The following is a 137,246-nucleotide window of genomic DNA, read 5'->3' on the forward strand; positions in this document are numbered from 1 at the left end:
CGTAAGGAAATGGCAGCTGGCTCCAGAAGTTAGTGGCTAAGTCCTTATTGAACACAGGGTTGTCATTGTGATCTCCACGTGTTTTTCTTAACATGCGCAACATCGTCCTCATTTTAACCTTTCACTAATTTTATTTTCATTTTCACCCTATTCTAGATCATAGAGCTGACTCCAGGAACCCGGTCAAATTGCTAGCATGAACGAGCTTCAGCTAGCCCATGCTGAACATTATAGGGGAAGCCTCGCTCCCTCAGTCCATTCCTAATATTACAGCCTGTGAAAATAACCTTTTAAACGATCTTTTATAGGCCATCAGATTTTGATAAAGGCCGATGCTGAGATGTGTCAAAATACCATTAGTGGTGACGATATTTGGTCTAGTCTAGATTAATATCAAATCAGCACAGTGACAAAAAAAAATCAAAAAACGCCCTGAAAAGAACTAAACTAAGCCTTAACAATCAAACATTAACAATATCAATATCAATTGTATAATAGTTACAATAAAAAATCTACGTATTTCATAATTCTAAAAGGCTATTCATTCTAAGTGTATACATACAGGTTTTAAGAACTTGAAACTGAAATATTAACGACCTTAAGTTTTTTTTTTCTAAACTTAGGAAAATAGCATCACAGAACGATTTGGAGCTCATCGTTCATGCTTTTATGTCTTCGTTTTGAGACTATTGTACTTTTCATGTCTGAACAAGAAGGGGCTCTCTTGACAACAGTTAGTGCAAAACTCTGCAGCCAGAAAAGCAGGAGGACTCACATACTCCTACTGTAAAAGAACTTCATTGGCTGCCAGTGTCCAACAGGCTCAAGTTTAACATTCTGGTTCTAGCTTTCAGAGCCCAGCACGGTCAGGCTTCTTCCTACAGTGATCACTGATCTGATCCACTGGTCTGAGGTCTGTGGGTCAGAATCTGCTGAAGGTTCTTTGCACTATTCGGACTAGAGGTGACCGATCCTTCCAGACTGTTGCTCCCAGACTTCAGAAAGATCTTTCGCCCTTAACGCAAACTTAAGACTCATTTATATGTTGAGGTATTTAATGAACTACTCCTGGGCTGCTATGACTGTTGTGTTGTCTTGGTCTTTTATATTGTGTGTCATTTCTGATTCTTGAACTGCGTTGTGAAGCACTGTGTCTGTGAAAGGTGCTACTTATACATACTGTAGATAAATGTTGCTTATATATTCCCCCTTCATCAGCGTATACATCCCTCTTCCGTTTCCACAGACTTTTTTTTGACCTCTCCCAGAAAAGGATCCAGACTTAACCACCCGCGTCTGCGCCAACAACCGCTCACTGCTGCCCCCTAGTGAGGGAACAAACTGCTCAGCTGCAGGCGCATGAAATGACAACAAATTAATGAGTTTAAATTGCAAATCTCAAGAACTGTCATGAAATATCTGGTTTTGCAAGTGTTTCCATACAAACTGACTGCTAGATAAATGCTATAGGCTGGCGTCAAACTACATGTTCAGGTTTAGGCTTCTGCACACACACCAGTCACAGCATCACGAGTTTGTCTCCCAGTCCCAACATCTTTCCAATTGTACGACAATGCCCATTTTCACTATAGGTCAATGGTGCTATACAATAGTCTTATGAGAAAGTAGTGTATTGCAATCTTTATACACTTTCTAACATACAGCAAGAATTAGATCTATAATATGTGTCTTCCACTTTCGCCTTCACTGTCATTCCTGAAGTTGTTCTTAGTAGGTGTTGAGTAAAGCGGGCACATGGCACTGCTCTCAAAGCCTCATTCTTCTTTATGCAACGACGCGACTCATTTGTCTGTTTGTATTTGAGCTCTGACATCAAGGGCAGGTCCTGGACACAACACTGTCACTTTAAACCACCCTGACAGATTCCCATGTCAGCACATTAACAGATATGAGTCTTACAGCAGACAACAACATGTCCTCCACTGCAAACAATGGCAATATATCACATGGAACGCGAGACCATGGTTTGAATTGCTCAACACAGGCACTTTTGTGTATTCAGTGCCCAAAACATTGTTACCTAGAGTGGCGGCGGTGGCTCAACACGACCACAGCATTGATCCAGTGGCTCCATCCCAGCTCCGACCAGTGCAGATTGTTCCCTTAATTAGAGCGTGAGGAGCTGCTGGTTGGAGGGGCCATTGGCGTAGATTGGCAATTAGGGGAGCTGTGACCCAGGGGCGGACTGGGACTAAAAAATAGCCCTGGACTCTGACCAGCCCGGCCCAAGTTAGTGTAAACACACGCGTCCACAAAGACATATTTTGATATCAATTTACAATAGGCCTAATTTTTATTGTGCGATTGCTGTGTCACCAATTAACAACAGAGCTGTTAAACAAATAGGAGAGAGAATTTTTGCTATTTTGCTGCTTCACTGTGCAATTGCAAGGCTGGGTAGCAGCACCCTGTTGGCCCTCAAGCCAGCAGTCCTTCTGTGCTCCTCCAGAATGGACCTATGGCCAATCCGCCCCTGCTGTGATCACATTGTTAGCCACATAATAAGTCACATTTTGCAGTTTTTTGGGAAAATGAACTCAAACTCAAACAAGCAAACCAAACAAAAGACATAGCAGGGCTCTGAGTAGTATCAAAATTGAGTTCATGTGCACCGGGAAGAAAAAATTATAATTATGATTGTCCAACGAAATATTGTTCATGGTGGAGCATGAAATACATTGCCGGAGAAAATTGTCATGGTTTTGAGTGGTAGAACGAGAAAAATAAACCCAAAAGGGAAGTCTCTGTCACTTTTGGCCCCCGGAGATATCGGCTTTTATCGGCGCTAGATCAGCCGATAGCCGATATTGTAAAATCACCCAAATATTGGCACGTTTTATTAAAAGTGATGAAATTATCTTAAGGGGAGACACTACAGGCAAAACTCAATTTTTTCATTTTTTTTTTTGGCCAAATTGGTCTCTGAACATACAAGCTTTCACCGGGAAACCAAAAATATCCCGAATCTTCACAAAAACATGTTTAAATATTGCGCTGATTCAATGTTCCCCCATAGACTTATATGGGAGAATGCCATTTCAAGGGCCTTTTCTCAAAACACATTTTTCTGTCATTGTGGCGACACTATGTCCACGTCAGTCGGACCTAAAGACTTCAAATTTTCCAGCCTTGGACTGAACAATATTTGGAAGATATTTTCTGAGGGATTTTTTATTATTTAATCCCTAGCTCCATTTATTGAGTTTTGAATGTCAAAAAATAAGGCGAAAATTACATTTTTCCACTAAAAAACACCTTATTTTAAAACTAAAAAAGAAATCCATAATCCCCTGTGAAAAAGTCTTGGTAACTCATTTATCAATAAAATGAAACCATACATTTGAATGTAGCTCTATCCATTATTCAGATTTCGTCGCCGAAAAGATGGGAAATTTGGGGGCATTTTTAGGCATAAAACACCTTGTTCTTGTATGAAAAGATAAAATAAAAGAAAACTTGCCATGTATTTTTTCCTCACATTTATGCCAGTGATCGACAGCAAACGTTTGAAATTGATATCTGTAAATATACATTTTTTCCCTATTCACCTGCAGTGTCTCACCTTAAGCATCAACATCAACAATCCACACAGGCAGACATAAAAAAGGTTGGTAAAGTGTCTTGCTAAAGGACACAACCTAAGTCCATGTACTGGCTGAGCTATAATGCTGCCCTCTGTTGGTGCGCTTGGCCTGCATCGATGTGAATAGGAGGAGACATGTTGTTTGCTTATATTTATTCCCACCCCCATGATATCCCGTCGCACTGTCACACCTCCGGCCCCTCCTGTCCTCTCTCTCAGCTGTTGACTAAATGAGGCCATAAAGACCCACATCCCGTGCGTAAACAGACTCCAACAAACTTCGCCGCATCATTTTTTGTCTCGACTCAACTGTGGAGAGCCCTGGCTGCATGAGCGCCGGTGGGCACGGCTCAGATGGGGGGGACCTTTCAAATCCAATCGCATCGGGCCGGTCTCCCGTCCCGTCCGGCCGCGCCATCACAGCAGATAACATGCTCCAGTAAAGGTTACGAGCCTCCGTGACATTTCTCTTGAGAGCCAGCGATCCCTGATTCGCCCGGACTAATCTTCAATTCATATAAATGCGTGTTGCCTCCATACCCAGTCAGTATTTGCAAGTGTGGATGGGTCTGGGTGGGCTGTGTTAAAAGGTTAAGGAATAAAGAGTGGATAAATCAAAATAAGAGAATGCCGATCGAGCTGGGGGAATAGCAGTCATGGAACCTATTAAAGAACGCTCAGCTTTGATATTTGAGGGTCAAACGGCTACACTGAGATCAGCATTCAGCACCTTGAGCTTTTTCATGTTGTTTACATAAAGAGAGAAAACACAGGCTGTAGAAATATTTGAATGTGTGGATTAGAAGAAAAAAAAAACAGTTGTGGCATAACAATATCCTCGCCAAATCACCAAGGACCGAACCTCACCACTGATGCCCAAAGTGAAGAACCATTTTCTACAAATGCCAAAGTTGTGCATTATATATATGACGTAATGGGATGTTCTGCCAGGATCTTTCTTTTGAAAGACGTTTTTTAACATCTTAAAAATACACACACTCGAGGCATTTTTTTAAATCTCATAGTAAATATTAAAAAATATTGTATTTACATCATACTGTTTTTACACAATAACCACCAAAGCAAAAAGTGGCTCATCTTCCCCCACTCTCATATTGGACTTTATTAAGCAAGCTGAGTATTGGCCTGACCAAGCAGAGTGGTGACGCCCCCCTCCCCTTTCCCCCCATACTCTTCTAGTTTGCAAACCGCTCCAGACCCCATGGCTGAAGTGGTCTGGGACTGGTTTGGACCCCCCTTTTGGAGCGGAGCAGTTCACTTTTGGCTGTGGAAACACCTTCAAACCGCTCCGGTCCGTTCCGGTCTGGTCGTGTCGAAATGGGGCTTTATTTGCGTTATAATATTTATCAAATTCATCTTGTGGGCCAGAGGTTCTATTCTGGAGGGCCGGATTTGGCCCCCGGGCCTGACGTTGCCTACCCCTGCTATAGAAGAAAATCATACATAGTTGAAGCAGTACTAAGTAGCTCATACTCGTGCAGTAGCATGTGGCGTTTTTCTTTACTCATTAATTGTCCGTGACAGTAAATACTACGACAGACAGAAAATACAAAGGGAGAGAGGGATATTGTACATCCAATTACACAATGGAGATCTTTTTTTTTCACTCAAACTTGTCCGTAAATACTGTTTAAATGGCGCTAGCCCACAGTTAGCTTTGCCCATTAACCTGTTAGCTTCTTCTTGAAAAATGTAGGTGTAAAAATGTAGAAATTCCGTAAACTGACCCAAACATCCGGCCTCTATAAAAGCTAATGTTAAAATAAAGTGATCATAAAAACACATTAGACACAAAACAAAACATTTTGCACCATGTTATACCCCATGTGACAAATAATCCCTCAGTTTTTGTGACAAATAACCCTGAGTGACTGTCCACTTTACCAACAATGTAAGCTAGCTAGCACACGGATTTAGCATGTTGAGCAGTTTTAGAGCTAACACCTCTGTCTTTCAGATCAGTAAAGTAAATTGTTTCAAAGTAATGTTACTCTTCCTTTACTTACCTGTGTATTCCACTTACAGTTGGGAAAAGTATGTCATCTTTTTATTCTAACTTGTTGCCGCTTCACTGGTGTAAAACTATGATTAGTACCTGAGAGTTTTACGATAGAACTTTTATAGAAGAAATCAAGCTTTTATTTCAGCTCATTTCACAGTTTACAGTCTGTTACTCGTTAAAACAATGTATAATGAACAGTCTGAAATCTTCCTCAAACTGAATGTTGGATTCGATCAGGTCTGCACCGCCCTTACTGAAGTGACCACTGTGCCTCCCGCCTGAGCCACCGCAGCCACACACACGACAAAAGACTCTTTCTACTGAGACCCACTTCATTACCCCGACTAATACACAGCAAAACATTTATTCAAATGAGCCACGATCAAATCCTCTGAAACCAGATAGAAAAAAAAAAATGCTGAAACGGATTATATTCTTGCAGAGAGGGGGAAAAACCCACATCGAAAATAATTACGATCTGAAAGGCCCGCTTCATCTCCTGCGTTATTTTCTTATTAGCCTAATTCATTCTCCGTCAGTGCCCCTCTGTCATCAGTACGTGCCCTTTAAAGCAGAGTACAATTAAACTTTATTAGGCTCAACATGACAACCAGCATTAGGCAGCAGCCAACTGTTTGTCTTTGCAGAAGCAGAAGAAACCCTGCTGTCTGGGGATATGATCGGACATTTTTAAAGATAGACTGTCTGTAATTGATTGGATGGCGCAATTTTCTGCCTGAATGGTTTACTAGCTGGTATTGTATGACTTTGGCAGCAGTTGGCCCCTGTATCAAGTGCATGGATGCTCTTAAATGGCGCTGCTCGACGCTGGGTGATTGGATGGGGGCATGATAGGATGGGGGTATGGGAGGATGGGGGTGGGGTACAGTGCTGGCCAGTGCGGGATAAGTCACATGTGGCAGTCTGTCAGGTCACCACTCATCAGGAGCTGTGCAGTACGCAGCAAATCTTTAACTGCAATAAGACAATAACCACAGACGACTCCAGATATGAACAGTAAGCGTCTGATATGTTTGATATTAGGTCTCTCTAGTTATGGGTTTGTGTTCAGTGCATCACACCACAGCATAGTATGTCTCCAAAAAATAAAGTCTCTATAAAGTCTATCTTTTTTTATTTGCAAACTCCAATCTGGCTTTTTTTTATGTTTCTTTTGGCGTAAGAGCTTCTTCCTGGCAGAGTTCCCTCTCAGCCCATGTCGGTGCAGGACTTGTTTCACTCTGGACAAACTCTTACCAGTTTCAGCATCTTCACCAGGTCTTTTGCATTTGTTCTTGGATTGATATTCACATTTCAGACACAGCACGTTCATCTCTGGGACACAGAACCCGCCTTCTTTCTGATCTGTATTTGTTTGAACCAATGCACTTGCACCCAAGGATGAACCAGACTTGTGCTTCCAACGTCATGACATCGTCATCTGTGCTTTCCCAAACTGTTTAAAGGTAAAGTAATCTTAGTGTATGTAAACTTCTGACTTTGTAGAAAGTAACAAAATGACAAATACAAAGTTAAGTCTGGTTTCATGTCAGACAGTCAGGAAAAGAATGCATCCACTATGTGTCTTTTTACATAGTGATTCGCACTGTAAATGGTGGGTCGGGACCCAAAAGTGGGTTGTAGAACTATTTTCGGTATGTAAGGAAACACTATTGACAAATGTTTTATCTTCTTTGGTAGTTCACCTCATGGTCAATACTTTGCTTTTGGTGGAACCAGCAGACCAATGACTGTTGATGAAATGAAACGTGACGACTGAAAGCCGCCGTTGCGTCATGTGATGTGGTTGTGTCCGTTGCATCCCACAGGTCCCATTGTGAGCGTCTACAGTCCCCAACTGTGATGCCACCATTTATAAACCAATATTTCCCAAAGTAAAATCATAAAAACAATATTTTTAAAATATTTAACAAATTGTAACATATAGCATACACAAAGATAGCCAATCTATTGATGGCGTTCTCTCTCAAATTGATGTAAAAATATTTATCTTCCACAGGGTGGTAGTTCCACAGGGTGGTAGTTCCACAGGGTGGTGGTTCCACAGGGTGGTAGTTCCACAGGGTGGTGGTTCCACAGGGTGGTGGTTCCACAGGGTGGTGGTTCCACAGGGTGGTGGTTCCACAGGGTGGCTGCCTCGGGACTGTGCTTTTTTCCATGCATAGAATCCAAAAGATTCCCTAAACGTTTTAAATAAGACAAAGAAGTGGATCACGTATGTGGCAGGATAGACTGTAGAACTATAGACACTATAGAAGTTTGTCAGCTTGTTTCATTAATACAGCAGTGGCCAAAATTGGTCGAGCTGTTTCTGTTATTAGAAGATGTGCCCACTTTATGACAGGGTATGACACTTGTACAGTCACTATGTTATCTTGGTTTTTGGATTTGTCATGGTCATCTGCTCCAAAGAATGCTATTTTTGAGTTTCAACTATTGTAGAACAAGAAGCATAAGAAGCATGGATCAAACCCCATTCATGGTTCTTGTCTTTTTGTAAAACATCTATAAAAAATAAGCTGGTATTCTAAAAGTGTTTATGTTCATGATATGAACAGTTATTTAACAAGACACAACAAAAAACAACTGCATCTGCCTGCAGTCACTCACAGCTCCTGGCGAGGAGTCCCAGTGATAATATTGCTGATCAAGTAAACTAAGCTAAAGTCTGACATGTTTTTCAGTAGCTCATATGTTACAGCAGCAAAATGACATCAATATAAATGTGCAGGGATGGATAGACCCTGTATAAGCTGGGGCCGTATGTGCTGCAGCTTAGGCACTCATCACCTGACAATGTTAGCCATGATTTGAACAGATCCTTTCCCGGCAACTGCCTATATCGTGAATACAACTACTTATGCAATCACAATACATAATCCTTCCGGCTCTCTAGGTTGTTAATGTTGCTTTTCAAATACAGTGCAAACAACAAAACCATGGAAACCCTTATTTAACAACTGAAAGGCCTTGTATAACCAAGACTCACTGTGTCCTTTGAAAGATATTGTTAAGTTCGCAGCCATTACTCTGCTGCCTTCTGTGCAAAGATGAGTTGTTCAAAAACAGGACGCGCTGACCTCTCCGCACTTTGCCTTTTCATGCCGTGCCTCCCATTCCCTGCACTCATGTTTTTTTTTTCCACAAAGATGTTGAAAAAGAGCAATTCTGACACCACTTTTCTCCTGGCTTTTCAGCAGAGGCCTCTGAGTTGCTGCTCAAATGCATGTCAGCCATGTGGAAGGTGGCTGTATGACATTTTTAAAATAATGTTTAATGCTGCTCAGAATGTCTCTGACTGTGACAAAAGGTGCATTAAGAAATAATGTAAACAAAACAACATCAGATCACGGAGGAAGCACAAAGCCCGGTTGCCTCTTGAAGGACATGGACGCAGCGTGACAAAACGGTTATTAAAGCGAGAAGATTTCTAGACCACGCTGTGAGAAGTACGGGAGACGTGACCAAGAGAGTATTAGGTAGCACTACAGGCAATAACATGGCTGTTCCAGACTCTTATTACAAAGCCTAGAGATGCTTCAGCGAGGTGCACCTTATCAGGATCCTGACCCAGGATCTGGAGAGAGGTTCTTGGGTGCTGCACAGTCACCCACTGCTCTTCATATGTTTACACCAGTGACACTGAAAGACGGGTCAAATGCAGAAGACAAATTTACCAACAATGGGCGATATATCGATATATTTTTAAACGAGATATGGAATTAGACCATATTGTGTATATCGGGATATATCAAATTCAGATAAGCTATTGAGTTAACAAAAGAAACAGGTGATCTATAAAAAAAAAAGTTAATCTTATTCTTAAACTGAGCACTTTATATAAAATGTGCATGTGCACCTTACAAAGCTTTATTATACAGTGTTTAAGTTTACATTTTATTGTGAGTTTTCAATAAAACTACTCGTATTTGACTTAAACAGTTCATTTCACAGCTCTCACTTCGCAGAAAAAATATTGGGATATATATTGTATATCAATATTCAACCAAAATTTATCGGGATATGACTTTTGGTCCGTATCGCGCAGCCCTACCTACAATTAAACGATCACAGTACTCACAGCTGCTATTGTTTTGTTTGTATTTTTGTTTACATTTTTGGTCACATTTTATAACACAGCGCAGTAATAATTGGATGGGAACAGCATAAGGACAATGTGGGATAATGCACTTTGCTGCCCTGCTATATTAACAAGAAAATACTTTTACTAAAATACTATATACTAAACTATTGTTGGAGGTTATTGTGTCCTTTTTAAGTAAGTAAGTAAGTACTAAGTGCTTTATTTGTCATTGTACAAACGTACCACGAAATTGTGTTCAAGTGTTAGTCCTGAGCCGTCGTGGGTCAACTTGACCAGCTCTGTTTCAGAGCATGGTGTCCTGCACGGATCAGCTCCTCCCTCCTCTTCCTCCTGCGCAGCTCCCTCCGCTCCACAACAATCTTTCACCATTGTCTGGGAAGAGCTTAGCAGTTAATCTGTTTTATACACAAGGCTTGTGTGGCCTAACTTTGAGTCTTGCCTGGATACCTCCTCCTTTCTCCTTTTCTTGCTTCCTGTAGCGCCTCTTGGTGCCTCGTCAGTGTTTCAGAAGAAGAAATGTGTGGGTCTCAAATGTCTTTAGCTCAAAAGCTGTTTGTTTACTTTTAAAAAGCTGCTTTCTTCAGGACCAGAACGGACTCTCTGCAGTAAAAAAAAAACATCCACAAATCCACACAAAAACACGGCAAAGAAGCACAAAAGCATCCAGTAAAACAATGTGGAACACAGAAACCACAAATGCAGTTCACAGGAAAGGGCAAAAACGCAGCTGTACCAAGAGAGGGGGAAGCTGCTGCTTGTTTAATATAATATTGTTAATTATTGTTAATTATAATATTGTTATTAACAATATTAGGATGAAATGAATCACAGATGTGTGCCCTGTTTTCATTTGTAATTACAGTAATTATCATGTTATTACCGTATTATTATCATGCTATCACTACCCTGGAAATGTTAGCGTGGTGAAGAGCTTGTTGCTGGTTATGTTGCTACTTTGCCAGATCAAAACAGGTCCCGTGATGGGCCAGTCCCAGATAATTCATCCCCATAACCCACACACACCCACTGCGTTCCCCCAAAAGTCGCCCTCAACTAAACTATTTTCCTTTATACAATAACTTCAAAGCAACACTCGGCAACTAAATGGCACCGACTGACATGGTACAAATATCATAATTATGGTAATTGCGTGGAAATAAGACACACATGTAATTATATACTTTATGGTAAAAAGCCTAACCCCAGGCCTAACTCAGTGTAAAGACTACAGAAGTTCATAGTATTCATAGTTTTGTGAAATTAGAAAAAATAACCTGTGAGTTAAAAAAAAAAATGCAGGGGGATTTACCACACCTAATAAAATAACAGAAAAACAACAACCACAAGTCCAATCTCCTTTGCTCTTCCTCTCAATTTTGCTTCCTATAATGATAAGGCTGTGAAGGTGGAGGAACAAAGCCTCCCGGGAGTCTGGCGCACTCGTCGCAGAGCCTCAAAGGACACGAGAAGCGAAATTACAAACAACTCCGTGGTTGGGATCAGCTGTGGCATCAGATAAGGCAACATTATACAAGGCAAATCAATCAAGGTCACCCCAAGCGCGTTTTTGTGTGGCATTTACACTGGTTTATTAATTATAAACAACAACTGCACAGCAAAACTTTAAGGTTCAAGCTGTAAAGGTGTCTTAGTCATTTTTTTTTTTTTTTTATAGTTTTGTTTTTCTGTCCAAATGTTATGGACTGGATGCTCTGACCTTGGCGCTGACTGTGGCTTTGGGAACAGCCAGTGGTCCAACAGCGCTGCCTGCTGGTCACGAGGATACTGCATATACAAAAGGCTCATTGAAAAAAAGCTCAGACATTTTGAGGAATAGCAGAGAAATTTATGGAGATGAGCATCTACTATCTACTTCACTAGAAATACAGTTACATTTACGTTTTGGAAAGGTACAAATATACAGTCTAAAATTGATCCAAAATGTCACATGCGCTGAGGTTTTAGTTTCACTTGAGCTGGGAAATAGTGCCGCATGCTTTTTGCAAACCATCAGAAATGTGAAAAAATTGTAAACATTTTAGTTGAGGTTAATGTGTTATCAAAGGAAAAAAATAAACTTTAATAAGACTCAAAAATGCAGAGAGGTTACTTTATACCCTTTTTAAATTACACAACAACTAGTTTTCCCCCTTTTCTTTCTCCTTTTCTCCTCTCACAATATTTACACCGACAATAAATTACAACATCATCGCAAAGTACATTTAAAAACGCGCATGTTTAAGAGTAATAACATATCTTTACATCAATTTAAAAGACCTATCTGTTTCCTATTTAAAATGTGTCTCTTATGTTAAAACTTATTCCTATCCATGTTTGGAGCAGGTCTCTCCGCTCCAGCCGGGATAACAGTTACATGTAAACTTTGCCTTCATCAGCGCCACCTCTCTTTGCTTGAGTTTCCCCAGGACCCAGTAGTTTCGCCCCCGTCCCGTGGGCTTTTTGAGAGAGTGTATCTTCCACACAGAGGGGTCCAAGTGAAGGTAAGCTCCTGAGTCTGGGCTCCTCCTCCTGCACCTGCCCTGCGATGAACACAGCGTCTGACTGCACAGGGCGGCGGCCGAGGTCACGTTCACCAGGTACGGACCCAGACTCTCGTCTATGTAGGACTTGACAGCCTCACAGCTGGCCTGAGTAAGGAATGAGCCATAGTCAATGTAACATCAAACATCAATAAAGTCAATGAATTTCAGTAGCTTTTTAAGTGAAGACATCAGTGTAGTTGTGTTACGCAGTACTTTCTACTTCCACCTGACCAGTGTTAATTTGAAATAACAGCACTCTTACTTGAGTAAAACACATTTTTTTACTATTTCGTGAGAAAATCTGTAATTGACAAAATCTTTATTTTAAATCATGAACATGTTGTTGTAGGTTTTGTCTCTCCTGAGACATAAAACTAAAATATAAATCAAACTAAGCAAACCCACTCAGCACCAAGTATTATATTTGTTGCTTAGTAATTATTTGGGCAACTCCCACTGGTTTGTAAAATATTTACTTGAGCAAATATTTTGGACACTCCTCCCACCTCTTGTCATTGATAGCAGTTGTGCTTTAATACAAAGATAAGATCAAACCATGCTGCTGAATCAGCCTTTATCACTGAATACTTCCTGTTGGCAGTTCCTCCGTTGATACAAAACAGTTGTACATACTGATGATTGTGAACACATCACGTACAGCCAGTATTATACTGAAAACTATACATTGCCTTCTGTAAAAACTAACAGTTGCCTAGAAATCATTTTAATACATTTGCTGGAGTGGTTTTGCTGATGACTTTGTTTAGAGTACATAGACATTATTGATAAAGAATGGAGTCTGTATTTCTATACACAGATATGGAACATCTTTTCCCCCGCCTGAACCAAGCACATTTTCTCCAGCTTGGCAAAATACTTCTTGAAAAAAAAAATGCGTCAAAATAGCAACAAAAATGAGGCAAAAACGAGGATGAAAACGCAATAAAAGAGTCACAAAAAACAACACAAACGTGGTGATAATACAACAAAAAAGCAACAACAGGTGACAAAAACATGACAAAAAGAAACGTTCAAATGAGGAATTGTTTGGCTCCAGTGGAGAAGCTTTTAGATTTGGGTTAAGCCGAACCGAAGAAAATTCGATTCAGGCTGGGGCTAAGAGTAGAGGCCGACAGATATGGGTTTTTCTATGGCCGATGCTGATATGCTCAGCCGATATGCTCAGCCGATATTTTTGACCAATATTTTTTTCTGGATTCAATCATAGTTTCTGTCCCAGCTTTGATTTGTTGTCGTTAGCGTTAGCATATTGTTATTAGCCGCGGCATTTTGCTCGGTGATCAAAAATACAATACTGGAGGTTAAACTAACTCAGTGATTGAATTCTCCAGATTCTTCACTTCAAAATGACATACATGTCCATATTGACGGAGGTTTCGTGAAACTTATTGCGATGTTTCTCACCTCCCCTGAGGCCTAGGACGTTGTGGGAGGACTCGTTTTAAAGCCCTGACTTTGCTCTTTCCAATGCACACAAAGGGAAAGGGAAGATTTTTGTCACAATAGGAATCAGTTGCCTGTGACTATCCAAGATTCTGATGTGCAGATTGTTGAGAAATGTAAATTCTTGGGTGTGACTCTTTCTCATGACTTGAACTGGAGCTCACATACGATGAACTCTGCTAAGAAAGCGAGACAGCGCCTCTTCTTTCTACGCAGACTTCGAGAGTTTACCCAAAATACTAGGATTCTTCTGAACTTTTATTATTGTGTAATTGAGAGTGTCCTTACCAGTTGTATTACTGTGTGGTTTGGTAATCTCACTCTGAAAGAGAAGAAGGCTTTGAACAAAGTGGTTCGCTCAGCCAGCAAGACCATTGGCTGCAGTCTGCCGCTCCTGGAGGCCACATATAAAACTCGACTACTGAATCGAGCTTTAAAACTTGCAAATGATGCCTCAGGCCACCCTGCTAAAGCCTTTTTTGAGATGCTTCCTTCAGGGAGAAGGTATCGCTCCATCATATGTTCTACTGATCGACATATGAACAGTTTCTTTCCTCAAGCTGTGATCACTTTAAACAAGGCACTTTAAACAGGCACTTCTATTATATTTATCGGTGTGGACTTTTATTGTACAATGTTTTGCCCTTAGGCTTTTAATGTGGCATTGTTTGTTTGTTCTGTTTTTTATATTGTGTCTTTTTACTTGTTTTACATATCGCACTTTGAGCTCTTTGCACATTTTTTTCCAATGTGGTTTTTCAAACTGCAAATGGCCAATAAATGAATCTGAATCTGAATCTGAGATAATATCGTCTTTTTTCGGCGCTAGATCGGCCAACAGCCGATATTGTAAAATCCCCTATTACAAAATAATTAAAACAGCACACTAGCACCCTTGTGTAATAAAATAGTTCTTACCTGAGACTTGGAGAAGAAATGATCTCCCCAAAGCACCACACCGGCCGCTCCTAAAGCAGCACTCTCTCCAATGGTGTAAACAAGATGATCCTTTGAAAGACGACAAATGTTCAAAATATAATATACATGCAAACAAACATGGTGCTTAGCTTTGCAGCACAGAGCAAACTAATGACAGTTTTTAAGCAATGAAGAAAGCCAAAATTCAGCAGTCAATAGTTGAAATACTAAAGACTAGGCCTGGTTTACATTCAGGTCTAAATTATGGTGAACTTGGGCGGCAAATCAACACCAAAGTCCATGTAGGCAGTCCATGCATCATCAAAGCCTTTTCGAGTTCATAAACCTGTTAAATGTTATCGTAAAAGACCAACATAGAAAGAACATAAACCCGCTTACCTGTGAGAGAAAGTTCAGTGAGTAGGTGTAGACGATGCGTGCGTACGGGAACACGGGAGGGCTTTCAGGAGTGGCCTGGGACGCCGCCCTCATGGCCTCTTGGATTCTATGATGCGCGTAAAGCTGCACCTCTTCCTCCAAATCCCTGAGCTGCAAACTGAGGTAGATATCGGGGTACAAGGCGGAGGAGACGTTCCACAGCCAAAACAGCTCATCATTTCTCTTCCTCTCTGCTGGTGGACACTCCCCTGTGTACTCGGTGCTTTTGTAGTAGTTATAACAATTTGGGAATCCATAAAACCCCCACAGACCGTTCGGCTTCTCCTCTCTTCCTAATTTCAGCGTCTCTTCCATGAATTGCCGCCCCGCTTTCTCGAACTCTATCCTCGCTGCTGTTTCGACCTGTGCAGGGCTCCAGTCCGGATGCTTGGCCCGAACCAGAGCTCTAGACCCATCCCAGTACATCTGCTTGGAATCCCAGTTCCTCTCCCAAACAGGACGCCAGCTCTCCCAGTCCACCACAGCCAGACCTTGGAAATCTGGGTTTGGAATATAGAGACGAATGTCATCCGAAGCGGCCCTGAGATGTCCTTCCAGGCTTGAGTTTTGTGGCACGCCTCCATTGATCGGCGCCCGCTGGTTGCTGTACCTGGGATACAAGCCGAGTTTCTCACTGTAGAAAATGGTGATGTTGTCGCCCATGAAGACCTGGTTTCGGTTCTGGACGATGTTGAACATGCCCAGGTCGAGGTCTACCCCATACTGGGACAGGCAGTTGGCTGTGGGGGCGTTCCACACAGTGAGGAAGGGCACCTGGGCGAAGCTGGAGGAAACGGCCTGCAGCGCTGAAGAGACGCAGGTCAGATGCAGGACCAGGAAAACGACTGAAGACAAATGACTCATGCCTGTGACAAAACAAAAATAAAGAAATGTCAGAATAATTTTGTTTTATGGAGCACTTTTCCAGTTAGTTACAGCATTATTCATTCACTGCCCGCTCTATATCAGTTTGAACACCTACAGTTAGGCCTGTCGCGATAACAAATTTGAAGTTCGATATATTGAGGCAGGAAAGTATCGCGATAAACGATATGATCGACTCTAACGATACTAGATACTGACGACGCTCAGGCATAAAAATCCTAATCTGTTATTCATTGAACGAAAAGTCGATATAGTAGTTATCATGACTGCCCTACCTACAGTATCACGATCAATAAGTCTTGAATACGATCTACCAAAAACTACCAAGTGAAGGAGTACAAAATGTGCAGAGCAGTTGAGTAACTTCATGAGAAAAAGAGGAACCTACTATTTTTACATCTCTCCGACTCTACTGCTGTCACCACTTTTTAGTTTATGTTGCAATTTTGTTGAAGCAATATTGCATGATTATAAAGCAACATAAGAGAGTGAAGAAAAGCAAAGTAAAGAATGACATAGACAAAATAGTTTGCTCAAATTTACATTAAAGAATAGGCCTATGTGTGTGTAATAACCATGAATAAAGTAAAGGAACTACAAAAGTCATGTACTCTTACTCAACAAAAAAAACTTGCCAACAAAATTGCATTATTATTATTCATTCACTTTCCATTCCCGGTGGTTGTTGTAAGCAAATGTAGCCACAGCTGCCCTTGGGTTGACTGATAGAAATGTGGAGGCCAATCTGCTCCAGTGGCCCCTCAGACGGCCACCAACACATTCACATGATTCATATAACGGCAGGTAAAGTGTAAGTGACCAAGGACACAATGGCAGAAAGCAACAGTCAGCCAGGTGTTTATTACTGATTCTTATGTATGTATTACCAAAGCCATTGATTAGTTGAGTAGCCTGTAATATGTAAAGTCCACATCCATAAATATCACATATCTACCTTTCAATGGTAATACCCATTCAGTCAGACGACACAATCTAGTGTTCAGTTTTAATTTACTTTTATTCATGTGATCTCATAATTATTCTGAGGTGTTTTGCTCTGACTTGTCTGAAATGCTTTGCTTGCAGCTGTTCAGCACTCAGCACTTTGTAAACCTATTATAATCATCACTATTTTTATTATTATTATTATAAACGTCTTCTTCTTTCTTGCTGAAGCACCTAGTAATACAAAGGCCATACAAAAATCACTGTTGTTGCAAAGTGAAGTGGACTTTTCCATTCAAAATGTCTATACTCTTTCTTAGTGACCGGTGACCAACATTACCAAATACTTTAAAACTCATTATACTCAGGCTTGTTTCTCCGACAGCATTTTTCTCCTTTGTCCCACAAATGCTGTAAATCAATTCAAATTCCAACAGTATCATGATCATGAGCAGAAATCAATAAGTCTCGGATACAATCAACCAAAAACTACAAAGGGCAGGAGTTCAAAATGTGCAGAGCAGTTGTGCAACTTTAAAAGAAAAAAAAAGAGGAACCTACTCTTTTTACATCTCTCTGACTGCTGCTGCTGCCACCACTTTGTGTTTAATGTAGCAATTTTGTTGAAGCAATATTGTATGATTATAAGGTAACAAACATGAAAGACATAAACAAAACAGTCTGCGCAAAGTTACATTTAAGAATAGGCCTGTGTGTGTATAATAACCACCAGTAACAGCTGAACTAGTAAAGGAACTACATAAGTCAAGTTCTCTTACTAAACAAAAAGTTGCCATTTCATTTTACGCACCGCAGCTTTTGGCCATGACGCACCGCGCTTACCTGGCTTTAGGACAGCGGTCGTGGTCAGTGTGGTCAGCGCTGCGAGGAGAGTCTCATGATCTGAATGACGACGGGAAAAGGGGAGGAAACGGGTTTGTGTACGGAAAACCCAACCGCCAATCAGAGGGGACTTCAACACATCTGTAGAATTATCATTTAAAGTTACAGGCGGATAAAACGCAATCATTTTACAGTAGTGCCACGTTCATATATATATATATATATATATATATATATATATATATATATATATATATATATATGAATATATATATGCACCTATATATATATATATATATATATATATATAGGTGCACGATTACTTTTAGCCCACACTTAACCTCGAGAGGCTGCGGTTTGTGTAATCTCTATAGCTGTTCCTGTGCGTAATGACTTTCTGCCACAATGAAATCTGCGCTTTACTCGACAGTAGTTAAAGCAGTAAAAATATCCCTTGGGTTAACCGTGCCCTACAATTATATGGGGAGAGGGGAGAGCGCGGATTGTTGCCGCTGAAAACATAGACTATCTCTCCCTGAGGACGCATGAACTTTGCGCCTTAAAGTCCGCCTCGGCACACTGAGGCATTATGAGGCATGATGAGGCATATAAGGCATTGTGAGCGCCGCATGAAGCCAAAACACCCGTAAACCAACGCTAGAGTCGCTTGTTTACTTGTTAATATTCTGACCTCTGTGCGTAAGTGAATAATGCAGCGCTTAGTAAGTTAATGACTGCTGCTGTGTGAAACAGCGACACACTGTGGCTGTGCAATCAAAGAAATAAAATACAAAGAACACTTTTATAGACTACAGCGTTAACTGGCCCAAAGTGCTTTAGCTTAGCAACATAGGCGCAGAAATCCAATAAGAATAGGTGATGTTTACTGTATTTAACTATGTTGGTATCGTATTTCATCCAAACCACAGTCCACTCATGCTGACCAAACCCTGTACTGACGTGATAGAGGCAGGCATAACCTTTTCTTTAAAAAAAACAAAAAAAAGAGAAACTGTACAAATATGTTTATTGCTATGGTGCAAGGCAAAAGAAATCAATTAAAAATTACTATAGTTCATTTTGTTAAACACACAAGTGATGTTAAAAATCAAATAGTAGTCATCATGATTTCAAAATATTTAGAGATCCTAAAGACATTCGCAATAAATACTGCCTACATCTTTGTTAAAATGTATAATACTGTTCAACACATAAGGCTAGGCACTTTAACACACGGAGTCTTCAGATTTAAAGTGATAGTCTGGAAGTCTAAATGCAGTACAAATTTTATAAAAACGTGCAAAATCAACCGCCTTGCATTTGCAAAAGAAAAGAAAGGGCTTTCTGGTTACGTCTACTTTCAAATTTCTCTCTATCTTACTTTGAAAACAGACTATCACTTTAAGTGCACAAATGTGACTTCAGCAAACTTCTGCTGTGGACATGAAGACTCATCGTTGTGCCAGTGACCGGGTGTGGTGACCGTGGCAACAACTGCTTCTGAGGTGAAGCCATAGACCGTACATGGCCACTTATACAGTCCATGGGTGGAGCAAACATATTAACATAAGCATATTAGCGGTTCTGAACACATTTTCTAACAGGATTATAAATCATGAAAATGTTCTTGGTCATTTACTGCTGATTGGGGAGAAAAAAACTCAAATGGCAAATGAACACATTTTGAGTTTTGACGAGCAGCAGGGGCCCAGAAATGTTTTTTTGGTTTGTTTTTCAGATCAATGGACCCAGACTGACATCCCTGTGTATGAAAAAATACAGAATTTGCCAGGCCAGCAAACTTCAACTCAAACGCACTGCATCCTCCTCGAAAACAATAAACATGGAACTGGACACTTTGGGAAACAGTGACTGACAGGAAACCCTGAACAAAAGTATAAACAGTCATTTCCAGCAAGGCCTCGAAAGGGATTTGTAAAAAAAAAAAAAAAAAAGTCACAAACTATTTCTACAGTTTCTTAAAAAGTACAAATCCTACTTACAGACTGCTACAATGGAAAAGTATCAGATTGCTGACAATGCAAAATTCCAGCTATAAGGCATTACAAAATGGTGTACCCTTTGGTGTAGTGGCAGTCCTAAGCCTGGATGAATAAGGAAGAGCACCTGATGAACATGTATTTAGCTGCTGCATGAACACTTGTCTGAATACTTAAGTTTTTGCTGATTTTTGGACGATTTCTTTGTATAGATATTTTTCAATAAATAATAGACTATCATCTGCAAATCTACTCGCATGTGCTCGTTGTGCCAGCTCAAAGCCAGTATACATGGCATGTCAGGAAGGGCATCGTAAAATCATTATTATACCAAAAACTGTAAAGAACAAAGATAAAACATTGCACAGGTGACAAACAGAAGATTTGTGCTCTTTGGTTTACTTTTAGTGGCCGTCACAAGCCCAGATAGAGTAAAAAGTCACATCCGTAAAACCAGTGCACAAACCACAGCACACTCACAACATGTACACGAGAGGGCAGATGATTTACAAAAGAAGAAGTTGATCAGAAATAGTGTCATTCCCAAGCCCAATAAATAAATTAGATAAAGGGCTAAATCACTCAGGAATGACTTCTGGCATAAAACGCAATAACGCCAAATGATTGTGTTTTACGGCAATGCAAACTCGAGGAAGATAATGATGAAGTGAGCCTGACATTTGTAGTAGACGATAATGAACGCTTTGTGCCAGTCCTCAGCCTAGATAAATGCCAAACATGCACAGACAGACAGGTGAACTGCTCCGTTGACATCCCTTCAGAAAAGAAAAGACATGAAGCATCAGAATAAGAAAAGAGAAAAAAGCACTAGCACAACACATTTAAAAACCGATGCCGTGGCCCAGTTTGCGTTTCCTCTTTGGTGCAGGGGATCCTTCTGCTCGCAAGTGTCTCCTTGGTAGCCGCTGTAGCACTGACACCGAAAGTCCGTCTCGAATCTCATCCTCTCCGCTTGGTCCAGCTCTCCGGTCACCACCAGGCGGCCATTTTGCCTGGAGATGCCGTGAGTGAGGGAGCTGAGATGGAGGTAAACATCGCTGTCCGGGTTTCGTCTCTGGCACCGTCCGTTCGACCCACACAGAGACTGGCTGCAGAGCTCGGCCGCCCTGGAAACGTTCAGGAGGTATTTGCTCAGCGGATCCTGGAGATAGGCCTTGAGCTCCGAACAGCTCGTCTGGGGAGGGGGGGGGGAGAAAAAAAAGAAAATAATTAAACGGTCATCACTCAAGACAAGAGGGTAGGGAGTCGGAGCGGAGTTTAAAACAGCGTAGTGCGCACGCAGAGTTGGCAGGATACCTCTAAAAGAAGTATCCAAATACTCTCCTGTACTGGTGCCAAGGCAACCCTTCATATACAATACGAAACATCAAACCAAAGCTCAGAACAGCCTCAACTTTGGAGGCCTGTAGATTTCTGACCCCAAAAACTCACTCCTCTAATGTAAACCACAAAAGAACACTTCCATTTAGGGATGCACAATAAATATGTCGCAGGTTTTATACTTTTAGCCTCAATAAAACAGTGATTTTGATTTGATTCCAATTCTTTGTGAAGTCACACCACACACTCGCTTTACGAATATTGGCTGGTGTGCATATTGTTCACCCTGTTTTACGGTGACAAATAACCCAGTCTGTTTCTTAAGACTTTATTTAACTAGGAATTCCATTGAGAATAGTCAATATCTCTGTTGCCACGGAGTAGATGAGGCCAAAACTAATGCTGAAAAGGCAAGCAAGCATTAACACAAAGTAAAAGAAACGTGTGTTCCAAACAGCATGAATACAAACTTTGTGCTGAAGCAAGAAAAAAACAAAAACATTCTTTTCGAAGAATTCTTTCATCTGGAAAACGCTCGATCTTGAAGTTGAAGACAAAGTACAAAAATCCTTCATTTGCTTAAGTGCAAAACAAATGGTCATTTTACTATCATTATGATTCGAAAGGTTTATTGATGGGGGTCACATATAGGGATGCATCGATAAATAGGGATGCAGGGATCTGATACTGGTATCGGATATCGGAGCCGATACTGGAACTGAACGGATACCAGTTTTGGCTCTCACCACTTTGAAAACAACAACTTTCACCAACTAAATCTCGGTGAATGTGGACGTGCTCATCATTTTAAAGCTTAGATTAGATTTAGATTCAAGAATCGGCGAGTTGGTTTCAACTCCAGATCCCTGAGCAATATGTTCATGGTCAGGAGCACCTTGCTGGAGGATTCAACTATTGTGCCAGTTTTTAGTTGATTGGGAAACCCAGAGCACAAAGAAGAAACTCACCCAGACTCAAGGAGAACATTTTCACAGAGAAGGGCCCCACAGTCACTCCCACAACTAGATACATAAAGAGGGTTGCAGCATAAAACCACAGCAAAATTAATATTCCTAAAGGACGTTTTGAGAGACAGATGATTTGCGGTAGTGACCTCAGAAAGTAAAGTAAACAAGATAGTAAAATGTTATTACAGTGAATGTGTAAATCAAGATCATAGAGGAAATAAATCTCATTGTGTCTTAGCTTTGAGGCCAGTAATAATAATTCCAAGTTTCCAAGTGTTGATACACGTCTTCCATCCATCACGCTGGGCTACATTCTTCTCTTTATATAGAACAACAAACATCTGAAAACTTCAGACAAATGGAGTGTGTGAAACTCTAGACCTTATAGGCCTGTGAATTGTGACTCTCCCGCCGGCTCTCAAATGACTGTGCACATGACTGACGCGCACAGCAGGACAAAATGAAATAATATCATTTACAACACGTCATTACAGATTGGGTCTCTTTCATGCGCTTCATTTACGGTTTGTCTCGGGACTTACTTTGCTGCTTGCGTAGGCCACATCCCCCCACATGATAATACCAGCCGCTCCTAAAGCCACGCTCTCCCCGATGGTGGACACAAGGTCAGTCTGGAAAAGCAAAACATCAGCACTTTTAATAATGAAAAGAGATGGCAGAAACAATATGAGTAAAACCAAGATGGAAGACGTCTGTAAATCTGTACTTAATTAAAATCACTCTTGTTTCAGATACCTGGAGCAAGAAACAAAATTGCTATTTGGTGCTGGATCACGAGTAAAGACATTAAGAGGAGGATACAACGTCATGTAGACTACATCTGGTCTACCACTACTTCTAAAGAGCCTATAGTTTAAAATAATAATAGTAACTATGATAACAGTCATAATGCAGATTTTTTAATGTCATGTTTTTTCCACATGAAACAAAAATGGTCAAAATGTTCGGTGTCTTCTCTCTCCCAGCACATAAGAACTTAAGTACAGTTATCAAGGAGTCCAAAAGTGGTGACAATATTCAAAAACATGCGTGTGATGTTGGTCAATAGAAAGGGGTATTGTCAAATGTCCTGTATTGGTTGTTGCTCTTCTACAATCTCACTATATATTCATTTTCTAGTCCTATTTCTATTAGTTTGAGAGCTTTTATCATTAAAAGACACAACAACTATGTTTGAAATACTATGGCAACGGTTCTAATTTTACATCACGTGAATCTAATGTATAGTTTTAGTGTTTATACAGTTTTACTTCTGCTGGACCTTAGAGCTGCGTTTGACACCATGGATCCATGGGATCTTACTAGAGAGGTTTAAAACCGTAGTGGGAATCTCTGGAAAGGCTCTCGAGCGGTTCAGATTCTATCTTGAGGACCGAACTTACTATGTCACGATGAGAAACTGTGTCTCAGACCGGATGGCATTGACCTGGGGGTTCCCCAGGGGTCGATTCTGGGGCCCCTCTTGTTCAATTTGTACATGCTTCCACTGGGTCAACTGATATCCAGTAACGTGTCCTATCATAACTACGCAGACGATACTCAGATCTACGTTTCACTGACGGCGGGTGAACATGGGCCTGTAGATACACTGTGTCATTTTATCAAACAGATTAGTGTATGGATGCAAAACAACCTTCTCCAGTTAAATATAGATAAAACTGAGACAAAACAGAGACAGGTTGTCCTTGGTCATCTTGAGACGCTTTCATTGGGACCGAAAAGTCAAGTTAGAAATCTAGGAGTAATCATGGACCCAGACCTGAATTTCAACAGTCATATTAAGTCCATTACATCAGCGGACAATTACCACCTAAAAAACATTGCTAAAATAAAAAACACAGTGTCTGAACCAGACTTGGAGAGATTAATTCATGCTTTTGTCTCCAGTCAGTTAGACTATTTAACGGCCTGTTCACTGGCGTTTCCAAACGAGCTGTTAGACAACTGCAGTACATCCAAAATGCTGTGGCTCGAGTCCTGACCAGAACCAGGAAATACAATCATATTAGTCCAGTGCTCCGGTCTCTGTACTGGCTTCCTGTCACTCAGAGAATAGAGTTTAAAATAGCTCTGCTTGTGTATAAGTCCGTTCATAGTCGGGGCCCAATGTTACAGCTGTATGAACCACCTCGGGCTCGGAGATCCTCAGGGAGGGGTCTCCTGGTGGTTCCAGAGTCACCACCAAACACGGTGAGGCTGCGTTTCAGTTTCATGCAGCAAGTCTGGAACAGCCTTCATGAGGGCGTGACACAGGCTTCAATCCTGACCAGAGCCGGTTCTTCCTATACGCAAACTACGCAAGGTGCGTAGGGCCCCCGCAGCCGCAAGGGCCCCGCATCTCAGTCAAACAACAGTGTTTTTTCACTGATTAATCAACACGTTGTTAGGGGGACAGGCTCTTCCAGTGCGTACTCACTCTCCGCCTACTTTTGCCACATATAACACCAAAATGGAGCAGTCTGCTGAAGTGAATGAGCAGGAGAGACATACCGCCTTCCCCCGTCACTTTCAAAGCGAGAGTGCTCGTCCGCTCGTGTCCCCGCTAGGCTGGCTGTCTCCTGGTGCTCGCTTCGCCGACCTGCTCCTCCGCGGCTGCACGTCACCCGTGTCCCGAGCGCTGCTCTCATGTTTTCTCTGCGCGGTCTCTGGGCTGCAAGGGCCACACTCTCATTTAAACTCTCTTCTTATTGTGTCTGGTGAGTCTAGAGTATCAGGACAGTAGTTTGGCGAGTAGACGAGAGTAAAAAGCTGTTCTCCGTGGCCTTTTTGTGTAAAAGTGGAGTTGAATCCACAGGGTTCTCATGATCACAGTAACTTACAGTAACTCTGGTTCTCTGAATGTGCACAGTCTATAACGAGTTGGGCGACTCACAGACTAATTCTCAGTGGTCAGACAGAAATAACCGTCAGGTGCAGGTTTCAGTTAGTTTTAAATCAGCGGTTGCCAAATTGTGGGTCAGGGACCAGAGGTGAGAGAATGACACAATTTGCTATTTACCATTTTAAAAAGTGGGGGAATTAGACTAGTAGTCGTCCTAAATACCAGTCTAACAGTGGTTTAGTGGTTAGTGGTTGTCACACACGGGGGCAGGGCCTCAATTGAGGTCTGTATGTTCCACTTCTGCCCTGCACTACTGCACAGTGGAACTGTTTTTGACCGTAAATGGATTCGCTCTTCGTCGAATAGCCATGGGACGCGCACTGTAGGGTCCCCGTGTGGATTTTTGCTTAGGGCCCCAGAAGGGCCAGCACCGGCTCTGATCCTGACTATGTTTAAGTCCAGGCTGAAAGGACACCTCTTTACTGCTGCCTATGGCAATTGATTGTATTTGAACGAGCCTTAATATATACAGATTTTTGAATGTGTCATTTTGTTGTGTTTTTAATGCTTTTTATTGCATTTTTTATTGTGTTTGGGTGTCTGGTGTTGCTGTGAAGTACCCCGAGTTGTACATGTACGTGAAATGTCCCATACAAATAAACTAGCAAGCATTAAATGGGCAGTCTTATGTTTTTGTTCCGCCCCACAACTGTACAATGTCAGGCTGAGTAATTCTTATCAGGTTATTGTCCCACAGGGAACAGCGCACGGGTGTTGGTGACATTTTGATCCGGGCCAACTCCCATCCTGCCGCCCAAACTCACACACAAAACACTGATATTAGAGAGAAACGAGAAGCTTATGGACAGGAAACACTGCAGTTGCCGATAAGGCAGAGGCCAGAAAAACATCACATCATGAGCGTGGACAGAAGCGTAAGTGCTACTGCTGACTGAGTGGGGTCACTATCAGCAAAAACAGTGTGCAAAGATTGTGGGTGTTTTTTTTTTTTAAATGGTCGAATAGGGCCATTAGGCTTGAATGTGTCACCTCTGTTAAGAGCGTGAGGGATTTGGCATCATGCAGACCTGGTGACATAAAGGTCATGGTATGAAATAATGCAGCAACAAGTGTAAACATCATTGCAATGGCTTTAGATGACATAAAACACAGGATATTCATTCTGGATATTTTTAAAGGAAAACCACAATGGGAAATGTCAAGAATGTTACACCATGTATTCATCCAACATATTGATAGATGTTGTTATAGAGATGTTGATTAATGTGCATCGTCCCAGTTCAAATAAATTAAGATAAAATAAAATATTAATAGTTAAATAAAATAGTAAATAATAGTAAATTAATAGGTCCAGTAATTAATCACAGAGATATTAACCCAGAACCAGGCTCTATTCATGAAATTTACACTGAACATAATGTACAGTAGTAGGATTTCAATTTTGATCCATTTTAGTTTGTGTGAACCAGAAAACGATTCATCGATTACTCAAATAGTTGTCGACTATTACAATAATCGATTAGTCGCTTCAGCCCTACTAAAAAGGCGAATTCTACCATAGTGTCCTCCTGTCACCCACCTCCTCAATATGACACAGGCTCTTTTAAATGTTGAGCTGCCCCGTGAATGCAGCCTACTCGTCTGACCCAGGGGCCCTGGCTGCTACCCCACACTAGAGGCCATGACTTCATCACATGTTAGTATCTGAAAACAACCAATAGAGCTGCCCCCGAGGACAGAAAAACTTTTGATGGTTAAAATTAAAAATATTTTTCCAGCAAACCACCGCCTTCTGGTTTGCGAGGTGTGACTCTGACACACACTTAATTTCCAATCGCCACCGACACCGCAGTGTTTTCTGTACAAATTGGTATAACATTGCTATGCTATTCAGGAGTTTTCCATTAACACAAAGGTTTGTTAGTAGGTAGACAACTGGACAGGGTTCTCTTCTTGAGTCCCGAGATGCTTTTTTTTGCTCGTCGGTTGATTCTCTGATCAAGTCAAAGTTTGCTACGAGATGATGTTCCCAGACCAGTTGTTGCATGCAGTGTGCTGAGTTAGTTTTAGCAGTTTATGTGGGGCGCTCCTCTAGCAGTGACCCTTTTCATTTAAGGTAGATCAGCAGCAGCACAAGAGTAAATGAGGTCTAAAGAAGGAACAGGACAATAACCCAGCACTGTATCATATTTCCATCTCTTGCTAAAGGGACTATACGGAGTTTAAAAATGTTAAAACTAGGTATTTTCATCCCCCTACATGTTCCAGCCATGTCCTAACGTGTAGAATGAGCCCAGACGTTTCCACCACAACTGCCTCTAAAATCCTGCACTGTCACTCAAACAGATGTTAATTCGGGTCCGAAGCGCCGTCATGCACGAGCTTAATATAGAAGCTGCAGTTACGCGTAAGACCTGAGGTGGCAGCAGTGAGCATAAAATGACTAACTTGCATCTAGCCCCTTTAATACTATGCATGTGAAAAACTGACTTCATCGCCGCCATGAATGCATCACCTCTGTCAGTGGCTCCAGTGAAGTGATGTAGGTGGGTCTGGTGTAGACAAACACAGGCCGTGCCAGCCCCTCTCCGGACGAGGCCAAGCGCATGCCCTCCTTCACCCTATTCCTGACAAACTGCTGCCCGGACCGGGACGACTTCAGCACCGTGCCCATGTAGACGGAGGGGAACAGGGCAGTGCTCTCCTCCCACAGCCACTTGAGCTGCTCATTCCGGGCCACCTCGACATCAGGACAGCGGCCCGTGTAGTTCTCCAGTGTCCTCTTGTAATCGTGATTGTAGCAGTCAGGGAACAGGTAGAACCCCCATAGTTGATTTGGTCTCAGGCTTTTGGCTAATTTTAAAGTCTCTAGCATGAAATTTCTGGCTGACGACTCAAACTCTTGCTGGGCCGCTTTAAACACCTGCTCCTCGGGCCAGGTTGGGTTTTTCTGTCTTACCAGTTCTCTCGACTGTGCGCGGTAAATATCTTTGACGTCCCAGTTTCTAATCCACAGCGGGCGCCACTCCTCCCAGTCAATCACAGCCAGTCCTTTTGCGTCTTCCTCCCGTATGTACTTCCGCACGACCTCGGGCATCTTGTCCAGGTGTTGAGCGAGACTGGCCACCTGGGGCAACCCTCCATTCACAGGCGTGTGGCCCCCCTCAAAAAAAGGGTACAAGCCGAGCCGCTCCTTGTAGAAGATGGTCAGGTTTTGTCTGAAAAAGGCTTCGTTGGGCGAGGCAACAATTTGGAACAGGTCCAGCTCGAATCGGACACCGTGCCGGGGGAGACAGTCCTCAGTCGGGGCGTTCCAGGCCAAGACCAGGGGCTTTTGGGAGTATAGTGGCCATGTTGTAGGCCTTACCCCCAAAGCAGAAAGCTGGTCCCATAGAAGAACAATGGGCATCAGTATTTTCCAGTCCATAAATGTCCAGTACATGTCTTCTGGGGTGAGCTGTCCCTCTCTGCTCTGCAATTCACATAAAAACAGCAATTTGGTCAACGTGCACCTCAGGGGCATTCATTAAAAAAGGAAAAAGACAGAATCGCACAGAGAAAGTTACATAAAGGTTGCATGCAATTTGATATAATGACTAAATTGACTTTGGTAATTATATGCTTAGACCACGAAGTAGAAGCTCATAACCTAAGTGGGTATTTTAAGCGTGTTTCTGCCTTGATTACAAGTTAAGACTAGTTCCTTTGCTCCACTTTTGAACCAATTTGCAAAAGTTTGCGCAGCATTTAATTCATTCCTCGCGTTGGAAAAAGCAACTTACCTTTCCTGGCAGACCGAGGAAGCATTCCCAAAGGAAACAGAAGCCGCGCTGCTACTAGTTCTGACTTGAAGCCGAGTTGACTCAGGGTAAACTTGGGAAAAACTTCTTGTAATTCATTCTTTTCTTTCTTTCCGGGGCGAGAAAGAAGTGACAGCAGGAGAAATGTGCAGCGGCGTGCGAAGCTGATCGTACCCATAAAAGTCTGCTCCAGTCCGGGGGAACTGAAGTGAAGTTTACCCCCTGCGAGGTTGTCAGCTGAAACGCGCCTCCCTCGACTGTGCCAAACCGCTCCAGGATGTTCCATTTAGGCCGAGGAGAGGAGGGGGAGTGGCAAGGAAACCGGACATCCCAAACACTCCAGAGGGCCCTGTGCGCCACATTCACTGCTTTCTAAAGTGTCCTTGGTGGGTATCATTACAGATATTACGGGAAGGGCTTAAGGGTTTTGCGGATTGCGCTTAAATAAACATGTTGAAGAAGGCTCTCCGCCGCCGTGCGTAAAGTTTCCCTGTGCGAGCTGAGGCGTAATAGAAGGTCATGTAGTTGCTGGAAGTGAGACCGCTCAGTTTTCCTGAAAAGCGCTATTGTTTCACTGCTTATTATTTGATATTTTGTCATAATAGTTTCTCATGAGCACCTCGTTTCTAGGGAGAACTTTTTTTTTCTTTCTTTCTTTTTTTAAAGCTTTAACAGGCCAGAAACAGATGCAACAGTCCAAAGCCTGGATAAATGCACAGTGGGCCCCTGGTGTGTAAAACTTATTCTGACACCATTTGCAAATCTGTAAGGCTGATGAATGGAGCCAAACAAAACGCTGGGAAAAGTACAAATGGAAGTCATCATTTTCTTGCAACACAGCCAGTCCTCTTTAACCACCTTGCATCAAAGCTTCTTCTTTTTTTGACACAACTCTTGCAAGTTGCCATTTAATTAAACTTAGTTAAACTTTAAGTGTTTATTTATAGGGTATTTTTCCATTGATGTGTTGCTATTTCAATGTGTTTTTCCAAGTCTGCTCTACCCAGCACGCACTGGAGATATGAGCGGGCACTGAGCATCTGGTATGCACATGTCACTGCTGCCAAACACCGACGACAGCCACGGGACGTATTCAGTCAAGTCAGCCAGTATCACATGCACAAATGCCACATGAAGCGCTGCCATTTAGGCTACTAGGGCTGGTGTGCACATGATGAGTCAAAGCAGGAGAAGTATATACTTTATTATTTACGGTTTATTGTTAAGCTGTTGAATGCGACATGTTGAAAGTTGAGGGTGCAATGCCCTTTGGACAGTTCGGAGGCAATAGCTTTTGGGGTGACAGTGGCACAGTTGGTCAATTCATTGTCTAATAGCTGCAATGAGTGCAGACAGTCATTGTGCCCTTCGGCAAGATATGCCACTCATCTTGCCTGGCTTACATACAATGGAGAGTGAATGAGTAATGCAATGTTCAGCGACTTTAAGTTCTGAGAAAGTACTTCATATGATAAGATCACTACAGCAGTAGTGCTGCTATTACTTTGACTGTTTTTCATATATTTATGCCATGCCTGTAAGACTGATCTTTGTTGTGATATAGGCTACTACAATACTGGTAGAATGCAAAGACTAAAGTAGTGGCTGCCGTACCTTTTGCACCAAGTGCCACCTCATAAAACAGACCTAAATACAGTGGCTTACAAAAGTATCTGCCCTCCTTTAACTTTTTGAAATTTTGCCACACTGTGGACCATAAACATAAAAGTATTAATTTGAAATTTCATGTGAAAGACACACACTAAGTGACACTCAATTGTGAAGTGAAATGAAATTCATATATGATTTTTTATAAATAAACTGAAAAGTGGGATGTGCATAATTACCGGCCCCTCTTTCCTTTAGTGCAAACAATTGCCCACAGAAGTTGCCTGATGATTTCTGAATGATCTGAAAATAGAGTCTACCTGTGTGTCAGTTCAAATACAGCTGCTCTGTGATGGTCTCAGAGGGCTGTTAAGAGACTATTGGGGAGCAGAAGCATCATGAAGTCCAAGAACACAGCAGACAGGTCCGGAATGAAGTTATAAAGAAGTATAAATCTGGGTTAAGTTATAAAAAGATTTCCAAAGCTTTGAACATCTCTCAAAGTACAGTTAAATCCACCATCTAGGAATGGAAAGAGTTTTGTATCACTGCAAACCTACCAAGACCCGGCCGTCCTCCTAAACTTACTGACCGAACAAGGACAGCACTGACCAGAGCTGTTACCAAGAAGCCCATGATGACCCTGGATGAACTGCAGAGAGCTACAGCTCAGGTGGGGGAAACTGTCCACAGAACAACTATTAGTCGTACATCGCACAAATCTGGCCTTTATGGCAGAGCGGCATTTTTAGAAGAAAACCATAAGAAGTCTTGTGTGTTGTTTGCCAGAAGCCACATGGAGGCCACATGGCAGCTTAGTTGGTCTTGATAGGTTTGCAGTGATGCCAGACTCTTTCCATTCCTGGATAGTGTTTTTAACTGTACACTGAGAGATGTTCAAAGGTTTGGAAATATTTTTATAACCTAACTTCTTGGACTTGTTCTTGTTCTTGGACTTCATGATGCTTCTGCTCCCCAATAGTCTCTTCACAGCCCTCTGAGACCATCACAGAGCAGCTGTATTTGAACTGACATTACATTACACACAGGTAGACTCTATTTAGTCATTGGGTCAACACGTGATCATTCAGAAATCATCAGGCGACTTCTGAAGGCAATTGTTAACACTAAAAGGAAAGAGGGTAGATACTTTTGCACATCCCACTTTTCAGTCTTTATTTATAAATAAAAATTCAAAATCATGTATAAATTTCATTTCACTTCGCGATTGTGTGTCACTTAGTGTGTGTCTTTCACATAAAATTTCAATTAAATATATTCATGTTTATGGAGCGTGGTAAAATGTTGAAAAGTTAAAGGAGGGCGGATACCTTTACAAGCCACTGTGGGTCGAAATTATGTCTAGACGCCTATGCTTTACTAAAGCTTAAAATAATTAACCGTAATCAAGTTTAATATAGTTTAAAATTGCAGATGATCCTGTAGGAACCGTTACTGTATAAACAAACAGTTGTTATTGTAATAACAGGCCATAACAAGGCTGTTGAGCCAATAGTAACGATGTATTAAGTTATTACATTATTGTCCTGACTAGATGAAAATGATTCACAAATGTAATAAATTCAGCCAATAAAAAAACACTTTAAACATTGGATTATGCAATTTTCTATAAGATGATGGATGACCTATGACCGAAAGGTGGGTGAATTGCCTTGCCCAAGGACACAACGATATGAACCTCCAACCTTTCGGTCATATACGCTGACCCGCTTCACCATCTGAGATACCATCGTTAGAAAATGCATAAGAGCTGGGATGAGTATGATGTGTTATTACATGATTGGCAATGATAGCCAATAATAACGTAATGACCTATTACCTTATGGGCTAGTGAAACAGTGTTACGTTATTGGCCTGTTATTACGCTATCAGCTTATTATTACATTTTGAAAGTACAGTCCACCTGAGTACCGCCTGAAGAAGCCCAAGTACTGCACCACAGTACAGGACCAAAGAGTGTTTTTGTTACCTTTCACCCTCATCCAATGAACTAAATTGAACTTGCCCGTCTGCAATCTTTGTCTGAACTCCTTGGGGACTTTTAGCTTGAGCACATGACGGAGGATGAGGACCTGGAAGTAACATTTTCCTGTTTGAGAAAGCCCCTGTGTGCATGTAGCGCTGACTCACCCTCCCCTCTGCGCCTCTCTGATGTGGTTCCGTGTGTTTAAGGGGAAAAACTGTAAGGACCTGCAGATGAAGGGGTGAGAGAGGAGAACAAAGCCCTGGCCTGAGCTTCCTCTAGCCCCGCTTCCCTTTGACCACTGAACTCTGCACTCAGCATTACATCAGCAGAAGTTGGACACTGTCAGGAAGCAGCAACAATGGCAGGGAAAACTCCAAACACTCCCTTTACTTTGGGTACAAGATCTAACAATGACCTTGATTGTATTCGAAAACTAGTTATTTTTGATTTATTATGTATTTTCACTTGTTTTCTAAACTACTAACACGAAAATCTTATTTGTTATAGCTCATGATCAAATGATACATTGTGTGAGAAAGTCGCATCCTCTCGATCACATGGATTTGCTCATAACTTCAAAGACCAAATGGGGAGGAAATACATCAAAGTAAGTGACCTCTGGCTCCCAAACGCACACCCAACCACATTCCACACAATTACAGAGAGGAGCCGTCCCGCAGAGGAAGCCCTGCCCATCTGCCCCTTTACGCACATTAAAATATGATCGGGTCCGTAGCCATTGAAATCTGGGGAGATGGCATAAGCAGCTGCGACTCGAGGATCCTACCCCCAAGCCAGTTTTAATTACAGCTTTTGGAAGTGGAATGAATGAGAGCCATATTTCAAAATGCCACCAGAAAAAAACGTGACCCTGGGTGGCTTGGTTGTCTTTCCTGTCGGCTTTTTCAGTGGTCAGCGCTGTAAATCAACTGCTTGTTTCAGTCAAGTATTTTGCAAAGGCCTCCATTATTTATCTGGGACACAGAGACTCGACCTTTTGGTGACAGTTCACTACTTCCATGCTCACTATCAAACCAATAAAAAAAGGAGATATGAGATGAAAAGCCATATAACTCCTTTTGGATGGGTTTTGTAGATCCCATTTTGATGACTTCAATTGTTAATTTATGTTTGCACTGGTCCCAATGTTTCCTCATTTTGATTGAGAACGCACAGTGCCAGAAATAGAAAGGTTCTGGCTTTGTTTCACGGCTCTCGAGGCCAAAAGCAATTTAGGGAAAACCTCAGTGAACAGCCAAAAATACTGCAGGATTTGGTCATGACTATAAGCTTCACTAAACTACCACTTTAATAAGACTTGTGATGAAATTACATTATACCCACTAAAACGAGACACGCGGGAGTCTCCGGCAATTTATTTATTCAAGTATTCAGAATAAAAACTCTTATCTTATGTACAATGTTCACTAGTGCAAGTCTGACCTCCAGTAACAAAACGTTTTACAAGGAATTTCACAGTCCTTTCCATGTCCGAACCGAGACAACGTCCACACCGCCTTGTGCGTCAAAATGCATTATATCATACACTTTGTAACAGTTACAGAGACACACACAGAGTCTAACACAAGGACTTTTGTTTTTTTTGTAAATGTCTAAAATGTTTTGGAGATGCTCTGATCTGCCTGAAGCCATCACAACTTCATCAAATCCTTACACTCGCCAATTGGTCCTGCCTCCAACACATCTTTGAGAACAATATATTCACTCGCCGCCTCATGTCTGTATAGAACATCCACGAAGAGATGTCATAAGGAGGTGATATTGTTCATTTGGCCACGTAAACCTTGATCAGTGTCAATTTGGGCACACGCTTTTGACAGGGAAGACTGGATCCACTTTGTTTCTTTAAATAAAAAGTAAAAAAACAAAACCAAAAAAAGGACATTTTATGCACTTTTGCTGATACAAGTTTTGCACTTAACGACTCGTATCATTTGAAGGGATCGTGCGGACGGTGACGTCGTGTTTAGTTGCAGAGTTGACCATGAAAGTGAATGAGTCCTTAATCCTTTGATATTGTTCAGCCTTCACAGAGGATGATGGGAAAATCTACATGGATACAGGGGTGATCCAGTTTTATTATGCCCTGCAACAAAATATAAATATAAAAATTACAAAATACAATATAACAACGTTTACATAAATGTGACCGATATGCAAAACTCACCTGTGGGATTAAGTTTTTCTGTATCCTCTTCAACTTGGACTTTTTTCTGCCGTTTTTGGTAACAACAGTTTCTTCGTAAAATTCGTGAGCGAGGTCCCCGTCTTCATCGTAGTACAGGGAACTGCAAGAGAAAATGTGTGTGAGATAGAGTTTTCTTTTTAGTCTAGGACGTGTGTCTTAAAGGAATAGGCCACTGTTTTTACATACTGAGATATGTTCTTACCTTAGCTTTGACGAGTTCTTTAGGACCTGTCTGATCTTCCCCCGTGCCTTCAGTCACGTAAACACAGCGCAGACGGCGTTAGCATTTAGCCTCTCCCTCTCTCCACTATAGCTCCAAAATTACCAGGAGTAGTTCGAAATCCGCGCAGTAATCTTCACTTTACTGTGCGGATGCCAAACTACTCCTGGTATTATTACGCCTTACAATATAGTCCCCCATTTTATCCGCTTAGAAAATCCACAGTTTAATTTTGTGTAATTATACTTTGTAGTGTAACACTTCACGTAACCATATTTAAATAGGGAAAACGTGGAAGAGCTTGGTAGCTTCTATCTTGACCTGTTTTGGAGCTATAGTGGAGAGAGGGAGAGGCTAAATGCTAACGCCGTCTGCGCTGTGTTTACGTGACTGAAGGCACGGGGGAAGACCAGACAGGTCCTAAAGAACTCGTCAAAGCTAAGGTAAGAACATATCTCAGTATGTAAAAACGGTGGCCTATTCCTTTAATATACTGGTGCATTTCATGAAAAACATGACAAAAAGAGGCAGGCTCTCGATTGAGCTCAAATATTTGACCCAAACATGTCCCCTCGCTCATGAATTCAAACTTATTTCAGATCAGATGTAAAATCGAGCATTTCCTTTCCAAATGTACCAGTGAGTAGGCCCCCAACCGATATAGTTTTAAATTAATTCAATTATATTAAATTAAATTACATATATACACATATCGGCCTATATATTGGTTATCGGCCATGCCAACCACCTTCATATGGGTATCGGACCCCAAAAATCCATATTAGCTGAGCCCTACCAGCGAGTACTGTATAGAAACAAAGCACTGCACTGGTTGTATGCAGCGTACATGCATTATTTACCTCCTTCGGGTGAAGACGAAAGGTGTTGCATTTCTGGCCCCTTTAAGTCGAGCGACTGACTGCTCGCTCCCCACTGAGCCAGAGTCCCCTCCCGATCCAGAACTGACCCCTTTGGATTTGGACCCGCTCCCTCCCATACTCCTCAGTCACTGATAAGGCATAGCTCACGTCCACATACAGGGATCTGGATTGTGTCTTCTGGCGCAAGGAAATCTTTTCAGCTGCCTGGATCTGGAGAAAGGACACAATAATAATGATCACGGGGGTGTTTTATGTTCAGGTATTTTCCAAAAGAACAGCGTAAGCTTAGTATATTTAATCATATTTTAGCTGGTCTAATATATGGTAATAATAAGATGGAAATATGATGATGTACATGATTTACTTACACCAATGGGTGGCCTAGAGAAATGCATTGTGCAATTTATAAGAACATAACAAATTAGAGTCTTATGGATGTTAACTTTAGCCTGACACATTTAGAATAACCTTCAACCTGCATATTCCAATATTGTGATGACACATTTGAGGACTAATGACCCTTTTTCCTGTATGGATCCTACACTTAAGATTCTCAATATACAGTGGTCTTCTGAAAATAAGAAAATCTATGTATAAGAACATCCTTTTAGTGGAGTTAAACATCGAGGCCATTTTACCCTGAATGATATAGAAAATGAGGGAAATGCAGAGTTAGAAGGTAGTGCTATAGATGAGTAATTGCATGGCAGATGATTCTTTTTCAATCCCCTGTAACGCTAGCTTACCGAGCCCAGCGCGTCTGACCGAGAGCTAACGGGGCTGTGACGCAGGCGAGCTAGCTGCTAACCAGGCTAACGCGGCGCTCGTGCTCCAGGTCAACACATTCCCCATCGATCATGCACAACAGTCATTGATCATCTAAGCAGATCTGAGCCGTACCTTGTTAGGCCATGATAAGGCGGACTGTTCTGAATGTGCTGCTCATGTAGCTGCCAGTGAACAGTTAGCTGTTTTGCTTCCAGTGATCAGCTGATTGACTACTCCGTCTTAAAGGGACCGCAGCGCACGTGACCTCACGCCTGACGTCACTTATGGTTAAAGCTATGGTTATTCATGATAAAGTGAAAAACAAACACACTAATAATTGGCGCCACATGTATAAAGTAAATACTACAAAGCCTTGCGAGAATTTAAACCTTTACTGATTGTAAAAGACAAAGGCAGTTTGTGGATTTTGATAGAACATGTAAATATGTGCAAAGGAGGATTTTACAACATAGGTGAACTGAAAAAAAGTGAAAGGTTTTTCTTAAAGAATAGTGTAAAGACAGCACTGACAAACAACAATGAAAGAGTCATTTTGTCACTCAAAAAAGTCCAGTCAAACCAGGATGCAACATTTCTCTCAGACATTCATAATGGCATACAAATGCCCAATGTCCATACAGTCGTTCTCAAAACGTATAAAAATTCAAAATAATAAAAAAATAAAAACACTGAGTTGAACCCATCTGGGGTTTACAGAGGACGTGGCAATGTTAGGGTAAAACTGAAAGCTGGATATCTTTCGTAGCTTATATCACGGACAGAGTGTGAACATTACATTTTTATGTCTAGTTTATGGGGGTTAACCTAAAAAACACTAAAATGAGATAAAATGGATTGTAACTGAAATATGACCTAAATCTTTAACTTTTGAATAGTTACAGGTGGCACACGTAGATCAATATTCCAATTATTAGGGCTGCACAATTATAATAAATATAAAATTGTGACTTTTTGAAATAAAAAAAAAATAAAAAATATGAATTGATAAACTAATACACAAAATAGGGTGGATTTCATAAAATACACATACAGGTCTAAACTACCAGATTGGCAAGTATCTTACGCAAGACCTTCTAGACCTTGTGGACACTTTTTGTTTTATTATAAAAGGACTGCCTAAATAATGGCAGTTGGTACAATTTGTTAGTTACGTTCCAAGTTTCCAATTTTTATTCAATACAACTGTGCAGCCCTAACAAGGACATTGCGATTACCATCCTAAATGTATCAAAGGCTACACTAAATCCAGCATCAGCTTCATTGCCAGGTCTCGTCTGTTCTCAACTCATTCAGGCACTTCAGACTCTCCAGGTGTAAGGCACTTCACGACACACGCACAGTCCGCGCCCGCACTGTCTCTCTCTCTGACTCGCGCTCTCTCACTCGCTCAGTCACCGAAGAGGCGTTTTTCACTTGGTTTCTCTAGGATCTTTAGAATGCAGCCGTGACTGGGGTAGGTTCCAGCCTCGAAGGTGCACGTTTAAAATCCCGGTTGAGGGGTGGGGCGCAGTGAGGGTCAGCCTGGGGTGGAGCCGGACAGGGCCTCCTGCATCCGGGTGCGGGCCAGGGCGTAGCGCTGTACGATCTGCTTGACGTGCTCCTCTTCCTCGCGCTGGAGGATACGCAGGAAGTTCTTCAGCTCGGGCATCGAAAAGGCGTGCCACTGTCGGGAAGAGAGAGGGGGGGGGGAAGAGGAGGGTCAGAGTTGTTTGGCTACAGGATCCTCCTCAAGCAAATTAAACGATCCATTTTCTTGTAGACCTCATGTGCTATTAGTATCTAGAGCATTTCGTAACAACTGTCAATGCAAAACTATGAATAAAAACTAGCTCAATCTATGGACGCCCACTCCACTCCACAAATTGCAAAGTGCTTGATGTATTGTGTAAGGCAGAGAACAGTTAACAGGAAAAGCAAAGGACTGAATTTGGTTTTAAGCTCTGTCAACAGAGTCAATGGTAAAGTATCTACAAAAACAGGTCATGATGATCTTTGATGTGTTGTTTTCTTCTGCTTCATGGCTATGTTCATATTCACTTGTTTTCTTGAATATAGGAATGCTAGTATAGGATCCACCAGTTGTCAACAGCATGAAAATAGCCAATGAGCGATTCCAGAGCTGCTCCAGACTGTTAGCGCAGGGAAAGACCGAAGTGGATACATGCTGTCAATGCACTTCTATAAGGTGGGTGGTCTAAGCCAAAAACTGAAGAGTCAGACAAGGCAAGTAGGTGATTTGCGCTGACTCAATAGATTCCATCGCCTTTTGTTTTGTTTTTTTAAATTGAATTTCAAGAGGTCTATCTCAATGCAAAGGCTAGGTTATGTACATACATTGACTTCTCCAGTTTCGTTCTCCTTCAAGACAAAACTCAGGAGCTTCTCATTGGGTCCGGTGCAGAGACGCAAACGCAGAGGTCGCTCATCGTCAGACAGCTTACGGACATAAACTGCAAAAAAAAAGGAAAAGACACAATGAACAAACACGATAAATAAAGTGCTCATCATTTTAGGTACTGCATATGTTGTTTTAGATGACATCCCAACATGTTGAGGATCAGATCATTTTGTCATTTGTACCAATACATAAGCAGACTTTGATCTGTACAAACTGCATTGTGTTGAGCTATGTTGGTTCAAGGCACCATCATGAAAAGGAAGACTCATCAATTTAAGAGAAAACGATTCAAAGAAAAGCGCATACCTTGATCGTGCCGTTCGCTCCTCTCGAACAGCGCAAATTTGCCGGGGTTGTCGACCACCGTGAACTTCCTGAGCAGGGCCTCGATGACCTCGCGGGCCGTGGTGCGCGAGCTGATGTGCAGGTGCTTGGACGCGTCTTTCGGCAGATAAAACGAAGTGCGGCGTTTCACCCCCGCGGACTTCCTGCCGGTTTCTTTCTTCGGCGGAGGAACTGACACGGGCCGTGCCAATTTAAACTGCACTTTTACGAACCCTGTGTAAGAGCCATCCTTATTCTGAAAGACGGGAGGAAAATAGTAAACGCTCAAGTGAAAATGAAGACAGAATTGTATAATGTAATAAACTACTCACCACGTTCATGAACAAATTGCTGTTGATCTGGGCGTTGTACTCCTTCACTTTTTGCTGAATGTCAGGGGTCGTCAACTCGGGCTTCCCCCAGTCAGTCTTTTCATCCTGTAGAAAGAGAAGTTGCGCGTTTAGGCCACTAGATGTCAGTATTGCTTAATAAGTCAAACTGCGATGGGAAGTTGGATGAAGATTGCAGTTATTTAGGAAACTTTTTTTTTCTTTTCTTTTTTTAACACCTACTTTTTAATACAGCCTTTTTCATAGTGGGTGGGATTTGATGATAACCAAAAGCACTTTGAGACAAATGATCAATTACCGTCTCTACAATGTATGAAGGGGGGAAAAAAGTACCGGTAGTGTTCAACAATTTTGGGAGAAGATCATTTACTTTTACTTTTGATCGGTCTGTATGAAAAAACTTATTGCATCAGCTTCCCAACTTCCTGTCACAAGCGCACACCAAAATGACATCAGCCCTCCCTGCTCCCCCCCCCTGCCTGGTGGCTCATATCCTCTGCTCTAGAGGAGGGGGTAAGGGAGAGAGGCAGAGAGAGTAGACATTGGACCCTTGCAGCTGTCCAATGGTATCGGCCAAAACCAACGTCCCGATGCAGCATTCCTCTGCTCACTATTCATACAAAAATAGCCTCCCCTCTTCACTCGCTCACACAAGTGGTAGATACACAATGCCCTCCCCTGTTTTAGACAGACATCCTGTGAAGTCAGCTGCCCAGTCATGGCTCAGTCATGCACATTTGGCCCAGAGCATCTGTAGGACCGTTACACCAATTAGGTTTTTCCTGCATGCACTCACCAACTGGCATTTCCCTTGAGCCATTAGATTCAGTTGAAACACAAACAGTATGAAAAATAGACAAATATTATAAAGAGCATAACCGCAAGCATATGATTCAACCCCAAGCATGCATAGATACGCAAGGATAGATGATTGCAGGGGCGGACTGGGACTGAAAAACAGCCCTGGACTCTGGTCAGCCTGGCCCAAATCAGCGTAAATGTGACACTTCCACAAATACATAATGTTAACCTCTTACCACCCGCCTTAACCGAGAGCATTGTCTCCAGTTCGGCTTTGCCCAAATCTAAAAGCTTCTTGACTGGAGAGCAACACTGTAACGCCTCATTTGAAAGCTAAAATCTAGAAAAGTGATTGTAATTTTTTGTCACGTTGTCGCTGCATTTTTGTCATGTTTTTGTTGCTTTTTCATTACTTTTTCGTGGCTTTTTGACATGCTTTCGTCACTTTTTTTGTCACTTTTTCGTTGTGTTTTCATCTCTTGTTTTTCGGGGGGGGGGTTCATGTTTTTGTTGTTTTTTCATCGCTTCTTTCATTGCTTTGTCGTCACGTTTTCATCCCATTTTGTTGTGTTTTTGTCACTTTTTTGTTGCTTTTCCAGCACATTTTTGTTTTTGGATGCTTTTCTTTTAAGCTTTTAGATTTGGGTAAAGCTCGGTTTCGCCCGGGGGTATGGGTAAGGTAAAGTGAGTGGCCGGACCGGTGGCCCTTCTGTGCTCTTCCAGAATGGACATATGGCCAGTCCGCCCCTGGATGATCGGGTCATCTATTGGTCATTGGTTCACCATTGCACAATAGAAATGTTCCAAATTCATATTAATCGGTCAATATTAGTAACTAACATGTTGGTTGAGTCCTTGTAAAGCGTTTTGAGGTGCATGGGAAAGCACTACATCTAATAATAAATGATGACCGTTTACCGTTTTTTACCATATTGTTGAGATTTAAGCTTTGTTATCCATAGGGTTGAACAGAGTGCACTTTATGAGCGCAATAGGAAGAGCATCCTGTGTAAAAGTAATGCAAATAAAAAAAATTGCATAGGATGGAAGGATGCAAAGGACTGAATTGGCTCCAAATGAGGCCCCCAGAACATGAGGGGCAAAAGTGCCTGACTAAAGCACCCCTATTTAGAGTGTCAGAAAATCCACAGTGGTTAAGCTTTCTTGTTATGGCAATCGACAAACAAATGCCATCTGTGCCTTAACATGTTCACAGGGGAGTGCCACATAAAGAGTAACGCGGTTTCTCAACAATGATCATGTTAATCCAGTACACCACGTCTGTTTTGGTGTTTTGCAAGACGCCCCACACCTACAAGAAATATTCAGATATAAGTTATGCATCCGTGGAGATCCCATGACTAATTAGATGTGGAGATAAAAAACAACCTGAAAGACAAGGGAAACAGTGGTGGGAGTAAAGAAACTTGAGACGAGCGCCTACGTCATAGATCATCACAATACTGTTGTTCACACCATGTCGGTATTTTGGGTGGATACTCCCACTGCTGCGTTTTCACAATTACTTTCCACAATAACTAGACCCCCTATTCTATAATAGTTACTGACATGCACAATAGCCTTACACTCACCTTGACACAGAGCATTTGTTTAAAACACAGAAATAAGACTTCTGTTTGCAAACTTTCCCTGTAGTAGTAGTAGTTCCCTGTGCTACTTTAATTACTATAACAAACCAAACTAATCCACGGGAGCCAGCTTTAGCAACACCTTCACTAAACTGAAGAGACACGTGAGACAAATTGGGATAAAAATAAACGCCAGGGCTAATGTAGACGTCTATAAACGGGGCGTAGAGATGATGGCTGTGCGTAAACATAACATAAGGCGTTGTTACATTTAAATCACAGACCTAGAAATCGTTGACAAGACCAAATTATTATGCCTCTCGTTTGTTTGACCCGCATTGTAAGTTTTCTAAGGTTTAAGAAATGACGAAAGAGGTTATTTCAACATAAAGATGGCAATGCGCATCCACCGCGCCAGTTCCGTTTTCCACTTCCCGTTACTTTTAAAACTTTTTTTCTTTTTTAGTTCAACAATTCAAGGTTGTGTGACTTGGCGTCTCACCTTTTTAGCAACGATATTTTCGTCTTTCTTGGTTTTGGGGAAGAAAGACGTCCTCGCAGTAAAGAATTGTTCGAACTCGGCGTCGGACTCTTCGTCGCTGCAGTAGCCGCTGCTGGTGGAACTTCCCCATGTCATCTCGAAAGACGGACTTTTATTCTCGGTTTTTGCCATCTTCTTTCCAGATCACAAAGTATAAATGTCTACGTCTATGTGGATACTCTGCGACGCGGAGTTTTTACGCGCGGATGATCGAAACGCGTAATTGGCACAAAGTATCGCAAAAACTAACCTATATCAGAGGCGCCGCTAAATATATTGGCTACAGTCGATTTTCTCGCCGGTGGCCACGTTTCCAGTGACTATACAGACTGTGTGAAACAGGATGTCGCTCGACCCCCCCGCCCTTCCGAGCCGCCGCTTCCCTCGCATCTCCCAAGCTCCTCCCAGACCGTTGAGTTGGAAGTTTAGAAAATACACAAAACCAGTGTAACCGGTCGCCATTGGACGCCGAGCGGAAATACCATTGACCACTTCCGTTCCTGCCCCCCCCTCCTCTGGCCCTCTGCTGCCATGGTGCACAGACCCCCCCCGCACATGGTTTTCAGACTATCATCCACCTGGCCAAATATCATATTCATTAAACTAAGTGGGCACAAACAAAGCCGAATGGACATCATTTTATAAACGAGCTCAATCAAGGGGCGGACTGGCCATGTGTCCGTTCTGGAAGAGCACAGAAGGGCCTCAACCGAGCTTTACCCAAATCTAAAAGCTAAAAAGAAACAAATCAAAATAGCGAGAAAAAGAGGATGAAAAGTCAACAAAAACGTGAGAAAAACACAACAAAAAATGATAGAAAAAAATCATTAATAAAACAACAAAAATATGACAAAAATGTGGCGACGTGACGAAAAGTTTCCATCACTTTTGTAGGTCTTAGCTTTCAAATAAGGCGTTACATTGTTGCTCTCCAGTCGAGAAGCTTTTAGATTTGGTTAAAGCCCAGTATAAAAAAAAACAAGAATCCAAAAGGAATTCCGTGGAGTATGGTGTGCCACAAGGTTAAATTTTGGGACCATTATTATTTATTATTTATATTAATGATTTTGCTTCCGTTTCGACGACCATCTTTCCCGTTCTTTTTGCTGATGATACCGATCAAAATAATAATAATAAAAAGCCGAACTGGGGAAAATGCACTCGTTAATGTTAGGGCGGGTGGTAAAAGGTTAAAATATGTATTTGTGGAAGTGCACAATTACGCTAATTTGGTCCAGGGCTGTTTTTCAGTCCCAGTCCGCCCCTGAACTCAATCAATATCTTAAAAGAATAAAGACTGTGGCTAATCAAAGAGCCATCAAAGCCCATTCTGCAAATACCACATGTTAACACAGTAAATGCTATATGTCATCCTGTATCATAATGTATTGATTCAAAATCCCCATTTTCTGTCTTGATCTATTCTGTATGACTTTATGACTTTATTTTCTGTATTTCCCTCTTTTCTTTTTCTTTTTTATGTTTGTTTTGTTTTGGTTCAACGTCTCCCTCCTGGCCTTTAAACATGTGAATATGCTCTTATGTATACACGTACTTTGACAGCATTTTTATTTTGCAATCACATCTCTGTTAAAAAAAAAAAAAAAAAGTGTAACCAGTCGCCATTGGACGCCAAGCGGAAATACCATCGACCACTTCCGTTCCTGCCCCTCCCTCCTTTCGCCCTCTGCTGCTATGGTGCACAGACCCCCCCCCCCCCCTGCACATGGGGTTAAAGTCTGTCATGTGACTGGATAATTGGTCACACAGGCAGTCATAAAACAACATGCGAGGGTAATGTTTCCTCACGGGCTTGCAGAGCAAAGATAAGGAAAAGAATTAACTCTTGATTTGCCAAACTAACAAGATCACAGAACACAACCTAAAGTACAGTGCTTGGGCTAAACAAAGCCACCAACATATGCTCAAAGAATCAGGTGAGTGGACCTGAATGACCAGGTTATTCCATCAATTGATGTTTTTCTTCACTGATGGCACAGGCATATTCCAAGATGACAATGCCAGGATTCATCTGGCTCAAACTGTAAAAGAGCGCCCCAGGGAGCATAGTACTTTCACCCATTACCAGCACAGAGGACAGACCTTAAAGGGATATTTCAGGATTTTTGACATGGCCTCATTTCCTAGTTATCCAGAGTGTTGTAGATTTCTGGAGATATTTTTTTCTCCAGCTAGCCTGCATTAAAAACAGTCTTTTTTAATGCAGAATAGCTGATACCATAGAAATGCGCAAGCCTAGCACAAGCCTAGCGCCACAAAACTCTTCAAATATAAGAACTGCTTGAATAACAATAAAAAATATCTCCAGAGATCAGCAACACTCTGGGTAACTAGGAAATGAGGCCATATGTCAAAAATCCTGAAATATCCCTTTAACCCCTCTGAGAATATTTAGAATGTCCCTCATTTGTCAACATTGCGCCAAAAAAAAAAAGGTGTATATTTTGGTGTATTTGCAAAATACTGTACGCCAGAAGGAACAAAAGAAGAACGAAACACCCAAAAATATTCGCGTATCAGAAGGCATGAACGCATGGAACAAGGGGGAAAAAGAATATTTCTTTAACCAGAAAATGATAAATAAATGTTTTTAACATATTAAAAAGCTACATTATTGCATTCATGCATTTGGAAGAATATGGTCAGTAACCCACGTTAATCCAGCATATTAATCCAGCGTTAAATCCACGTTAATCCAGCATATCCAGCATAGTTTACATTTGCTAAAATAGCCTAAATAAGAATTAACAAGAAATAAATAATGAAAAGTGATCTTTAATTAAAAGAGAAAAGGAAATATAAGCTTAGATCACAGACTCAGCCCTGGAGCCGGAGCGGGATACGCTTCTCTCAGCCTCAGCCGCGCTTTTCTCCGGGAGGGAACAGGTGTGTGCAGAGCTGCAGCTCAGACGAGAATCTAACGAACCCGTCCAGACCAAAGACAGCCCCGCTATGGGACGTGCTTCGATTCCCTTAAGGAGAGTAGAGCGCACTTGTGAAAGTGCGCACTTGTTAAATCTGTTTTCCAGCACGGTTTAGTGTTCAGTTAAAATCAGTGTAAATCCTACACATGGTGTAGGATTTTTCGTACACCTCACATACACTCTGACTTCACTGTACGTAAGTTGGATAAATGAGGGCCATTGTGTTGAAGGTTTTGCACAGTGGTCAGACTCCCATCAATACAACACACAGAGTTGGAATGAAACAATGCCATTGCAAATGTCGAAAAGAGCTAAGGGCAGTGTATGAAATGTAATTTCATGAAAGTGTTTTCCTTTGTTGTATTAATTAAACAAGATTGTGGATACAGGTTCCCAATTACCTGTATCCACAATCTTGTCCTTTGGTGTTTGGGCGCACTCTTAGAGAGGGGGTGAGGAGCTCAGTCACCCGGGAGGAGCTCAGAGTAGAGCCGCTGCTCTTGCACATTGAGAGGAGCCAGGTGAGGCTTTCGGGTGCCTCCTGGTCGCGGTGGTGACATTTTGTATTGTGGTGCAAGCAATAAAAACATTTGCATTTCCAGTTGTGCACATATATTTGATAGAGCACACAGTTTTAAATGTTTCTGGATGTTGCTTCCTAAAACACATATAATTTGCCATATTGGAACTTTAAAAAAAAAACATAATTAAATGCAAAATGGGAGTGTACTTCCCCCTGAGGGAAACGCCTAAAGGATGTTCTTCTTTTTACATTGTCAATCTGTGGACTTGGCTTTTCACACCAACATATCAAGTCTGGAGGACGTGCAGAAGACTAAGGAGCCACGGTGTGACTTGGCAAGGTCAACAGGACAGAGCTTGTAGCAACAGTGATTTGCCAAAAGCAAAGATCTAAACAAAGATCTAAATTCCACAACAAGTCTTATTTTTTTTTGGTTTAATAGGAAACATTGTGCAAAATTTACTTTTTAAAATATTTATACCAAGCTATATAACACGTCGAAAACACACCTGGACTGGTATTTAATTTCATCCACGCAGTTTGAGTAAAAAAGTTCACTTTGGTTGTTTCATCTTCTACTACTGGAGCGCTCCAATCCCTATCTGCTGGATTGTGTTGCGTCACAGATAGAACAAGAAACTTGCGAAACTGTCCTCGAGACCTTTAAAACCCCTCGCCGGACCTGTTCTGTGCAGTTCATGATCGTTTGCCAATAGTAAAGGCTTGTATTCACGGTTCTATCCCGTCATTCACATCGCTGCCCCACACGGAGCGCTCATGACCAGCCCAGGATTAAAATCCTTACTCTCTGAAGTATCGAAAATAGTGTTTTAAAGCTTCAATTAAGCATGACACTTTTATCTGGGCCTCTTCTTATCCTTTTCTCTCTCAAACTAGACTAAAATGTATTTGACTAAATATTGACTAAAATGAAATGACATTTTTGCAAAAGACTAAGAATAAAACTGAATTAAAATATGTTGTCAAAATGAACAGATACACTTCTCTGCAGAACATTATCTAGCGAATTAACTTCTTAACTGTTTAGGCCCTGCACACACTTCAAATGTAACGGTGTGTTCCTTGAATATTACATTATCTTTCTGATATCATATGGCTTGTGAGGTTGGTATGTCCTTTACAAGGCTGATTAAGTGTATACATGGTCACAATCACCAAGATATGACGGAAAAAATATGCACACCACTGGGCGCACTTCCTCTTTCAGAGTGGATGTGCTAAACACAGTCATAACAAAAGAGCATTAGTTGTACTGCATGTTCTTTTCTAAATATTGAAGTAACATTCTTTCTCATTGCCACAATAGAGTTTGTGATTATCATAACCTCACTGAATTCTCTTTTCAACCATTTAGAGACTTCACAATAAAGTGTTCTGATGCTATAGTTAAGATATATTTACCAATAGTAGTGACCCACAGCAAGATTAAAATGTCCGCCCTCCACTGCCCCCTATTGTGCCCATACAGTATAGCGGCGATTATCTGAGAGCAAGATATGGTGCCATTTCTTCTTATGCTTTTTGGTCCAAGGACATTTTTTCATCACTAAAGAATTTCAAAAGCATATCTCATGTACATATTTTGTTACATCATTGTATAAGCAAAACATACGGTATGTCAACTGAGAGACAAGAAAGAGCACGTGTATATTATATCTCTCCCATTTACAGCTACATTTTATGGCTGCAATGTCATTTTCATGGCTTCAGTTTACAAAAGTGGAGCTAGGAGTGGCTAGAAAGGTCCTCTATTTCGCCACAAACTGTTTAATAATCTTCAAAAACGAAGCACGTGTTGCCCAGTTGCTCAAACAGCTGCGAGCATAATTAAGTGGAATACAGGAAGAGCACATGAGGAAGATTCTTACCACGTCTGTGTCTGTTTCGATTGTGTGTTCGACGACACATGCATTTTCAGACAAAGAGCCTTGGTCCCAGATGCAGTCCAGCTGAATCAGGGACTGGCAGCGGTAATGGCAAGTAAATTTACAATCTGTTGGAAAGAAACAGACACTTAGAAAAAAAAAATCACAACTTCATATATGCGCTTTTTTTTTTAAAGATTTAAGGAATGATGTATGACACAGTTTAAGCCCCATGATTCATATTTTGCAATGCCAATACATTTGTGATTGCGATATGGGCCAACCTTTTAAAATGTGGTCTTCCATTTCATGCAACTGTTTTGCATTTCTGTTCAGCTCAATTAGGTTTCTCCATTTTAGTGGTTTTGGGGTGATGCAAAGGAAGTTCAGGGGTGTTGTTAGGTCGCATGTACAGCTTATGAGTCAACCACACAAAAGACAACTAAACTTGACAAGAGCATCATGCTGTGTTCGTCTCCCCCCCAAGAAGAGGTTCTGTCAGTTTACCCCACGGGCAACTGTACTTCGCTAATGACCACAGAGTACGGAGTTATTGGAAATTAGAACAAAACCAACAGCCCTAAAGAATGTTAAAATACTGCAATTAAGTGATTGTTGGTCAAAGTAGTTCAACTCACTGACACAGCGCAGACTCTGCTTGTACAGCCCCCAGATGAAGTCCCCACACAGGTCACACCAGGTGGGCTGAGTGTGGCTGCAGGGCTGGAAGTTGTGCCCCTCTCCGCTCTCCTCAGAGGGCTGGGGGTCACTGCGGCTACTCAGGACCCGGATGATCCCGACCCGGCTCAGGAGCTCAGGTACCTTCCCCGCGCTGATCCTCAAGGCGTTGGTTCTCTCCAGGCGAGGAGGGGAGCGGGGCGCATATGAGCCAGTCAGCTCGATGCGGTCTCGGTCCTGCACCAGGTCTCTGAGCTCAATCAACTCACCCAAAGCCATGGTCAGAAGAGGAGTCCAGTCATTTTCACTAGTGGAAAAAAAAATGTATTATGTGATCAGGGATGATTCTAAATGTAAACTTTCAGTGCACCAGTGAAGGATAGGCAGAGAATGCAATTTATTTATTTCAGGCCCAAAACTAGGTTGTTTGAGTGGTCGTGATCTGAGAGGCCGCTGGCAAAAAATGACTGTCATGTCTCTCAGTCTGTCTCAGGGCAGCTTGATCAGAGGAGTTTAAAAAAGGAAAAGAAAAAAGAAGTAGCATATGAGAGTAAAGATTTTAATCATTTTCAGCTTACAGCCATAATGTGTGATTTAAGAGGAGAAGCTTTGATGTGCTTAAACACATTGGCCATAATAATCTATAGTTATAATCATGTAATGCAAGTCCATTCAGAAACACACAACAGGCTGGTTTTTGTTTTATTTTTAAGAATTATAAATTTAAATGTAGCCCTACACTTGCTCTCTTGTTAACATTTAAGAACAGAATGTGCCAAAGACACGTTTCTGATTTACAAACCAGGGGATGACAGTACCCAGCTGTATCTCATTTACATAACAGAACGGTTACACAAACCCTCTTTGCATGCCCCATCTAACAACTCGGAGAGAAAGCTGGTAGAAACGCTACGATGGTTTTGAACAAAGTGATTGTGGTTGTTTGTACGGGTTGTAATGGGTTGTACGCGTGGCTTTGCGCGCTTTGCGCCCTCTGAGGACGTCAGCGTGACTACGTCCTAGTGTATCTAAGCAACGGAGAAAGTTAGCTTTGAAGAAAAAAGGTGCTAAAGAGAGTGAGTTTGCTACTCAATCATTCAGTGAAGTAAAACATAAACATTCTTACCAAAACAGAAGAATAGTATTTCATAGTCGGCGTGCTCTAAAATGTCCGAGACTTCCATCCGCGAAAAGGCTGCTTGCCTTCAGAAAACAAGATGCAGTTGAGGCTTCATCTTTAGTTTTAGTTTAGGCAACTTCACACAGTAACAATAACACACACAAAAAAAAGTGGGCTGTAGTCACACGCTGAGATTTCCAGTTCCGAATTTTGCATGAAGTTTCAGTTTAAGGAAACGGGTCATGATAAGAAGAGAGTGATTTGATGAGGAGACTGCTGACATCCGGAGTGCGCTCTCTGCAGACACGAGAGCCTCAGCCCGGAGCAGCTGAGTGGGCGTAAAGCCCCCACCCCCAGAGAAGTGTCTCAAAAGAAACTTAATATGACCTATTCACATTAAAAGGAACAATGTGCACTCTGTAAGTAACTGTAGGACTTTCTTTAACTTTATTTACACATGTAGGCAAAAGGGGACAGGTCTGCTTAGTTTGCATAAAAGTGAAAAAGCATCCCATACAACATTCAACATGGGGCATGAAGACACTTATATAGATACATTTTTAAGGGAAATTGTACACATCACATGGGGCAACATAGGTCAAAGTAGATGTGAGCTGTTCTCCATCCAATCTCCATTTTTGGGGTGACTTTTATACAAGTTGTGAATACTACTTAGAAAAAAATTCATCCAATGTTGTTTCACTCTATCTGGAACATGTTTTGGTGGTACAATAATAATCTTAAGTAGCCCATCCTCTCAGCAGGTCCTTTTGAATTTTCTCTGTGGTCTCAACCAGGAGCTGGCAGCTTTTCTTGTGCTTGGACCAATGCTTCACCTGACACTCCCTGCACCACACGCACAAAAGAGACGCAGACGTGTTCATTCATTTATTTTGAATCTCTTTTTGCGTTTAGCCGTCACCTCACCTGCTGCAGTACCACTCGCCTTGACATCGGGAGCACCTCTTCGTCGCCTCTCTCCCACACGATCCGCACTTCGGTTTATCTGGCAACAAACTCTCCATCACGTCTAGGTTGTATGTCTGAGCCAGCCTATTTCAGAGCAAACAAAAGTCCTGCTTTATCGAGCGTGGGTCATGGAAGAAACAAAAAAGAAGTTTCATCAAATGACTGAAATACCTGACATAGCTTTAAAAATTACCTTTCAGCCTGTTTCCTCAGTTCACTGTCAGAAGGGCTGAATGTTTCTTTGACTTGATACTTGGCTATGGCTCTGTACTTCCCCTTGTTTTGAGTCACAATATGGTTCCACATGACCGGTATCTGTCCATGATGAAACAACGCAATTAAGACACAAAATTAGACATGGATCTGAACGACCACATTGTCAGGCGTTCCACAAGTGTAATATCATCAATGTTACATGGAAGACATTTTCATCAGTGATTACTTGACCTTTCAAAACAATCGATCCTGGAACATTGCAGAGGCCACTGTGATGGAAAGTAAAGGCAAACATGCAGCCATCGGTTCAAAAACAAACTACGCTCAAATCTCAAATTTTTGTTTTTCTTTTCTTTTATTGCCGTTTAATTTGTTGTTGTGACATAATATGCATAGTATACCAATGTGCTTATCCTTGCCCTTTCTTTTCTCAACCGCATGTGTTTGTATTGGTTGCAGACATGGGCGGACTGGCCATATGTCCATACTGGAAGAGCACAGAAGGGCCACTGGCTCTAGGGCCACCAGTCCCGCCTCAACCGAGCTTTACCCAAATCTAAAAGCTAAAAAGAAAAGCATCAAAATAGCGAGAAAAAAGGGGATGAAAAGTCAACAAAAACGTGAGAAAAACACAACAAAAATGATAGAAAAAATAGCTAAAAAAACAACAAAAATATGACAAAAATGTGGCGACGTGACGAAAAGTTTCCATCACTTTTGTAGGTCTTAGCTTTCAAATGAGGCGTTACATTGTTGCTCTCCAGTCGAGAAGCTTTTAGATTTGGGTAAAGCCCAGTATAAAAAAAAACATGAATCTAAAAGGAATTCCGTGGAGTATGGTGTACCACAAGGTTCAATTTTGGGACCATTATTATTCATTATTTATATGAATGATTTTGCTTCTGTTTCTTCGACCGCCTTTCCAGTTCTTTTTGCTGATGATGATGATACCAATCAAAAAAATAATGATAAAAAGCCAAACTAGGGAAAATGCGGGTGGTAAGAGGTTAAAATATGTATTTGTGGAAGTCCTCAATTACGCTAATTTGGGGCAGGCTGGTCAGAGTCCAGGGCTGATTTCAGTCCCAGTCCGCCCCTGGTTGCAGAGGTGTTCACATAAACAAGAAGGAAAGTTGTTTCTTTTAACATGTTTTGTATATTTGATAATCCTGTGTCCTCTCACCTGCTCCAATATAAGCCCCTTTCTCGGAGGGGCCGGGTCAGTGACTGCCAGATGAGACAGAAACCGCTGCAAATGCCCCAGGGCAGGGAGCTGGTCGATCAAAACCTCAGTCAAAAATCCCCTGAGCTGTGATACAATATACAAACATTATTTGACAACGTTCACTTTGTAATGCTGGTCTTAAAATGTAAGTATATGAGGCTTGCACTGTTGAAAGCAGAGTGCACAGGGCCGGTTGTATAATCAATGACACAGGAACAGGATAAGAAAGCATGTACGTAATAATTGAAGGAAACGTCTTGGTCAAAACAACCTGTGGTGAGTCCCTGTCATAACAAAAGTGAGAGGTCTGATATAAACTTATAGGACAATGATCTGGCACTTCCCGAGCAACAGTCCAGTGTAAACATCAACTTCTGTTAAAATAAAAGAAGACACAACATACTTGCTTTAGATGGTCAACTAAACCTTTTTATATAGATGGATTATTCTTACAAAACATCTACAAGGGTTATGTAAAATTAGGTATTTGTATTTGATGCTTCTTCTCTTTTGTGTTCATTTGCATTGTCTTTCTTCCCCTACTACCCGTTGAAAATCTAATATCAGCGTACAGGGGGGCTTTGTTGATGTAAAAGAATAGTCTGTAGTATGAATGTCTCCTTTTTTATTAAGTAAAGAAAATCATTTATTAGTCTGACCTGTAAAGAAATGACCATGTACTTTGTCACAGGGACTTGCTCTGTTGGTTTTCGATGCATTTGGACTTACCTTTAGAAGCTGGTTCTTGTTGTAATTGTTGAACTCATACTTCTGTTGGCACTTTTCACTAAGAAGCAGGTTGTACAGTGCAATCCAGACCTGGCCTTCCACTTTGGTCATCTTTGACTGATCCTCCACAGGAATCTCCTGCCATTTGTTATTTATGTACTTTTCTACCCGACCTTGAGCATGAGAAGAAGTCGTAGTGCACATTAGAATCCTACTGCACAATGTGATATTTAAGTGTTCATCATGTAAAGGAAATATTACTGTCATTATTGGACCTATATGCAACACAAACTGGCACAAAGCTCAATGTCAACTATCATCTAAAAGGCTCAATTTGAGGAGAAATGTAGAATAGTAATAGTCACACATCCTAGACTCCCCACGCGCTAACTTTAGTCCTCTTCCTCCATCTGAGATTTTGCATGATTTGCATTTTGTATGAACCTGCTTTAAAGTGACTCCACGGACGGCAGCTGATGAGCTGAACCAAGACACAGGGGATGTTGTGGGTGCAGAGCATGTGGTTTATAACGCTAATACTGCAAAGGGAAACAGAAGGGAAAGAAGTGTAATGTGACTCATATCCATAATAGATCGAAGAATATACAGTATGTATAATACAGCCGATTCTTTTTGGCAGTATACTGTGCCTTGAAAAGTTGCGTACCTGTCTGTGTGATCTGTGATGTAACGCAGGACAGAAAGAGCCTTTAGGGAGATCCCAAACTCCAAGACAGTGTTATGATTTTGCAGCTCCTGTCAAGAGAAAATAATGGTTTTAATGGTCTCAACTCGATGTAACAAGTTAAAGGCACACTGCGTAACATTTTGGACAACACTGTTGCCATCATAACAAAACATGCTCCTAATGACCAGCTCAACACAGAACATGCTTTGTTTACAGTGGGTAATCAAAGCATGCACTTGGACGAGGACCTAACCTGTTTAAACCTCAAACTCCATGACTTCAGTCAACATCTCCATGGAGACGAGCTGGAGACGTACCCACTTAGTTACAGTTATGTCTCGGGAGAGGTGAGCCGCTCACAGCAAAGGCTCATGTTTGTTTGAACATTTTGTCAATGCTGAAAATGTCTGTCATTAAAGTGATTTAAAAAAAAGTCTGTAAATTTCAATGTTTTACAAGTTTAATAGATTGTGTTTTATTGACCGTCTGGATCTGACATGTGAGGTAACATAAGTATTGTTAAATAAGAGTATTTTTTCAAAAGTCCCTTCCTTCGCTGATTTCAGACACTAATCAGAATAAACGGGATACCACTTTGACCAATGAGACGAGCTTTCCTGTGTTTGGTCCAATCAGGAAAGAAGGGGGAGGAGCTTGATTGTTTACTTCTGAAAATTCTGTTCCTGCTCTGCTCATTTTGCAAAAAAGAAGTGCTTTCTGGTTAAAGAGGGGAGGAATTTGACTCTATCTCTCCTCACTTTGCAAACTTACGGATCACTTTAAATAAATGTTTGTATTGGGTAAAATTCTTTGCGGTGTCGCTTTAACATCAGGATTATGAGGTGTTCAAGTCATATTTTAGGAGATGACTTCATGATTTAGTTGGATAATTTTCTAAACAATAAAAAAAAAAAAAAAAAAATACCCTTCCTGAGTGAGTTGAGTGATATTTGGAAGCAACAATAATCAATTCAGATGTGTGTCAAATGTCACTCGACAATCAAATCTCTACTGCATTTTCATACCTCCATTGGGGAAACACGAACATTCCCTTTGTTGATCTGGTCGTGCATTGTGTCTCCCTCCCTCGCCACTTTACTGACAAGCAGAGTCAGTTTACGGTGGCAGTAATCCAGCAGGTCCAAAACAGAGTCATCAGCTGCCTCATATGAGTCCTACATACAAAGAGCAGACTGTTAGTGTCGATTGTGATTTATGACTGTGTTACTGCATGAGGACAAACCTTGTGGAACATTATTGTCTCCAGCAGGTTTATGATGGTGGCCTCATGGTGCATCTGAAATGCACAACATCTTTATGTTACATGTTTACAGCATCATTGACTGCCAGGATACCTACCACCATGTAGAGCTGAAATGTGTTTTGGGGTTGAAAGTCTTGTAGCTGGCATAAAATAGGGAATATCTTATGCTTCCAGACTTCTATTAGGATCAGCTCATGGACAAGAACAGCAATCTAGAAAATAAAAGAATATCAACAAACCTTACAGCAAACAACATGTATCCATTCAATGTAAATGTAGGTGTTACCTTTCCATGTGACACCAGAAGCTCTTTGACAAATTCATCGTGCACGGCAGTAGTAGCACTTATAATGGCCTGCATGTTGAGTTTCTCCATGGTTTCATGCTGTTTAAACCATCTGCAAACAACAGAAGTGCACTCCAAAGGTTTAGATACAAAATAGGACAACAGATCCGATACAAGTCTGGGTAAGTCAATACCAGGTCTGCTGGACAATATCAAATGTGTTCCAGAAATATCCCAGACAGTTCTCTGTGTCCTTGCTAATAAGTATAACGAGCTCAAATACGACAAACCGGTTATGACTATAATATAATCTACTGCAGTTTACCCTGATAAGCAAGCGTTTGAGTCTCATGGACAATTTTATTTACTTGTATAAGGGTCATTCCGCCAAATTGCCTTTTCAGCTTTAAAACCACCCCAAAAAAGTTGTTTTAAAAATGATTTTTCGTGATATTTTTTAAATTGGGATATGTTTAGTCGTACACAAATGTATGGGGGCCATCTTAGTCCCTCTTTTAAATGTTTGGAATGGATTTTTCCTATCATACTTGGATTTACACATTAAAAATTGGTAACAGGAATGATGGATGATGTCCACAAACAGTACATAGAGTAAAATATGGAAGACAGAGAGAGTCACTGATGGTTTAGATCGTGGGATTGTGGGATCGTTGATTGTGATGTCATGACAAAACCTTAGTTACACACATAAAACTGCAAATATTTGATAGAAATAACATTTTTGAATACTTAAAAACAGTAAAATAATGAGATCTCTTAGTGGACAATGTAATTAAGTGTTTATTTTGTAGTTCTAGTTACAATTTATACATTATTATTAAAGATGAAAAATCACAGGCGGGGACAGGCTAAACACATTTTTATGGAAATTTCATTTCTCTCTCTCTTTTTCTTAAAAATACTATTGTTGAAATTCTTTCAAAACTATTAAACATTACAAAAAAATATCTAAATAATGTTATGTAATAGTTGTCTCTCAACAACTGGTTGCAAAAGGCTTAGTTTTTGTCAAAAGCCATCGTTTTGGCGGAATGAGCCACAAACTAGCATAAGCTGGCGGTGGCAGTTTGAGTTGTTCTTACCCTGCAGACCCCACGTCCTCGAGAGGGAAAGTTTTCAAACTCTGAACCAAACCTTCCGCTTCGGGCGGCAAAAGTACAGACGTTTCCATCGTATTTTCAGAAAATACACTAATCACTTTGTCAATAATAAAAACACTCGCGCTGTTCGAAGTGAGAGTCAGCCCGTTGAAGTTTAGCTGTCGCCATGGTGACAGTACCACCTGCAGTACCGCAGTTTGACCAGAGCGAGGCAGTAACAGCGCACGCAAATATCGGCAGAGAAAATACTAGACCTAAATACTGAGCCGCTCTGTTAGCGCTAAAGTGCTTTATGTACATCTTCATCTTCACGAATCTTTTGATGTCAACAGTAAAAAGCTTTATCCTGGTTCCTGCCTAGCGCTTGTGCTGTGTCTCCCGTTCTCATTATTTAGAGCTTGAAGAACTTTGATGTACAGATAAAAGCACAAACTATAGTTTAAAGTACTATTACTCAAGTTGGAGTAAAATAAGACATTTGTTTGCTGCCTCTGTGCCCCGCATCATCTGCATCTGCTGTTATTGTATGGAATGTGTCTCATGTCAACCCTTTTATGTACTTCACTGTCCTTGTTTTAAATTAAATCTTTACTGCTTAATGATTATCAAATAATTAACAATAATTTTATTGCAAACAGTAGTTCTGTTTAGTACTTAGTTTGTGTCTATTCTGCGCAGTGTAATTTTAATTTAGTTTTTTTTTCTTTTATATCATGGTAGTTTATCATGGCTGGCATTTTCTAACACAGTTGATGACACAACTGTTTAAGGCATTTGCAATGGAACGATTCCCTTACATGGATTGACAAATAAACTTCATGATACCATCTTGTTATTGTTGGTACAGATATCATCTATCAGATTAAAAAAGCTTCATTCCTTTGACCCAGATGTCAGTGTGACTGTGAGTGGAAAGTCCCTATCGTGACATCATAATTTGCTACACAAATTATTGTAACTACAGGATACTGTGCCAGTCCAGTCCACCAATGAACACAGAACATTTTTGCAGAATAACACCTTCTCATGGGACACAAATAAAGCTTGTGTTTGCACGAGGTTTGTCAATATTAGACATTCCACCATATGAGCATATTCAACAAGAGGGCAACAAAAATTAACATTGCTCCAAATAAAACTTGAAGCATATTGTGTTCCTCATTGCTGAATGACCAACTTGAACTTAACTTAAATTTCTTTTTACTGCTCATTAAATACTCTCATGTGGAAATAAGATATAAGGTGCTTTATTTGTTCAATGTGTTGCACTCAAAAGCCGTCTATTTGTGTTCACTTCAGTGTCCATGTTCAAGTCACATTTTAATGCATAGTTAGATTACTTCCAACAGACAACTATATTAGGGTCATTTTCCAAACGCTCATCCAACTCCTGGTAACTTATCCCTGTGAAGGCAACAAGATGCAAGTGTTAAACATTGATATCGTATTCATGAACTGGTTAACAGCATTGCGTATTCCAACACTTACCTGTTTTACAGCAAATCTCATCATAACTATGGCAGCCGGTGAAAAGGCGAGGCGGTCTGCTATTCTCATCGCGAGTTACCTTCACGGGATACTTCTGTAGCCTCCGTATTAGAGATTTCATGAGGCCAAACTGGATCAGCTTCCTGAAACGCAGCAGCTGTGAGCCAGATGTGAATCTTAGAAGTCAAGACAGATCTGACTTTCAAGGAACCGTTAAGTGGGATTTTCAGGAATGGTAAAGTCTTCTATGTAGCTTCCTCTGTTTGTTCCAAGTCGTATTCTTTTGTCCTGATTTGGAGCCAGTTTTTTTTTCTTAGATCATTATTAATAACAGATCTAGTCCACGTTCGTGTCTGGTTTTGATTTGATTTTTACATAGTTTAGACCAAGTTTAGTCACATTTTTTGGAGAAAATGTAAAATACCTAAATATATATATATACAACAAACCCTCATAAAGATGACTTGGACAGAAAGTGTTTCTTGGTTGTAACAAACTTTCTAATTGGCTATGGACCTAACCAATGATGACTAACGATGCAGCAGTGTTTAGAGAGTAGAATGAAAAAAGAATGTAAATTTCGCAACAACAACAAAATAAATAAACAAAGACTTTGCGCAATTGACAATGAAGTTGCTCTGATATGTTTGGTAAAGTAAACACCAACCGCTCGTCCACTCTCTGAAGTTGTAGAGAGTATCGAGAACAAAGGTCGCGGACTGTAGTTCCTGGACTCAGACCACAGTAAAGCTGGAAAACATCTCTGAGGCCAGCTCGCTTTTGACCTATAAACCAAAACAACATGGACTATTGGAAAATTACACACAAACTCAAAGCCAAAGTGAACTTTATTTACCCGGTTTAGTGACATAGCTAAGGCACTCCTCTTGAATGGACTTGTCATCGATAAGGCTTTGCACGTTTGGAGTAGTGCAGTAGACATTACTATACTGGTGGGACACAGGACGATAAATATAAGAGTAAATGGTCCACATGAAAAAGCTACCAAGTATAATAAGCACAGATATTATGTTTTTTTTTTTACCTGAAATATTGACACCAGAGTCACAACATCATAATAACTGTAAGAAATAGTGTGTTAGGTTTGTAAATTATTTATTTCTAAAGAGTACTAACATTGAAAACCCCATGATTTGACGTTTGTCCAACTTACAGTAGATTTTGCACAGCGATCCGGACAAGGTTCAACTCCACATCCGCCTCCGCTGAAATCTTTTGGATGTGTCGAAATCCATCAATATAGGGCAAGATCTGAAAAGTAATCTCACAATAACCTTGTCCAGCAAGCTTCATGAACGACTCAACAAATTCATTAAATAGAGGAAATCCAACGCGATCTTACCTGTTGAGTGGTAAGGTCCCATTGAGATTTAATGAAGTGGTCCTTGCACTGACTGAAGACAGGGACGTCATACTCTTGGACAATCGCAGGGTCTTTTCGAGGCTGAATTTCCTTCAGATGAATTGTATTGGATGCATCTACAAGAAAACATTAACATTACAAAGAGTTAAAAGCACTCGCAGTTTGGTGTCACTAAGGGTTTTATAGTCAGTAATCTCTTGTTTCATCAAGACTAGTTCATATCAATAATCATCATGGCTGTGCATACTCTCAGCGGTCCAGAAGTTTTTAAGAAGCGGTGACCTAAACTCGCTTGTTTAAAATTACAAATGCTTCAACTCTCACCCAAAAGACTTCCTCCACTTGTTGGTTTATCTGCATTGTACATGGTCCCTTTAAAATATACACAAGTACTTAAAATTACCAATAGGGAGTGTACAGCCTCCTGTTGCATTCAGTTCTTCTAACAATGTGGACATAATTGGCAACAATTTCTGCTTGCTTTCTTCATTAGATATGAAGCCACTTTCAAGCTGAAAACAGATAAGAAATCATTACAATTGTCTTATTAACAATAAATAATAGAGCAATTCATGAGATAGTACATAATCAATTGCTACCTCGAGTGTAGTGAGGTAGCCAGACAATTTCTTCACAATAGGCTCCAGTGGACAAGTGTTGGTTTGAGCGTCACACACAAGACCCAGATTAAACAGGAGAGCATTTCTGCTATACTTTTTATGTTCTATGCACACAGGGCAGCCGATCAGCTTCTTACCCATTGCAGTCCTGCAATAAAATAAAACAAATATGGTGATTGTGAATTCATAATGACAAATATTAGCTAAATTACTTACACTGTTATTAATTTGTTTTGCAGTTCTGGTTTGGTGATGATGTAAACCTGGACTGTGTCAAAGAGCTCACGAGAGATGTACTCCTCTGGAACCTGGTGTGAAAGGGACAGGAAAGATGTGGTTAGAATAGGAGAATGTACACATATACTATGCATACTGTATAAACCAGCTATAGAATAGAGACATGCTCAGGGAAAATAATGTTGATAATCATAATTTCATTTCAATAACTCTAATATGTTGTTAACTTACTGTACAGAAAAGAAATGTTGCATGCTTGTTACATGCAGATACAAATTATATCTCACTTTTTTCTTATGCTTCGACTTCTGTGTATTCACATTACAATTTGGACGCAATATTACATGTGTACACAATGTGATGTTTTTTTGCTGTATGAATTAAAAAAGGCTCGTGATTCACTGCATTTAATTTGAACAGTCTCTCTTACCTGATAAGTGATCTTTGGTCCTAAAGTTGGGTGAAATTCACTAAAAAATATACATTCGATCCGAGTATTCAACCCCATTACTCCGAGGTAAATCTACAAACTAAACCAGTGTAAAACCATCTCACCCATGAGCATAAAATGAATGACTATCACTGGTTTCACATTTGCAGCTAATGGGGAAGCTAGCTAAAACTGGTTAAAGTCGGCTGCTCGTTCCTCATTTAACAACCCTTATGAAGCTGCATTGACACAATACAAATGTATAAAAATAACACTCCACAAACATACAATACATCCGCGGGTCGCACTCGCTTCTTTTTAAAAACTTAAACTCTCAAAAACATGCTCGTCCAAAGATGAACAACAACAAGGATGTGTTTAAAGACTGTAGGAAAGCCCACGATCACCGCCCGCCAACTACATTCCCGAAACTAAATTAATCTAAAGAGGCTGTTCGTTCATTCGCTATATTACCTAAAATCTCCTCTATTGTCGTTAAGTGTTTTATTCAATTTATCAAATAGATGCAGTCGATTAACACTTCTTTTGTTGTTGTTGTAAACTGGAAATATCCCATGGTTTTAAATGCAACAGTGTTTCCGGGCTGAAACACGGACTGCGCATGCGAGCACGGCCACATGACAACAACACGAGCTCACAGATGTATCACCATGATCACCATGCTTAGTTATAAGTACTAAAAAAAGAACAATGTCCCTCTGCCTAAAGCCACGGGGGACTTTAACATTAATGTTTTAATGTGAGTTTGTGATTTTTGTCTCGCCAGCATTAGCCTGTCATGTGGGGGAGAGCGCTCACTGAACTGTTCACTGTTGGATGCAGAAAGAGCAAATCCCAGGTAAATAACCTTATTCATCACTAAATCTGTTGACACATGAGAGAGGAATCCGTCTGTTTACTAACATACCTGTATTATAAGACAATAAAGTTCATTTTCACATTATCTATAAAATACATGATAGTCTAACTTTATAACATAATATAATCAGAAAGACAGTTCAAAAGGAGAAGCTGGTGTATTTAGTTACCTGGGTGCATTACAAACTTTAATGCACCCAAACACTTTATGTTGCAAACCCATATATTCTGATTGCTTTCCCTCTTTTATACAATTGTTCCATTGTGTTGTGAAGGGGTTGTATTATTATTCATTCTTACTTGCTTGATGCAGATATTCAGGTCTCCTTTAGAACTCAAAATACTTACTTCCGACCTGCTGATGTCATGAGATTTTACTCCACCAGACTTGTTGATTATTTCCATGCTCAAATTGCCCAGTCCATATATCTTCCCACATATAGATAGCAGATATTGTTTTTCGATTCTTTGGAACTGTTTCCGTAATCTGACCTATTTTGATACATCAGCACTGTCAAAGTGTAAAATGCGTGAATGAACTTTGCAGGGTATGAGGGTCCCATATGCCGTGCGAGCCTGCAGTGGGCCCGCTCTCCCTGTGGACAGACTCACAGCTCTGCAGGCAGTGAGTCTGTGGAGGCAACATTTCCAGGAGAAAGGTGTGAGTGAACCGGACCATTCGAGCCAATACATAATCGCCCACGTGCTCGGGGCCAAGACAGTAAGAACAGTCATAAACTATGCAGTGGGTTCAGACAGTATTTTTTACACTTAGTGCAATTTTATGTCTTATTTTTGTTATTTTATTTTTTTGTTCTTGAACACTGCCATGACTGGAATTTAACTCTAAGCCTCAGTACAAGTATGATTGAGAGCAGTGTAATGGGTCTGCAGTATTCAAAAGTTTGTCATTTTTTAATGTCCTATTGTACAGTAAAGAATGTAAAAGCTTTACCCATAGAAAATGAATGTATATGATTCAGTATCAGACTACAACATAATAGAATACAACTTTCTGAACCCACTGTGTCTACAATGCCATGTTTTGCCTCACAATCACATACTGTACATGCAATTCATTCATCCTAGTTTGAAAGTGTCAAGAAGGAGGCACTGTCAGAGTTTCTCAGCCCAGAAAAAACTGAGCAGATTTGGAAGCTTTGTGCCAAACGACTTTTAAGGTAATTTATCTATGTGAAATTTGATTGCTGCAATTTTATACTAAGTCTGTGTGGGTAAAATGTAAGGGATAATGGACACCTCGGAGTTCGTTATCCCACTTATACCATGGTCCATGGTTCATTGGGGCCTGTTTGCTTATTTTTTTTTAAGTCCTGGGCAGGAGTTATCTCACTTTTTAAGTAAGGATTAAACAACGAGGAGCCGTGCATTAGACGGTTATAATGCACGACGCGGAGTCAAGAACACCACGACGCGCAGCGGAGTGGTGTTACTCCGCGAAGTGCATTATAACCGTCTGATGCACGGCTCCTCGTTGTTTAATCCGCTTATACCAGGGTCCCACAAACGTAACATTTATAATAAATATTTGTTTCATTTACTAAAGTCACTAAATATGCCAGACCACCGGGACTATTTTATGTTGGTTATTAGCCGGTCACTGAAGGCTCGTCTCAGAGCGAGTCATTCTCCGCAGCTATTACGAGGATCTCAGTCAGGCTCAACGACACAACATCAGCACAGAATCACAACACAACAGGACTAACCCGGCACTTTTCCGTGGAAGGAAACACCGATATGCGGCACTCGTGGGCAGGAGTTATTTCACTTTTACGCTGTTTAACCTGAAGCTAGCAAGCTAGCTCAACCAGCTCAACTGTTTATGGAAACAGCTGCGGTGGAGTCGCTCACACCTGAGCACCACGAACTGAAACTTTTATGTTTGACTTTACTAATCCAGCCAAATATGCTTAAATGCTGGATCATTTTATGTACGCCTGAAAATCATGAATAGTGCCTTAACCGTTTTCAATAGAAATGTAAAGCTCATATTTTATTAACAGTAGCTAACCTAGCTGCTCACTCTCCTCTACAAACATTTATCAAACATTTTGTTTTGGCCAAAAACGTTGAAATTAAACAAAATCCATCTCATTCGTTCCTGTCAGTCACTAATTACGTGTTTATCTGATTCAGCTGTGTCATGCGTTGCTATGGCGATGCCCACAGCGGAGTGATATCCCAGTGATTTAACTACCGGACTACGTGTGCGGTTATACGAAAATAATGCGCACTTGTTAGCCCCCACCAGCCAATCAGAATCGAGTATTCACCCAGACCATGGTATATATGTTTTAACAGAAGTTGGTTCCAGCTCAATTGTTTATCGTTACTATGGAAACAACTGCAGTGGAGTGATATAGAACGGGATTTAAGTGTGATTTATTAGATAACCAGGAAGTGGAAGTGAAATAAAGATCTTTGTTTAGAATATATTCAGTTACAAATTACTGTAATATCAACCTCTTAACCCCTGCTTTAACCGAGGGCATTTTCTCTTGTTTGACTTTACCCAAATCTAAAAGCTTCTCGACTGGAGAGCAACAGTGTAACGTCTCATTTTAAAGCTAAGACCTACAAAACTGATCGTAACTTCTATGGTCACATTTTTGTCACATATTGGTCGTGTTTTCGTAGGTTTTGTTGTTTTTTTCCATCTTTTTTTTTTGCCACATTTCAGTCACTCATCTTTCTCTCGCTCTTAAGCCACTTTTTTGTTGTAGTGTTTCTTTTTGGGGCATGCTTCTTTGTCACTTTTGTAGCTCTCTTGTGGCTCTTGTTGCTTTTTCATCGCTCTTTTGTCACATTGTTGTTGCGTTTTCATCCTTATTTTTGTCGCTATCTTGACACTTTTTCAAAGAAGCTTTTAGATTTGACTAAAGCCAACAGTTAAGAGTTTAATATTTTTGTTCGTTGTAGGAAAACTTTATTCTGTTCTATTCTAAATCGTGTAAGTTTCTCGTGCAGGATGCCAGTACAGTACGTGATCGAGGAGTGGGACTTTCGAGACATTACCCTAAAGATGAGACCACCGGTATTTATACCCAGACCTGAAACAGAGGTGTGTTTAGAGGAAAGTTTACACTTGTAAGATCGGTCCGGTCTGTTTCTGTGCAATAAGCTTCACGCGCTCAGAATACGCTTGACAAGAACAAAGCCATTAATCACACGCTTGCGCAGGGGCCATGCCTCATACCTGTGTGTTGTTGCAGGAGTTGGTGGAAATCGTCCTCTCGGATCTCCAGAAGGAAAGTGGGCGTTTATGTACGGTAGAAGTAGGCTGCGGTTCAGGTGCCATTTCTCTAAGTCTATTAAAGGGTCTTCCCCAGGTGAGAACAGTTCATAATTTGTTTTTCATAATGTACAGCTCTTTGTGAACTGCTTTGTTTTGTAAAAGTGCTACAAAAAGTGGATTTAAATGCTTTTTGGAGTGGTCCACAGCCTTCTAGAATTGGATGTCATGATTTCAGATGGAGGGCATGGGCCTAACCCTTTGGGCAATTCTATAAATATACACAAACTAAAAATTCTATATTCATCTTAAGTTTAGACTTAGGGTGTTTCTTTCCTTTACGATTGCGTTATATCACCGTTTTTAACACAAGCTATATAAAATGCTACTGACGTCACAAGACATTAAACTTTGAGCTGGGTTTTGTCTCACATGGCTTGGTCCAGCAAATAACTACAATAGAAGTCTGTCCTATACTCCACCTCAATATTAAGCTAATGTACAGTTTGTTCATTATATTGATTATAGCTTGGCAACAGTAGCATAATGATTTGAGTGTTCATTATCAACTCAAAGCTCATATTGTTTTTATGGACTATGAAAAACACTTCACCCACATTGCCCACAGCCATTACAGTATTGTAGAGTTGTTAAACTCGATTTTGACACCATGGGAGAAAAAACAAACATACACATGTACATAATCCTCACCATATTATTGTCGTCACAATATAAAGCCATTTCAACCCAAAAGGAACAGATTGAGATTGTTATTATTGTACACAGTATGTTTTATGCCATTTTCTGTTCAGTATATTGAATTATCTGCCCATTATAGGAAGTCCTTTTGTATTCTCAATGTTCACTATTTCCAGCATGCACCATGAGGCTCATTGTTATGTCTTTTAGATAATCTCTCCCGAGGCTACATGATGTGACCTAAGACCTGTGTAATTACCATATCTGTTGCTGTGCAACAACTCTGTAGTAATTGCCTATGAGTATACAGTATGTCTCTTATGTTGGATCATGAACCACATGCATTATCCTATCACTCTAAGCAGTAACTAATTATTGCTCATCTTATTATGAATGGTTTGTATGTGAATGGGTCTTTGATTTGAGTAGTGTTTCTGTTGCCTTCATAGTACTAAGATTTTGTTTTGCAGCTCAAAGCAGTGGCCGTGGACCAAAGTGAGAATGCCGTAAATTTAACTAAAGAAAATGCCTTAAGGTAATCCTGTTCAAATTTAAAATTTCTCAGGTGATTGCTTGCAAGCTATTTGACATTGTGATTTTATTCACAGGTTGGGACTTGATAACAGGCTAGAGATTTATCATTTGGATATTTTAAAAGGTGCGGATGAATTCAGTTAAATTACTTTGCCCAAAGAGTCATTTAAAAGGGTGGGATTATGTAAGTTTTCTACTTCCCTTTCAGACAAAATTGGAGCTTGTTTTATTTATGTTGAAATGTATGTCAGTATGACATGATGATGTCTCCCTTGTGCTCCACTGTGTAATGTCTGAAATAAATAAATGAGATGAACGAAAGATATACAATGCAATACAATACAATAATACATTTTTGAACTAAGAGTAAAGATGTTAATCAGTGACAACAATACTGCTTTAATGAAAGTGATCTGGATAAAAAAGCTTTGTATAAAAATGTGTCTTATTTCCTTTTTCCTTGTCAGATGCAGCGACAGTATTAAGCCACTGTAGTGGAGTTTCGGCCATGGTCAGTAACCCTCCCTACCTGTACTCAGAGGACATGTCGTCTCTGCAGCCAGAAATACTGTGGTGAGTCATTTCACGCACTCATTCAGATAAAAGTACAGTGCACCACCGTTAATCTATGAAGGGAATGATGCGACAATCATCAATTCAATTATCACCTCAGAGTCACGACTCAGACACGAGACTTGTCTTGCAAATCTAACCCAAAACATTACAATCTGAACATACATTTGAACACAATCCTTTGTTACACCATGAAGTCCAATCGCAGTTACGCACACTCATTTAAGAACGCCACACTTGGTCGTCAGAAACATGGTGTCCTTAGGAAGTCTGTACATGTTAAATTTAAATGTACACAGGGAGTCCATGTGTGTATCATGTTTCTAAGCTGTTACTCATGTTCTGAATGTATGTATTAGTTACGAGGACCCTGCTGCTTTAGACGGAGGCGCAGACGGACTCGCGGTGATAAAGCCAGTTTTGATTTTGGCCTCACAGATTCTCCTAAATCATGGGTAAGAAAAAATAAGGAGGAGGAGGAAAAAAATCGCCCTGTTGCCCTTAAACACAAAACGAGCGCACACACGAGCACACGCACACACACACACACACACTTTTCCCACCTGGGTTTCATTTGTAATTTTCACAAGAACAGGCTGTACTCAGGCAAACGTGTACAAAGCTGCTTTTTTTTTAGTGGGTTTTCAAATGCCCAAAAAATAATGGTCTGCTTCCGATAAATTTGACCTTTACACCCTGTACCACCTCAGAAAATATTTGGTTTTCCAGGAACTGTTTTAATAAACTAAAATACACCCAAATCTGGACTAAACCAGGACTAAAGCAGAACTGAAGAAGAGTCTTTGAGCCAAGTCTGGATGAACAAGGCGATCTCTCTACACGGCCAATGCAATTCAATGACACGAGGAGGTTCATTATCACAGAGCTTGCAGCAGAATGTTCCTTCCTGGGCTTGACGCTAAAATTGTTTGCTTATTTGCCACAGTAGCTAATCCTCTTCAGACCTGATTTGCCACACCGTGATTTTACAAGGCACACACTTATCTAGCTTTTAGATAAGTAGCATATTCTAATGCATGAGCTATTTGTTTTATTGTTTGTGTCACCCTCTGATCCATCCATCCATTTTCTTCTGCTTTATCCGATCATGATGAATAATAGGCACACAAAATAACATTTCATTGAAAGAAGCGATCGTTTGTTATTGTTATTGTTGTCATTGTGGGTGGCAGTAGACAGTGTGTTTAGTGTGTTTTGGCAGTAGACAGTGTTGCTGCATATTTAGTTTCACTGGGCAGGTACGTCGGTGTTATGTGACTCACATATTTCTAATGCGTTTTGTGTTTCTTGTCACCCACAGCCGACTGTATTTGGAGGTGGATCCCAGGCACCCTCCTCTTATCCAACGATGGGCGGAGTCACACTTGGAAGAGCTGCAGTACGTCGTGACAAAACAGGATTTTAACAACAGGTCTGTACAGGAGACTCTTCGAGATAATATTAAAATCATGTAAAACTCTTGAGGGCATTGTTTCTCCAAATGTTCACACCAAACACCACTTAAGGAAGTCTGTGGCTTTTGCGAATACAAAAGGACTATGTCAGGTCTAACCTTGGACTAATCAGGCGTTGAAAAAAACGAAAAGCTCAACCATGAATGAAATACTTCTAAGGAAGAGCTAATCCAACGGAGAACTGACTTGTGCAAGGATCTGTAGTGAATCCGATGAGTCAATCCTTCCCAGAACCACAAAATGATTTGATGTAAAAAGCCACAACCAATTTTGATAGAATATCGCCCTGTATGTGTGATGACTGAACCAGGGCCAAACCAGAACTAAACCAGAGCAGAGAGCTACTTATGCTTTGAGGATACTCCAGTAACTATGGGACTTTTGGACAGTTTTTTTTAGCCAAGATGATCATTCAAAACAAAGACGACTTTAGCTTAAATTATTATTATTAGGCCCGAGCGGCCTGGCAGGGCTCGGGCCTATTGTAATTGTACGGCAGTGCGCGGAGCGCACTGAAGAAAGACGTGCGCATAGCGCACGTCCCGAAAAGAGCGCGCAGCGCTCAAGAAACAGAGTGCGGAGCGCTCCCCATGCAATAGACAGTAATGGGGGGACTCCCGGCACCACGCCCTGTCCGGTGAAATAGGCGTGTGCCGCGAAAGCGGCACATTTGTAACTGCTCGTGTGAAAAAAGGTGAAAAATCCAGGCAAGGCGCAACATTGACAAGAAAGTAGTCGATGACGAGCGCAACGCGCTCGTCATCGACCATGGCCACTTCCCAATGCCCAAAACAGTACTAGAGTGACTCAGGGCATTAAGGCCTATCCAATGATATAGGTGTTTGCCGCGAAAGCGGCATATTTGTTGTTGCTCGCACAAAAATATGAAAAAAAAAACGCATTAAGAAACATTGACAAAGAAGTGGTAAAATACGAGCGCAACGCGCTCGTATTTGAAAATGAACCTCACGGGTGGGTTACTGGACGTGAGACCTTTCCGAAAATAGGAAGATGCGCCGCCAAAGGCGGCGCCATATTGTTATTGTAAGGGTTTTTCTTATTATTAGGCCCGAGCGGCCTGGCAGGGCTCGGGCCTATTGTAATTGTACGGCAGTGCGCGGAGCGCACTGAAGAAAGACGTGCGCGTAGCGCACGTCCCGAAAAGAGCGCGCAGCGCTCAAGAAACAGAGCGCGGAGCGCTCCCCATGCTTTAGACAGTAATAGGGGGACTCCCGGCACCACGCCCTGTCCGGTGAAATAGGCGTGTGCCGCGAAAGCGGCACATTTGTAACTGCTCGTGTGAAAAAAGGTGGAAAATCCAGGCAAGGCGCAACATTGACGAGAAAGTAGTCGATGACGAGCGCAACGCGCTCGTCATCGACCATGGCCACTTCCCAATGCCCAAAACACTGCTAGAGTGACTCAGGGCATTAAGGCCTATCCAATGATATAGGTGTTTGCCGCGAAAGCGGCATATTTGTAGTTGCTCGCAAAAAAATATTAAAAAAAACGCATTAAGAAACATTGACAAAGTAGAAGTAAAATACGAGCGCAACGCGCTCGTATTTGAAAATTAACCTCACGGGTGGATTACTGGACGTGAGACCTTTCCGACGACGCGCATATGTGCCGCCGCAGGCGGCGCTATATTGTTATTGTAAGAGTTTTTCTTATTATTCTTCTTATTATTTTTCCTCTCCCCCCCAAAATCCACTTTCCCACCGACGAAAAGTCCTGAATTTTTGCCCAAAATTCAATTTGGTGAAAAGAAGAAACTTCACATCTCCATATTTCAAAAATTCTAAAAAATGGCGCGTCAGCGCCCCCTGGAAAAACCACGTTAACATTGCGGCCTATGGCCAGACCCCCCAAAATCCCGAAAAACCCGAAAATTTTAGTTCGTCGTAGACGAAAAAAATTCGGCACAGTGATTGGTCACATGAAGCCAAAAAAAAAAACATATTACGCGGTTGCTAGGCAACCACCTATACGGCGGCCATATTGGCCAGAAGAGCGACCTGGCGCCGATGGCGCCTTTTCGTGCCCTCGCATTTGAACGAACTCGTCCTAGGTCGTTGAACGCAGCGACTCCCCGGTCGCTCCAGATCATCTACACATGTGGGGCATTAAAAGTTATTAAAAACTTTCTAATAGGATTTCCGGTTTTGTCATGGCAACGCCATGAATTTGGCGTTCATTTTTGGCGTTCGCCGTCGCCTTCGAAGAGTCATAACTCGCACATACTGTGGCCGATTTTAGTGAAACTTGAATCGTTGGTCGAGTCGTCGGCCCCGGATGTTTTGATATAGGAATTTTGAAAATGGGCGCGATAGCGCCCCCTGCAGAGCACCGAATAAAAATGAATGGAGAAAAAAAGTAAACTTTGTCGTAGACAAACAAAATTTGGCACAGACATCCGTCACGTGACCCCGATCAAAAAATAAATTATGGCCACGCCCATTTTCCCACCATGTTGCCATGGCAACGACCCGATATAAAGTTTGGCGTAGCCAAACCAAAATTGGTACACACCTTCGTCATGACTGTCCGAACAAAAAAGTACATTGCGTGATTGCTAGGCAACCATCAGGAGGTCGGCCATTTTTGGAAACATTGCGTAATCTGGCGCCGAAGGCGCCGTTTCTTGCCTTTGCTCTTTTCAAAACTCGACCGAGGGTGGTAGCGTCATTTTAACCACGTACGGCGCAGCAGCGCCCCCCGGTTGTTGCGGTGGCGTGCGACGGCGTGCGCCAACCGGCCAACGCTGCTCGCGAGGGCCTCTAAATGCCGCTTGCGGCTTTAATTAGGCCCGAGCGGCCTGCAGGGCTCGGGCCTATTGTAATTGTACGGCAGTGCGCGGAGCGCACTGATGAAAGACGTGCGCGTAGCGCACGTCCCGAAAAGAGCGCGCAGCGCTCAAGAAACAGAGCGCGGAGCGCTCCCCATGCATTAGACAGTAATGGGGGGACTCCCGGCACCACGCCCTGTCCGGTGAAATAGGCGTGTGCCGCGAAAGCGGCACATTTGTAACTGCTCGTGTGAAAAAAGGTGAAAAATCCAGTGAAGGCGCAACATTGACAAGAAAGTAGTCGATGACGAGCGCAACGCGCTCGTCATCGACCATGGCCACTTCCCAATGCCCAAAACACTACTAGAGTGACTCAGGGCATCGAGGCCTATCCAATGATATAGGTGTTTGCCGCGAAAGCGGCATATTTGTTGTTGCTCGCAAAAAAATCTGGAAAAAAAACGCATTAAGAAATATTGACAAAGAAGTAGTAAAATACGAGCGCAACGCGCTCGTATTTGACAATGAACCTCACGGGTGGGTTACTGGACGTGAGACCTTTCCGACGATATAAATATGGGCCGCCGGAGGCGGCGCTATATTGTTATTGTAAGGGTTTTTCTTATTCTTATTAGGCCCGAGCGGCCTGGCAGGGCTCGGGCCTATTGTAATTGTACGGCAGTGCGCGGAGCGCACTGAAGAAAGACGTGCGCGTAGCGCACGTCCCGAAAAGAGCGCGCAGCGCTCCAGAAACAGAGCGCGGAGCGCTCCCCATGCATTAGACAGTAATGGGGGGACTCCCGGCACCCCGATCTTTCCGGTGAAATAGGCGTGTGCCGCGAAAGCGGCACATTTGTAACTGCTCGTGTGAAAAAAGGTGAAAAATCCAGTGAAGGCGCAACATTGACAAGAAAGTAGTCGATGACGAGCGCAACGCGCTCGTCATCGACCATGGCCACTTCCCAATGCCCAAAACACTACTAGAGTGACTCAGGGCATCGAGGCCTATCCAATGATATAGGTGTTTGCCGCGAAAGCGGCATATTTGTTGTTGCTCGCACAAAAATCTGAAAAAAAAACGCATTAAGAAATATTGACAAAGAAGTGGTAAAATACGAGCGCAACGCGCTCGTATTTGACAATGAACCTTACGGGTGGGTTACTGGACGTGAGACCTTTCCGACGATATAAAGATGGGCCGCCGGAGGCGGCGCTATATTGTTATTGTAAGGGTTTTTCTTATTATTATTATTATTATTATTATTTTTTTTCTTCTCCCCCCCCGGAGGCCGTTTCGGCCACTTCCCACTGATGAAAAGTCCTGAATTTTTGCCCAAAATTCAATTAGGTGAAAAAAAAAACCTCCACATCTCCAAATTTCAAAAATTCAAAAAAATGGCGCGTCAGCGCCCCCTGGAAAAACGACGTTAACATTGCGGCCTATGGCCAGACCCCCCAAAATCCCGAAAACCCCGAAAATTTTAGTTCGTCGTAGACGAAAAAAATTCGGCACAGTGATTGGTCACATGGAACCAAAAAAAAAAAGATATTACGCGGTTGCTAGGCAACCAACAGTATGGCGGCCATCTTGGCCAAAAGAGCGACCTGGCGCCGAAGGCGCCTTTTCGTGCCCTCACATTTGAACGAACTCGTCCTAGGGCGTTGAACGCAGCGACTCCCCGGTCGCTCCAGAGCATCTACACATGTGGGGCATTAAAAGTTATTAAAAACTTTCTAATAGGATTTCCGGTTTTGTCATGGCAACGCCATGAATTTGGCGTTCGTTTTTGGCGTTCGCCGTCGCCTTCGAAGAGTCATAACTCGCACAAACTGTGGCCGATTTTACCGTAACTTGAATCGTTGGTCGAGTCGTCGGCCCCGGATGTTTTGATATAGGAATTTTGAAAATGGGCGCGATAGCGCCCCCTGCAGAGCACCGAATAAAAATGAATAGGGAAAAAAAGTAAACTTTGTCGTAGACAAAAAAAATTGGGCACACACATCCGTCACGTGACCCCGATCAAAAAGTAAATTATGGCCACGCCCATTTTCCCACCGTGTTGCCATGGCAACGACCCGAAACAAAGTTTGGCATAGCCAAACCAAAATTGGTACACACCTTCGTCATGACCGTCCGAACAAAAAAGTACATTACGTGGTTGCTAGGCAACCCACACGAAGTCGGCCATTTTGGGAAATATCGCGTGATCTGGCGCCAAAGGCGCATTTCTTGCCTTTGCTCTTTTATAAACTCAACGGAGGGTGGCAGCGATAGCAAAACCACGTATGGCGCATTAGCGCCCCCCGGTTATTGCGGTGGCGTGCGACGGCGTGCGCCAACCGGCCAACGCTGCTCGCGAGGGCCTCTAAATGCCGCTTGCGGCTTTAATTATTATTATTATTTTTCATCTATCCGTGTTTTTTTGGAATAACTCGACGAGTCGTCGACGAAAACTCACCATTTTTTGCCCAAAATTAAAAATCCCGGCGATACACAGTGTCAAAAAGTCCCATTAAAAAATATCGAAAAATGGCGCGTCAGCGCCCCCTGGAAAATCAGGATTACATTGCGCCTATGGAGAGACTCAAAAATTTAAGTTCGTCGTTTTTGCCCAAAATTCAATTAGGTGAAAAAAAAAACTTTCACATCTCCAAAATTAAAAAATTCAAAAAAATGGCGCGTCAGCGCCCCCTGGAAAAACCACGTTAACATTGCGGCCTATGGCCAGACCCCCCAAAATCCCGAAAAACCCGAAAATTTTAGTTCGGCGTAGACGAAAAAAATTCGGCACAGTGATTGGTCACATGAAGCCAAGAAAAAAAAGATATTATGCAGTTGCTAGGCAACCAACAGTATGGCGGCCATATTGGCCAGAAGAGCGACGTGGCGCCGAAGGCGCCTTTTCGTGCCCTCGCATTTGAACGAACTCGTCCTAGGGCGTTGAACGCAGCGACTCCCCGGTCGCTCCAGATCATCTACACATGTGGGGCATTAAAAGTTATTAAAAACTTTCTAATAGGATTTCCGGTTTTGTCATGGCAACGCCATGAATTTGGCGTTCGTTTTTGGCGTTCGCCGTCGCCTTCGAAGAGTCATAACTCGCACAAACTGTGGCCGATTTTACTGTAACTTGAATCGTTGGTCGAGTCGTCGGCCCCGGATGTTTTGATATAGGAATTTTGAAAATGGGCGCGATAGCGCCCCCTGCAGAGCACCGAATAAAAATGAATGGGGAAAAAAAGTAAACTTTGTCGTAGACAAATAAAATTTGGCACAGACGTCCGTCACGTGACCCCGATGAAAAAAGTCAATGATCGCCACGCCCATTTTTCCACCGTGTTGCCATGGCAACGACCCAACGTCAAGTTTGGCGCAGCCAAACCAAAATTGGTACACACGTGCGTCGTGACTTTCCGAACAAAAAAGTACATTGCGTGGTTGCTAGGCAACCCACACGAAGTCGGCCATTTTGGGAAACATCGCGTGATCTGGCGCCGAAGGCGCATTTCTTGCCTTTGCTCTTTTATAAACTCGACCGAGAGTGGCAGGGACGGCATAACCAGGTAGGGCGCGGCAGCGCCCCCCGGTTGTTGCGGTGGCATGCGACGGCGTGCGCCAACCGGCCAGCGCTGCTCGCGAGGGCCTCTAAATGCCGCTTGCGGCTTTAATTATTATTATTATTATTATTATTTTTCCTCTCCCCGAGGAAATCCACTTTCCCACCGACGAAAAGTCCTGAATTTTTGCCCAAAATTCAATTTGGTGAAAACAAAAAACTTCACATCTCCAAAATTCAAAAATTCAAAAAAATGGCGCGTCAGCGCCCCCTGGAAAAACCACGTTAACATTGCGGCCTATGGCCAGACCCCCCAAAATCCCGAAAACCCCGAAAATTTTAGTTTGTCATAGACGAAAGAAATTCGGCACAGTGATTGGTCACATGAAGCCGAGAAAAAAAAGATATTACGCGGTTGCTAGGCAACCATCTGTATGGCGGCCATCTTGGCCAGAAGAGCGACCTGGCGCCGAAGGCGCCTTTTCGTGCCCTCGCATTTGAACGAACTCGTCCTAGGGCGTTGAACGCAGCGACTCCCCGGTCGCTCCAGATCATCTACACATGTGGGGCATTAAAAGTTATTGAAAACTTTCTAATAGGATTTCCGGTTTTGTCATGGCAACGCCATGAATTTGGCGTTCGTTTTTGGCGTTCGCCGTCGCCTTCGAAGAGTCATAACTCGCACAAACTGTGGCCGATTTTACCGTAACTTGAATCGTTGGTCGAGTCGTCGGCCCCGGATGTTTTGATATGGGAATTTTGAAAATGGGCGCAATAGCGCCCCCTGCAGAGCACCGAATAAAAATGAATGGGGAAAAAAAGTAAACTTTGTCGTAGACAAATAAAATTTGGCAAAAACATCCGTCACGTGACCCCGATCAAAAAGTAAATTATGGCCACGCCCATTTTCCCACCGTGTTGCCATGGCAACGACCCGAAATAAAGTTTGGCGTAGCCAAACCAAAATTGGTACACACCTTCGTCATGACTGTCCGAACAAAAAAGTACATTACGTGGTTGCTAGGCAACCCACACAAAGTCGGCCATTTTGGGAAACTTTGCGTGATCTGGCGCCGAAGGCGCCGTTTCTTGCCTTTGCTCTTTTATAAACTCAACCGAGGGTGGCAGCGTCATTTTAACCACGTACGGCGCGTTAGCGCCCCCCGGTTATTGCGGTGGCGTGCGACGGCGTGCGCCAACCGGCCAACGCTGCTCGCGAGGGCCTCTAAATGCCGCTTGCGGCTTTAATTATTATTATTTTTCTTCTCCCCCCCAAAATCCACTTTCCCACCGACGAAAAGTCCTGAATTTTTGCCCAAAATTCAATTAGGTGAAAAAAAAAACTTTCACATCTCCAAAATGCAAAAATTCCAAAAAATGGCGCGTCAGCGCCCCCTGGAAAAACGACGTTAACATTGCGGCCTATGGCCAGACCCCCCAAAATCCCGAAAACCCCGAAAATTTTAGTTCGTCGTAGACGAAAAAAATTCGGCACAGTGATTGGTCACATGGAACCAAAAAAAAAAAGATATTACGCGGTTGCTAGGCAACCATCTGTATGGTGGCCATCTTGGCCAAAAGAGCGACCTGGCGCCGAAGGCGCCTTTTCGTGCCCTCGCATTTGAACGAACTCGTCCTAGGGCGTTGAACGCAGCGACTCCCCGGTCGCTCCAGATCATCTACACATGTGGGGCATTAAAAGTTATTAAAAACTTTCTAATAGGATTTCCAGTTTTGTCATGGCAACGCCATGAATTTGGCGTCCGTTTTCGGCGTTCGCCGTCGCCTTCAAAGAGTCATAACTCGCACATACTTTGGCCGATTTTACCGTAACTTGAATCGTTGGTCGAGTCGTCGGCCCCGGATGTTTTGATATGGGAATTTTGAAAATGGGCGCGATAGCGCCCCCTGCAGAGCAACAAATAAAAATGAATGGGGAAAAAAAGTAAACTTTGTCGTAGACAAATGAAATTTGGCACAGACGTCCGTCACGTGACCCCGATCAAAAAGTAAATTATGGCCACGCCCATTTTCCCACCGTGTTGCCATGGCAACGACCCGAAATAAAGTTTGGCGTAGCCAAATCAAAATTGGTACACACGTGCGACGTGACTGTCCGAACAAAAAAGTACATTACGTGGTTGCTAGGCAACCCACACAAAGTCGGCCATTTTGGGAAATATCGCGTGATCTGGCGCCGAAGGCGCATTTCTTGCCTTTGCTCTTTTATAAACTCAACCGAGGGTGGCAGCGTCATTTTAACCACGTACGGCGCGGCAGCGCCCCCCGGTTGTTGCGGTGGCGTGCGGTGGCGTGCGACGGCGTGCGCCAACCGGCCAACGCTGCTCGCGAGGGCCTCTAAATGCCGCTTGCGGCTTTAATTATTATTATTATTATTTACCTTATTTTCCCAAATGTTTGCTGACTGTGCTCGGAGCAAAAAGAAAATGCGTGTAGAATTTGTCTCATCAAGCGTCGGGGAGTTATTTGGAAAGGGGAGATACTAGTTTCTTCCGAGCTACTGGTTGGCGATCCCCGGACTACAAAATTAGACCAGGACTAAACCAGGACTTTACCAGATCACCTTTCAAAAAGCTGCGCGAGCCACACACAGAGCTCTTAACCCCGTAACCCCCACTTTAAGTGAGCACATTATCTCCAGTTTTACCCATATCTAAAAAATCCAAAGATTGTTTTTTTTGCCTGGTTTTAGTCGCGTTTTTCTTTTTTTTTTTGTGTGTAATGTAACTAAGCCACAAATGTGTGACCAAAATGTGTCAAAAAATATGACGAAAACGTGACAATCGTAACTAGAAAGATCAGTTTTGTAAGTCTTAGCTTTCAAATGAGGCATTACACTGGCCTATAGGATTCGGGTCAAGCTGAATTGGAGAAAATGCACCCGTTTAAGGCGGGGGTTTTACACCATATCTTGCTTCTGTCTGATCTAAGGCTACCGAGCACCCTATTAGAAAACACCTGCGTATAAAAGCTGTGGCATAGTAAACGCAGCTTGAGAAGCAGTGGTCTAATAACAAATAATAAAATATCCATGCGTCATATAGAACAAACTAAAGTAATTTGTATAGAGGACTAAACCAAGACTGCTTCAGGACTACACCAGGATTACACAAGGACTCAACTTGCACTTTATCATGTTACATACAGTATACGTCTTAGCACCATTTTGAAACTTACCTTTTGACTGAACCAGGAACCAGACTCAAGGTAAAGTAGGTCCAAACCAGGATTTCACGGGGATAAAACCAGGTTTTAACTTATTGGCTAGAATTACACATGAAACTTGCTTTATTATCACTTCAGAAAACATTAGATCGAGTAAACCAGGCCTTAACCAGAACTGCATTAGTAGGTCTAAACCAGGATTATACAGGACTACATTAATGAGTCACTGACATCATTATGTGGACACAAAGCACTATTACACCTCTTGGCTCTATGAAATCGCAAACTTTTAAACTCAATTTAGGACTTAACCCTGGTGTCAAGCGGGATTAATCCACCACTAACCTGTGCACATCTAAAGCAGGTCCAGTGCTAATCCCGGACTAACTCGGAACGCAAAGCACTATTATAACTCCGTTCAGCAGTTATATTAAAACCAAGTGGAAATGTCCTTTTTTTTTTGACTAGTGGAGTGATTATTTTTCTGTCTTTAATGTTTTTTGTAGGCCACGATTCTGCATCCTTCAGAAAGAAGAGACAAACAAGGACCACAAGTAGGATTTGGATTGAGAAACCGAAGATCCTATTACGTTGGCTTTAGCCCAGGTCTCTCCAGCGTCTCTCCTTCCCCCGTTAGACTGATCCGACGTACATGCACTTTTGCTTGATTTGATCACAGCGAATGTTCAGAATTTAGAGATTAAAAAGGGTTGGGGTTTGAAGAATAATAGTAGCAATCTGGGAATATTTGCTTTGCATGTACTCTTGATCGCGGATGAAAACATGCGCAGAGTGGTGCAATAGGCAATAGGCTCAAAGCTGAAGGTAATTATCAAGGCTTTTCTTAGAAGCCGGTCTCTCCGAATGCCGCCCTCCTCCCAGGAACCATTCACCAGTTCTCTGAATCCAATGGAAACCAGTCCACCCACCCCTTTGCTTGTCCCCTCGCTGACTTTTGACTTTTTCAAAGCAAAGCTACAACAATCTTATATCTTTTCAATTGTGAAGAGTTTTTGGGATAGTAAACAAATAACAATCCTTTGGTGTTCGCTCACTGTCTCTCTGCACATGTAGTACCTGCATACCAAAAAAAAAAAGTTTCAAACCTGATAATGATTTGTTAACGTACAATGAATTGTCATTAAGGTCTTGTCTTGTGGGACAGCATACTAAAATTATACATTTAAGAAAACATTCTCCCAAAATACAGGCTTTTGTTGTCTGGAAAACGTTAAGCAAATTTACCAAGAGCTGTCACTTCTTCATTTCCATATGACCTCAAAGACTCCAAGGAAATTTCGTAACAAGTCACAAGATAAAACTAACAATACTGTTGAATGTACGTCAAAGAGAAGATTTCAAATAGGAAAGACTATGACCACAGCAAGCAATAGACTCAATGAATTATTTTAATACAAAATGTACACGTGTAAAAAGTAGAAAAAAATCCAATATTTTCACTGTGAAAAATAAAATGGCAAAAAAAAAAGACACCTTAGTGGATCGAGTTTGTTTTTAAGTACACCCGGGTTTGCTGAGGGTAAAGTAGGCAATTTTCACATCCATACAACAGGTTGTAAAATGTCACAAATAACTTTAGTTACAGTACTGAGGTTGTGAGTAGTTTTTGTATAAGAGTGCTTCATCTCTCATAAATAGGGTAACCCTGTGTCCAGTATTTTGTCATTTTGCGATTCCAAATGCTGCCGTACGTTTATTGTGAATAGGCACGCCACAAAGGCCCCGTCATCGCGTTTTTGTTCCAAAGTCAGCTGAGATATTTTGTCTGAATTCTGAAAACAGGGTCACGTCATACCTTGAAGGGGTAATCCTGCACGTAGCGTAGAAGAGGCCCGGGGAGTGGTAGCAGCGCGGGACAGTCCGTTTGCCTGTTTATGACCAGACGTGTTAGGTGCTGCAGTGAGGGCAGTCCCTGGGGTTTGTACACTGCGCGTTTAAGTTTCAACACAACCGAGGAGTCTTGAGTGCTCTTTGAATTCCCCTTTTCCTCCGCGTTTCCCTCCTCCACGTGCCTCTCGGGTCCCATGTAGTGCTGCACCAGGCTGAGGACGTTGGGGAAGGATGAGAGGCTGGGGCGTGCCGGAGAGCTAGAGTCCAGTAAAAAACGGGATCCCTTGTATTGTATTCGTATGCTGGTGGGACCCCGCACTGTCCGGACTGAGAGGGTGAGCATGTACATGGGGTGAGAGCTGTCCCGGATCAGAAATGCTCCCTCTGAAGCCTCCTGTAGAGCGGCGTGAGCCTGCGCTGCTGTTACTGCGCCCCAATACCATCCTGCAAAGATGAATTCAATATTAGTCAATGTAACACAAGCCCAGCTGTAATCAAAAAATAATACACAAACAGAATTCCCCGTAGATGAACGTTGTCGTCCCTAGAACTGAACATCAGCGCGTCCTTTTCAGCTTTAATTGAATTACCTGAGTTTTCCAGATAGCAGAAGTTATTGGCGATGGTCTGCAGGTCTTTTGCGGGGTCCCAGAAAAGAGGGGCGCTTTGAAGGCAAGAGTTTGACGGTACATTCTCTGTCCGCATGCCCAGCAGACAGTCAGGAGATGCAGAAGCGGACAGGAGAGGTCTAGGGCTGCAGCACAAAAACATAATATGGTTAGGAATGTTATAATTGATACGTCTGCTTCCTAAAAAGATCCATACATGCAACACATGTACGGGGGTATTATTGTAGCGACCTTGTTTCAAAGGCATAATTGGCTTCATTATCATTGTCTAGTGTAGAAGAATGTATAATGTTGATAGAGCTTACTTCTATATATCCAATTGGAACTTGTGCTTGTATTGATCTCTTTTCTATTCAGTTCAAATTGCAGCCTAATGCGTCTACTGAATGATTTGACCAAGAAAAAACCCCAACCCGGATTAAACCAAATCACATTTATTGATTTGATCTTTTTAAGGTGAACATGAAACAAAAGACAAAGGGGGGAAAACAAGTGCACTTACCCTGGCACACAAAGAATCATGCTATATCGTTATCCTCAGAGTCCCACAGTGGAGTTAAACCCTGTCAGAAATGTTTCTTTCTCAAAAAGCAATAAAGAAACATAAAAGTGATTCAAAAAAAAATAGCGTGGGGGAGAAAAAAAAAAAGAAGAAGAAGCTGGATCGCTGTGCCCCCCGATAGGAGTTGGTGTTTGTCTCGGTACGCGGAAATAAACAGGTCCCTGCGCGTCCCTCTCCTTCCCCAGTCAAGTCTCCTCCGCCAAATGTAAAGAACACGGAGTACGGCGCGTGGAGCAAAAGACCGACCAACATTCACGAGAAAGATTTCTATGCGAGGTCTTTGGGTACGTGGCCGCGCGCTGTGTGGAGTGTGTTGTCACGGGAATGAGCTCCAAATGTGTGAAGGACGCGGTGTATAGACTCGGCTTTTAAAATTGACCATTTCCTAGAAGTCTATTCTGAGAACTCCTCCAGCGCTCGGGCCCTGACGTCACCGCGGCGCAGTCGGGAACCAATCAGAAGGCGCCGCTCGCCGGGTTTTTTTTTTTTTTTTTTGCGCTCGCGCACCGCTCGGCCCCGCTCTGCTCTTCAACGTTTTTTTTTTTACAAGCGGATAATGTCTCTCCGCGGTTCCGCGTTCACCGTATCTTCGCGTCCCCCCTTTGTCTCCGCGCGGTTGTGGCGGTGTGTTTTTGACTCCCCCCCCTCCCTCTCTCCCCTGCCCCCCGCGGGTTGGTGCTTGTTGCTACCCGGCGGCCGCTCACAGTCCGTTCCGCCGAAGTGCCGCTCCGCTCCCTGGAATCGCGGTGTGTGTGCGCTTCTCCCCATCCGCTTTCCAGGAACCGCGGTCGCGCCGACTCCGCCCACCGCCGCGCAGCCCTGACACAGCCTTCATTCTGGGAACTCGCCGCCTCGACATTAAAGATAATAGGAATGCGCGCGGGCTATTTCCAGTGAAACAGATTTCCCTCGATCCCGGCGGTGGGCGCACGCGGCGAGAGTTTCCCCCCCCCCCCCGGAGTACGATAATTATACTTTCGAAAACAAATAGTTATTGTGTCAGTCAAAGCAAAATATGTGTGTTTTTGAAAATCTCTTTTTTTTTTTTTTTTTTTGACATAACCCTGTTGCATGTTATTGCACATTGTAAAGTAGGCAGGTTTACTGATTATCTACGGATGACTAAGCGGGGGGAAAAGTCAAGTAGGCCTATGGGCTCGCTCTTAATCCTAATGTTTGTTAGAATTTAGTCAAGATGTTGTTTTTGGTTTCAAGAAATCACCATAGAATTTTGGAAGGCCATATATGCCTCCATCTAAATCCAAGTGTTCTGGATAAAAGGGAAAATATGCATTTGGCTTTAGGCTGCAATGAAATACATTTGCTCTTCTAAAGAGCTTCTTCTTCTCTTCATAAAACTGTAAAATCCCTGTAATTACTTTATGTCGATAAACCAAGTTTTCAGCACAGAGGCCCAGTATAAAACACTTGCATTTATTTATTTAGAATGAACCATTTGTTTGTTGTCCCTTAGAGGCCCTAGAATTAGGTTTAAGTTATATCCTCATTAGGCCACTTGAAAAAATGACTCAAGGCTCTAATATTTATACTTTATGCAAACAAATTAATATCAAGAGGTTTGTTTGTTATTTTACAATTATTTTACAGTAACAATAGCCAAGCATATGTTTTGTGATAGTGTTTTTTTTTGCAAATTATATAAGTGTAAAAGATAAGAAATGAGTGGCATTTAGTATTGATACAATAATTGATACAGGAATACGGTATTGAGTCCATAAAAGTATTGTGTAAACAAATAAAATTGCTACCAATTAGATTTAAACTTTAGACTCTGCTCAACAATACTGGGTGTTTCACGGTCATATTTACAAGAGCGTGCTGATCGAAAATAGCCCAATCTCCATGTTTTTTTTTTTTTCTTCCCAGAATTGCTCAAATGAGCTTCTTTTCTTAGAAGTCTTGTGGACTTCATCTCGCCCGGCTGGATGTTGATGACCAAATACATTTTAGTGGAGGAGAAGAAGTCAACACCCACAATTATCTACTGTTTTCATTGTATTCCTTTAGTTCAGTGGATTAAAGTAGACATGGAAGTATGCAATACCAAGGAGTAAAATACAAGTTGTGTTTAGACTTTACCTTAGTAGTAGCAGTGAGACAAGAGGGCACTGTGGTAAAGAATGAGTTAAACAGGATCACAGCCTTCAGGGCATTGGTCGTAATAAATAAAGGGTGCAGTAGTTTTTACGATTGTGGCCATTTCTTAAAATCTGAATGATGTAAATTATGCACCAATTGGACTCATAGTGACATCTTGTGAAATGTAACGGCACTCATGTAAATAATTCGACATTTGAGAATGTTTTCCAGGCTGGCGCTTCTGCCGTTTATCCTGGTGTCTTTCTGGCGACTGGGCTACAAGGAAGAGAGCACATTTACTGAGAAGGAAACAGTAAAAGGCACACACACACACACACACACACTACCACGAGTCCAGCTTTCCAGGATCTGGCCTTGTGTGATTTAAACTGACAAGAAAACATTATATTTCAGGGAGTACTCCGAAAGCAGCTGGATAGATACACATGATTTAGGGGAGAAAAGAGGGGGGAAGATGGCCCATTTTGAAAAGAAATAAGGTTATGTTTAGATTTTTGTTTTTGTGCACAGATTTTTATGTTAGCGCAGTCCCATAACATGTGCCCTGTCTGTTATCAGCACGGTGCATAACCACCCACACACCACATATAAAGGGCCTAGTGGTGGTGCATTCACAGTGGGCATCTCTTGTGGTAAATGTTGTATTGATGTTGCTGTATACAGTGTGTTCTCTACATTTATGGCAAGGACATTTTTTTTTCTTTTGTGAATGCAGTTGTTATTGCATTCACTGGCAATTTCCTGAGTGCATCAAATTCATATGGAGGTATTTTTTAAACTTTGTAATAGAAAGCGTTGTTTTTTTTGCAGTTTAACTTGTAGGAAGTGTAGTAGTGAGTATAGAGTGTTCAAGGAGTTGTATGACTTGAATTACTTTAGTGGTTGTAGTATTAAAATAACTGATCCTTCTATGACTTTTTGAGAAAATACTGTCCGTGTTCAAACTATTACACTCCTAAAAGAGCACCAGCTATTCGCCTATTATACTTTTTTCCTCTTTTTGCTCTTCCCATCATCGTCATCTTTTCCAGACATGTTGCTGCGGCCGTCCCGCTTGACAAAGGCAATGCCAGAATATTGTTGCAACAGCAGCTGAATCGTGGGATTGCCTGGATGTTAGGTGGATGTGTGGTCCTTTTTGAGATTATCTTTGAAAAACGCGTCAATTATTTAAAATATCACAAGTATCAATGACAAATGAGTGCGTCCAGTTTGATTCCAGCCATGGCCAGTTCATAGTGTCACTGCTGTGTCTTTGAGCGGGTCCGTTCGCCCAAATGACTAGTGTGAGCGTAGATGGTGAAAGAATAATGGTGTGCTTTGTGAAGCTTATCAAGCGCATTATTGACCCAGGCCCTTGTTTTTTTTTTATTTAATCATTTTTCAACATTTTATAGTATCGATAGTACACACTTAAAGCATTGCTGAACACTTAATCCTTTCTAAAAAAAAAGAAAAAAAAAGAAAAATCTACTTTCCTCATTATTATTGCTCCGACTGAATGGTTTTCTAACCTTGGACACAGGGGTGGTGTTTTAGATGCTGAACAAAAGCGGATTTTCGCGAGTAGGTACAAAATAAGTAATGCTTTAAACGCCTCACGAAATGATTTGCAGTGTGCGGTTATTATACAGCAACTGTTATCGATGAATTTACACTAAACAATTATTTGTTGTTTTTGTGTTTCCTTCAAACGCATGCATCATTGTGTGTGCCTGTAGCGATAAACTCAATGCTTCATTTGTAAATCTGTGGTTTCAGGAACACTTTTGGTCTGATGTGATGGATTCAGGGAACAGGTCCTTGCCGGAACACTCTCATTAAACACCATTATATCAGATCAAATCTTTGCCGGATCCTCCTAAACATTTACCCTTAAAAACTGGAACGGGGCATCAACTTAAGCAATGGATAAACTACAGAGAAATCATGTAATACCACAGTAAAAATATGTTTATTTGTCATTTCATTTCCCAGTTTTTTACAAATATTGATAAAAAACCTCTTTTGGCTCTAAACATGAAATTGATACAACAAATCAGTGCAAACACATGAAGAAAACTGCAGCTCTATCATGTTGAAAACACACAACGAAAGCCATTGTTTGTGGCCTTTCTTTTGCCTTGTTCTTAAAATGACAATGGAGATGAAACGAAGCACGGTGATGTGTGATAACAGAAAAAGGGATGACAGCGTAATTTGCACAATAACTTCATGCCACACTTCAAGTCTTTGCTGTGGTCTGTACAACAAGGAGATCAATTCAACACAGAGTTTGGGATTAGGACCGGAACAGGAGACTAATGTGTTGTGTTCGCAGTTCAAAATACATGGAGGGCAGGTCAGAATTTGATCACAGGATGATTTTTTTTAATAATCACCCGCTCTAATAACTCAAAATACAGCGTTTTTAATCATACAGGTACATAGGCTATGATTGAGCCTCTACATACTACAGTAACATTGGCCCAACTGCTGACGAACAAGTAACTTAATCTGTGGATTTTCTATTTCTATTGTGGACATTTATTTTAAACATAGCGTCTTAGCCATACATTTAACAAATCGCCCGCCCTTAGTTTTTTGCAACTTGAACACAACCCATGAAAGGAGGTCAATCCTGTTTCTAGCTGTCCTGCACCGCGTCTCCCGTGCCCCTGATCAGACGTTTGTGTCCCCGTTTGCCTGCGGGACCTCGGGGCTTGGCAAAGGCCTGTTTATGGGCGTGTTGTTTGGGATGGACCTCATCGTACAAGAACTGTTCAGTCAGTTCGTCTCCATCGTCGATCTCCAACTGCGGGTTCAGAGGGGCACAAAGTGAGTTCCGGTTGCCTGTGATCATGTGTCTAAACGGTGCGTGTCCGTCCCGTGATGCTACAGTGTCCACAACCTTCCGTGGGGACATGAGATTGTGCTGGTGCAGGTGTACCGTGTACCTTTTTTGCGATTTCCATATGATAATCTTTCTCCACTTCCTCCAGTAGCCGGCTCTTGCAGCTCGAGTACAGCATCCGCTCTTTGATGCTGCAGCTGTACCCTGGCATTGAGTAAATAAACACTGCAAGGCAAGAAAAGAGGATATGAACAGTTGACAGTGAAGTTTGTTATCGGGCATACCAGGGCTGAACCATTAAGAAGAAAAACATCAAGTCATTTGTGAAGTATTGAGATTATAACTGCAAGTTATTATTTAACTGGGCACATTTTAAACCATGAGCATTTACATTTGAGGGAAGACTGTCATACGAACTGCAAATCAAATGCATTTCAAAACATGTTTGTAAAGATCAGTTTTACAATGGCCATTTATTTATTTGTAAAGGATTTTGTATCAACAAATAATTGCAGCCTTTCTGACTTGCCAGTTGTAACCATTCCAATTACACTTTCCCTTATCGTACATGACACATTAACATTCCCACTTTAATGAAAGGGTGCCCACCAACAGAGTCCAGGTAGTCTCCTTCATGGCTGTGTTTGTAAAGGAACAAGTGATATCGGGGCGTGTCTTTGGGAACTCTCCGGGGCAGTTCTTGAATTTCTGTGGGGTTGGAGTGCACCAGCTCGATTGTCTCCTTCTCAACGTCCAGCTTCTGTAGACAGAAGTAAAATGCTTGATTATAATTATGTTGTTGATTTTTTAAGTGGATGGGATGTACAAATAAGGGAGTAAGGGAAACAATTAGAGATCACAGATCTAGTTCACACACACACAAAAACTTTCAAGGGGAACAATATTTCCCTTATTTCAGCCAGGTTGAGGTTCACATCTACCAACCCGGCACGTACACAGCACATTCATGCAAACAACAAGGACCCATTCATCCATTTTCTTCTGCTTTATCCGGAGACGGGTCGCGAAGGCAGTAGTCTAAGCAGAGATGCTCAAACTTCCCTATCTACACACACTTCCTATCACTCCAGGCAGCTGAGAGACAGTCCCTCCAGTATGTCCTGGGTCTTCCCGTGGGCCTCCTCCCAAAGGGATGCGCCGGAACACCGGCGACCAGGAGGTATCCGAAACATGCCTGAGCTCAGCTGGCTCACCTCAACGTAAAGTAGCAGCAGCTCTACTCCAAGCTCCTCCCGGGTGACTGAGTTCCTCACTCTGTCTCCACCCTGCGAAGGAAACTAATTTGGACTGACCACATGGGAAGAAACAAAGATTGACCCGTAAATCAAGAGCTTTTTTGCTGAAGAAAAAGAACAGAGGAGCACAGTGTGGGTCCATGCGTCAAAATGTCTAAAAATACAACAGGTGCTTCTTAGGACTGCAGAAAGAGGCTTGTTCTGTGGGTTAACTATGTAAAGTGTACTTCATTGTGGCTGTTTCCCAAAAATAAAAAAAATCCAAGGCACACTGTTGTATAGAAAAAGTAAAAAGCCTTTATTCCATTGTGGCGAGAATAAAATACACACCGCGTGCGTTTCGGCCTGGCTGTGACCTTCATCAGGATACAAAACCAAAATGAAGAGCTTTGTCTTTTGAATCAACTCCCTCTTCAGGAGATAATACAGAATGAATAAAGAAGAAGTCTTATTTTCCAGATTATTCATAAGAAAAACTGTAGGTGAGTTGCCAAATGAAATCTAATAAAGCACGTGCAAGATATGAAGTTTTGCTAGAGTAATGTGATTCACAAACACATGGTGCAAATTAATACATATTTCAAAAAAACGATTAAAATATTATGAAGTGAAGTGAGTAGATAATGTTATCCTTGTTATCACGGCGGGTCTGGTGTTATAGGTTGCAACTGTACACTTTGTCATCAGGAGATCCTTCGTGGCTTGTGCAAAGGATTTGAGTGAGTTTGACGAGGGCCAAACAACTGAGCAGACAACTGGATGTGAGCATCTCCTAAACTGCAGCACGGGTGTGGGGGGGCCTGGCCCCCATTCAACAATTCCCGAGTCCTTGTAGTGTTTTTCTGGGTTAATCACCATTTTATCCCTTGATTTAACCCGGGATTAGCACAGATTAACGTCTTAATAAACGCTACTTGGAAAAGCTAAATATTCTGATAAATGTAATACCGACAGAAATGTTAACAGACTCACCAACTGTATGTAATTAATGCGTTTTTGTGACAGAAGGTGCAGGGCTCTCTTTGCAGACTCTTGCAGTGGGAAGGCCAACCCTTGGAGCGTCTGTTTGATGTCCATGCTGATTTCTGCTTTCACCTACAGAGGGCGGTAAAGAGACACCAAATATTCAAACCGTGGGGACATGGGGGATATCACTGAGTTCAGGAACAGAATGTCCACAACAATATGCAAGAAATGTAAGGTCATGGAGTACTTCATGTGGGACAAATGCGTTCAACCTAAACTGGAAGTATACTTTTATACTACTGTGCACTACTAGCATATACCACTACCATGCCGAAAGAAAAACTTTTCTCCATTTAAAAAGCAGGGTATGAAGTATGTTTTAATGCCACCATGTATGTTGACTTGGGACTAGCATAAATAGTGCCTCTGATTGGTACCTACATTGGCCAAGAGTAAGGGGTAGCAAGGATTTTGTCTTAAATGTACAGATGTCACTCTTGAAAGTGCCTAAGGTATGCCCTGCTATAGGTCCATTGTTAGTTGAATGGGCCACTAATAGAACAAAAAAAGTAAGAACATAAGTTATGAGTTGGGCGTACCTGTTTAACTCTGCCCTGTAAAATACAACACACAAAGAAAAAGGTTTAGCTGAATGTACAGTGGCAACACATGAAGACAACATTCAGGTAGTTTGACCCCTGACCTCTGTGATTTTGATCCTCTGCAGTTCCTGTTCGGCCACAGTTAGAGGGGCGGGGCCGGCGCACGATGCCACATGATGCTGGTATCCGAGTAAGCACACGTCATCCTGGAGGCGAGAGGGATGGAAGCAAACGTGCCATGAAGCGTTGGGTGCAGAGATTCAAGATGCTGAACTGCTCCATCCACGTCCTGGTTTAGACCTGATACAGTCCTAGTTTTGAGCCTTTTCAGTCTCTGTTTAGCCTTGAGTCGGCCCGGGTTTAGTCCTCGCTTTAGTCTAGTTTCCAGAGTTGGACTTAGACTAGGTTCATGCCCAGTCTTGGACCTAGAGTAGTCCTCGCTTAGTCTTGGTTAAGACCTTGCTTAGTCCATTTTTCTGAATCCTGGTTTACACTTGGCTTGTGTAGGTTGAGGCCCTGCGTTAGTCCTGGTTTACTCTTGTATATTACCCAAGTTTTGACATGTCCTGGTTTAGTTCCTGGTTAAACCTAATGTATAGGTCTGGTTTAGTCTCTATTCCCTGCCTGGATTAGCCTTTGTTTGTGTTACTTCAGGCTCTGATTTGTCCTGGTTAAGTCCTTACGTCCTGCAATAGTTCTGACCTTGTCTCTTTACGCCTGGTTTTTACTATATTTGTCCCAACGTCGTCCTTTTTTCAGGTTTAGACCTAGTTTGTGGTGGCTTAGTTCCTGGTTAAGTCCGAGTTACATTCCTCTAGGTCAGTCATTCTCAATTGGTTTTGGCCATGACCCCCATTAAATATTTATATATCATATATATAATATATCATCAATAATTATGTAGTATAATATCAAACTACTTAGTCACAGACGTCTGCATTGATTATAAGGCAACAGTAATATGAGGCAAGGCCCAATGAAACCCTCTGAAAAAGGTCTTGTGCTCTGACCCACCAGTTGAAAGCCACTGCTCTAGGAGACCTCATAGGTACAGTCCAAAGCATGAGAAACATGAGAAAGCGTCCGCACCTCGACTGTGCCAAAAAGCTCGTATTTTACATGGCCCCCTCCGAACTCCTTCTTGACTGTGGCGCGGGTGGCAGCGTACAACATCTTCTGTTTGACCTGTAAACATCAGAGGGAGTAGTGGTGTTGTGGAAACTACAGACTGTCATTCTTAATGAGGATTTAGCATGAAACACTGTGTACATAAAATAATGCATTAAAGGTGGAAGTTATCTGGATACTGCAGGGCTTACCAATTTTGAAAAAGTATCTAGTTGATTTAATTGTGAGTAGGTTTGCACATTCCAGAAGTAAGAACACTTGGGACAAGACTGAAAGATGAACTGCTAAACTAACATTCACATGCTCAGCTAACCGCTGTAACAATCTTTTTGGTACCTATGTTAGCGTACTGGCCTGTTAAGTTCATTGTTAAATTTGTTTATTATAATGTGTATGGTTATAGAAGATTCATTTAATAATATTTCTAAGGTGGTATGCCAAAGTCATGTCCTGGCAGACTTAAATAAAAACTGGTGCACTAGTGCATCAACCCAAAATGTTTGTTTGGAACCCTGTAAAAAGACCCCATGGAGACATGATTAGTTGCTGTCGGAGGACATTGATATGTAAGTTAAGTGCATTATAATATTATTACACAGTTGTACTACAATGAAATGTGACCTCTACATTTGATTGACATCACTAGGGGGCCTGTAAGGAGCAGTGGGCAGCCACGTACAGAGCCCGGGGACCCATCTCCAGATGCCAGGCTGGTCAGAATCAACATGCACGAGGATTAAACTATAATGCATGTTTTGGGCAGTGTTGGGCAAGTTACTTAAACATTGTATTATATTTTATATTAGTGATTCCAGCTTTAAAAATGTAATATGTTTGTATTACATATTACTCTTTCAGAAATGTAATTTTATTTGGGGGGAGTTTGGTATTATTTCGTTCATACATTTAAATGCTCTTGTAACTTGAGTTACTTGAATTGTAATGACTAATATATATAACTCCTGTATTTTGTGTAAGTAATATGTTATATTCCTTAGCTACTGAAAAAAGTAATCTCTGTATATCGCCGCTAAGACAGTGCTTTACACCTAGCGATCTACTTGAAGCAAAACTTACAGCGATTTGGTTGGTAATACAGTAATTTTCCTAAATCCCTAATTGCTTAGGGAATTTGACTTTGGATTTTTCCACTTCTGTTATGACAGCAGCATGGTGAATCATGCATAATAAGCAGTTATTGGCAGTAAGAGGCAGAGTGTCATACCGGAGACTGATCCGGTGACCATGAGATGAAGATCCACTCGTAGCCCAGTGCATTATGGGAGTCGAGACGGTACAGGAAGTAGCTGGGCTCTTGGTCATCGAGGAGAGGAAGTAGGAAGTGGTCGTAATCCTGGTCCCAGCTCTGCTCTGGTTCTCTGTAGGCCCCAAGAACGAGCTGCTCTGAAATCAGACAAAAGCACAAAATCTACAATCAATTCATCAATTCCTTTTTGTGCAGCCCATTATCACAGCAGCAGTGGCTTCACAAAATAATGCTGATTTGATCAAACAGAACAACAACTTTAAAATCAATATCAAACCATACTACAGACTAACAAAAATGTCCTTAGACTCTCTGTGAGACCACAATCTAATGTACTGTATGCTGTATGCTACTGTGTACTGTATGCTACTGTGTACTGTATGCTACTGTGTACTGTATGCTACTGTGTACTGTATGCTGTCAAAACATAATTGTGCTAATATGGCTGCAAACTGATGCCCTCAGTAGAGTCCTTTATTGCACATTCAGCTTCTCAGCAGGAGAACTGGGTTATGTGTCATTGTATAGGTGCACGGAGGCCCAGGGCAGTGCTGTCAGAATGACTGACCTAAATGAACACTTCAGGTGAGGATAAGGCATAAACTGGACACAGGGCCTAATGGGGTCATGTCTATGGATGACCTACATGAACACTTAAGCAAAGGAGGTAAATATCATTTTGTTGTTGAGAATTTGCTTGATTTGTTTGATTATTATTATTATTTTGAAGGTGGTAAATCTTAATGACATGGATTAAATATTGTACTCTATTTAAAGTGTACTACAAATCTAAAATTGTTAAAGTACTTTACACCGTTATCGTCTGCATTGATCAAATTAGGAACTGTTCCTTATAGCTACATACTGTATGGCCGCACAGAGGATGTGTGGAGTCAACAGCTGTGCTCAAAAGTTTACATACCCTGGCAGAATATTTGATTTTTTTGACAATGTGGTTCTTTATTTTTTCTGATGGTAATGCAGCCCATTCTTCTTTGCAAAAACCCTCCAGTTCCTGTGAGTTCCTGGGCTGTTTTGGATGAACTGGGGGTCCCATTAGTGGCCATCTCAGTCTCCTGACCTCAGTATCATTGAACCACTGTGGGGAGAGCTCAAACGTGCAGTTCATCCAAAACAGCCCAGGAACTTACAGGACTTTTTGTGTTACCTTTCAAATTCTTTGGAAAAATAGTATGTAAACTTTTGAGCACAACTGTATATGCTCTCCCTGTGCTTCCTGTGGGTGCTTCTGTTGAAAGTCTTGACCATGACCTTATTTCTCTGGATCTACAGGTGGGTCATCCATTTCCCTCAGCAGTGGACCTTAAACACATGTTATATGCCTACAATATATTAAACACACAGATTGCAGTTTCTTTTTGGTTTTACACTGTCACGTGTGTTTTATACATTACTACCCCTGTGTATGTCGTGATCATTTGTACATAAAGAAACAAGACAGGTTTACTGTGAATATTTCCAAAATATTATACACCTTGTTGTTGCATCAAAAAGATAATCACCATGTTTTAGGATGAATATTGAAGAAAATCCCACGGTGGAGTGTCCTTGTAGGGGGGTTTCCCAGCACCTCTCGGGCCGCTGCTATTCTGGGCTCTGACACATTCCTCCTCGACGCATTTATGTCATACTTTCCATTGGCCATTCTCTTTAGTTTCAACTTAAATTCCTGTTGTTTAAGTTTTGTTTAAGTAAACTTTATGTATGACGGCAGTGGTGCTCAGAGGTTTTTGCAGGATGCTTTAGCATAATGTATCTTTGGTCCTCCATACCACTGTTGCCCTGTGCCGTTATTCCCCCTTTTCTATGGACGAGGAAACAGCGGTGCTGGGAAACATCATTGCATCTGCTCCCTGGTACCATTACACTATAGTATGGATTTCGTTTAGTATGAACTGTGACCTGGTTTATGCAGTTATTGACCAGTTTATTCTTGGTGTAGACCTGGTTTGGTCCTGGCTTTTCCTCAGTTTAGTTTGGTTTTTGTGTATTTATTGTTTTACATCTGGGTAAATCAACACTATGGCTAGACCCCCCAAAAGTATGAGAGGTAAAATGCAGCCCTTGAACCACTTTTTGTGTTCTAATAGAATTTGTCCAATTGGTAAAACCTATTATTCCAAGTTCAACCTGTTATCTGCACTCTGAGGGTTAGGGTTATGCATATCTAGATCTCAAAGCGTATGGACAGGAGAGCTTACAGCCTATATGCCAGTGTGATAGCTCATTTGAAAGCCAAGACCTTCTGATTTCTAAATATGTGTCAGAATTGTGTGAGCGAAACACAACTTACATCACATTTGCAGTTCCTAATCATAACCCTAATACCTGACCCTAACCCTAGCCCCCTGATCAGCCAGCAACTGGTTAAAAAAAATCCTCCTGTTCCCTTTTCGTAGGTCCTCCCTAAAAAGAGCACCTTCAGAACAATTACTTTACAAAAACTTCCTGAGCACTTCGACTTTTGATTGTCTTTTTCCATGAGATGAGCCCAGTGGTCTGATGGATTTGGAGGACAGGCCAAAACAGTCACCACAACACTCTCATTCAACACCATTTCATCATCTCAAATCTTTGCCGCTTCCTCCAAAATAGTTCCTGTATCCTTTACCCTGAAAAAGTGAAGGTGGAGAAATGCCAATACCACGACCACCATGAGGTCCTCTACTTCAATGAGAAAACTTCAGACACTCTTATGCTTGGTTTAGTGAGTAAAACTACCGCGGGAACCGATGATGCAATGCGAGGATAGAGACAGACAGTAAACTTAGCGGCAGTGATGAAATCAACACTAGTTCACGTTTCACTTTTGACATCGAAAAGCAATGCTCAATCATGTCCAGTCACAAGCCGCTGCAAATAGACAAGTGTCACCATCAAAGCATTGCCTATCCCGCTGTGGGACAGTCCAGCTCTGACCCAGCACGCCTGGCATGACATCCATCAAATGCAAGTCTGAACATTTAGGCCCCACCATGTACAGACAAGAGAGGCTAAGTCGTTAATAATGAGTGACTTATATGGATCAGGTCATCGTCCCAAACCGGATGTAAACAGCCATAGAAACATCAGTCATCACCCCATATGCAGCGGTGAGAAACCCCGCGCTGACACACATCTCACTCGGGCCACGATAAACGCTCGGGATGAAGGTGCATTATTAGTCACAGACATGAGTTAGAGAGGATATTTAGTTACTGCGACAAATCACTGCTTCTTTTTAAATCATGACTGTACGCAACATTTCTTTCTGAAAACACTGGGTGTACAAATGACATAATCGGTCAGTAACAAGAGTCTAGGGCAGGGGTGGGCAACTTCAGGCCCGCGGGCAAAAAAAGGCCCTCCAGCCTGGAGCCAATATGATGCTTTTGAGAAATATTATTACACATATCTGGGGTCAAATACGTGTTTAAGTGCCCTAAAAAGGCTGGAAATACTGTCAATTACATCCAAATATCCAAGAGGATGCCCCCAAAGCCCATATTAGGACAGATATGATGATCAACACTGGGAAATGGAGAAAATGTGGCTTTATTTTGGGCCACAATTTTCACTAATCTTTTCTTTTCTAACTTGGTGAAAAACTAATCCCGGTCTAGGTTTTGGACTAACTTAAAGAACGTAGTGCTCAAGATGCGCTCGTGTACATTGCAGGCCCAGATACAGGGAGGCCAAAGGCAATATTTAAAAAATGTCCACCCTCAGGTTAGTGGCATGAGGATGAGGATCTCTATTTGCCCCTCTTAAAAAGTTTGATACTTCAGTCAGTTTGTTATGGAGCTGGCGCTCATCAATGTTTTTGCAGATTTGGATAATGTTTTACGGCGTAACATTTTGGATTATACTGTCGCCAATACAAAACATGCCCCGATACCAGCTCGACACAGAAAATGCTATTCTTGTTGTGGAAAATGAAAGAATGAATTTGGATAAGGACCAAACCTATTTAAATTTCATATTTGTCTGTCTTTAGTCAACATCTCCATGGAGATGAGCCTGAGACGTTCACAGTCTGGTCTGAGGAGAGGTGAGACACATGTGAGTTCATGTTTTAGCGTAGAGAAGCAAAACATTTTTTTTTAAACTATCTGTAATAAAATGAATGCTTATATTTTATTGGGAGCGTGTTGCGTGGTGTGGCTTTAAACGTTTAAACCCATGAGAGGACAGACTGCACCTGATTTTGACCCAGTTTTGTCGAGTTCAGCCACTTTTGTTATTATTGAATAAGACAATATGATGTTTTATTTAGTTAGAGGTTACTTTAGCTACACTATTGTTGTGTTGGATTGTGATCCTGATAGTGAATGACAACAAACATCCAGTAGGATAAAGGTAAAATTACATTTTAGTCCAATCAGATTGTTCAACACAATCTGCTCTTGGTTTGATGTTCAGCATCAGAACATCCTGGTTTGTGAAGCTGCTGAAAGTCTTCACAAAGGTGTTTGGAAGGTGTAGGCCTGTCCTCCTGTCTGCATTGTCCCGGGCGGGATCACTCACCGTCTTGGATGCGCACCTTGATGAGGCGAAGTGCTCCCCCTCTGGCTCGGGCCAGGAACTCCCTCAGTTCTGGGGTCAACACCAGCGCTAAGAACATGGCGGGGCAGTGGCAGCGGTCCTCCCGCCGGCTACCAAAGATAAAAGGAAAACAAAAAAAACACGCACACAATTTCTAGTCCCCCCCCCACACACACACAAAAATCAATCAATCACTAATCAAGTCCAGACAGAAGGCGCTGAAAAATCCTTCAATGGGACACTTCACTCCGGGTTCATTGAGTGGGCTGTCGCGTGCGTCTGGCCTCTCTAAAGCTGTTTGACTGCATGAGCAGGGACATCGTGCAAGTAACTGGGACGGAATCATGTGCACACAGAGGCAACCTGATCACTTGGGCCAAAATTAGCTCTCTGACTGTCCAGCCATGGGCACTGGATTGAGAAACCCCCAACCCCACCACGGTCCCAAGCACCAGGAGAGAAGGAGAGAAGGGGACAGGGCATTGTCCTCAGAGCCAAGTGCACTTTATCTGGTCCTGTCATTTACGCTACGTTTTGGGACTTCTCATTTGAAATCTACTTTTCATCTGTCATCTTACTTTGAAGTAACCTCGAGGTGATATTTCCCCAGGAGCCTGGACCATCTGGAAAACTCAATCAATCCCCAAGTGCACATTTGGAAAATTATTTAGACTAAGTGACATTTCTAAGCTACATTTCACCTCCTCCATAATTCGTACATTACTGTCCTAATAATCGTAAATGAGTAATTTAATGACAAAACAAGATTGTTTTTTGCACATCAACTTGTTTGCCCTGACGTAGGCCCTACATGTGACTCATGTAAACAAAACATTTTGAAATTGTTACTTAATATAGATCTTGCTCATTATCTCCTTCCCCAATTTGGAAATCACTCCTGAGCGAAATAAAAACGGGTCATTACTCATCACGCCTGTGCTTTGATGGAAATACTTAGCCAACATTTACAATGATTTGGTTATATATTGAGCAACTACTAACTAGATCTGAAGTATTCAGTGAACTGATTTCTAAGTTCCGTCTGTCACTAAATAGACAAGCCCTTTTTACACTTTCAAGGTCACATTGTTTACACTTGTCACGCGCACAAGTTCCCACAGGACGCACGAGGTAACAAAGTCAAAGCCATCATTTAGTCAGAACAACCTTTCCTCCTGCCCCTCTCCTTACTCAGATTCAACATATTTAACAGACCTGGGCGACGTTGGCGCAGCTCTCGTGGTCGGAAGGTCGTGGGTTCGAATCCCAGCTCCCGCAATGCACTGTTGGTTGTGTCCTTGGGCAAGACACTTCACCCTACTCCTGCCTCCAGTGTCTGCTTACATTGGTGTATGACTGAGTGTTCCTTATGAGGCCTTTAGCCTTGTCTATTTACCACATTGTGTTTCTGTATAAATCAGCTCCAAATCAACCACCAGGAAGTGAAGTAACGTCAGGCTGCGTCACTAATGTTTGTTTGCTGTGGCCTGGTATGATTATGCGATCAGGTGTAATGCAACAAAATACAATCATTTAACAATTATACAATTATTATTATTATTATTATTGTGAACAATAATAATATAATATATTACTATTATTTAAACACATGACAAGCTTTATATAAAGACACAGTTTAATGTTAAATAAAAATATAAAAAACAGATCAACATGAAAAGTATCTTTGAACTATATATTTACAATTTTAAACAATTCCCCATGTGGCATTTGTTACAACGCCCCCTCCTGGTCACTCTGGTTTCATTCAGGCTTTCAGTCGTCAATGGTCGGGAGCCAAAATGCCTAAAAACAAACAGTAATGACGTTTTAACAAAGTCTACTAACATTAGAACAAGCATTAGTGTCTTGACATACTTTTGGTCTAAAAATAAACATATACACCTGGGTTTGAACTAATCGTGACTAATCAACATCCTCATTTGGCTTTTTAATCACCCTGTACATTTCTTATCTTTATCTGGTAACAATTTTATGAAAGATTGCAGAGGCGCAATAACAAAATATTTTGTGTTTTAGTCCAGTGGTTCCCAAAGCGTGGGTCTGGACACCCTGGGGGGTCAAGAGATGATATTTTTTATTGAAAGCAGCATATTTTATCAGATTAGGCCAAACATCAAAATAAAGTATTGAAACTAATTAAACCAGATTTTAAATGTTTTGCACCTTAAATTATTATACAATTCTAATTACATTTTATAGAAGGGGGTCCCGAGTTAATTGTGGAGTGATTTTGGGGGTCACGGCTTGAAAAGTTTAGGAACCCCCATGTTTTAATGAATCAATTAAATTAAAAATTGCTAAAAAAGAACTAAGACCATTGTTAGTTCCACCCTTAAAATTGACTAAATGTTGTTATTTTGAGTACACACCATGTTCGAGCAGGCGCTTGCAAATGTCATGAACTTGGGGTTGAATTGCAGACAGGTAATGGGTCCAGTGTGTTTCCCGTCTAACAAAGCCACCTTCATCCCACTCTCTGCATTCCACACATGGATCTTTCCATCTTCTGAGCCTAGAAAAAACCCGGAACATTTGGTTTAGTAAATGCCACTTTTTTGAGACAATAAAAACAACTTCAAAAGTGTAAGAAAATCATCAAAATGTATCGTCATGAATAGTGTAGAAATCAGAAAGCTGTAGACTTACCAATCATGACAAACTGTGAATCAGGAGTAAAAGATGCTTCCAATGTTACACCTTTACTGTTGTTGTATCCCTACAAACAGATGAAGAAGAGTGTGTGACAGTCATGTAAAGACATATGGAACAAAATCATTTTAGGTTTTAGTATAAAAAGTAACAAAATCTTACCCCAAATGAGTGCAATACAGCGCCTTTGAAAGCATCCAGGATGCGCAGAGCTCCGCCGTTTGTGGAGAGAAGAATCAGTTTCCCATCATTGCTAAACTTCAGTCCGGTCCACTCACATGTTCTTTCATACTGAAGTTTGAAGGTGGCAAATGGACCCTGTCCAGAAACATCACAGTACAGATCTGAGGTGACCCACATTCAAAGTTTTGGGCAAAGGCTATGTTGCAAAAGACTGTTATTACATCTGTTGCTATTATCGCAATATTGCCACAGTGAAAATAATTACACCAAACAAGGGCTCAAGCAAGAACAATCTCTGCATGTTTTGCTTTTTAAACATGAACTAGGGACACTTTAATGGTTCCACTCAAGTATGCACCAGACACTAGGAGGAGATTCAGCAATAGACAGACACTAGGAGATTTAGCAATAGACGTCTCTCAGGAAAACACAGGAAATGCAAAATAACTACTGCTACCTTTCCCACAGTAAATAAACACCAGTGCTATTTTACAACGTGGAGAAAGAAAAACTACAGACACAACTTTTTTTAAGGGTTCATACGACTACAATCATCGTACAAATTAACTTTCACAAGGTTACTGAAACATGTTTTGCATTTGTGTCTTGGTTCATGCAACTTTTCAAAGCCACAGCCCCACTGCATGCGTGTGTACAGTTATGTGCGCTCGCTGTTTGTTTCAGCAGGGTCTGGTTGGATTTGGGAGGAAAAAAAGAACTTTTTCGATTGGATCAGTGCAATTCGAGAGAAGACGCTCAGTTTCTGACTGTAGACACGAGAACTGGGCTTCTGACGGGGTGGATTATGGTGTTGATAGCTTGTTGTCACAGATGTTTGTGGTAGAGGCACATGGCATGCTGCTGCTGCTGCTGCTGTTGTGGTTATGCAGACAGAGCTTGTCCTGCTCAGTGTGCTGTGCTTACAGGTGAGTTGTTTAGACCCTGACCTAAATTAATTTAGGTTCACAGTACTGTAGAGCAGGGGTCACAGGCTCATTTACAGCTGGGGCAGTGTTGGCCGGGGGCCGCAACAGACAAGGACTTTTTAAAAGAGTAAATAATAATTAATAATAGTTAATAGAGTACTAATTAATAGCATTGCCCTGTTTATGCACTGGTGCGGAGCAGACCTTTAGGCAACAGTGGAGGACACTTATTTTTAGTCCAAAGACGCAGATGTGGTAACTGAAATTTGCTCAGACTTTGTGTGAGGAGGGGAGGGAGAACGTAAGGTGGATGAGCTGCTCCCCGTGACTCTGTTTATCTCTGGTAGAGACGCAGGACGTACAGAGACACGGAGGTCAACAACCACCCACAAATTTGATCCCTGTGCCACTAGTGCGCATTGCAATGCCATGCAGGTGTAACTTTACACCTCTTTCAGTCTGCTGGCCCTTTGTCTACCGTGCAGAGCATCATGGGAAATGTAGTTCTCACAGCAATTTATTGGCAGGCTGCTTATAATGGAAACACTAGGGGGAGATGAAAGACCCGCCCAATCATCACATTAATACTTGTATTACTCCCAGAGGGACTACGGAAAGGATTTTTTAAGGTTAACAAGCTACTAAGTACTGCTTTAACTGCAACAACCCTATATCATAGAATTCACACAAAACCATAACGAACATGACACCACTGAAATCACGGCTAAAACTTTACACGGTCAATCCAGAGATTTTCCATTTGATGCTTGAAATTAAGTTAGTCTTTGTCGATACTGTTGCAATAGTAATACTTAAATCATGTGAACATTTTTACCTTGTCAAATGACCGCAGATCGTATAACTTCACCATTTCTGAATTGATTCCTGCTGCAAAGATGAGCCCCTCTGGATCAAAAGAGCATACTGGCTTCCCCTGTAGATGCATTAGGCCCTGAAATCACAATTCGAGATCAATCATCCTGTTGTCAGTTTCAGTTAGCCGTGGCTCTGTAAAAAAATCTCCACTTACCTGACAATTTGGAGACCGCAGATCCCATAACCTAATAGTTTTATCTAATGACCCAGATATAAATGTATCATCGACTGGAGACATGGACAAGGACGTTACTCTAGATATTTAAAAAAAAACTTGTCAGTAAATACACAAAGTCAACGTTAACAAAAACAGCTTCAGTCGAGCGTTCTCACCTTTTATTGTGCCCAGGAAAATATCGGATATATTTGTTATCGTGTAGTGACAGGTATCGGATAGTATCTTCAAGAGAGACAAAACAAAATGTTAATTTAGGCAATAACTCTTCACACATAATCCAACCGAAACTTTACATTATTTAGAGATGCACGTTGTTGATGATGACACTCGTCCGTGGGCAAGGCAGTCACTTGTACAGTTAGCTCCTGTATGGGGCAGAATCACAGACCCACCAAACTGTACAAACAACTACCTCAGTCCAAAGAGAGCTCTGTACAGCAGTCATGATCCACCGAAGTGACAACAGTTTGTATTTTAGCAGCAATCTATAAGTACACATCACATCTCCAGCATATCTAATGCAACAGCCTTCAGATTTGGAAACAACTGCACATTCAAGTTTCATCATGAGAGCACAGCAGGTACATTGGCAAAAGACGTTGCTGAACATTGGACCTTTCAGGAGTGCTGAATGGCAAGTGTTTGGATAGGGCACAATCTTTAATCATACGCTACAAGAAGCATGTCTATCACAAAGAGGCAATGAATAAACTTACCATCAATTTTGTTCGAACTGTAGACCACTGTGTTTGCTGCATGTGTATACCTGATGAGATCAACTCCATATTTTTTACTGTAAAGTGTCCTCTTTGGTCTGCAACAGTGAGGAAATGCACAAACACGTTACATTTACGGGAAACTGTGTTTTTACTTGCTACAAAAAAACCGCTAACCCGTGCACTGAGCGAAACTATGTATATTCTCACATTGCAACAGAACGAACGCGGCTAGCAAGGCCCGGCCAGTTAGCATCGATCGGCTAACGAGAAAAAGCTAAAAGATGAAAATACAAGAGCAAGCCTTACTTTCCCTCCTGGCAGTCGTACAGGACTAGGGAATCATCGTCGCTACTGGATATAATAGTTTCCCCGTTCGAACTAAAATCAAAACAATTAATTTTGTCGGAGTTTTCTCGAAACACCTTAGCTACTCTGAAACTCCGCAGCACATTGTCTGTGAGCTTCATGCTGGCCTCTGTCTGTAGCGGGAGGCAAATGCTATTAAAACAACTTTATGGAGTGTAACCAGAGATGTTATAATCGTGATGTGTGAGATAGGACTAGGACTAGCGTTATATTGTCCGATTTATAATAGAAAAAGCACAGAAAATGTCGCTTATTCTTCTTCTACTCCACAATTTAGCGAGGAAAAAGTACCGCCTTCTTCCGAGCGGCGACGCGCATCTACGTACGCGCGCGTGACTGCCCCAACCACCGCGAGAATTGGAGTTATCGCGATCATCTGGTTTGTTTACATGACAGCCACGCACGTAGACCATCGATCTACAGACGTTTTCGCCTCTAAAATCAATGCAGACATTCAAATGTTGCTTATGGAGTCACATAAATACGTCTTATGTAATTGTGAAACTTTGAAAATGGAAATAATACTGTTGAATTAACTCACTGTGGTAGTCGTTTGCCTGCTGTTTGTCTTTTGAGAACTTTCTACCTTGTTTATGAACCTCAACAGCGTTTCCAGTTGAGCCTGAACATAAACAAAGGCAAAGAGAACAAGAAAATGACCCCTTTGGACCAACAGGTATGTTCCAATATTTACACTTTTGTTTTACTTTGCTCAAAGCTAGAACTGCAACTATTATTTAGATTTGAATTAACATTTGGCACACAATGAGGCACGCGACTGTACACACAATCTTAGTACAGAATCAAAACATGGATAGTGTTTCATACACTGGAAATTGCCTACCACAAATAGATCTAGTCCTTTGGCCTGTCCGAGTCAATCATTACACATAGGGTACACAGCTCCAGTGGATCTCTGGTCAGATTTTCGCCCTCACTACCGAGCTGCTGCTGCTGCTGCTGCTGTTGTGGAGGGGGACACAGAGGTTTATAGTTTTGTTACTATTGTTCCTTTTTATTTACTTCTCTTTTTGCAACATTCACAGGTAGGCTCTAGAACCGGCTGTACTGATTTACACTGTAAACTTCTCTTTTGTTTACATGAAGGCAAGATGCAACTATAAACAGCATCAGACTGATAAAAGACACTGTCAAAGAACAAGTTGTTCATTTCTTGTATATATTTGTAACAACACAATTAAAATATCCCCTTTATGTGTAATTTAACCAAACGTTAAAAATGAATGTGAAAACTTACTACCTTATGTTGTATTAATATTTTATGTGACTGAAGAATCAGTGGACATCGGAATAATGTTTTATTTTTCATTTCTAGGCCGGGCCAGCTCGGACCCACTAACTACAGATGGCTCGTGTTCTGTCATTCCTTCGGCCGAAGCCACTCCTCGCTCTTGTTGAAAGGAGAAAACCACTGTTCTCCAAAATGTCTCTGGACTCTAGAGCGAGAGAGGTGTTTGCAAAAGCTGTGAGGGCTGTACACCCAGACACTGTAGTGCGCCAAAGTATAGAGCGTAAAGAAGATTTAATTACTATTGATGGACACAAACTAGCACTCAACAACAATCTGTACTTAGTGGGGTTTGGGAAAGCTGTACTGGGAATGGCTGCGGAGGTGGAGAGGATTTTGTCTGATCATATAGTGAAAGGAGTGATAAGTGTACCACATGGCATCCAGGAGACATTACGGCAACACGGGAAAAAGTAAGTGAACTAAAGATAAATGACTTTTTACCCATTCATGTATACTATGCACGACCCACTTTTCTTCACAGCCATCTATTATTAAAAGAAAACAGTTGTATTGAAGTAATTGAAGGAGCCAAACACAACTTGCCTGACACCGATGCCCAGGAAGCCGCTGACAAGATCAAACAACTTGCTTCTGGACTAACTGAGAAGGATCTGCTGCTTGTTCTTATATCAGGTATCCCAATATGTTCATATCTTACCTACCATGATTTAACGTCAAACTAGAACTTGTCACTATCATATCATTATAGGCGGGGGTTCTGCTCTCCTGCCTGCACCAGTCCCACCAATTTCATTAAAAGAAAAACTAGATGTTACACGCAGACTTGCAGGTGCAGGTGCCACTATACAAGAGCTGAACACTGTACGCCGGGCCCTTTCCCTGTTAAAAGGAGGAGGACTTGCTCATTTTGCTCACCCGGCCCAGGTAATGTAAAAAATGTATACTTATAATATATACTTTTTTTTAATACAAACTTAGATTTTATTCTCTTTCCAGGTGGTGGCCCTTATATTATCTGATGTGATTGGTGACCCGCTAGATTTGATTGCCAGTGGACCTACTGTAAAAACAGAAGTATGGCCTGAAGAAGTTTTGTCAGTGCTTGAACAGTATAACTTGTTAGACTCCGTACCTGCCTCAGTAAAGGAGGTTCTTGGGAAACCGGGACCTAGATGGCAGAAACAACCAGGAGGCGGACAAGAAGCAAATGTTATTAATGCCGTGATTGGCTCAAACAGCATTGCATTAAAGTCTGCAGGGAGGCGGGCAAGCGAATTAGGATTCCGTCCTGTCGTCTTGTCTTTAGGGGTGAGCGGGGATGTGAAGCTGGTCTCTCGTCTTTACAGCCTCCTGGCTCAGTTTGCCTGTTCACGAGAAGAGCCTCCTCCCGAGATAGCTGCAGAGGTGCTCAGATTAGGTCCCGATGTTGGAGTCGAGACATGGGATTTGTGCCGTACCATGCAGGTTTTGGACGAGGGCCGCTCAGAAGGCTGGGGGGCCACGTGCCTCTTAGCTGGAGGAGAACCCACTGTGGAGCTTAAGGGTAAAGGTCGCGGAGGCCGCAACCAGGAGTTAGCTTTGCGAGTGGCTGTGGAGTTACAAGGCATGGATCTCCCACCAAAAGGCCCAGTCTTCCTGAGCGGAGGGACGGACGGACAGGACGGGCCGACCGAAGCAGCAGGAGCAGTAACTGATTCTGGTTTATGTGAAGAGGCAAAATCTCAAGGGCTGGATATCAACACTTTCCTTGACAATAATGACTCTTTCACTTTTTTCTCTAAACTCTCATCTGGACAGCGCTTGCTAGTGCCAGGCCTAACTTGTACAAATGTAATGGATGTACACGTGCTCCTTATTCCATCACCTCCAATTAACATAAATTATGGAATTTAACACTTACCCACAGTGGGTGATTCCTACTATTTCAAAAAGAACAAGTTAATGTTAAATGAAATGCCGACGATTAAGTTAAAAAAAATGATATATATAAATAGAAAATGTAATCTGCAATCTATATTAAATGCTATGTTACATTAAACATTCAGTGTAAATTAAAACATTTTCTGATGATTGAAACATTTATGTTCTGTATTTTGTAAGTAAGTTTAGGTTATAACAATAAATACATTACTTTTTTTTTTTAAATCTATGCTTTGAGTATTAGCATTACTGTTATTGTTTGCAAATGTATTTTGGCATAGCAGATCATGTATTAAAAAAACATTGAAAATAAAATAATTATATTTTATTAAAACATTTTTTTTTTTCTGACAATCTTTTAGACATGGACAGAGTTGTCCAGCCTGGAATGTACAGAGACAGGAGCTCTGGTTGACGTCCAGAATAAAAAGAAGTCCATTTGGAATTCAAATATGTTCAGGTTCTGCCACACTGGTCTTTGATACAATGTTTATCATTGTGGGTTGTCAGTAAAAAGCGAATGCTTTTACTGTGTTCTTATTCCCGATGGACCTTTGGCGTCTCCCCTGCAGCATTGTCCCTGGAAAAATACAGCATGAACAGATTTTCATATGCAACATGTAAACAGGCGGACCTTTCAGTCACGCTTATGTATAACATTGTGTTTGTCATCACATTATGCAAAATGCTGTTTGTGTTGTTTTGTGACTCAAACAATAGCCAGGCTATTCAAAGACTTACCATCCACTAAAAGGGGCCGTGTCAGGCGTGCCTCCATTCTGGCCGGTTCCTGTTGTGAGTATAAGAAGCATATTACCTTCATAACGGTGGTCAATTACGTAGACATTTAAATGTGGTTGAATTTGCACCATAGCCCGAAATGGAAACGTACCCTGTCTGTAATACATGTCATTTACTGTATTCCCGTAGACTTTCCATGCGAAATGGATTGCAATGAGACTAAATATTAGCCAGCAAAGTAGAATTTTAAATATAGATACTCGCATGTCGTTAGCAAGCCAGTCCTCCACAAACTCCGACAGAAACGACAAGCAACTGTCAGCTATCCGAGACAGAAACTCAAAGTCCCACGTCTCGTCCATAGTTTACTTATTTATAGTCCCAATCTTGCAGTCTAATCTATGTTAAAGACGGCGGAGAAATGATCTCACAGAATTTATCCATCATCTCTACACTGTTTTGACCATGGACGTTTTACGCACTGTTGATGACTGTAGTAGCTAAAGCAGGATGTGACGTTCACAATGTAACGGCACATCCGCCGTGTCCCCCTTTTTCTAAAAAATAAATTGTTTATCTTTTTATCAGGATTTATTTTTTTTTTTAACCAGGATTAAATCCCCTACTAACCTATCCTGTTCCCGCTGACACACACCTACAAAAAGATCGTAATAGTTTGATGATTTAAACAAAAAAAAAAAAAAAAAAAAAATGTATATATAAATATATATAGGATTTGTAGCGTTGTGATTACACTTTATATTCATTCATTTATTTTATTTAATTAATTGACTTGTAAAAAAACCCCCCACCAATGTTTCATAGTTTTGTTATTTTGGAAATCCTCAGGAGGCGGGACTTGGATGACACTGGGCCTTCTGATTGGCTGATGCGAAGTGTCAACTGAGATTCCGGATGTCTGTTGCCGCTGTAGTCGGGCAAATTTGTTTTCTGTTTTCTCGCTCTTGTCGGCACCCTGCTTTCCTCCAAACTGCAAATGAAATCGTACTCATCCATTTAGCGTGTCTCCCCAACGTTTCCACGAAAGAAGAAGCGTGAGTTTCATTCCCGATCTTGTTTAATTTGGGCTCAAACGGTTGCTTCACTGATAAGCCCGGGCCGTGAAATTGATCTGTGTTACGTCTGCTAGTGCTAACGACCCAAGACACAACATTTACAATTAGTATCTGCGATATTGAGCATTCATTTAAACATATTGTTGTCTGAAACATAACATTAATGAGGGCATTAGGTATATCATCATGACAAACTAAATGGTCATGCATTAGCCTACTACCTGCATCATCTACACTCCTCTCTTCTTGTCTAACCCTATTGTATTTGTGCATTCACTCAGTCTTTTAATGCGGGTGGCATGTCTTAAATTCCTGACTTCGTTGGATATTACGGAGATATTGTCCTCTTAAACCAGTTTTCCCCACATCATGTGACTTAACCACTGGTATAAGTGCTGCTATTCATAAGTCTAAATCCCTGTTGTTGACTCGGGGCTTGAAGCAACAACCTTTGAAATACGGTTTCTGATCTTTGTTTACTCATGTTTTGCTTTTGAATATAGGTGACTGGGATGGTAGCATGGAGGGAGAAGGTCAGCAAGAGGGAGAGGGCTTGAGCATTGGCGTCCAGCCTTTGACAAGCGAATCAGGTAAATTCACATTGCTCTCATAGAAGTCACATGCTTTTTTCTGTCCTTTTGTAATGTCATTATCCCCTCATATTTTGGTTTAGCTCCAAACCTGGCAACATCTCTTTCTCTTTTGGGGAATCACATGTTTCCTGAGCCCGTGGAGAAAACAGACAGCAATGGTGTGAACAAGGATGGTGCTGCGGATTCAGACACATCAAGTATTACAACAGAGGAGCCTCAAAATGAAGCAAGTTCATCCCAGGTAGCAAACGCTGAGACTGACTGCACATCGAACGCTGAGGATGCTGCTACCGACAATAGCCAAAGCGACTCAGGTGAATTTGTTGTCACTATGTTGGCCAAGGCGAAACTTGAGGAGCAGGGTTTGGGGGTGAAAGGCCGATCCTCTCCTCTTTTAGAGGCAGGGAGCCAAGATATTCCAGCGTATATGTCCCACCGCGAGGAGGATGTGACTGCAGAGAGCTGGAGACAGCACAGGAAGCATGTTTTTGTGCTGAGCGAGGCGGGGAAACCAATCTACTCTCGATATGGAAGTGAAGAGGCACTCTCATCCACGATGGGAGTCATGATGGCCTTGGTGTCTTTTGTGCAAAGCAGTGACAATATCATCCGCTCTGTCTATTCAGGTATGAGCATCACTCTGCATAATGATTCTATTGAAATCCCTTAACACTGCATATAAGACAGCCTCGCATTTCAGTCTAATTTGCCATGGTGGACTCACGACAGAAATATAGTTAGCTTAGCATTTGTCAAGTATAGTTTAACCTCTTAACCCCCGCCTTAATCAAGCACATTTTCTCCAGTTCAGCTTTACCCAAATGTAAAAGCTTCGCGACTGGAGTTTAAAGCTTACAGGCCAGTGCAACACCTCATCTGAAAGACCCACAAAACGGATCTAAGGTTTTCCTTGCATTGTCGTCACTTTCTTGTCGTATTTTTGGTGCTTTTTTGTTGCGTATTTGTCACGTTTTTGTTGCTTTTCCCTTTACTTTTTAGTCGCCTGTTTGGTCACATTTTTGTTGTGTTTTTTGTCACTTTTTTAATGCTTTTTTTGCTGCGTTTTCATCCTCATTTATGTCTTGTTTTTGTCGCTATTGTCGCTATGAAGTGATTTTGAAGCTTTTAGATTTGGGTACGGTAGAAGTGGAGAAAATGTGCTCGGAAAAGGCGGGGGTTAAGAGGTTAAGCCATACTTGACAAAAGCTAAGTGAAGTCATATGGTTCTATCATGGTCTATAGATCTATTGACTAGTGTTGCTGAGGTTGAAAATGTTATTATTGTAAGACATAACCTACTGAAACTGTTCTTATGTAGGATTTTATTATAATTTTATCATCCACTTCAATTGAAAGATATTTAACTAAGCGATGCGGTGCAGTATTTCGTCACTTTTCACAGTGTGCAATATGCTCAATGTATCTGTATTTGGGCATAAGTGCTGCGAGAGAGTCGTCGGAGTTTGCTCAGTAATTTTGTTCATCGTTTCTGTCTATTCCAGAGGAGCACACTGTGGTATTCCTCCAGCAGGGGCCCCTGGTTCTGGTTTGTGTCTCCTGCTCTCGTCAATCTGAACAACAGCTGCGCGGTGAACTCATGTACGTCTACTATCAGATCATCAGCATGCTCACCCAGGCCAGCATCTCCCGCATTTTCGAACACAAGAAAAACTATGACCTCCGGAGGCTCTTGGCTGGTTCGGAAAAGATCCTGGACGGTCTGCTCAATTTAATGGACTCGGACCCCAGTTTTTTGATCGGGGCGGTGCACTGTTTGCCCCTTGCCTCTTCTCTCAGGGACTCCTTAAGCCAGATCTTGCAGAAAGCTATCACGCCTAACCTCGTCTTCTCCATCCTCATCGCAAAGAACCAGTTGCTAACTATTGTTCAAGAGAGAACGGTGATCGAAGACGCCAGACTTGAACCGGCCGATGTGCACCTCTTGCTCAATCTCATCGGGGCGTCTTCTGCTTTCCAAGCGGGAGAAATATGGACACCTATTTGCCTCCCTTTATTTAACCCTGACTGTTATTTTTATGCATACATATCCTACCTGGACCCTCCAGAATGCACTGTTTGCCTACTGCTGCTCTCAACAGACAAGGAAGCTTTCTATGCCGTAGCGGAGTGCAAGAGGAAGATCGAGGAGGCCATGACGGCGCAGAACTCGCTCAGCCTCATAGACAAAGCCCAGGCCTACAGCGTGAGCCAGGTGGGAGTTTCAGACCTCAGACACTTCATGTACAAGCCCTTTGACGTGCCAGACAACTACCGCCAGCTCTCTCAGTTCACCAGGTGCGTGTTTGGGTTTAATTTTTTTTTTTTGTACAGATAAGGAAAAGAAAAAGAGGGGGTGGGGTGGTTAAAGAAACACCAAGTCAAAAATAGTTGCCAAAGGAAGAACAAATACTTTAGATGGTTTTGTTTTCGTCTACCACCAGCTTCCTCTGTTCAGCAGGTGTCTCTTTTTAATCTCAATTACAGTTGTACCATAAAAGAAAATAATACTATGTTTGTTTAAAGAACTCTAAATAATTGGCCCACACAGGCTTAAAGGGGGGTATTATGCAAAATCGACTTTTTCAAGCTTTGCATCATGTTATTATGTCGTTCCCTCATTAAAAACATGCCTGAAGTGTTGCCTTGGCACATTCACGTATTTTTGAGTAATCTGTAAAAACTCTGATGGCGGCCATTTTAGGGATATGTTTGCCTGAGTCCTCCTAGGAACGCCCCCACCTCCTGGAGACGCCTCCGAGCTTTCGTCACCAGCCGAGTAACCAACCACTGCTCCTCAGCAGAACCCCCTCCCCACTGATGCCACAGACAGCGTGTGGAGGGGGCGTGTCGGAAAGGCTCAGAGGTTCTTAAAGAGACAGAGGCCTATTTCAAGACATTCACTACAGACATTTTGAGAGAGACATTTTATACAAGGCAGTTATTCTAATTTACTGCATTTACAGACCGACAGAAGGTTTCGTCCTCATTGTAGTGTGATATAGACTGGTGCTATGTGATTGAAAAAAGCATAATACCCCCTCTTTAAAGCAGAACTAAGTAACTCATGCCCCTAGAGGTCATAAGTGGCACTGCAGGTGTCGTAGCAGAAAAGACAAAGGGAGAGAGGGATATTGTTCATTGTGTCACAACTCAATGGAGATAATTGTTTTCACTGAAAAACTTGGCTGTAAATACTGCTTAAGTGGCGCTCGCCCACCGTTAGCTTTGCACGTTAGCCTGTTAGCTTCTTCTTCGTGATTCTATTAATGTGTATTGCGCCTCTGACCTGGAGGCAGGAAACTTGCAAGGGTGGTTTTCTGAACAGAGACACCAGGGGGAGATGATCAATCATCCCATTAACACTTGTATTGTCCCCAGAGGGACTACAAAAACAAGTGACTTAGTTCTTTACCTGGACAGGACAGAAAGGGGGTGAAGAATGAGGACAAACGGCGTAATTCTGTTAGAAGTGAAAACTTAATTTAATACAGGCTTATTCATTTCATCCAAGTCCAAAAAATATTTGTAACTGAATTTGTAGCTCTCAAAAAGCAGTAACTGTAATATAGTAATACATTAAATTTGCTTCCTCTGGCTGCTATGCTGTTCTTTGGATGGTGACACACTTCTCCTGACTTCTTCCCGCTTAACCTCTCCAATTATGTACTGCATTTAGCTCAAACGGTGCGAAAATCAATGACTTAATTGAGACCCAGTTAAAGCTGCACTACTTGAATTACTCAAACCGTGAAAGTTGGAGGTAGTTGAGTAAAATCTCAGCTGTTGCCTAAACACACGTTCAGTAACTCTCACAGACCCTACAGCACATCCCAATTTTCACTTGAGTTAATCGGAGCCAGAGTTCATTGGCAATGCTAACACTGAGCTAATTTAGCGACTGACTTCCTGGTTTGCAGTTGAGGAACATGTGCTTTATTTAGACGCTGCAGCCACATGGTCTGTTTTTCTTTCACAAATGTTGCGTTTACAGTGTAGATGGCGCCATATGACATTTTACTCTACTACAAGAGAATAGTTTGATCACCACAGCTTTAACTCCTCTCATCTTCCCTTGTCCCTTCAGCCCAGAGATGGAGGCTCCGTACAGCAGTGAAGAGGAAAGGACCAGGCTGCTGGACCTTTACCGATACATGCACAGCCGCATACACAGCACTTCCCGACCTCTCAAGCTCATTTACCACGTGGCAGAGAAGGAAACCATGCTCGCCTGGGTATGTGGCCTGCCCTTTGAAATTGTACCATTGGTGCAACTTTGCATTGTGGTTGTGCCAAATTCAGCTGACAATGTAAAGATGTGGTTGCACAGTTGAATTGTTATTAGAGAAGTTTTAGAAGTAAGTCGTGATAATGCTTGTTGGCACTTAAAGTAGGGGAGATGTCTAAAATTCCAGTAAATAAAAAGTTATATTTTAGACTTTAGACTGCAATATTTCAGATGTACAAGTCCTAGCCTGACGTGAAACCCATATTAAACAATTTGTCTTTTTCTTTCCGTTTCAGGTCACAAGTAAATTTGAGCTCTACACTTGTTTTAGTCCTTTGGTAACTAAGGCCTGTGCCATTACTGCCATCACTAAACTTCTGCGGTGGATCAAAAAAGAGGAGGAGCGCCTGTTTATTCGGTATCCCCCAAAATATTCAACCACCCCAAACCCCAGCAAGAGCTCTCGAAGCGGGAAATCGGACCAGCACGACTCCACGGACAATGGCTTCCTGTCTCTCCTATGAGCGCCGTCTTGTTTTGATGCTCGTTGGACTTAATAGATGCTGATGGAGCCTGCAACCCAACACTACGCGTGTTATCGTTTAATGGATTTAATGGATAACACGAAGGCACGCTGCAGCTGAACCATCTTTCAAATGAAAATGGATAGGGCAAATAATAGCGTTACATGGAAATAGTTTTAAATTGAATAGACATCACAATAGTATTTTTAAAAGCTTTTTAAAAAATAATGTTTTATTACTGCAACTAGACTCTTTATTACAGAAGGTGAATGTATTAAGATGAAGATTCAAGATTTTGATGCAATTCATTGTTTATTTGTGGAAATAATTATGTTTAAAACAAAAGAAAAAAAGTCATTTAGATGAGGATAAATTACTTCTATTTTTTTGGTCATCTATTGAAATATTATGCACAAGCAATGGATGTCCTGTGGTTGTACAAGGCGTTTCTTTGTTTTGCATATCTGGAAAAACAACTGGAACTCGCAGAGCAGGCCTGTGTCATGTGCTGACATACAGTTGCCCAATATTTAAACAGGTTTGCCAATCCCTCAGCTACTTTGAATTCCAGGAACGTATTGAGATATATGTTGGTCACACGAATCTGCAAAATGGCTCAATGAGAGAGAAACAAAAAATTCTCCATGTTTTCAAAGGGACACCTTTGTCACTGATAGGAAATACCACTTTATACTGCAAATACTCTTAAGTACAACTGTCTCATGACTTGTAGCATTTAAAGTCATAGCTTGTGGAAACTAGTTTTGCAGGGAGTGTCTATAAGATGTGATATTAAGTATTAAGGATGTCTACGTACAGTATAAATAAAACAATCCAGAAATCTTGATCTTCTCTTTTCTATTTTTTTTTAATTTTTTTATTTTCTTTCTTCCAAGTGTTGGGGACCATTACACAAATCCACTTTCATAGTCTTTTTTGGAAGCCTTTAAAAATGTACAGTTGAGTTGCACTGGGAAGGTCATCTACCCTAAAATCATATTAATAATGGCTTACACTTGTGTTTTACAAGCCTGTATTACCGAGTTTCTCAATGCGCTGCACTGTCGCCATTATTCATTCACGTGGTAAGCTACTGTTATAGCCACAGCTGCCCTGGGGTAGACTGACGGAAGACTCTCTATATTCACCCAGGCTTCATGGGCTGCGTCCGAAACCATCAATTATAGCCTCTAAGTCGGGGGTAGGCAACATCAGGCCCGGGGGCCAAATTCGGCCCTCCAGCATAAAACCTTTGGCCCCCAAGACAATTTTGAAGAGACATTTATTCATAAATCGGAGACCAAATACAAAAGGACTCTAAAATGTGGAAAGTACTGTCAGTATTTCCACATTTGCTTAACCCTGTGCCGATTGCGAACACTTTCCCCCAATTTTCAGTTTTTCAGGGTGAAGGATCCGGGAAATATTTCGGATGATCCGGCAAAGATTTGATCTGATATGATGTTTAATGAGAGTGTACCAGCAAATGTTTTGACCTGTTCCCCCAATCAGACCAAATGTGTTCCTGAAACTACAAATGTACAACTTAAGCACAGAAAACACCCCATTAGGTCATATATTATGTGCAAAACTTCTATTTGTAGAAATAAGGTGCTTTACTTTGGGCTACAATTGTGTGTTTCGGCCCTTGGTGTTTTGGCAATGAAGAAAACCGGCCCTGCATGATACACACATACCCACCCCGCTCTAAGTACTAACACTAGCAACTAATTGTTAACCTTTCATAGGGTCATAGGGTCAACCAACAGATGTGCCCAAATGCTGCTGAAGCTCTAGTTCACTAACTGCACAGAGATCTAGCAGTTGAACCCATGAAAGGTTAAGGATTAGTTGCTAGTGTTAGTGCTTAATTTGATGGTTTCAGACGCAGCCCCGGTGTTTTCCAAACGATCTCCCATCCAAGTACCGACCAGGCCCTTCCTGTACTAGTTTGTGCTGCCACATTTTGCCATAGTTTTATGGATTTTAGTCATAAATGGGGTCCTTGTAAATCAGTACACTTTGACACAATGTTGGAGATGCACGGTTGATCGCAGTCATTTCAAATTGGCAGTGACTGTAATTTTTGAGATCATATATTGTCCATTAAAAACAACAAACATCTCTCCATAAGGATTTAGGGAAAGGAGCAGGGTTTGAAAGAGTAGAAGAGCTGGTCCCTTTATGTTCATTTTTTTAGCCTTTGGATTTGGTGACCCGACATGTGCGGCTCATTCTGAATTGGGTTATCGTCTTGGGAACCAGAACAAAACATGTAAACATAAACAACAACACAATGTTCCCGTTGTAATTACAAGTATTATTGGTAAAGTTATTTAGTTTGTACATGTTGACTTGACACGAATAGACGTGATTGTGAAATATAAAAAATATCTCACATACCCTTTTTTTTTTTTTAAAGGCACACTGCGTAAGATTTTGGATTATGCTGTTATTGTGAGTAATCAAAGAAAGGATTTGGATGAGTTCCTAACCTTAAAAATATAAAATCTCAGTATTTGGCTGCCTTTCGTCAACTTTTCTATAGTGGTGAACTGGACAGGTAAAGTCACAGCCTGGTCTTAGGAGAGATGAGCCGCTGTGTTTTGTTCTATTTTTCGGGTGAAATGTGACGCAGTCTGGCTTTAAAATTGCACAGTGAACTCCATGGTGATTTAAATGGTCATATTAAATCAGTATGATCCTTTATATTATGACTTTATATGATACTACTACTATTATACTATTATGACTTTATATTATTCCCCGAAAAGCCCAACCCACTAATCTGAGAATTACACTTTCAGCAAGATCAGCTTATAAAGGGAAAACACACCTTAAGTTTCAAACTATTTATTCTTGTGTGAAAATTTATAGATTTTTTTATGACACGATCAAAAATCCCCAAAACAAGTCACTCAGGTGGTGAGTCTGGTCGCGTTGCCGACGGTGCCCCAGTCCAATCAAACTAATTTGTGTGTATACCTTCACTATCACAAAGATCTACTTAGTGTTGTACATAAATCTTCTCAATATCCTTTAAATAACACTCTTTAACTGCCACAAATCATAAATTAAAATCTAAATTTGACTTGCATTCCTTAAATTATTTCATGTAGGTCGATAAAAACGTACTTTTACATATTTACAAAACTATACACATGCACCTTTACTACATTGACTTTTTACATATATGTATATTATCTATAAACGCGGCCACTCGGACATGGCCCTAGAAAACACCCTTTTAACACAGACTGTGCTTCTCTTTTCAAATTTGCACAAACCATTTTTCAGTGAGAGACAGACACAAATAATCAGCATTTTTCTAGTGGCTTAAACATCACACTAACCACAAACTGTAGCTGCACCAAGAGTTTAGGATACAGTTTCACAATATGGAAAAAATAATATAGACATGTCATATCTGGACTGACCTTTAGCCAAACAGTATGATACGATATTTCATTCATCTTGAAAAGCACATGTCTGATGTTTCAACTTTGAGACTTTTCTAACATACCTGCAAAAATATTTGTAAAAAGCCGCAGAATAAGGCCAAACATTAGATTCATAATCATTTTGGGCTTTTTGTGTCACATTTGTCATTAATTGTGCTCATGAGCCAAAATATCATCAGTGTGTCCAGATATGACATGCGCTTCATAAAAAACATGAACCGTTGCATTCCTTGACACAAGGAGCCAATTCAATGGCCAACACATTATAAATACTTTGAATCAGACAATGACATTTATATATTTACAGTTTTCAAAAAGAAACAAGATCATGATCACACTAAAACAGTGGTATTAAGACATTTTGAATGTGACACAGAATGGACAAATAAATCTTTGACAATATCATCAACCTTAATAAAATCTTCTCAAATAAGGCAATCCTTTTCTATATAAAACCGTCAAAAGTTATATTTCATGACCACTGTTTGGAAAAAGTCAACTTCAGGAGTCTGTGTTACAAACTGAAGTCATATAAAATTGGAGGGAGTGAAGTCTATGTTTCCTCTGACATTGTTCAGATGCTTTATGGCGCGGTTGTAGGCCGTGTGCACAGACTTACGAACACTGGGCTTCTTTCCCTCCATTAATCTCAGTTTGTCCAGTGTGTCGTCCGCCCCGAGTGGGACCAGCTTGTTTCGCGGGAGCCACTGCCTGAAAATCAACATGAAGCTTTTAGACAAAAGGGTCATCATGATGCAGTGTTTCAGCCTGATTAACTCTGTCTGTCTGGTCTCACCACGTCCTTTTGGCGTCAAAGAACAGCACCAGGAAGAGCCTTTCCTCTCCTTCCGTCTCTCGGCCCTCGCCGAGCTTGAGCACCTCCACAGGAGGCACGGGAATAGGGATCCCATTGTGGAGCAGCCCTTCCTGGGGCATGTCTGGGTCAACAATCTGCAACAAAAACTCATGTCAGTGAATTACTGCCCTATGGAAAAGGCCACCACTCTCTTTCTCCTTCATGTCAACTGCAGAACATACAAAATCCGCAGATAATATCAAGCCAGTTCTCACCATTGCTGGGTATGAAGGGTACCCCCTGGATTTGGCCCAAACTAAGTCCAGAGGTGTCAGCTCTGAATCATTTCCTGACGATAGTGAAGACTGTCCTGTGAATAGGACAATGTGGCAATTTTAGGACCATTCAAAATACAGACAAATTTAAAACAGCGGCTTGAAGACAGATATTGCAGATGTTCAATACACACCACCAGAGATTTCTCCATTTTCAATCTCAGGGACTTTAGCCAGAGCTGGTTTTCCTCGGCTGCGTTTTGGAGGAGGACTGTAGCTGCAACATCCACAGATCAAGAGCCGGTTCATATTAATTAACTAACCCTCACTTCACTTTAACTGATAACTTACTCTTCTTCTTCATCATCATCTTCCTCTTCTTCTTCCTCTTCTTCATCATCATCATCATCTTCTTCTTCATCTTCTATGGAGCAGTGCTTTCCATTGGTCAGACCTGACATAAACATAAACATAAACTCAAATATAGTCAACAGCCTGGATTTCTCATTTCTATATTCATACCTTCTTTATTAAGAATTGGAGATTTCTCTGCTTCTTTGTCGAGGCTGTGACCTCTTGACCTCAGGTGGTGTGGTGGAGAGGGTGGCGTGGGAGATGGTGTTGGGGGTAAGGTCACGTTGGTTAAACTCAGTAATTCTGGGCAGGCTGGAGAGCTATCAAGTCCATTCATTTTCCCTTCAGATTCATCCCCATTTTGTTGCACCTTGTTTTTTGCCAACCGAACTCCATTTTTGGCCTTTTTGAAGAGCACGGAGGTCCGCCGCCCGACTCCGACCATAGCCTGAGATGGTGGTGTACCCAGGGGTGTGGCTTCATGCACTGCTTCCTGTTGAGATGACCGTGTCTCCGCTACCTCTGCCTCATCCTCCCCTTGGCTTTTGCTGCCGCTGCGAGATGATCTCTGGCGTTTGTAGGAGCGGCCAGGTGACCTCCGTCCCCCAGAAACAATGCTCAGGTCGGGAGGCTCAAGTGGGGCATCGCCAGGGAGCGGCGATGACACGGGACAGGTGAGTTCAAGTACAGGAGGTGTATCATCTAGAGAACAGAAAGCAGGATTCATTTGGTTCTCTGGTGGTTTGGATGCAGTTCCCAACAGTGCAAACTGTGGTCTTTAGGCAAGACAATTCACCTAATTTCCTGAATGTGGTGTGCAAGTGAGTGATTGATGTTGATCGGCCGGTGCAAGATTGGTAGTCATGTACTCGTTCGTCAGAATCCAGGACGTTTTGGCAAGCTATGAATGAAGAAAGGTCTACTGTGGTGTTTTATTATTAATATTAATATGCTCATTCTGACCAAATGCTGAGCAAGAGCCACACTTCTTTTAGCACAGTGGTTAGCACTTGTGCTTCACAGCGAGAAGGTCCTGGGTTCGATCCTCGGGCGGGCCTTTCTGTGTGGACTTTACATGCCCTTTACATCCCCTACCACTAAAAACATGTATGTAAACTGGGGTTACATACGTAGCTTACCACCACCTTGCGAGGTGTGAATGAAGAACAAATCTCCGATACTGTGTGAAGCTTTGCGTGACTTGTGTTATGTGAAAAGCTCTTTACAAATAAGCTTCGATTCCATTCCAAAAAGAGATGCGTTTCATAAAAACTCATCACTTGTCTTACACATGGCATATTCATATCGTCTTTTTTCACTGATACTGTACATGTTATTAGAAATATGCCTGTTTCCCTTGTTGTGGATATTGCAAGTTATATACTGAACACTTTATGTACATTACCTGGATTTGAAATGTCCTTGTCCTCAGTCCTGTCTTTTCTCTTTCTTCTCCCTCGATCCTTCACTGGCAACTCTTCCTCCTTCTCCTCGTCAACCTCCTCTTTCTTGTCATTCCCGTTGAACATGTGTTGTTGGCTCATCTTCTGTCGGAGCGAGTTGATCTCTCTCCGCAGTAACCGAATGCGTTTGGTCCGACCGCCGCTGGTTTTCATCGACGTTACCATGTCTAATTTATCCAGTAAAACCTTTAGCTGCTCCTCTGTCGTCAAGTGCAGTCTGTTCTCAGGCTCCAGCAGGGAGTCAACTAAAACAATAGAAAACAGACTTACACAGCTTATATAGACAGCTCTACGTGCACCACTGTGAAGATGCATGCCAATTATCACAGAAAGTATCTTCCATTTAAAGGCACAGTGGTGTCTTCCAAAACCATTCTCCTGATCTACACAGAATTCCTGCTATTGAGTGATTCTACTGTATATTAATTTTTACAATACGAGACATCGCTGCTATGCAAAAACGTCCATCCCCATTTTAAAGAGCTTGAGACGGTTTTTGACAAGAATGCTTAAATACCTATTCATTTATCTTACCATCATCCCATGTGCATTTATAGAAGCCAGGTTTGTTTGTCTCCTCTGGTAGGTGCATCCCGGTGCTGGAGTCCAATCCGTTGCTTTGAAACTGCCTTTGGGCTTGTCTGAGGATAGCACCCCCTATGTCTTTCATCTGTAATGCCGTCTTATGGAACATGGTGTCCTTGGAGTTGTACTTGAGACAGTTGGTGATCATGAGCTCAAAGTCCTTCTCCAGATCTGAGATGGTCGCGTAGCTGTGTGCCTCCAGCTTGGTTCGCATTGTGGCCAAGTCCATGGGCTGGGAAACAAACTCCAAGTAATCTGGGACCTCAATTGATCATAGAAAATTATCTTAGCTTATGGCAAATTAGTCAAAGTTTATGCTAACACACACATGTATAAAAATGTCTTCACCAACCTCGGAAAGATTGACAGGCTGCGAGAAAATTTTACTCGTGTCCTTCTCTTGAAGTTGGTCCAAAGTGGCTCGAAGGAGCACCAATGCCGGCGTCAGCTTTAGCTCCAGAGCAGCGTGTTGAATTTTCATCTGCGCAGAAGAAGTGATATGCAGATATAAAGACAGAAAGATGGCGGTTCTATACATGTACTGAACGTCTTTTAGTACAGTGAAATTATGGTACTGAAATTGTTGAGTTACTTTGAATCACTAGCATGAATCACTTGCTCATCAGTCAAATTCTGGTGGTCGTAGCTCATATCTGCCTTGGTCTGATTGATGGACAGCCGATCTCATAGAGCTTAAATCTTCTAACACATTCTCGTGAGTGAAGTGTCTTTCCCAAGGGCACAATGTCTGTAGCAAGCAATATTAGTTGTATTGCGGTAGTGAGGAAACAATCAACTGGCGATTGTCTCTCTACCAAAAGCAATTGGAACATTCAATGCATCAGCCCTTTGACAAAGAATGTGGAGATGTCATAAATGAACAGCTCATGAGCACGACTGTCGCCTGTGTCCCACCTGTTCTCGCTTTAGCCTCTCTCGCTTTCGGATGAGCTCGATCAGAAGCCGAGCTCTCTCCAGGTCCTGCCTGAGCTTCTGCCAGTACCTCAGCTCCTCCCTCGCCGCAGAGAGCTTCTCATCCGGCTCCTTCTGTTAGACACAAAACATAGAGAGGTTTAAGAGTTAAGAAGTACTTTATACAACTGTCCAATAGTTCAAATTTGAATCACATTGTTATTAAGTCTATAGTCAATCTCAATTATTGCAAGGTGCTTTTTAACCAACAGGTGGGTCTAGAGCCAATCCAATGGCAGTAACAGCTCATGTTCCGAGGATTGGACTTTGTGGAATGAACTATTTAGTTGTAAATTGTACTGGAGTGAGAAGCATTCATTCATTGTTTAAGCTATAGTTTATTTTGCTACGTCATCTCATGAATCATTTCTAAAAGAGATTAAAAATTTAGATTGATGACTGTAAAGATTAAAAAGATATATTAACGTATATTTTTGTCATATCACTCCCCTATTAATTAACTTTGACCTGCTGTAGCAAATGGGTTTTATTTTGTCATGAGAGACATTTTAGATACAATACACGTTTTTTGAAAAATTGCCCTAAGTTCACTGTCTTTACCTGTTCAGTGGCTTTATGAGCTTGCATATGGGAGTGGAGTCGCCGTATCAAGGGCATCCCATTTCTGGACTGCCGTTTCAGTAGCCAGTAGTTATGGAGTCTCTGCATGAACTGATTCTTCCTCTGAACATTTACTCCTGTGCAGATCTTATTCAGCCTGCAAATAGAGACATGAGTGTTTTTCTTTTGTGTGAGAGGTGGTAGTTCAACACAACATCTCGGCATTCTACACTGTAACCCTCTTGTTTCTAAGATGACACTGAGAGGCAGGAAGACAGTTTATAGGTGAACACTGTTTTTGGTAAGACAAACGGAGTGGAATAATGGAAATTGTCACTAGTATAAATGATGTATCATTATCTTGAGGGATCAGATATCAGGTAGAGATTTTGTGTAGATTTTTCTTTAACAAAAAATACTTTATAAGGGATACTAATGTCTACAGTGACTAGCATAATCGGGCTGCAGCTCATTTCATGTGTGCCGGCGTGAGTGCGAGCCATTCAGGGGACACAGATCTCATCCCATTCACACAGTTCATATGGACCAGTGTAAGTGCACCTTAAGAGTATGACAATATCACTCTCTATAATCAATAAACCACCATTGACGTGGATTTATACTCTGGCAAAAAGAATAATTCCAATTTCATCCAAAGACACTATCAGACCACATAACGTACTAAATCTTTGGTGTATCAGGGTGTCTGTGATCTCTCGATTTCTTCATAGTTCATTTTGTGGCTTTGTTGTTCTTGAAGTTGTTGTTTTTTTTATTAAAAATTATGAAAATGTATGAAAAAAGAGAAAGAAAAACACTAACATGGTAATAGGATGGAAATATCCATGTACCTAATGTGTAATAACATGCTAATAAGATTGTAACTGCCGAGTACCTGATGTGCAATAACATGGTAATAGGATGGAAATTGTTTTGTACCTAATGTGAAATAACATGGTAATAGAATGGAAATTGCCTTGCATCTAATGTGTAATAACATGGTAATAGGATGGAATTTGCTTTGTACCTAATGTGTAATAACATGGTAATAGGATGGAAATTGCCTTGTACCTAATGTGCAATAACATGGTAATAGGATGGAAATTGCCTTGTACCTAATGTGTAATAACATGGTAATAGGATGGAAATTGCTTTGTACCTAATGTGTAATAACATGGTTATAGGATGGAAATTGCCTTGTACCTAATGTGCAATAACATGATAATAGGATGGAAATTGCTTTGTACCTAATGTGTAATAACATGGTAATAGGATGGAAATTGCCTTGTACCTAATGTGTAATAACATGCTAATAAGATTGTAATTGCCTAGTACTTGATGTGCAATAACATGGTAATAGGATGGAAATTGCTTTGTACCTAATGTGTAATAACATGGTAATAGGATGGAAACTTGCTTTGTACCTAATGTGTAATAACATGGTAATAGGATGGAAATTGCTTTGTACCTGATGTGCAATAACATGGTAATAGGATGGAAATTGCTTTGTACCTGATGTGCAATAACACGGTAATAGGATGGAAATTGCTTTGTACCTGATGTGCAATAACACGGTAATAGGATGGAAATTGCCTTGTACCTAATGTGCAATAACATGGTAATAGGATGGAAATTGCTTTGTACCTAATGTATAATAACATAGTAATAGGATGGAAATTGCTTTGTACCTGATGTGTAATAACATGGTAATAGGATGGAAATTGCCTGGTACCTATTGTGTAATAACATGTTAATAAGATTGTAATTGCCTTGTACCTAATGTGCAATAACATGGTAATAGGATGGAAATTGCCTTGTACCTAATGTGCAATAACATGGTAATAGGATGGAAATTGCCTTGTACCTAATGTGTAATAACATGGTTATAGGATGGAAATTGCCTTGTACCTAATGTGCAATAACATGGTAATAGGATGGAAATTGCTTTGTACCTAATGTGTAATAACATAGTAATAGGATGGAAATTGCTTTGTACCTGATGTGTAATAACATGGTAATAGGATGGAAATTGCCTGGTACCTATTGTGTAATAACATGTTAATAAGATTGTAATTGCCTTGTACCTAATGTGCAATAACATGGTAATAGGATGGAAATTGCCTTGTACCTAATGTGCAATAACATGGTAATAGGATGGAAATTGCTTTGTACCTAATGTGTAATAACATAGTAATAGGATGGAAATTGCTTTGTACCTGATGTGCAATAACATGGTAATAGGATGGAAATTGCCTTGTACCTAATGTGCAATAACATGATAATAGGATGGAAATTGCTTTGTACCTAATGTGTAATAACATGGTATTAGGATGGAAATTGCCTTGTACCTAATGTGCAATAACATAGTAATAGGATGGAAATTGCTTTGTACCTGATGTGCAATAACATGGTAATAGGATGGAAATTGCCTTGCACCTAATGTGCAATAACATGATAATTATGGTGATTAAATGGAAACATGATACACACCTAATTTTACTCATTGATCAACCCAAACCCAAGCCAAGTGAAAAACTGAAGATTACCAGAAAACAGTATTTTCTTGATAGTAATGCAGGAACAGGACTGTAAAAGTAGCATCCTTTTTACATCTAATTACCATGCTATTACTCAGCTATAAACGAAAGTGCACCTGTGAGAGGGGATCTGAGGCACCAGCAGCAGAGGCACATTGGACCGCCGCGTCCCTCCTGCTTTGGTCCCCTTCTTCTTCTGGCCTTTTGTACCTTTTTTATTCTGTGGCGATGGCGGACTCTGAGTGTAGGATCGCTGCCCCCTGTTGCCCCGCCCTCCCACCAGCCGCCCCTCCACAGACTCATCTCCTGATCCGTCTCGTCTTGCCCCGACTGGAGAATGGTGCTCACAAAACGCTGTCTTCTTCACTGAGAAAGTCGTCCCGTTCACCCCTGTCTCCCGCACAGGGTCTATCTTCATAAACAGACCGGCTTTCTGGGCGCAGGTGACATGGAAGGCCCTATAGCAGTTCGCTTTGTGGCACTGTATAGACGCACCCCTGCCCTTTTGTTTACACAGATAGCAAGTTAGCTTCCAGCGGGCTGGGGGAATGTTCTTTATCCCTTCAACTGGCTCCAAAAACACAGTATTGGCAAAGCAGACTTCCGGTATCCATATGGCACAAACTACGTGAGCCCAGCGCCCGTCACTAGTTTGCTTGAAGGCACCTCCTCGATTGGGACAGAGAACGCAGTCAACAGGGCGGGAGGGAGATTGTAGACAGCAGCGACATAGCCACTGGCCTTCTGGGACATAGGGTACGCCATAGCACTCCTGATGCACCGCAAGATTACAGATGTCGCAGAACAAAATGACGTTGCTATTTAGGCATTCGTCATCCAGGCAAACGCAGCAAAAGGCATCCTCGTCGACAGAGCATTGCGCCAAGGCTTGACTGCGGGATTCCAATATGGACTCCCTTTCCAAGCGATCGATGAGTAGTTCGAAAGTGTCCGGAGGTACTGAGGCTACACCATCGCGCACTCGCTTTTGGTTGACCATTTCTAGCCAGGCTAAGTCTTCTTCATCCAAATCGTACTCTGCTACATTGTCCTGTTCCTCACCTGTTTGTTCTATGTAGCGGTAATAAGCTGATTGTAAAGGAGGCGCATCTGAGAGGCTCACGGACTTCAGCAAACGAAATTTTGGTTCAGGCAAAGATGATTGGTGTTGGGATGAGTTTGTATTTCCTGCTTGCTGATGCGACCGCTGCTGATTCTTTCCACTCTTCTTGTTTTTATTATTATGCACTACTTTCCGACACACTCTGGTTTTGCTTTGGCACTTCTCCTCGCTGTTCTCCTTGTTGCTGTTGCACTCCACAATGTCCTGTGCAGTCATCTCATCATCAGTTATGATGGGCAGGAGGTCGGATATGTTAATGCGATGGATTCTTCCCTCTAGGTCGACCTCAACGATTTTCTGTGCCTGTGCGTAGGTGAGAGTCTCGCGGGATGGAGAGAGCTGGAGTTGGTATGGGGAAGGGGGGCGAGAGGCACCAGCGCTGCCCCTGCCCCGGCCTCGGCCACGACCTCTGCCCCGGCCCATGTTCAGCGCTGCTGTGGGCTTCTCACATTACCGCCTCTGCGTGTGCGTAGGAAGTTCACCTGCTCCTGAAATACATGGGAGAAATACGACAGAATATAACAGATTATTTGCTTGATCTGGATGGTTTTGTGACCAAAGTAACTCTTTCGTATCGGTAATGACCTCGTGCATATTCACAATAACAAGCTAATGCATACCATTGATATCATTGAATTAATTTGGAATAAGCCCAATGAGCAACTGAATAGTCTGTTGTTTACAGTTTTAGTAAAGTGATAGTTACTATTGTTCATTGTTGTCATTATAGAATATGCACAAATGAATTCAAAGGTCATGCAGCTGTTATAACTTTCAAGGTTTTCAAGTAGACCACCTTTTGTTCATGTCTAGTATGGAGAGTGGTCAGGGTTGAACTTAAAACAAATGATGTTACCTCAAGTACTCCCTGCACAAACAGTGACTAACAGCCTTGTTCCAGCACTGTTACACCATTGGACTAAACCACAGCCCGTAACAGCACCGCCCAATCACATTCTTTCTTTGTATATATATTTTTTTTTTTTTTTGCTCAACATAGTTTGGTTGCACTGCGCTAAATACCAGCCCGAGTATCTAACATCTGTCAGCCATTTTAAGCGCAGAACAGTAGAGACAACATTTGTATTGCCCGTTCATTAGCAGCCCAATAACACACGGGTGCAGCGCAGTGCGCGGCTGCCCGGTCCGCGCGGGTCGCGCGTGTGGAAATTCACTGCATGCAACACACGATCACGACATTTCAGTGCGCAACGCCTTGGCTTAGGCTGAAATTCAGAGGCTGCAGAAGCTTTGCTGATGTGATAAGGTTTCGGTCGGACAGGACACACAAGTCGTGCAACAAAATCACCGAATATCCGCTTCAGACGCAAACATGGAAAACATGAGAGACATACCTAGTAGGCGCTCCCCCGCAGTGAGGTGTCACGCGCAATAAGCACCAGGCTAGATGAGAGCCGCTGACAGACCACAGCAGACCACAGCCGAGGAGGACATGCTCATGTTAGCTTAGCTAGCCGGTAATATCTGGAGCGACAGTGTCATCTTCAACCTTCCAGTTTTGTGCACAGAGCGCGGGGAGGCGCGGCAGCTGGACCCGAGGCCATAGCAGAGGCTTGAACCTTGTGAACGATGTAGATTATTATCACCAAAATGTCCAAATCGCGAAGAAATAAAATTAATGTACCTTGGATAGGGCTAAATATTCAGTCAAGATGGCTTGAAAATACGCCCCTTTGGAAAAAAGCACACAGCCAGTCATAGGCCGTCACTTTACCTCGCGCACAACGCGCACCAACCTTTGATTGGTCAGTGCTCAAACCCGAGTCTGTGCATTAAACCAGAGGAACGAGCTGCTGTCAAAGCTTCAGATAAACAACTGGGCAGAGCGCGCACCAGCGCCTCATCTGCATATGTGCACCTGTTAGCCTCTCATTTCCAGGCCTCTTTACAACCCCCTGTTCCAATGTCTTCACTGTGCACTGAGTCTAGTGTTTTGACTCTTTTTTCCCGAACTACTGAAAGGTAAACCAACATACTGGTTTGCCTCCCAGTGACCTATAGGCTCAGTACATTAGTTTGGCCGAATTGTTTTGTGGTATAAACAGCATCTGCAGTTTGATATGAATGTTTTGCATTATGCTAAAATGTGTTTACAATATGTTTTACTACAGACTCCAGTCACTTTATATTTTAGTTATTCTGTTTAAATCATAGTGCAAAATGTTTTGATCATATTTCATTTGGGGGTTCGCCTACTCCCTCCCTCATGTCTCCCCTTTCTCCTCCCACAATCCCCTGCTGCTTCTCGGTACTTTTGAATGGTCATCACTTATGTGTGGATCACAGCTGAGCGCTCACTCCAGCAGATCCTTCAACATCACAGACTGGACTTGTATCAGAGGTATTTATAGCATCTATTAAACATATTTGGGTTAGTTCAGATCAGTTAGTCTGTATTTTCTTGCATTTTAAGCATTTTGCATATTTCAGTCCAATAGTCCTGATTTTTCTTCTTTATTTTTCAGGATAACTTCAGAATGTTACTGAGCTTTCTCGTGCTTTCTTTTGCCTTTCTGCTTGAGAAGAGGATGTGTCATGCAGGTCAGATGCCCTCTTTGAAACCTCATGATTTATCTTATTCTGTCACTGTTTATACTTTTAGTAGTGTTTTGTCATAATAATTTACTGCCATTTACATGCACAAGTCATACTATTAGTAGGTATGTTTTTTGACACAAACAAAAAAGTTAAGAAATTATAGGTTACATAACTTCTGGGAAAACATCACTGTAATTCATGCGGGACGACAACAACAATATGGCTGCTTGCAGATTTTTTTTATTTTTTTTTCTATGCTTTCACAGCTGGATTTGATCAAATGTCTTGAGCTTGAACACTCTTAAATACACAAACAGTCAAAATATTGTACTCATTTACTATGAACCCAATTCAGAAATAAGCTGCTCTGATACCGGTAAATCAAGTCTTGAAGCCAAAGAATGTTCTCGTGTCTTAGAAAAGCCACAGTTTTGAGCATCATATTATCAATGATCGCCCATGGGGATCTAGACTCCGGATTTTGGCCTTAACTCATGGTTTTTGACTGGCCTCCCGTCTCACAGCGGCACAGCTTTGAGATGTTGAATTAACATTGCTCCTCTGAAGACGTGCCACGATGCTAGCTGATTCAAATAATACATGAAAGTTAGGGCTGAAGGGCAGCGGAAGTGGAAACTACAAAGTCAGTAAAAGCCGAGACACTGGATAATGGGGTCTTTGTACTGGCTGTTGTTTAGGATAAAACCCAAGAACGCTTTGTGAACAATTTACAAGAGTCAAGTGACTACTTTGCAACTTTGGAATATAAATGGCTGGTCCGGTGGTTCGCACTTTAGCCTCACAGCAAGATGGTTCCACATTTGATTACCGGAATGGGTGGTGCTTCTGTGTGGGAATTCATTGTTCTTCCTGTTTCCTCCGGTTTCACCCAACCACGAAAGCATGTGTTATAGCCCAGGATGAATGAGAGTGTGTTGAGAGTGCAACTGTAGGAAAACAGATGCAAATTAGCCCATGGCAATAACCCCGGTGTGCCATGTTGGACAATGTGCACGGCTCCAACCAAAGAAATAAATACAATTAAGCTTCAACACACTTTTTATTTCACCTATATTCAACCAGGAATGTCCCGATTGCTGCTGGCCTCAGATTAGAACATCTTGCACATGTTTCATTTGAAATGTCTTACACACACGCTAAATTGTAAATAGTCTCAATTCATATAGTCCTTTTCCACCTACATTCGGCACTCAAAGCAATTTAGATTAAGGCCTATTCACGCTTTCATGACACTCATTCATGCACCCATGTGCGCAGACACTGAGGGCGAGGTGGTAGAAGTATCCTGCTCAAGTACACAATCATAGAGCTGGATCTGGTTCAAACTGCCAATATATGCTGTATTTGCACAACCCAGCTCTTCATATAAAGTGGAAAAAGTGGAAACAAACTGCAACAAGTCAGATTTGGAACTCTTTCTGCTTCTGTAAAGACAATTGTACTTGGATTTCAACAGCTGGTTTGGCTCACTTGCACTTTTGTCAGAGAACAATGGAAAGGTTAAAACATTGGGTAATACCAAAATGAGAAGAACTCTCTTCTGGTATTTGGACGACATCATATTTCTTTTTAACATTATCTTATTTGCTTCCCTTTTTCAGAAGACCCTGTGCTGAGAATCACTACAATACTGGTAGGCCTACTTGGAAATGATACAAAAAGCAAATACATTAGGCCGTTAAGTCTTTTATGAAGCCACTTCCTTTTGGTTTTGTGGTAAAACAAATCAATAAATAACATACAAAGAAAGAGCCTGGCGCTAAGATATAATTTTGTAAGTTGTTGTGATACAAATATTAAATTAAAAAAACTTTATCGCATTACATTAATGTCATTTAAATCATGCCTGTCCACTGCTTTCACAGTAAATTATGGCCAAATGTGCAAAAACTCTACAAAGGCAGGACAGTGGCGCCCAAACATCAGATTCAGATTTGGTTTATGGCTTTTGGAAACGTCTCCTTTTTTTCAGTTTCTTTAGAGTGAAGTATTGTATAATATGTTCAATAATATTTGAAAATATTTAATTGAAATGTTTTTTCTGCCACAATATATTGGAATAGCATTACAAATCGCATTGACCCCAATATACCTTGTGATACGCATTGTGCCGTAATTGCTTTCTTTTTGTGCACTTATCCCTCACTGTAGTATCATTATTTAAACATTTAGCCATCAGTGGTCCACTTTGCTTAGTTTTTTTTTCTTTATCGGCAGCAAAAGCCATACACCATGTCCAAAGGTGCGGAGTTTGAGGGTTTCTGCATGGACTTGCTCTCTGAAGTGGCCAAACATGTGGGCTTCCGTTACAAAGTCCACCTGGTGAAAGATGGCTTCTATGGCAGAGTGGACGAGAGTGGACACTGGAATGGCATGATCGGAGAGGTCATCCGCGGGGTGAGGACAATTAGCGCTGTATATTTTTGCAGAGATTATTTTTAATTGTAGAAAGTATTTTTTTCCAATAGTTTGTAACTTTTTCAGAGCTAATCAACCCGGCGCAACCTGATGTACTCAATTGCTTTGATGGCAAATACAATGTCACAGTCATTTTTATTCAAGGAGACTATAATGTAACATCTATAGTGGAAATACTTTCTGACTTGGTAGAACTGGAGCCCTTAGACTCAGATGGACGTATGGTTCTCCTTTGACACAGTTCTACTTGTAATGTTATAGCTTGCCATTGTTACAACACCAGCAAGGCCATATACAGCCTGCAGACTTAATGCTATCATTGTTGTACTTTTTTACACCAGTAATTGATTGCTTTAATTTGTTTTAGCTCTCTTAAAATCTCCCCCTCTCCCGCTCTGTCCTCTCTCTGCAGGAGGCAGACCTGGCCATGGCTCCCCTCACTTTGACAGCGGCTAGGGAGAAAGTAGTGGGGATGACCCAACCGTTCATGCAGACGGGAATCAGCATCCTGCTGCGGAGGGACCACTCGGAAAACCAGGGATTCTTCAACTTCCTCTCCCCATTTAACACTCAGACGTGGGTCAGCCTACTTGTGGCCTATCTGGGGACTACAGCCTGTATTTTTCTGGTTGCAAGGTCAGTCTATAAATGAAAAGCTATGGTCCAGCTCCTGTGAACATCTCAGTAACATAATGTCTTTTAACCATATTAACCTTATTAACCATACCGCCTTTGCACAGCCCGATCCCATCAGTTCTCGGAAACTAAGCAGGGTCTGGTTGGTACTTTATGGGAGACCGCTTGGGTGAATGTTAGCCTGGCACGAGCCACACTGATCCTCCATGTTAAGAGATACGGTGGTGGTGGTTAGATGCACCGATGGCACATATTGGCAGCCTCGCTTCCACAAGTCTACCCCAGAGCAGCTGTGGCTGCATACGTGGTTTACCATCACAAAGTATGGTCCATCCATCCATCCATCCATCCATCCATCCATCCATCCATCCATCCATCCATCCATCCATCTATCCATCTATCCATCCATCCATCCATCCATCCATCCATCCATCCATCCATCCATCCATCCATCCATCCATCCATCCATCCATCCATCCATCTCATCAGCTTTGCCCCACGACTCAGCTCCCTCTTCAGCACAACAGTCTGATACAGCGACCCCATCGCTGCCGACGCTGCACCGATCCGTCTATCGATCTCACGCTCCTTCCGTCCCTCACTTGTGAACAAGAACCAGAGATACTTGAACTCCTCCACTTGAGGCAAGGACTCTCCTGAAGAAGGGAAGCCACCTTTTTCCGGTGGAGAACCATTGCCTCGGATTTGGAGGTGCTGATCCTCATCACAGCCGCTTCACGCTCGGCTTCACACAACGTATAGTGTGAATTTATAATGCATGAAATTGCACAGTGACTTCGAGTGTCTGGAAAAGCACTATATGAGACCAATGCATTATTATTATTGCTAGATTGATTTGTTTGGCAGGTTGAGTCCATGTGAGTGGGATCCTCAGACTAAAAAGAACAACTTCAGCATCACGCACAGCTTCTGGTACACAGTTGGAGGTCTGACTTTACAAGGTGACAAGCAGCACTAGCAATATCTCACTATGATTTGTAGCTTGATAAAAGGTGAGAGATTCTTTAACTGCATCATGTGTGTATTTACACTTAGGGGCTGGTCCTCATCCCAAATCTCTCCCCGGTCGTGTGGTCAGCGGTTGTTGGTGGTTGTTCACTCTGTTTCTTTTGGCTCATTATTTCACAAACCTGAGCGCCTACGACTCCACTCAGTCCACGCCTGTAACCGTAAAAGGCTTTGAAGATCTGGCCAATCAGGACAAGATTGAGTATGGGTGCCTTGAGGGGTCATCTACTCTTGCTTTCTTCAAGGTGGGTTCAGATATGGAGATCGGCATTTTTGCATTGACATTTTTACAGCTCTTTCTTTGAATCAATCTGGAGGAAAAACCCACAAGAACAAACACCATGAGGACATTGTTGTTGCACATTATATAAACACATTTCATGCATGTTTCCAGTCAGCCAGTATCATCAGCATCATCAGTAATTTTGTGCTGTCTCTCGAACAGAATTCAGACAACATGATGCACAGGAGGATCTATGAGCACATGGAGAGGCGTAAGAGCTTCGTGGCCTCGATGGATGAGGGAGTGAGCCGGGCCAGAGAGGGAACCTACGCCTTCATCGGAGAGTCTGTGTCGCTGGATCTGGCTGTGGCTCGTCACTGTGAGCTGGTGCGCGCTCATGAGGTCATCGGGATGAGAGGATACAGCATCGCAGCTCCTCTCGGTAAATGGTTACTACACCAGCAGATGTATTATTATTTTTAATGATGTTTTTGATGCCTGACACTGGTTCTGACTTCTGGGTAACATTAACATTCATTTAGCATCGAAGTTGAAATACATGCCGCCTATGATTGTGCATATGACAGGTTTTTATCTGCTTGTAATTATGACTTGGTTTGATGGATAATGTCTGGGGTAAGTAATGATCATGATCGTATCTCAGTGAAGTGGTAATTTAATGAAAAGCTAGGAGGGGAAGTTAGTTTATTTAAAGATAGAGGGAGAGTTCCATCACTAATTTCTCATTGGTATAACATGTTTACCTCTATGTATGGCACTTCCTGACATGGAAGTGAAATGATAAAAAATCACAAAAAACAAAGCAAAAAACAGAAAAACGATGAAAAACTTTGAGCCATATCTGGTGTAACTGTGTGAACTGTTTTAGTTGAAATTTTGTCTAATGTGTCATTTATTTAAGGGGAGACACTACAGGCAAAACTAAATTTTTTCAGTTTTCAGGTTTGGGGCCAAATTGGTCTCTGAACATACAAGCTTTCACCCGCAAACAAAAAACACGCCTAATCTTCACAATAACATGTTTAAATATTGCGCTGATTCAATGTTCCCCCATAGACTTATATGGGACAATGCAATTTCAAGGGCCTTTTTCTCAAAACACATTTTTCTGTTATTGTGGCGACACTATGTCCACGTCAGTCGGACCTAAAGACTTCAAATTTTCCAGCCTTGGACAGAACAATATTTGGAAGTTTTTTTCAGAAGGATTTTGTTATTATTTAATCCCTAAGCCCCATTTATTGAGTTTTGAATGTAAAAAAATAAGGCGAAAATTAAATTTTTACAAATTTTTCCACTAAAAAAAACGCTTATTTTAAAACTAAACAAGAAATCCAAAATCCCCTCTGAAAACGTCTTGGTAACTCATTCATCCATAGAATGAAACCATAAATTTGAATGTAGCTCTATCCATTATTCAGATTTCGTCGCCGAACAGACGGAAATTTGGGGCATTTTTAGGCATAAAACACCTTGTTCTTATATGAAAAGATAAAATGACAGAAAACTTTAATGTATTTTTTTCTCACATTTATGCCAGTAATTTACAGCAAAAGTTTCAAATTGATATCTGTAAATATACATTTTTTTCCCTATTCACCTGCAGTGTCTCACCTTAAGGAACATAAATGCATGTATAGCAATTACCAGAACACACACCTGATCAAAAAGTTACAAAGGGTATTTTTTGAAGTGGTTGTTTTGCCACATGCCTCAGGTTCTCCACTCATAAAGAACCTGAGCGTGGCCATTCTGCAGGTGAGTGAGATGGGCCATCTGGCGCGCCTGCGCAGTAGGTGGTGGCCCAGCAGCTGTTTGGACCAGGACCAGACCGTGTCCGCCCAGGGTCCTCCGCATGGACTCAAAGGGCTGTTCCTGCTCTTGTCCGTGGGTTTAGGCGTGGGGCTCCTGCTGGGCCTCCTGGAGCTCGCCACACACAGCCAAGCCAGAGCAGTGGAACAGAAGGTATCTACTTTCATCTACTTACTACATCTACATTTCAAATCAACTTTTCCCCACTCTCTCCTTCCTACTGGTGAGCCGACTGAGAACTCTCAAAAGAAGAAGATAGCTACGCTCTGGTTTAACAAGAACTGAAATGGAACCAGACCTAAAAAAAAAGAAATAAAGGCTTGAAAATGAGGCCAGATTAACAAAAACCTGAATGACACAATCAACAAACCTATACTTGAAAAACATATATGATGTGGTTGTTATATAATCTGCAAATGTTTGTGTTCATCCCATAGAGATCATGCTGCTCTGTGCTGATGGAACAGTTAACTCTGCGCTTTGGACCCAACACGAATAAACCACAGGAGACGGGTGACAACGACAAAGACAAAGCATAAAAGCCATCAGCAAATGTATATAACATGACTGAAAAAAAGTTTACTAGCATTTACATTATTTACACTGACATACAGTATATGTGCCAAAATGACTGAAAAAATAGTAGAGTAGTAATTACAGGCTAATATTTTCTAATATCCGTGAACACATTTGAAGTGTGGTCTGTACACTTGGCAAGTACATCCTTTTTTTGTATACAATGACTTTGTAAACAATTACAGCAGTGTAATGAAATTAGATGTAAACAATGTAGCAGGCCGGGAATAAAATGTCCTTTTTCACTACTATGTTGATTCCTGTTTTATTAAGAAGGACCATTCACTATTATGTGATCTGAGTCTGATAGCAGCACATCCCCTTCTTAGTGTTTTTAAATCTGTACAAACAAAATTAGCTTAGTAGTTAGCCTAGAATTGTTTGATGGCCCTCCATGTCTGAACTTGGTCAGTTGCCATTGTTATTCCAAGTCATCCTCAAAAAACAGTGGTGATTTGCAGCGAATCTCTCTCATCTTTTGTTCAAAAAGAGCTTTCATTTCTCTTTGCAAAGTGCCGTCGTCTTTCCCTGCTTTGACAGGGACAACTGACGCCACAAACTCCAGGCTGTCTGTGCTACCGCTGCTAACAGACGAACTCTCCGATAGACACACACCATTGGGGATTGGTCCCACTTGGCTACTGTAACTCTCTAGTATTTTTTGGCATTGAGGGTCAATCTTACGATTTACCATTGGCGTCTTGGATGATCCATGTTTTGGGGGGCAACTTTGGGACCTGTGTTTAATCAGTATTGGTGAGGAGGGTCTTGGGGTAACTGGGGTTTCTAAAGTTCTTCGAATTCGGGGAGGAGATGGTGGCGGGATGAGGGGGCGCGATATATGGCGAGGAAGGGAGTGCCGAACAGGCTCAGAGACAAAGTCAGCTTGAGTTTCTGGTTCCTTGTTTTCCTCCGGTTCGCGTGGAAATTCTTCCAATGGTTCAGGTTGCTCAAATTCCTCACTTTGAATTTCCTCATCTTCTTCTACAAAGTCAGGGAGAGGCGCAGGGACTAGCTCCACTTGAACTAAACTGGAATTCTCAGCGGCTGCACAATCAGAATAATCTTGGGACAAAATGTCAAAACTGTCCGGTGAAACAAAAGGTGCAGGCGTCAATGGAGGAGACTCGATTGAGGCCATACGTGTTAAAATGCCCCTCTTTGGCTTCTTGGGAGGTTCTTGGATTTTGACTCTATGGGCGCGCCGCGGTGGCTCGCTCATTGCCCCCTCGTGGATAGATGCCATAGCGGCAGGTCCAGGTGCAAAGGGATAGAATATGTCTCCGTTCTTACTGTCCTGAGACATGGAGTCCAGCTCCCGCCGAAAAACAGGTCGACCGTCCTCTGAAGACTGAATGGAGAAGTCTAGAGAGGCCTGCCGTGGCTGGCCCTTCATGTGCTTCTGAGCTGCCTTTTGGATGTGCTTCCTGGCAGCATGAACAGCATTGGTAGGTTTGCCCTGTTGGATGAAAACAAAAAAGATCTAAGATGCAAACTACCCATTTATGGTGATAACTATACAATGCATTGGCAACATAAGATTGTTCATGTATATTACAAACTGAATGATGTAATAAAAGTTGTTCTGTTGTTTTTGAGGAATAAATGCATGTTTCCTCTTTATCAGAATTGATTGATTTTGTGCTTACCTTTCCCATATTGTCAATGAGGGAAACATGAACAAAGACGGAGGACTCTGCCATGCCTTCCAGATACACATGACGATAACCTAAAATAACACATGTTAAATTATTGCTGAATGATGATGAGATGAAGATTTGAGCTGATAAAGATAAGGTAAGAAGGCTGTTGGCTGTACTGTAGTTCATGTACCTGGCAACATGCTTCGCAAAGCTATGGTCCTCTGCCCAATAAAATCCCGTCCAATCGGATCATGGTCCCAAACTTCAAAACGGACCAGGGCGATCTGAGGCATTTGGATGTTGAACACGAGGGTCTCCTCCCACATAGGGTTGAAGCCTGAAATACAGTACAAATGTTACGATGAACAAAAGAATGGACGCTTATAAGTGCGTATATCTTTCTACCATTGTCATCTATCACTCTGGTCTGTTGCTTTTTACAATCCACCGGTAGACCAATAATCTCCACCTCGACAAAGGGATCAATAATCTAGAAGTGGAAGACATAATATTAGAACTAAATATTATTATTTAGTTCATGTCAAAGAATATTCATTTTTATACAACACACCTCCCCTCTATCTCCAAACATTGAATCTTTTGGCTTTGGAAGCTGTTGACCGCTGATGATTTTCAGGACCAACTGGGTCTTTTTGTGTCCTTGCAATGGATCGTCTAATGTGGGATTAAAGGCACCTATGAGGAAAAAATAATAATAATATTTAACCCAAAATAAGTGTGTATTTGAATATTCTGTACACCCACCTTTATTTAAGCACTTGGGCCTCAGTACATATCCACTGTTTCCGTTGCTGGCGAATTTGGCGCGGTTCAGCTCCAGCATTCGACCTTCAGTTTGGTAATTCATTGCAACTGAAAGAATGACACGGTCAGCCTAAACAAATACTGATAAAACTGATATTGGTTTGGAAAGCCAGCTACACTGCTGTTCATTCGTGAGTGTTACCCATGTGGCAGCCCGTGTTCCAGTAGGGTTGAGGGTTGAAGTTGCTGGAGTCCACTCTGTAGTTGGAGGGGTAGACTCTGAGGAGCTGCCTCTGGTTAAAACGCACCAGCTCTCCTGGCTTCAGCTGCAAAATCTGGTTCATGACTGTTTCATTCAGGGACGACACCTGCCAACTGTTCGTGCACGCTGACAGACAAGGAAGACAGACAGTTAAAATCCACCGGCCTATTTTAGTGGGAATAAAAACGGAACATAGTTTTGACCTTGTGTTTCTATGTCGTGCACCCGGACGGATTTGGTGTATTTGACCAGGTCAGACAGAGCTCGAGAAAGCCTCATAGTTTTCCTTTTTCTACAAAATGACAAATAACCATATAACCATATAGCAATAATATGGAGAAAAAAAACTACAAACAAAAACACGTAAAAACCTAGCAGATTATTTTATTGCTTTACGGTTTATAAAGTTTTAGACAAATATTGTTATATCGTATTGCTGATTCACACTGCAAACACATTTATGGTGACGATAAAAGCCTGCCCCCTGGTGCACTTCATTGGCTGTGCTGCTCACTTTGGATGATAGACAATCTGATTCCTCTCTCTGCTGCCACTGTGGTCCGTTTCTCCATCTGACACGGATTGGTTTTTGGAGCGTGCTCTCTTTTTCCTCTAAAACAAATCACACCAAGTTAGTAAGAAGTACGGAAAACACCAGCCAATTATAAAGCTTCTTGCAACCAAAGAAACACTTACAATACATTTTCTAGAAAACATTATTATTGTCACATCACCCAAGGAGTTGTACATGCATTTTACAGTGAGAATGACCTTTCTTTTGAAGCTTCTGATGATCGATCTGCCAAAGCGTCTTGTCTTCTTGGGAGGATTGGCAGAAGTTGCATCGTTCCCATTCTGTGAATAAAGATTTACTGGCAAAATCAATTCAGTCCACAATCTGGTTGTCACAGGGTGTATATAAAGTTTTAAATTATTCACTTGTGGATGATCATCTTCATCTGATTCCTCTTCGATTTCTTCATTTTCAGTGTCTTCATCAGACACATCCCCCTCCTCTGCATCAGGGTCAAGGGTCGCAGGCAGCTTTTTACCCTGAAAAACATGCAATAATATGACAGTAGTTAACTTAAGATATCCTCTGAACACCTCCTAAACATAACAGTCAGTCTAAGAGTCAAACTTAAGTTAAAGCTGGGGTACCTAATTTTTTTCTGTTCAAACTTTTACATTTTTAGTTTTGGCCCAAACTCAATTCTAGCTCTCACACTTTGGTGGCAAAGTAAAGCAGCACCACCCCCAAAATAAATTGCACTGATTTAGATTCTTCTTTTTACTTCCTTCACTCCATAAACGGTCTGTTTTTTGCTGTGTTTACAACATACTTTTAGGTGACAAAAATATATTTACCCTACAACAACAAAAAGTCAGGTACTCCAGCTCTAACCTCTTAACCCCCACCTGAACTGAGTGCATTTTCTCCGGTTCAGCTTTACCCAAATCTAAAAGCTTTTCGATAGGAGCATCAGGCCAGTGTAACGCCTCATTTGAAAGCGAAGACCTACAGAACCGTTCTCATTTTTTGTTGTGGTTTTTTTGTGTTTAAAAAAAAAAAAAATTATGCATTTGTCACTTTTTTTTGTCGAGGTTTCATCACGTTTTTCTCACTTTATATTGGGTTTTTGTTGCTTCACCGACATCTTTTTTATTTTTTATTTTTGTGGCTCTCTTTTGACTTTTTCGTCACTTTTAAAATATGTTTTTGTTGCTCTGTTGTTGGTTTTTTTCCCCACTTTTTGTAGCGTTTTCATCCTCTATGTTGTCACTGTTTTTTCCCCCCAAAGGCTTTTAGATGAAACTAGAGAAAATGTGCTCAGTTCAGGTGGGGGTTAAGAGGTTAACGTTGATCAGTTCCTGTGTCAGACAAAAGCATAGTGCAGAGGCTCAGATAGTCA

The 137,246-nt window shown here is 41.7% G+C and overlaps 16 protein-coding genes across 18 annotated transcripts in view; 4 read left to right on the forward strand and 12 right to left on the reverse strand.

Moving 5' to 3' along the window:
* Nucleotides 1–11,851: 11,851 nt before the first annotated feature.
* hyal1 (hyaluronidase 1) lies at nt 11,852–17,944 on the reverse strand. The gene is made up of 4 exons (XM_079578799.1): nt 17,790–17,944; nt 15,078–15,982; nt 14,679–14,768; nt 11,852–12,401 (listed from the first exon to the last, which is right to left on the reverse strand). Exons 2-4 carry the CDS (start codon nt 15,978–15,980, stop codon nt 12,078–12,080), a joined length of 1,317 nt encoding a protein of 438 aa, XP_079434925.1. The 5' UTR covers nt 15,981–15,982; nt 17,790–17,944; the 3' UTR covers nt 11,852–12,077.
* Nucleotides 17,945–20,150: 2,206 nt separating this feature from the next.
* hyal2a (hyaluronidase 2a) lies at nt 20,151–29,284 on the reverse strand. Its single transcript, XM_079578798.1, has 4 exons — nt 28,744–29,284; nt 27,477–28,433; nt 22,641–22,730; nt 20,151–20,984 (listed from the first exon to the last, which is right to left on the reverse strand). Exons 2-4 carry the CDS (start codon nt 28,401–28,403, stop codon nt 20,592–20,594), a joined length of 1,410 nt encoding a protein of 469 aa, XP_079434924.1. The 5' UTR covers nt 28,404–28,433; nt 28,744–29,284; the 3' UTR covers nt 20,151–20,591.
* A 4,416-nt stretch (nt 29,285–33,700) lies between these two features.
* tusc2a (tumor suppressor 2, mitochondrial calcium regulator a) lies at nt 33,701–36,689 on the reverse strand. Its single transcript, XM_079578830.1, has 4 exons — nt 36,567–36,689; nt 35,646–35,876; nt 34,545–34,665; nt 33,701–34,463 (listed from the first exon to the last, which is right to left on the reverse strand). The coding sequence occupies exons 2-4, from the start codon at nt 35,780–35,782 to the stop codon at nt 34,398–34,400; spliced, it is 324 nt and encodes a 107-aa protein (XP_079434956.1). The 5' UTR covers nt 35,783–35,876; nt 36,567–36,689; the 3' UTR covers nt 33,701–34,397.
* Nucleotides 36,690–37,914: 1,225 nt separating this feature from the next.
* Nucleotides 37,915–49,767, reverse strand: LOC306980244 (ras association domain-containing protein 1-like). The gene is made up of 7 exons (XM_079579529.1): nt 49,617–49,767; nt 48,451–48,797; nt 47,816–47,940; nt 39,510–39,614; nt 39,160–39,433; nt 38,790–38,905; nt 37,915–38,118 (listed from the first exon to the last, which is right to left on the reverse strand). The coding sequence occupies exons 2-7, from the start codon at nt 48,767–48,769 to the stop codon at nt 37,972–37,974; spliced, it is 1,086 nt and encodes a 361-aa protein (XP_079435655.1). The 5' UTR covers nt 48,770–48,797; nt 49,617–49,767; the 3' UTR covers nt 37,915–37,971.
* Nucleotides 49,768–50,328: 561 nt separating this feature from the next.
* Nucleotides 50,329–56,210, reverse strand: zmynd10 (zinc finger, MYND-type containing 10). The gene is made up of 12 exons (XM_079579526.1): nt 56,091–56,210; nt 54,988–55,099; nt 54,797–54,913; nt 54,681–54,734; nt 54,463–54,612; nt 53,417–53,505; nt 53,194–53,288; nt 52,750–52,922; nt 51,979–52,104; nt 50,773–50,894; nt 50,538–50,663; nt 50,329–50,456 (listed from the first exon to the last, which is right to left on the reverse strand). The coding sequence occupies exons 1-12, from the start codon at nt 56,177–56,179 to the stop codon at nt 50,351–50,353; spliced, it is 1,359 nt and encodes a 452-aa protein (XP_079435652.1). The 5' UTR covers nt 56,180–56,210; the 3' UTR covers nt 50,329–50,350.
* A 1,145-nt stretch (nt 56,211–57,355) lies between these two features.
* On the reverse strand, nt 57,356–60,630 carry nprl2 (NPR2 like, GATOR1 complex subunit). The gene is made up of 11 exons (XM_079578921.1): nt 60,268–60,630; nt 59,817–59,908; nt 59,580–59,748; nt 59,384–59,492; nt 58,960–59,096; nt 58,771–58,868; nt 58,642–58,678; nt 58,453–58,546; nt 58,264–58,381; nt 57,597–57,739; nt 57,356–57,512 (listed from the first exon to the last, which is right to left on the reverse strand). The coding sequence occupies exons 1-11, from the start codon at nt 60,343–60,345 to the stop codon at nt 57,445–57,447; spliced, it is 1,143 nt and encodes a 380-aa protein (XP_079435047.1). The 5' UTR covers nt 60,346–60,630; the 3' UTR covers nt 57,356–57,444.
* A 274-nt stretch (nt 60,631–60,904) lies between these two features.
* Nucleotides 60,905–78,160, forward strand: hemk1 (HemK methyltransferase family member 1). Its single transcript, XM_079578940.1, has 11 exons — nt 60,905–61,126; nt 61,694–61,867; nt 62,236–62,327; nt 64,135–64,228; nt 64,380–64,496; nt 65,569–65,633; nt 65,707–65,756; nt 66,100–66,205; nt 66,565–66,660; nt 67,527–67,637; nt 77,718–78,160. The coding sequence occupies exons 1-11, from the start codon at nt 61,067–61,069 to the stop codon at nt 77,767–77,769; spliced, it is 1,017 nt and encodes a 338-aa protein (XP_079435066.1). The 5' UTR covers nt 60,905–61,066; the 3' UTR covers nt 77,770–78,160.
* Nucleotides 78,161–78,591: 431 nt separating this feature from the next.
* cisha (cytokine inducible SH2-containing protein a) lies at nt 78,592–80,730 on the reverse strand. The gene is made up of 3 exons (XM_079579531.1): nt 80,194–80,730; nt 79,653–79,816; nt 78,592–79,506 (listed from the first exon to the last, which is right to left on the reverse strand). Exons 1-3 carry the CDS (start codon nt 80,211–80,213, stop codon nt 79,022–79,024), a joined length of 669 nt encoding a protein of 222 aa, XP_079435657.1. The 5' UTR covers nt 80,214–80,730; the 3' UTR covers nt 78,592–79,021.
* A 4,269-nt stretch (nt 80,731–84,999) lies between these two features.
* Nucleotides 85,000–95,072, reverse strand: twf2 (twinfilin actin binding protein 2). Its single transcript, XM_079579162.1, has 9 exons — nt 94,954–95,072; nt 90,385–90,563; nt 89,121–89,216; nt 88,133–88,237; nt 88,029–88,043; nt 87,436–87,558; nt 85,817–85,967; nt 85,311–85,432; nt 85,000–85,168 (listed from the first exon to the last, which is right to left on the reverse strand). The coding sequence occupies exons 1-9, from the start codon at nt 95,048–95,050 to the stop codon at nt 85,001–85,003; spliced, it is 1,056 nt and encodes a 351-aa protein (XP_079435288.1). The 5' UTR covers nt 95,051–95,072; the 3' UTR covers nt 85,000.
* Nucleotides 95,073–96,607: 1,535 nt separating this feature from the next.
* Nucleotides 96,608–101,201, reverse strand: wdr82 (WD repeat domain 82). The gene is made up of 9 exons (XM_079579184.1): nt 100,830–101,201; nt 100,521–100,618; nt 99,960–100,026; nt 99,781–99,880; nt 99,586–99,702; nt 97,804–97,959; nt 97,639–97,708; nt 97,362–97,504; nt 96,608–96,774 (listed from the first exon to the last, which is right to left on the reverse strand). Exons 1-9 carry the CDS (start codon nt 100,988–100,990, stop codon nt 96,745–96,747), a joined length of 942 nt encoding a protein of 313 aa, XP_079435310.1. The 5' UTR covers nt 100,991–101,201; the 3' UTR covers nt 96,608–96,744.
* A 153-nt stretch (nt 101,202–101,354) lies between these two features.
* On the forward strand, nt 101,355–104,134 carry glyctk (glycerate kinase). The gene is made up of 5 exons (XM_079579460.1): nt 101,355–101,565; nt 102,226–102,611; nt 102,683–102,834; nt 102,911–103,086; nt 103,159–104,134. The coding sequence occupies exons 2-5, from the start codon at nt 102,256–102,258 to the stop codon at nt 104,053–104,055; spliced, it is 1,581 nt and encodes a 526-aa protein (XP_079435586.1). The 5' UTR covers nt 101,355–101,565; nt 102,226–102,255; the 3' UTR covers nt 104,056–104,134.
* Nucleotides 104,135–104,407: 273 nt separating this feature from the next.
* Nucleotides 104,408–105,317, reverse strand: tcta (T cell leukemia translocation altered). Its single transcript, XM_079578773.1, has 3 exons — nt 104,975–105,317; nt 104,824–104,872; nt 104,408–104,662 (listed from the first exon to the last, which is right to left on the reverse strand). The coding sequence occupies exons 1-3, from the start codon at nt 105,183–105,185 to the stop codon at nt 104,620–104,622; spliced, it is 303 nt and encodes a 100-aa protein (XP_079434899.1). The 5' UTR covers nt 105,186–105,317; the 3' UTR covers nt 104,408–104,619.
* Nucleotides 105,318–105,743: 426 nt separating this feature from the next.
* Nucleotides 105,744–112,125, forward strand: mon1bb (MON1 secretory trafficking family member Bb). Of its 2 annotated transcripts, XM_079579381.1 has the most exons (7): nt 105,744–105,878; nt 106,403–106,489; nt 106,573–106,806; nt 106,891–107,118; nt 107,995–108,787; nt 110,577–110,724; nt 111,014–112,125. In XM_079579381.1, exons 2-7 carry the CDS (start codon nt 106,420–106,422, stop codon nt 111,239–111,241), a joined length of 1,701 nt encoding a protein of 566 aa, XP_079435507.1. In that variant the 5' UTR covers nt 105,744–105,878; nt 106,403–106,419; the 3' UTR covers nt 111,242–112,125. The 2 variants fall into 2 exon arrangements, with proteins under 2 accessions (XP_079435507.1, XP_079435506.1); XM_079579380.1 differs by having other exon boundaries at nt 106,573–107,118; nt 111,014–112,122.
* A 2,596-nt stretch (nt 112,126–114,721) lies between these two features.
* On the reverse strand, nt 114,722–125,119 carry brpf3a (bromodomain and PHD finger containing, 3a). Of its 2 annotated transcripts, none has more exons than XM_079579420.1 (13): nt 124,724–125,119; nt 122,362–123,856; nt 119,709–119,865; nt 119,091–119,222; nt 118,528–118,656; nt 118,125–118,407; nt 117,533–117,835; nt 116,296–116,829; nt 116,125–116,227; nt 115,968–116,050; nt 115,774–115,868; nt 115,499–115,653; nt 114,722–115,413 (listed from the first exon to the last, which is right to left on the reverse strand). In XM_079579420.1, the coding sequence occupies exons 2-13, from the start codon at nt 123,789–123,791 to the stop codon at nt 115,230–115,232; spliced, it is 3,588 nt and encodes a 1,195-aa protein (XP_079435546.1). In that variant the 5' UTR covers nt 123,792–123,856; nt 124,724–125,119; the 3' UTR covers nt 114,722–115,229. The 2 variants fall into 2 exon arrangements, with proteins under 2 accessions (XP_079435546.1, XP_079435545.1); XM_079579419.1 differs by having other exon boundaries at nt 118,125–118,437.
* Nucleotides 125,120–125,620: 501 nt separating this feature from the next.
* grik6 (glutamate receptor, ionotropic, kainate 6) lies at nt 125,621–132,791 on the forward strand. Its single transcript, XM_079579509.1, has 10 exons — nt 125,621–125,730; nt 125,855–125,930; nt 127,550–127,581; nt 128,166–128,345; nt 128,779–129,002; nt 129,870–129,964; nt 130,059–130,276; nt 130,477–130,696; nt 131,993–132,240; nt 132,525–132,791. The coding sequence occupies exons 2-10, from the start codon at nt 125,867–125,869 to the stop codon at nt 132,624–132,626; spliced, it is 1,383 nt and encodes a 460-aa protein (XP_079435635.1). The 5' UTR covers nt 125,621–125,730; nt 125,855–125,866; the 3' UTR covers nt 132,627–132,791.
* A 236-nt stretch (nt 132,792–133,027) lies between these two features.
* plch2b (phospholipase C, eta 2b) overlaps nt 133,028–137,246 on the reverse strand; it is a 12,182-nt gene continuing 7,963 nt past the window's right edge. Inside the window, exons 10-20 of the mRNA XM_079579510.1 lie at nt 136,273–136,386; nt 136,105–136,188; nt 135,848–135,945; nt 135,537–135,625; nt 135,274–135,459; nt 135,072–135,179; nt 134,878–135,002; nt 134,712–134,796; nt 134,497–134,643; nt 134,313–134,392; nt 133,028–134,122 (exon numbers count right to left, since the gene is read on the reverse strand). Coding sequence (XP_079435636.1) covers nt 133,085–134,122; nt 134,313–134,392; nt 134,497–134,643; nt 134,712–134,796; nt 134,878–135,002; nt 135,072–135,179; nt 135,274–135,459; nt 135,537–135,625; nt 135,848–135,945; nt 136,105–136,188; nt 136,273–136,386 — 2,154 coding nt within the window. The 3' untranslated portion in view covers nt 133,028–133,084. The remainder of the gene's footprint in view (nt 134,123–134,312; nt 134,393–134,496; nt 134,644–134,711; nt 134,797–134,877; nt 135,003–135,071; nt 135,180–135,273; nt 135,460–135,536; nt 135,626–135,847; nt 135,946–136,104; nt 136,189–136,272; nt 136,387–137,246) is intronic.

The sequence above is a fragment of the Gobius niger genome (genome assembly GCF_951799975.1).
Source record: "Gobius niger genome assembly, chromosome: 20".
NCBI lineage: Eukaryota > Metazoa > Chordata > Actinopteri > Gobiiformes > Gobiidae > Gobius > Gobius niger.

Excerpts from the sequence above, each read along its gene's own strand:
- glyctk (XM_079579460.1), top strand. The coding sequence starts at position 102,256 with ATGGCTCGTGTTCTGTCATTCCTTCGGCCGAAGCCACTCCTCGCTCTT. Across the intron at positions 102,612-102,682 it reads TTACGGCAACACGGGAAAAA|CCATCTATTATTAAAAGAAA; the intron begins GTAAGTGAACTA and ends TTTTCTTCACAG. Across the intron at positions 103,087-103,158 it reads ATTTTGCTCACCCGGCCCAG|GTGGTGGCCCTTATATTATC; the intron begins GTAATGTAAAAA and ends TTCTCTTTCCAG.
- wdr82 (XM_079579184.1), bottom strand. The coding sequence starts at position 100,990 with ATGAAGCTCACAGACAATGTGCTGCGGAGTTTCAGAGTAGCTAAGGTG. Across the intron at positions 100,619-100,829 it reads TACGACTGCCAGGAGGGAAA|ACCAAAGAGGACACTTTACA; the intron begins GTAAGGCTTGCT and ends TCACTGTTGCAG. Across the intron at positions 99,703-99,780 it reads TGCGGTCTCCAAATTGTCAG|GGCCTAATGCATCTACAGGG; the intron begins GTAAGTGGAGAT and ends TTGTGATTTCAG.
- nprl2 (XM_079578921.1), bottom strand. The coding sequence starts at position 60,345 with ATGGGGTTGAATACTCGGATCGAATGTATATTTTTTAGTGAATTTCAC. Across the intron at positions 59,097-59,383 it reads AGGCTGTACACTCCCTATTG|ATGCATCCAATACAATTCAT; the intron begins GTAATTTTAAGT and ends GTTTTCTTGTAG. Across the intron at positions 57,740-58,263 it reads CTTCAGAGAGTGGACGAGCG|GAAGCTGATCCAGTTTGGCC; the intron begins GTTGGTGTTTAC and ends GCTGCGTTTCAG.
- mon1bb (XM_079579380.1), top strand. The coding sequence starts at position 106,420 with ATGGAGGGAGAAGGTCAGCAAGAGGGAGAGGGCTTGAGCATTGGCGTC. Across the intron at positions 107,119-107,994 it reads CATCCGCTCTGTCTATTCAG|AGGAGCACACTGTGGTATTC; the intron begins GTATGAGCATCA and ends TGTCTATTCCAG. Across the intron at positions 108,788-110,576 it reads CAGCTCTCTCAGTTCACCAG|CCCAGAGATGGAGGCTCCGT; the intron begins GTGCGTGTTTGG and ends TTGTCCCTTCAG.
- hemk1 (XM_079578940.1), top strand. The coding sequence starts at position 61,067 with ATGTGGGGGAGAGCGCTCACTGAACTGTTCACTGTTGGATGCAGAAAG. Across the intron at positions 64,229-64,379 it reads TACCCAGACCTGAAACAGAG|GAGTTGGTGGAAATCGTCCT; the intron begins GTGTGTTTAGAG and ends GTGTTGTTGCAG. Across the intron at positions 65,634-65,706 it reads ACTAAAGAAAATGCCTTAAG|GTTGGGACTTGATAACAGGC; the intron begins GTAATCCTGTTC and ends TTTTATTCACAG.
- cisha (XM_079579531.1), bottom strand. The coding sequence starts at position 80,213 with ATGATTCTTTGTGTGCCAGG. Across the intron at positions 79,817-80,193 it reads ATGATTCTTTGTGTGCCAGG|CCCTAGACCTCTCCTGTCCG; the intron begins GTAAGTGCACTT and ends TTTGTGCTGCAG. Across the intron at positions 79,507-79,652 it reads CTGCTATCTGGAAAACTCAG|GATGGTATTGGGGCGCAGTA; the intron begins GTAATTCAATTA and ends TCATCTTTGCAG.
- tusc2a (XM_079578830.1), bottom strand. The coding sequence starts at position 35,782 with ATGGGAGGGAGCGGGTCCAAATCCAAAGGGGTCAGTTCTGGATCGGGA. Across the intron at positions 34,666-35,645 it reads TTCGTCTTCACCCGAAGGAG|TTCCCTGTACTACGATGAAG; the intron begins GTAAATAATGCA and ends TTTCTCTTGCAG. Across the intron at positions 34,464-34,544 it reads AGAAAAACTTAATCCCACAG|GGCATAATAAAACTGGATCA; the intron begins GTGAGTTTTGCA and ends ATTTTGTTGCAG.
- tcta (XM_079578773.1), bottom strand. The coding sequence starts at position 105,185 with ATGGACGAGACGTGGGACTTTGAGTTTCTGTCTCGGATAGCTGACAGT. Across the intron at positions 104,873-104,974 it reads TGACATGTATTACAGACAGG|GAACCGGCCAGAATGGAGGC; the intron begins GTACGTTTCCAT and ends TACTCACAACAG. Across the intron at positions 104,663-104,823 it reads ACGGCCCCTTTTAGTGGATG|GGACAATGCTGCAGGGGAGA; the intron begins GTAAGTCTTTGA and ends GTATTTTTCCAG.
- twf2 (XM_079579162.1), bottom strand. The coding sequence starts at position 95,050 with ATGTTCTTAGCGCTGGTGTTGACCCCAGAACTGAGGGAGTTCCTGGCC. Across the intron at positions 90,564-94,953 it reads CAAGGTGCGCATCCAAGACG|AGCAGCTCGTTCTTGGGGCC; the intron begins GTGAGTGATCCC and ends GTCTGATTTCAG. Across the intron at positions 85,968-87,435 it reads GCATTAATTACATACAGTTG|AAGCTGGACGTTGAGAAGGA; the intron begins GTGAGTCTGTTA and ends TTCTGTCTACAG.
- hyal2a (XM_079578798.1), bottom strand. The coding sequence starts at position 28,403 with ATGTACTGGACATTTATGGACTGGAAAATACTGATGCCCATTGTTCTT. Across the intron at positions 22,731-27,476 it reads CACTGGAGCCACTGACAGAG|ACTGACCTTGTGTCCACCAT; the intron begins GTGATGCATTCA and ends TTGCTTTTCCAG. Across the intron at positions 20,985-22,640 it reads TGGCCTACGCAAGCAGCAAA|ACGAGCTGTTCGGAGCTCAA; the intron begins GTAAGTCCCGAG and ends CCCCCTCCCCAG.
- LOC306980244 (XM_079579529.1), bottom strand. The coding sequence starts at position 48,769 with ATGGCTTTGGGTGAGTTGATTGAGCTCAGAGACCTGGTGCAGGACCGA. Across the intron at positions 39,615-47,815 it reads TCGAAACAGACACAGACGTG|GATGAAAAGACTGACTGGGG; the intron begins GTAAGAATCTTC and ends CTCTTTCTACAG. Across the intron at positions 38,119-38,789 it reads ACGAAACTGGAGAAGTCAAT|TGGCACGCCTTTTCGATGCC; the intron begins GTATGTACATAA and ends TCTTCCCGACAG.
- zmynd10 (XM_079579526.1), bottom strand. The coding sequence starts at position 56,179 with ATGGAAACGTCTGTACTTTTGCCGCCCGAAGCGGAAGGTTTGGTTCAG. Across the intron at positions 52,923-53,193 it reads GTGGAGTCACTTTAAAGCAG|GTCGGGTAGAAAAGTACATA; the intron begins GTTCATACAAAA and ends CTCATGCTCAAG. Across the intron at positions 50,457-50,537 it reads GGCGAGTGGTACTGCAGCAG|GGAGTGTCAGGTGAAGCATT; the intron begins GTGAGGTGACGG and ends CGTGTGGTGCAG.
- brpf3a (XM_079579419.1), bottom strand. The coding sequence starts at position 123,791 with ATGGGCCGGGGCAGAGGTCGTGGCCGAGGCCGGGGCAGGGGCAGCGCT. Across the intron at positions 119,223-119,708 it reads CTCATAAAGCCACTGAACAG|AAGGAGCCGGATGAGAAGCT; the intron begins GTAAAGACAGTG and ends TGTGTCTAACAG. Across the intron at positions 118,438-118,527 it reads AGCCTGTCAATCTTTCCGAG|GTCCCAGATTACTTGGAGTT; the intron begins GTTGGTGAAGAC and ends TGATCAATTGAG.
- grik6 (XM_079579509.1), top strand. The coding sequence starts at position 125,867 with ATGTTACTGAGCTTTCTCGTGCTTTCTTTTGCCTTTCTGCTTGAGAAG. Across the intron at positions 125,931-127,549 it reads GAAGAGGATGTGTCATGCAG|AAGACCCTGTGCTGAGAATC; the intron begins GTCAGATGCCCT and ends TCCCTTTTTCAG. Across the intron at positions 127,582-128,165 it reads TGAGAATCACTACAATACTG|CAAAAGCCATACACCATGTC; the intron begins GTAGGCCTACTT and ends CTTTATCGGCAG.
- hyal1 (XM_079578799.1), bottom strand. The coding sequence starts at position 15,980 with ATGAGTCATTTGTCTTCAGTCGTTTTCCTGGTCCTGCATCTGACCTGC. Across the intron at positions 14,769-15,077 it reads CACTGAACTTTCTCTCACAG|GATCATCTTGTTTACACCAT; the intron begins GTAAGCGGGTTT and ends CGTCTTTCAAAG. Across the intron at positions 12,402-14,678 it reads ATTTCTTCTCCAAGTCTCAG|GCCAGCTGTGAGGCTGTCAA; the intron begins GTAAGAACTATT and ends TTCCTTACTCAG.